This window comes from Paramisgurnus dabryanus, chromosome 19 (assembly GCF_030506205.2).
Source record: "Paramisgurnus dabryanus chromosome 19, PD_genome_1.1, whole genome shotgun sequence".
Classification (NCBI taxonomy): Eukaryota; Metazoa; Chordata; class Actinopteri; order Cypriniformes; family Cobitidae; genus Paramisgurnus; species Paramisgurnus dabryanus.
In genome coordinates, this window is record NC_133355.1 from 7,154,862 (window position 1) to 7,268,751 (window position 113,890).

General features: G+C 37.3%; 7 protein-coding genes across 13 annotated transcripts; 3 read left to right on the forward strand and 4 right to left on the reverse strand.

Moving 5' to 3' along the window:
- Positions 1-321: 321 nt before the first annotated feature.
- On the reverse strand, positions 322-88,770 carry oxr1b (oxidation resistance 1b). 3 transcript variants are annotated; one of them, XM_065286931.2, is made up of 17 exons: positions 88,690-88,770; positions 81,415-81,502; positions 67,645-67,841; positions 43,224-43,303; positions 31,325-31,432; positions 29,647-29,763; positions 26,337-26,489; positions 23,805-23,989; positions 21,173-21,840; positions 20,252-20,414; positions 16,639-16,807; positions 7,327-7,407; positions 4,639-4,758; positions 3,825-3,977; positions 3,544-3,639; positions 1,446-1,519; positions 322-1,368 (listed from the first exon to the last, which is right to left on the reverse strand). In XM_065286931.2, the coding sequence occupies exons 2-17, from the start codon at positions 81,429-81,431 to the stop codon at positions 1,233-1,235; spliced, it is 2,517 nt and encodes an 838-aa protein (XP_065143003.1). In that variant the 5' UTR covers positions 81,432-81,502; positions 88,690-88,770; the 3' UTR covers positions 322-1,232. The 3 variants fall into 3 exon arrangements, with proteins under 3 accessions (XP_065143003.1, XP_065143013.1, XP_065143023.1); XM_065286941.2 differs by lacking the exon at positions 7,327-7,407; XM_065286951.2 differs by lacking the exons at positions 16,639-16,807; positions 20,252-20,414; positions 21,173-21,840; ... (6 more) ...; positions 81,415-81,502; positions 88,690-88,770 and adding an exon at positions 8,108-8,275.
- Positions 62,966-65,576, forward strand: LOC135771608 (avidin-like). Its single transcript, XM_065281932.1, has 5 exons — positions 62,966-63,066; positions 63,308-63,333; positions 64,585-64,822; positions 65,217-65,337; positions 65,428-65,576. The coding sequence occupies exons 2-5, from the start codon at positions 63,328-63,330 to the stop codon at positions 65,459-65,461; spliced, it is 399 nt and encodes a 132-aa protein (XP_065138004.1). The 5' UTR covers positions 62,966-63,066; positions 63,308-63,327; the 3' UTR covers positions 65,462-65,576.
- Positions 88,771-89,172: 402 nt separating the features above from the next.
- On the forward strand, positions 89,173-92,080 carry naxe (NAD(P)HX epimerase). Of its 5 annotated transcripts, none has more exons than XM_065286972.2 (7): positions 89,173-89,363; positions 89,590-89,794; positions 90,250-90,358; positions 90,447-90,557; positions 90,683-90,793; positions 91,446-91,593; positions 91,736-92,080. In XM_065286972.2, exons 2-7 carry the CDS (start codon positions 89,628-89,630, stop codon positions 91,936-91,938), a joined length of 849 nt encoding a protein of 282 aa, XP_065143044.1. In that variant the 5' UTR covers positions 89,173-89,363; positions 89,590-89,627; the 3' UTR covers positions 91,939-92,080. The 5 variants fall into 5 exon arrangements, with proteins under 5 accessions (XP_065143044.1, XP_065143052.1, XP_065143061.1 ...); XM_065286980.2 differs by having other exon boundaries at positions 89,594-89,794; XM_065286989.2 differs by having other exon boundaries at positions 89,611-89,794.
- An 83-nt stretch (positions 92,081-92,163) lies between these two features.
- rab25a (RAB25, member RAS oncogene family a) lies at positions 92,164-95,144 on the reverse strand. Its single transcript, XM_065287018.1, has 5 exons — positions 94,987-95,144; positions 94,647-94,842; positions 93,632-93,825; positions 93,296-93,376; positions 92,164-93,205 (listed from the first exon to the last, which is right to left on the reverse strand). Exons 1-5 carry the CDS (start codon positions 95,021-95,023, stop codon positions 93,081-93,083), a joined length of 633 nt encoding a protein of 210 aa, XP_065143090.1. The 5' UTR covers positions 95,024-95,144; the 3' UTR covers positions 92,164-93,080.
- Positions 95,145-96,441: 1,297 nt separating this feature from the next.
- On the forward strand, positions 96,442-100,883 carry sf3b4 (splicing factor 3b, subunit 4). The gene is made up of 6 exons (XM_065287041.2): positions 96,442-96,561; positions 96,922-97,050; positions 97,681-98,217; positions 98,648-98,821; positions 98,898-99,044; positions 100,566-100,883. Exons 1-6 carry the CDS (start codon positions 96,528-96,530, stop codon positions 100,727-100,729), a joined length of 1,185 nt encoding a protein of 394 aa, XP_065143113.1. The 5' UTR covers positions 96,442-96,527; the 3' UTR covers positions 100,730-100,883.
- A 120-nt stretch (positions 100,884-101,003) lies between these two features.
- On the reverse strand, positions 101,004-106,578 carry gabpb2a (GA binding protein transcription factor subunit beta 2a). The gene is made up of 8 exons (XM_065287029.1): positions 106,423-106,578; positions 105,544-105,651; positions 103,815-103,982; positions 103,307-103,501; positions 103,072-103,213; positions 102,827-102,994; positions 102,575-102,687; positions 101,004-102,306 (listed from the first exon to the last, which is right to left on the reverse strand). The coding sequence occupies exons 2-8, from the start codon at positions 105,649-105,651 to the stop codon at positions 101,977-101,979; spliced, it is 1,224 nt and encodes a 407-aa protein (XP_065143101.1). The 5' UTR covers positions 106,423-106,578; the 3' UTR covers positions 101,004-101,976.
- Positions 106,579-107,340: 762 nt separating this feature from the next.
- Positions 107,341-109,350, reverse strand: mllt11 (MLLT11 transcription factor 7 cofactor). The gene is made up of 2 exons (XM_065281942.1): positions 109,192-109,350; positions 107,341-108,099 (listed from the first exon to the last, which is right to left on the reverse strand). Exon 2 carries the CDS (start codon positions 108,091-108,093, stop codon positions 107,857-107,859), a length of 237 nt encoding a protein of 78 aa, XP_065138014.1. The 5' UTR covers positions 108,094-108,099; positions 109,192-109,350; the 3' UTR covers positions 107,341-107,856.
- Between the last annotated feature and the right edge of the window lie 4,540 nt (positions 109,351-113,890).

Sequence of the window (113,890 nt, forward strand, 5' to 3'; positions counted from 1 at the left end):
ATCATTAAATTCCAACATCCTACAGAGCCATCAAAATTGTCTATATAAATGAATTCTGGTCATTTGGGTCATTTTAAGTGCCCTGAGTGGCTCTTTGTTTATATTGCAGTAACTTGCATTCTCCTCATTGCTGCCAGCAGTCATCTATAAGCCCTGGAGACTGGCACCAGTCATTAGTCTCTCATCACCCTCATCAGATCCCCACAAACCCCTAGGTCACCTTATATGCGGTTCCTAGGTTACTGTCGACATAAAGATCTAAACTCAAGAGACCAAACCCTCCGTCACCAGCGAAGGGCTTTAAGTTCACATTGGATTACATTTTATGCATATAGAAATTTATTGGAGCAACTTTACAGAAAATGTACAATATAGGTTATACTATATAAGGACAGTAGCGCAAATCACATCACTGTCACACATAACAGATATGTGTGGTAGTTATGTACACAGTACACTAATAAAGATATAAATATATAATTGCTATATGTATTTATATATGTATATTTACTCCTTCAGATGCCCCGCCGTTACTCGTACGTTTCTCCTGCTTTGACTAAACACCACCAAGACAGAAGAAATTAAAGGAGGTTATTGATATAAGGGCACCACACAGTAAAATTTCATTTTACTTTACATTTTTACAAACTGTAAAAAAATGCAGCATGAAGTTAAAACAACTTGATTCTGCAAATCAATTCAACCTATTATTTTAAGCTTTGACCTAACTTAAAAAATTAAGTTAAAAAATTTAATGTTTTCTAAGTTAAAGTAACAAAAATGCTGCATTTTTTTACAGTGCAGTAATACAGTATTAAATATTACATTAAGTAGTGATTATACAAAGCCTGTGCGAGACAGGGCTATTGAGGTTAGATATAATTTGCTACAGGAAAATAGAAGGTAGTAGGATTGTACAGTATAGCACACGCAGATCTTCAAACCCCAAATTTTATAAGCTACATTTTTTTGTACATTCTGGAATGTCCATCGACAACCTTCATTATCCTCAAGATTGGCAGCAAATGGGTTAAAGTTGGTGAACTCAAACCACCTGGGTATAAGCCAAACCAACCATTCACTGAGATTGACCTCGGCAACTTTGGAAATAAAGGATGATGTGCACTGAATCACTGGGCTTCCTAGGAGCAAAGACACGGGTGTGCAATCTGGACTTGTAGGGGTTTGCTCTTTGTATTATTTAGTTTGTGACGGGTCAATGTTTCAGGGTGTTATTCAAAAGCCCAGATCTCAATGTCCTGCACATAGAAGTCTTCTGTTTTAGACAGCATTGGATTCCCAAAGGTCTTACACGAGTTAGTTCGGCCGTGATAAAGGTCTCCATCTAACCATAAGCCAAATTCACCCCTAAAAAGAAATAAAGGGAGTATTTAGGCATTTTTTCTTCATAAAACAGCTTATGGCAACTATTCACCCTTACATACCCTCCACCACCGAAAGCTAAGGAGTCTGGATCTCCTTTCATAAAGAATAAGTTGTCACCAGTCCACTTGAAAACCTAAAAAGATTCAAGATTTTTAGCATGTTACAATCCATCTGTGTCATTTCACTTTACTTATTATGACTCAACTTGTGTACTTAAATGTTCTGATTGTATGAATTCAATATTTGGCTTGATGGCTACATCTGGTGAAATTTTGTGTCAATAGCCCACATTGAAATCCCCATACTGATAAAAATGCTGATGTGTCAATTACTTATTTTCCCCGCTGTATATTATATTGATCACATTGGCCCTCATTTATCATTCTTGCGTAGAAACGGGCGTATATGTTGGCGTAAGATTGTGCTTACACTCCTCTCACCGCCTGATTTATGAAACTGTGCGTACCGTTGATATTCAGGTGTACGCAATATCTGCCCTTCATAAATGCCGCGGCTGAAAACGATCGTCATTAGAATAACACGTCCATATAAATTCAAGTCTCCACCTCCCCCACGCCCTCATTTTACGACATTGACACATGGAAGACGGCAAAGAAGACAAAACCGGGGAAGTGGAAAGAAACATTTTTTTTATTTGGGAGTTTAAAGAGCGGGATTAAAGACATTAATAATTGCATGACATTTTGTAATATTTGTATTATTATTTTTATTATTAATGACGCTTAATTGATATTTAGAAGAATAATTATTTATTATTATTATTATTTACTGTTGCCTACATCTAAATTCTATGTCTGCTTAATGGTTCAGTTATTTTTTTTTAAATAATATTTTAAAATGATGTAGTAACTTTTGTAGTGTGTTGTTCTGTATTTACATAAAGTTGTTTGTTAGCTGTATCTTAGATCCAGTTTGATACGGAGCTCCGGATATAATTCAAATTAACAATTTGTTTCCACGACATCCACATGTTTTACCAAGCTAATTCATAATTTGAAGTAATAATAATTGTAATAGTAATTACGAAATATTATAATAATTAATTCCAAGGAGCAAACTGTTGAATATTGGGAACAAATTCTAAATTTATGGCCATACTTTAGACTAAATAAGAAAAAATAGTGTCCATAATGTAGCATAAAAAATAATTCGTGGCCATAATTTTGTCCGCATGTCATCATGATCGGATTTACGGCTCCATTCAACACAAGCATTTTACCTTACCTCATATGTATTTATTTATCATCGAATGGTATGTAACTAGCTTACCTTTTATTGCATTACCATGTTTTCGTAGCACATCCTTGTGCTTTCTTGCAATGTGCCGCTTCAGATTCCAGGATTACTAAACTTTTACAGTCTCTCCGCAGTCCCTTTCAATTTTTCTTCCTGCTCAATCTTAACTTTGATTTTTACTTTACATTTATGTATTAGGCTTGAATTCCATAACTTATTGCTAGACGTTTTTACAGATTCTCGAACTAGCAAATTATCAAAGGGCGTTCTGGGTTCAACGAGCGGTGCTGAGGGAGCGGAATTTTCGGAAAGGCGCTTTTATGGTAATATTATCGCTCCGCTCCCACTAAGCTCCGTTCATGTGCTCGCTGTTAAACGTCAGGCAAAGCGCACAGGCTCTCGACTGAAGGAATACATATGCATACAAATCAAATGCTTTGGTAAAGTATCACAAATTAAACATTGAACATTGTTGCATAAAAATAAACACTGAAGTTTATAATTACTATGTTTTTTTACAGTGGGTCATAATATATCATATATTTTAGTTTGTCAGTGCGTTTTGTGGTGTTAGGAAGTGTTTGCGCATTTCTGCACTAACTCAAAATGTGCGTACACCACCTCCTGAGCTGGCGTAGGATTTGAGCGTGCCGTACGCCAACGTCCATATTGATAAATCTCAAATTCACCGTGGTTTTGGGTGTACGCAAGGTGTACGCTGGAAATTTGGTGTACGCACTTTTGATAAATGAGGGCCATTGTCTTTTAGAATTTGGTACAGGCATTGACTGTGGGCCATAGTAGACTGACCTCAATTACAAACGTGTGCATAATAAATTGCATAAAACATTCACATACCAGTCCATCAAAGAACTACAAATACACCTGATGTAATCTCACCTCAAAGTCTGGACAAAAGGTGAAGAGGAACGTCTCTCCAGTACCGTAAAAGCTATCACTGACTTTCAATGGCTCTGAAGCAAGAGCTCCAAACAACTGCAGAAACAAACCACAGCTTGTATGAACTACAAGACATGATTCAAGCATGCAAAAATAGACATAAATTACAAGAATAACTAAAAAAACAATGCATAAATAACAGGGTAGATCCTTCTTTACTGAATGTAACAGTGGACCACATAAATTTTCAAATTAAACCAACCTTTGAACCTGAGGCATACCTGTCCATCACTGTCTTTGACGACCATGAGAACCGGAGACTCCTGGCCTTGCATGGCCCGGTATAAGCTCTTGATACTCATGCCGTGGTTTGATGTGCTGAATGCTAAAGACCAAGGATAGCCGATCGTCCTGGGGGGCAGGTGCTTGGACAACTAAGGATTGAGAGGAAAGTGAGAAGTAAGTAATAAACACCGCTGAAGATCAGAGGTGGTTTGTTATAGCAGGACAATCTTAAAACACTTTGGGGTGTAACTTGACGTTGTGATACAAAACACTTGCTTTCGGTAGAAATATCTAAAACTTCTTAAATCAAGATTTATTTTCTTGATGAGCAAAATTACCTAAGAAAATAAGTCTAGTTTTTAGACAAAAAATATACAATTTAAGTGAATTTGTGCATAAAACTATCAAAAATATCTTGAATTAAGTGTTTAAGAAAAAATTAAACTTATTTCAAGATTTCTTTTTCTCACCCCATTAGCAGATTTTTGGCTTGTTTTAAGCATAAATTCACTGAAATTGTATATTTTTTGTCTAAAAACTAGACTTATTTTCTTAATTTTCTTATTTTCAAGATAAAGCATCTTAATGTAAGAATTTTTAGACATTTCTACTGAAATCAAGCAAAAATACAAAAATACCAAGTAAGAAAGCCATTTTTTGCAGTGTTAAGATGAAGTGCATTGCATCGCTCAATAAAGGAGTTAAATAAATGTGCGGTCTGGGCCATTGAGAGTTGAATATAAATGAGATCCACAGATAGATATGGGCAGAAATCATCTCAGACAGATTAATGAGCAGCAGTTATCTTACCTTTTCAATCTGGTCTGGCTGCAGCAGGACACTGGGTTCATTCAGATTAGGCTTGAATGTCTCTGGTTCTGGGTCAGCCTTAACCATATGTTTGGAGTTCACCTCCTCTTTAGTCGTGATCTAATTTAAAGAATAAATAATTGCACGTAAGCACCATCATTCGTTTTACCTGAAATTTCCCAAACGCTTTCTTATATTGAGAGTATTTTATTTGTATATGAATGCTGTATGTTGTGCTAAAATGTACTATGTTTTTTAACAACCATGTGGTAATGTGAAATCAAATAATTTCTCATTTAATTATTTTTTATTTTTATTTGAAACACGCAAACCAAGCAATTCCATAAATAATGCTAAATAATAACAGTACTCTCAATGTAGGAGAACGTCCCAAATTTTTTAATGGCATCATGCCCCTCTACTAAAACATTATTACAAGCAAATCATCTTAAAGGAGAAAGTCACACACACATACAGGAACTAAGAGCATAACATGAGGAGTGAAGCTCACTGACACACATTAGTAGCCAAAAACATCATGATTTCAGTTTGCTAATGTGTGCATCTAAATCAGTGACCCTTCAATCCAAATGATGTAGAAAAGGAAAGATAGATGGAGATCAGAATTATCTGACCAGCAGGAAAATGCTTCAAAGGAGAAATTATTCCCAAGGTTAAGGAATGACCAGCATGAACAGCAGGGGATTCAAGGTTAAATCAGCAGGAAAACAGGATCAACAATGCAAACTAAGACAAATATCCAAGGCATCAAGACTTTATATTCCCAAACATCAGATCTAGTGATTAATCTGGTATTTGTTTGCTTGATCTTTACAGTAATGCATCATGATTCACAATCTTGGATGTTTGCAGGGTTAGTGTGACCTCATCATCACACTTTCAGGAATGGGATTTCCTTTAAAGTCAACATAAAATGGCAATCCTTTAATATTTTTTGGTTCGCTATTAAATAGGACTTTAAAAAATGTTGGACATGACTGGATCATGAAAAGTGGGTGCTAGATACAGCAGCCCGAAATTTAACAAATTGACCAGTCTAGGTGACAGTCAAGGTGGTGTAAGCCAAAAAGTCAAGTAATTAAAGGTGCAGTGTTTAATTTTTAGAAGGATCTCTTGACAGAAATGCAAAATAATATTCAAAACTATATTATCAGGGGTGTATAAAGACCTTTTTATAATGAACCGTTATGTTTTTATTACCTTAGAATAAGATGTTTTTATCTACATACACCGAGGGTCCCCCTACATGGAAGTCGCCATTTTGTGCTGCCATGTTTCTACAAAGCGTGCCGCACAAGCCCTGAAAAGTGAAGCCAAAACATCTTGATCGCCCCCCAGTGACTGGTCTTAGTATAGGTCATAAACCCCGCCTCCCCATGTTATTCAATGGGACTTGAGACCAACTAAAAAAATTAATTACACTTCAATTATCTTTTTTCCGAAGCTGGTTTCTGTCATTTACTGTAGTTTTTATCACGCTGATGTAAATTAAAATGTTTGTTTTTAAAATAGGTTTGTGTTTAGTTAGTTATTTAATGATATAAAAACGGTGGTGTCACGTCATGATTGACAGCTGTGATATCGTGTGACATGCGCATTCTACGAGAGTGAGGGGAGGGTTTTGACTTCGCGGCTTCCCTTCCTGCTCTGTACTGCGCATGACTGGTCCCGAAATCGCTATTGGGACACTGGCGGCTTCACTTTTCACCAATGAAAGAGAGCGAACAGGCGTCGTCCATCTTTTTTTACAGTCTATGGTTTCTACAGAAGCCCTTAATGGACAAACTTTGTTTACTAAGTTGTCTCCATCGATGACACGTTTTTTTGGTTCCGGCTACCGTAGCTTCTCTGTGCGTTTCAAAAGTGAGGGGTGAGCAGTGGACTGAGCCGTTGGTTGCAATTTTCAACCTCACCACTAGAAGCCGCTAAAATTTACACACTGCACCTTTAAATAATGTACATATTAAAAATGTTGACTTTAAGAGTGTGATTGATGCTGTCTGAAGAGTAAATCATACCAAACACTGAAGTCAAAGCAACTTTAGTTATATGATATTTGATCGAACCCTTCACCAATTGGCTATAGTAATAGCTTATGTAACTCATAACTATGATGTTAAGTTTGCATCAGTTATCATGTCTATTCCTTTAAGCTATTTTAAAACCTTCCTGTCAACCTGATGGAAAGTCAGGTGAAATCTAAATCCAGTAGGGCTGCAGAAATATTAGCATAAGTAAATCATAAAATCTTATTAAAGGCGGGGTGCATGATCTCTGAAAGCCAATGTTGATATTTGAAATCACCGAAACAAACACGCCCCTACCCCAATAGAATCTGGACCTTCTTTTGATAGACCCGCCCCACACATATGCAACCCAGGCAACGATGTCGGTTAGTAGACACGCCCCTTACTGCTGATTGGCTACAAGTGTGTTTTGGTGCTCAGCCCACCTTTCTTTTCCAAAGTGTTTTTTTTTTTCAAAAATCATGCACCCCGTCTTTAAATTGATTGTTGGATTGGTTTAAAAAAATCATATGCAAGTTTCTAGGCAATCATTCTCATACTTTGTAGGAAGTATCCACCTTGCAGTGGTAGGGTAAAGTAAGGGGTAATGCATAATCCCATAACAGGATTTTTGTGAAAATTCAAGAGTGCAGCAGGGCACCTGAAGGCGTTTGCAGAGCGAGCGCAGGTCCTCACTTTTTAATGCATCTATCCGTCGATAGTACTCTGAGACAGACACTACCTAATGCACAGACAGAAGAATTGTGACCCGTGAGAGTCGACCAATAAATAACATTTCAAGTATTAGGGGAAGGTGGAAGATCCAAAATGATGCTAAGGGGATGAAGCAAGCTTTGTGGTGTTAGTTTGTTATCACTGTGAAATTATTATCATAATTTCAACACATCAGATACATCCGATCAACGTGCCAAAACCTAAACAAGAAGTCCAAACTACAACAAGAGCTAAATTCAGGAGTAGTCCATTGAAAGCATACACTTCAAATCCAGCTTGACCCTTAGGTTTAGACAGACAACTGCATCAAGATCTGACAGTCAGTTTAGATGTACAGTAAATAAGCTTTAATCTAACAGGATTCACCTTATGAGATCAAACGGCACCGTCTCACAAAAAGATCACATCCCCAAAACCTGTTCAAGAAGCCCAGACCCTCTGCAACATTTTAAGTTTTAAAATAAAAAAGATTTGTAAGCTAAAACATTATCCCTGTACAATGGCAGTGTTTCTTAAAATATTTGACTCGATACTGCATAACAAACAACATATGGTTGCATACCCAGTACTATATGGAAAGCTACAAAATGCTGAATCACAATCTACAAGTCAAGCACTGCATTTAGTGTGCACTGTTAAGTGCACTTGCGCAAAACTCACTCTGTTGTTGTCCGCACACCACAAACATCAAAACAAGTTTGCATTACCAAGCCAAAGCTGTATTTGGGCATCAGCTGACATCCCTCCTTTATTCTCCTGGAGAAAAACATCACTTCTGTGCAGAGACAGTCCCGGGACACGAGTGTTTATGTCTGATATGAGTATCTACAGTTACAGACACGCTTTGAAGTCGGCTCCAGGCTTTGCTCTGTTTATATCCCACACACACTCAAAAAAACGATTCCTGGCAATATTTACTTTTAAGTATTTGGATCATTTAGATTTTATTTAAATACTCGTTTTTTAAAATATATGTAATCCGATTTATTAGAATATATATAAATCTGTTCAATTTAAAAACTATTAGATTTAATCAGTTAAAATGTATGAATATGAATTAAATAAATCTAGCCGTGAAACAAACCGGATAAATTCTATGAGATTGATTTACATACAAGTGTCAGGAAACTGACTTTAGTAGAAGCGGAAATGACGTCTATTCACACTCCAGTCAGGAGGTGGCGCCAAAATCAAAAACAGACGCTACAGCACATGGACTTCGCCATTTTGCATTGCACTGGATCGTCATCTCACTAGCTTACGATCGCCAAATTGTAGGTGAGTAAAGTTAACAAGTTTGATGTGATTATCTAAAATATAATTGTCTGTTGTTTAATTACATGTGTAACGCGTTGCATGTTTCAGAGTAAAATACACCTCACTACACAGATGGTCTGTTGGAATGTAAGTTACCCTGCAGTGTCTGTTGCTTTTATTGGTTATTTTTTGTGGTTTAATGTTTGAAACCTAAGAAATAAATAAAGTCATAGGCTACTGGAGACTTATCAGAATAAAATAATCATATAATCTCTGTGACTTTATTAACAAAAGAATGTTACAATTATACTATGTTGTTGAGTGCATTGTGTGTGTCTAACTAAAACTTTATTTTACAGATACAGCATCATTTCATCGTCTATATGGTGGGACAACCTGCAAGACAGGGTATGTAAGTTATGCTACAAAGATATTGATTTCTGATGCAAAGCTGGATTTTCATCATTGCAGTCTCACATGATCATTTAGAAATCATTTTAATATGATGATTTATTGTAAATATTGGAAACAGGTGGTTTTTTTTCCAATAAATGCAGTCATGATAAGCATAAGAGACTTCATTCCAAACATTTCACCGGTAGTGTACACACATGCTGGGACACAATATTTCTGAAACAGAAAAATACATACACTCTTCGTCTCACAAAATCTTTATCTGTCTCTATAAACTATTATCTACATAAAATATTGTTAAAGAAAATCATTAAATAATGTGTGTTTTTTTTTGTCTTGTTCTAGTTGAAGACATCTGTATCTACCTCAAAAAAGGCATGGAGAGACACATTAAAGAATATGTGGTAAGTGTATGTCAACCTACTCTATTTTTATATCTATCTATTTATATGTATGTGTATGGGTATGTGTGTGTATAAATATCTTATGGATAACTAGATGTTTAAACAAGGTGATCTGTTTTCAGGTCTTTTGATGGTTTTGTGACTAATGTTCTATTATTTTACACGTTTGAATCAGTCTACATATTTTAAATATCAGAGTTTGTAAAACAATTTGCCTGCACATTTTTGAAAATTTCACTTTGCCTGCTATTGCGACTGATTTTTTTTGTTGTTCTTCTCCAGAATTGTGAAATTGGTGAGTTGGGGATTGCACAGACAGTGGAAGTTTTGCAAAACCTACTTGGTGTCACACATGGGTGTGAAATTACTTTTTGGACTCATTTATGCACTTAAACTGAACTACCAGAAGAACCTCAGGTGCACCTTTGACCTTTCAAAAAATCCTAATGGAACTGGACTTGATACAACCAAGCAATCACTGAAAGATGCTTCAGTGAATACCTGACAGACACGCTGATGCATCCCCCTCAAAGTGGGTACATTTTTGTACATTTACAAGTGAACTTTTTAACATTAAAGGAATATTGCACTTTCATTAAACAAAAATACTGATAATTTACTGTCTGTCATCCAAGATGTTTGTCTTTTTTTGTTCAGTCGAGAAGAAATTATGTTTTTTGAGAAAAACATTCCAGGATTTTTCTTAATTTAATAGACCTTATTGGACCTAGGGTTGTGCCGATAGACGATATCATCGTCCATCGTGATGGTTGACTGACATCACGATGGAGAGACACCATTGTGATGCCACGCCCCCTCCCCACTCCGCTGCGAGTCGACATACACTTACTCTCTTCTATATAGACTATAGTTAACCTAATATCTTTGCGTGAATTGCTCTATAAATTAAATAGAAGACGTGAGACGTGACGTGTGTTAGTCTGTGAAAATATCCTGTCGGGCATTTGATCTTGACTAGGGATGGGCACGGATATTCGAATATTCGAATGGCAATAATAATTCGAATTTAAAAAATGCTATTCGAATGTTTGTTTGTTTTTATTGTGCCACCAAAGGGTAACAACTTATTTAATGCTTTTTCACTTCATCTATACTGTCTTTTACAGACTTAAATGTAAAATATACATGAACATTAATTTGTATGTATTTCTGATTGTTTGCCAATGCAGATTGCAGACGAATTTAAGTTTTTCCTTTTATCTCCGGGTTTGTCCCCGCCGCGCCGTATTTGGCCACTGGCTCAGTGAGGGCTCACGTGTTATTAAACGTGCTTCTCCGCCGCCCGAATCAACACATCATGAGAGATTTGTAAGCTTTCTGTTATAAAGTCTACTTTATTTTGTTAATAAAGAGACAGACACGGAGAACGAAATGAAACGGAGAGCATTTATTATATGCGGTGCTCTTTCGAAAATGAACCGGAGAACTGCACTTGGCAGTTTAAAGCAAAGCACCGTCTTTGTAAAATGTTGTTAAATTAAGCTAACGTTAGTAACTTTGCACAGTCAAAAATAATGTATCGAGCCAGCTTACGTTATTTGTAAAATAATGTTAAATACAGATTTTCAATCTTGTTCAATCCGTCTGTTGTTTTTATCGGATAACCATCATCAGGAAGAGTTTTCTCCGCAGCACCGGCATTATTGTATCTAGTCAGAAGAACGGGCTTTCACCGAAGCAGGTAGGATAAATATGGTTTTCTTTATTCACAAATACGTCAAACTAAACTGAGAAGATATTTATATGGCGACTGAGCAGTCGGTTATGTAGATGTGTTTTTTCGTTTGCTCCGGGCTCTTGGTGTTTTGAGTCTGTTTAAATGATGATAGCCTACTTTGTCAAGTCCTCAAACTTTAAACTTCGCAAGTCCTCAAACTTCGCTTAGATTTGGGGTTAGTGTATAATATTTGGTATAATATAATGTATGTAACATCAAACAGTAATGAATTAATACTAACGACCGACTTTAAACTAAGGATTTGACTAGACTTCGCTCCGCATTAAGTTTTAACGCATTTTTTTCTGAAGGATATTTTTTAAGAAGAATTTAAAAAAAAAAAAAATATATATATATATATATATATATATATATATATATATATATATATATATATATATTTTTTTTTTTTTTTTTTTTACAATGTTTTCAACTTAAAATACATACATATATATATATATACATACAGAATATAAGTTTAGCTTGCTGTGGATATTTCCTAATTATAAGCCTTCTGTGAAATTATGACAAAATGAAAAATACAAAACACGCATGTCTTAATTAACATAATTTAAATAAACGAATATTCGTTCTTTAAGAGCTTAAATATTCGAAAAATTAAATATTAAAAAAATTAGTAAATTACTGGAAAATGCCCATCCCTAATCTTGACATTGCTAGAATCTTGTATTTTTACATGTTGTACATTTATCTTAAAATATTTAATTTTGTACAAGAAAACAGCCCATATTAATCATTTATTAGTAGCCTTTTGTAGTGTCTCGGGAGATCGTGCTCATTGTTACATTGAGGCTATACTGCACTGAAGCGGCAGATTAAGATATAAACCCAGAATTCAGGGAACGTCAAGAACAAGAAAACACTCCGACCGAAACGCGGGATTTACATACAAAGACCATGTTTAAATTTAGATGTGTCTGGCCCTGTTCACTTTGTTTTAATAAGCTGCGGATTGAAGTGCTGGCTGCTCCCCGCGGTGCTGAAGACCCGCTCTCTGACGGAGTACTGGTGGCACATATGCACAGATATTTACGTGCAAAATTTGGAAAGCGCGGAGGAGTCGTTGGGTTAGTAAAATAATGAAATTATAGCTTTTAAATAGAAAAAAATATTTATGTAAAGAGATTAAAAGGTGCTTAAAAGTGCACAACTCTTCTTCAGTGGATTAAAGCTACTTTTTCCCCTTATGTGCAACCTATAGGAAAGAGACATTAGTTGGGATAGTAAAATAACAAAATTATAGATTTTAAGTACAGAATAGTATTTATGTAAAATATATATTAAAATAAAAAGTGCACAACTCTTCTTAAGTGTAAGTAATAAAGTAAAATAACGAATAATAATTATATAATAACGAATAATAACGAAAAATTTAAATACCCCCCCCCAACGATATCATCGTCCATCGCGATGGTTTACGTAACCATCGTCAACTGCCAATTTATGGGGACATCGCCCAACCCTAATTGGACCTCAACAGTTAAGTTTCAAAGCAGCTTTAAAGGGCTCTAAACGATCCCAACCGAGGCATAAGGGTTTAATCTATCCAAAAGATTATCATTTTTGGCAAGAAAACTTTTAAAACACAACAACTTGTCTTGCATTATCCATGTGACACACAGTGCGACATTGTGTACTACGTAATAAATGTTTACACATCACAAATGACCATTTTAAATAATAAACGGACCCAAAGACATTAATTAGTATCATTTCGCATACAACAACATCTGAACGCTCCTCTTTCTCCTCGCTTGTAAACACTGGAACGGTAGTTTCAGTTATGTCATGCTAGTCTGTCACACAGCTAGTGCAAAACGTTGTGATTTAAAAGTCCTCTTTTATTTTTATTTTTGAAACTGACAATCGTTTAGCTAGATAAGACCCTTATGCCTTATTTGGGATAATTTAGAGCCCTTTTAAATCTGCATTGAAACCGTAAACTTGAGGTTGAATAAAGTCTTAAATTGAGAAAAATCCTGGAATCTTTAACTCAAACTTTATTTCTTCTTGACTGAACAAAGAAAAACATAAACATATGGGGTTAGAAAATTATTGGGATTTTTGTTTTATTAAATTGGAATAATGCTTTAACAATTTTAAAAGTTGAAAAGTTTTTGAAAAATGTAATTGATGTATATCTAACATGTAATTAAAGATGCATGAAAATTGTTCATGGCACACAGCCACTCAAAACACTAAGCCATGTGCCATTTTTTTTTTCTTACCAACTAATCATTCTAAATTATTATTATTACATCATGTCACAGATTTCTGAAAATGTTAAAGTAATGTTGTTGTCACTGATTTATGTCAACCTTGAGTTTTACAGGTTTTTTTGTATTTCTGCAGCCTGTTTGCTCAAAATGTTTGCACTTATTTGTGGAATGAGGTTGATTGTGGCTGAAATGTCTGAAACACACTTATTTATTTATTTTTGCACACAATACGAGGTGTATAAGCCATGGCTGTCATGCTAGTTGTTAGCTGCTCTTTTTTGCTGCCTTATGAGTAATGCCTTGAAGTATTAAATAAATTGATTGAATGCAAAACCAAGTGGTCTGGCTCTTCTTCTTTTTTGTGTTTTTTTGTTATAGCATATTGTGATTTAGGGTAAATGGAGGAGGAATATATAAATGTATAAATGGTTTATTAGTAAGATAATTAAATGTAATGCATTTTAAGTGAATTGGGTTTATTAATAAAGAATACATAATCCATTTTTTTTATGCATTTAAAACACATTGGATTAAGTAAAACTATTACATAAATTTTACTGGTTTCATTTACATATCTAAAAAATATCTATCATATAAAGTTTATTTGTTTTTTTTAGATTAGAAGTATGTAATCCAAATGGATGGAAATGTTACATGTAATCAAAATACATAAATCTTATGAATTAGGCCTAAATATTTTTTTGAGTGCAGGGACCAATAGAAGTGCATGAACTCATGTGACCTCCCTCTGACCGGCCCAGATAAGAGGAGGTACAAGTCAAACAACACGACTATAAAAACTTAACCATCTAGACGATGTTAGAAATGAAGCTCAAAAATACTGAAAATTGAGTTTTTGGTATCTGAAAGGTCATATATGAAGATCTTAACATGCATTTATAAGTACAGAACACTGTCAAAAAATGGTAAAAAAATGGTCCCAAGCTGTCACTGGGCAGTACCCTTTAAAAAGGTCCTTTGTACCATATACACTAGGTACAGTTATGTACACATTTGGTACCAATATGCACCTTTCATTTACTAATATGACCTCTTTGGTGCACTACAGTATGTACTTTTTGGTCCTTCCAGAATTATATTTGTTTTTGTGATTGTTGCGGCCAAAAATCCTTGATCTTGCGGCATGTTTTCCTAAAAAATGCAATGGAATATGCGGGATATATATGCAATTTTATGCAATGAAACTGCAGGAACTTGCAAAAACTGTTTGCAGCGTTTTCAGCTTTTCAATGATGTTCACGTCACTTCATAATGTTTCAATGGCAACAGGGGACATAGCTGTGCTTGTTTGAAGTAAATGCAACCTTTTTTTGTAACTTTCTGCTAAGATATATGTGATTTTTGCTACGAAAATGCAGGGATTATGAAATCATGCAAGCCCTGCATATTTTGCGCACGGAAATCTGCAATTTATGCTGCGACATTGCGGCGTATTTAAAAAATTCGTAAATATGCAGACTTTGGCTGATTATGCGTTGAATCATGCGATCGCATAATCACGTTTTTCTGAAGGGACTGACTTTTAGAAACTATTCGAAGTGGATAAAAATGTTTATCAAAGTTGTCCTAAGACAAGAACGAGTATTGGGTATTGGTTTTAAGACAATTTTTAGGAAGGATTTTGATCCACTTCAAATGTTGACTAGTGTAGTATACACTCATTAGGGTGTGCAAAGGTGTACTTTTTGAAAGGCCACCATCCCAGTGATAACTAGGGACCTTTATTGATCATTTGGATAATATCTTCCCAAAGCAGAATGAAAATATATATTTTATATACAGTAGTCAACATTTGAAGTGAATCAAAACCTTTCCTAAAAGTTGTCTTAAAACCAATCCCCAAAACCTGTTCTTGTCTTAGGGCAACTTTAAGAACCTTTTTGATCCACCTTAAATGTTAAACAGTAAATATTATGATCCATATGTAGATTTTATGAATAACTGGAGTCAAGGTTTTTTTTAAAGGAGAGGTGATGAAAAGCTTACAACCCTGAATATAACATCCAAGCCAAACACACAATACAATGAAAAGACACTACATACCAGTTCAACACATCCTTTGGAGGAAATAAAATCATAAGACACTGTACAAATAAGATATTACATAGACATTTACAATGGCTGGTGACAGAAAACTCATGCATTTATACTTAAAGAGCACCTATGGTCTGATTCACGATTTGACATTTCCTTTGGTGTGTAAGTGTGTATTAGTACATGTTAACGATATGCAAAAGGTACAAACCTCAAAGTTAACGATGACAAGAGTTATCGCCTCCAACTTAAATCTCTTTTCTTGGACTACAACAAACACACGGAATGTAGGCAACGGTTTACTTCCTGGGATTGGTGATGTAAACAAGACCGACATTATCATAATTCCTCCCACTTCGGACTCAGCATTGCATGGTGACCGAATCTTTCAAACATGGTAAGGAGCGTCACATTTTTGGCTGACGTCAGCGGTATTCAGGCCAATCACAACATATAGATTAGCTGGCCAATCAGAGACACAGCGCTTTTCAAATTGTTGAGTTTTGTACATGATCTGTGCGTCCAGGAAGAGAGTGAAATCTGGAGCTACAAAAATGTACGGTATGTGAAAAATAATGTGTTAAATGTTTTTTAACCATAAACCATGCAAACACATACCAAATACACAAAATAACATTGTTTTTTAGTAATGAAATAGGTGCCCTTTAAATGTTAGTGTGCACATAAACATGTTTTTTATCTGTGACTGAAGAGGACATGAACTCTGAATGAAAGACGCACACACATAGACACACCCCAGCGCTTCAGTGAATAACAGGCTCATGTGGACAGAAGGGAGAACAGATACATTACATAAACAGATTTATGATTACAAATTTCACAATAATGACAAAACAATGAGCACAATTATTAGTAGAATTGCAACATGGTTTGATTTTAGGTCATGCATATAACAGAAATATTTTTTAATACTGGCTTAAGTGTTTAAATACTTTTTCAAGCCACTATTTAGATATTTATATATCATATAATACAACTAAAATTATAATGCATATAATATGAATGCTTTTACACTTTCGTATTTTTGACATCTAATAAATGAGTGCGATTGAATCAACTTTTGTTTAGGTTTGGTTAAATGCGGGTTATCTTATAAAAACCGTTCTTACCTCCCAGTCTTTGAAGGTGATATCAGGTGCTGGTTTGTCCAACTGCCCACTCTCAGATTCCTGATTCTTTTTCACCACTACAAACCCGGGGTCCCGGGTCACTCCCCCCAAATCTTCCCCATACACGTCAGGGGTCCACTGGACAAAGAATGCATAAAGGTGGTCTGATCTATAAGGAACAGAAATAAGTGTACATAGTTCATTTCCAGGCCAAATCCAGTGGTCCAGGTTTTCAAACCTATTCTTCAAACCTATTTTGTCTACACATCACAAAGACACTACTGTGTTAGTTGATGTCAAAATTGTCATCCAAAACATTGCACAATTCATTGATGCCTGCAATTATTTAAATTTTTTTCACTTTTTGCATCAATAATCCAATAAAATCAAAGTCTGCATAATTTTTCAAATCATCTATTATATCGATTTACTTAGAAATATGTAATCCATAATTCAAAGTTTGTTCTTAAATGCTTTGCGGATACCATTAAGTGTTTTTATCATTGCAATAAAGTTTACATCTGTAAAGCTCATAACTCCACCAGACATTTATGGGATACATTATAAAAAAGCACAGTGTTATAACGCTCTTGTAACTGGTAAAGCATTGCATTATCAGCCAAAAGGTCATGGGTTCGACTCCAAGGAACGTGCATACTGATCAAATGTATAGCTTTCAAATGTAATTTACCTTCTTTTTGTATAAAAGAATCTGTCAATGCTAAATGTTTTATTAAAACAAATAACTGATCTATTTCTATACTGACATCTCAATTAAGACAACAGCATGTTTGTACTCTGATATACCACTTTACTAGATTGCTTTATTCAATTTCTAAATTATTTGTGTCAACAGCAACTTATAGGTAATTGCACCACGTTGACAGTGATGAAACCCAGTACTGTTGTATTAACAAAGAGCGACCTGTTGTCAAAAGACCCCTACTTAAAGGAAAACACCAGCGTTTTTCAATATTTTACTATGTTCTTACCTCAACTTAGATGAATTAATACATTCCTATCTTTTTTCAATGCGTGCACTTTTAATCTTTGTACAGCGCTTCGGGAATGTGTTAGCATTTAGCCTAGCCCCATTCATTCCTATGGCTCCAAAACAAAAGTTTATTTTGTGTCACTGTCAGGGTTTGCTGGCAAAGAACCCAAGCGCAGACAGAGATGGAGAAAACACTGATGACTTTAATTAAAACAAGAAAACAAAAACCCACGAGGGGGTAAAACAACAATAACAGATAATACAAAAACACTAACAAGGCAAGACTAGACTAAACTATAAACACTGAGCTAGACAAGAGCAAACACTAAACAAGACTTGACTGGATAGGATATTAGGACTTAAACAGGAACAATACAAACTCCATGAAAAACAGACGATCGAGCACAGGACAGCAAACACAAGGGCATTAAATAGGGGAGCAAATCAAGAGGGGAACAGGTGACATGAATCAAACAATTATGGGATAATTAACGAGGAAACAAGGGGGCGGGGTCAGGAGACGAGACAGAAAGCACATGGCAATGAAAAAACAAAGCCAGTGCTCTCACACAAAACATTGGGCTGCCATGATCCTGTCACTATGACTTAAAACTGTGACTTGAAGACAGGACCATGACAGTCACCATACTTACTCGTGTAACTACTCATGTAACAGTCTTCAAATAAGGAAAACATGGAAGTGTTTGGTGGCGTCTAAATTCATCCCTGTTTGGATCCTAAGGAATGAATGGGGCTAGGCTAAATGCTAATACATTCACAACGTGCTGTACAAAGATTAAGTGCACGCATTGAAAAAAGATAGGTATTAATTTGTCTAAGTTGAGGTAAGAACATTTACTAAGTTCTTGTAGCCAAGTTGGTACAGCATCGTGTTAGCTGCACAAAAGGTTATGGGTTAAATTCTCAGGGAACACATATACTGATACAAATGTATACCTTGTAATGCACTTTGCTTTACATATATAAATATGAAATTTTTTGCCAAATGCATAAGTGTAATGTAAAATGTAAATATAAACAAGCCTACAAAATAAACAAGCTCACACACAAATGCCCTGGTCATAGAGAGATTTGGACAAGCTCCAGACGTCTCCTGGGGACATCTAGCATAGCTAACAGGCTATCAAAAGTAAACAAGTACACATACTCTCTAGCTGATATCCGTAGACCGAAATGTTCTTTTGCGGTGCAGAAGAATGAAAGCAGATCATCAAACAGATCATGCGACCAGCCACGGAACTGAGTCAGACAACAGTGGACTGGTTATTAGCAACGCCATGCCCATAAACACAAGCCTGTGATACTTTTAATTCATGCCACTTTAACAGAAATACACACTCAAGTTTGTTGATGTTAACAGGTCAAAATCCAAGCCCATGTTCGAAACACAGATCTCTTCACTCAGACAGAAATATAAACAGACTTAAAGGCATAAATCAAAACTAAATAAATAAACATCACAGATTCAGTAAACAGAGATTCTTCTAAACGTTTGAAATGGATTTCAAATGCATGTATATTATTCATATATATGGAATAACTTTAAAATGTGCACAATAATAAGGATAATATAATTTTTGAAAGTTATGCCAATTTTCTGCTCCAAAAGAAAAATGTATCCATGCATAATTTAGTTTTGAGATGAAATCATATTTGGAGCATGTAAATCTCTCATAATCTGTTGAACTGTATCTGTAAACTGTAGGTCTATTATAAGAAAGTGACACATTCCAGGTTACATAAGGCTTTGCATTCAAACAATTAGATTAGTAGGTCAAGTAATTAGACTCGGCCATGTCCACAGTGTCAACAGATTAATCTAATTACTCTTTAAGGATTGACCCAGGATAACCTGACAGATTTGTTTATCTCATGACCCACCAAAATATTTTTTATTGAAATATTTTTAAACACATTTATAAATACAAAACGAAATGTATTCTCTTTCAAAATAGAGTCGTTTATTTTTTCATTGTATAAATTAACTCTTTCCCCACCATTGACGAGTTATCTTGTCAATTAAAAGAAAACATTTCCCTGTCAATGATACTTTCTGACGAGTTTTTACAGTAATCTGTAATCCCATTATTATCCACTAGATGGCGCTCTTACATAATTTATAAAAAACTGAAGCAAGAACAAGTTTTTCAATATTTAAAACTCTGTGTATGTGTTGATAACCATTCTAAATCTGATTTCTAACAAAATTCCTTTCCAAAAATTATTATTTCAGCTTTTACTCAAAATTTGGTATTTTTGAAGAAACCTACCCATATTTAAGAGATTATAAAAAACAAATGAAAATGAAATGAAACTTTTTTTTTTTCGTTTTGTTTGTTTGAAAGCAGAGGGTCTGTTCTTTCATTTGATCTATTTGTATGTTTATATATTTAAAGAAGAACATTTTTAAAAGGCTGTCGGAGAATGAGTTAATAATAATATTGGGATTAAAACCAAAGAAAAATAATTTTACTAGGCCTTCAGATTATATACAAATAAAAATTTGGAAATATTTAATTTTATATTAATAGTGTTAATAAGCTATTAAATGATATTGAAGTTTATAATGAAGGGTATCCGAGCGGAGACGGTACTGACCTTTCAGATGGAACAGCGAACCAGTACTCGTGTTTCCTGTCTCGCTGGGCGTACTGCTGCATGGACGCACTGGCGTGGGACACAAAAGTCTTCCGCATGGCCCTGCCAACCCGCAGACACAGGAACTTATGCGACTTGGACTTCTGCTTGGACCCCGACGCAACTGGGACAGGAAACAAACAGCACAGAGTCTGCACCTGTTTATTCACCATTAAATCAGAGGGTAAAATTGAGACAGAAATCTTGCGTGCTACTTTATTCATTTAGATTGCAGAAAACATCTAGGCATGCATCTGCTGAATAAGCTGTCATGTTAAGTGAGTTGAATAATAAATGGAACAAATTCAATCATAGCTCTACAGCCAATCGAGAAATACTAACCGAACATCTTATTTTTAGGGTGTGAAATTTCAGATTGCAGCGAAGACAAATCAGGAACATATGAATTGCGACATTTCAATATACATTCTCTACTGATCAAGGATTGGATATACTCTGTGTGTCAACATGAATCTGCATGTAACAGCTTTCAGAAACCCGCTTTCCAATGAATCCCAGAAGATTTTTAATGAATTCCAGATTTGTTTTATCCATTAGGAATTAATTGGATTGTGAAAGTGGTGCTGTATTTCCATAAATTTAAGCTGTACAGGGAATTCCAGAGGACTACTCTTTTTATACAAGTTTTTTTTAACCAGGACGTGAAGGCTGTAACTGCATTATATTACCATCAACCAGGATTACATTTTCAAAATGGTGCATTACAGAAGCTTCAAACAGCTGCTGATTAACATTACTTGAAATTATTTAAAATTTTTGCTGACATATAGATAACAAGTGCACAATATGACTAGGAACATGCACAACTGGGTCAGTTTAGATTTTATCCTGACTTTAAAGAGCATAGAAACAGTAGGTTACCTTCATCTGTACTTTGTTTTTCATTTGCTCCAAGATCACTGGATGGTGAGATCTCATTGGATGATCCTTGTTCCCCTTCTTTCTTTTCAACGGCCGCTTTCCAAGCACAATCTTTTGTGGTCGCCTCAATGGCTTTCGTCGAATCTTCGGCTGCTACGGTGTCTGAACAAAGGGATTCGGAGGTGGTGCGTGATTTGGCCTCGTTCACAGCCTGGTCCTCTGCTACGCTTTCCAGAACGTTCCCTGAAAGCACCTCTCTGGAAAAATCAGTCGTATTCAGACTCTGTTCAAAACCACTGTCCCTCAACACAATCTCCTCCATTTCTGCATTTTGTGGCACTTCTTTAAGATCCTTTGTGTCAGTCAGTAAAGGCTCTCCCATGGGTGTGGCAGGCTGGTTGATGGTTTGCACCGATTCAGTAGATGCTCCAGAGGATTTTATCTGCAGCAGGTCATCGGAGGACGTCGCGACGGCATCGTCGCGAACGGGTGAAAGTTCAGACTCTGTGAAAACGTCTTCGGACAGTGAAGCTTCTGTGCTACGAGGAGCCGTACTGGCGCTGTCGTTTCCCGTCTCACGAAATCGATGTGCGGCATTGGTCGCGTTTAGCCGAGGTGCCCTCTTGAAGTGGCTTACCTCAGGTATGGATGGCTCCAGCTCCAAATCTCTGGGTTAACAAAAAAAACATGAATAGACTATGTGTGTTTTTATGGCATTTATAAAGCATGCAGAAGCACAAACAGTGTAAAAAACAGTTTATCACAATTACAGTTTACTTAAATTGTTGGTACGTAATTGTTACAGTGTTTGGTAACACTTTACTTGAAGGGGTGTTCATAAGACTGACATGACACCTTCATAATCATGACATGACACGTGTCGTAAACATTTAGGAGATTTTATGCACGTTTATGACGACTGTCATTTGTTTAATTATGTATTTTTTAATGCAAAGATGACATTGTTTGAGATGTCTTTGTTATGACAACAAGACATCATAACTGACCACTTTTTACCAGTGATATAAATTGAATTTGTCATTAAAATGTCATTAAGTGTTAATACTCTGTCAAACAGTTTCATATGTAACCCTGATGTCTGACTCATGAATATTTTTCTTGACCTCAACTACAGTTGTACAAATATAATTTGTCATTCATTAAAATGTCATTGGGCCCTATTTTAATGATCTGAAACGCAAGTGCGAAGCGCAACGCGCAAGTGACTTTGTGGGCGGATCTTGGGCGCTGTTGCTATTTTCCCGGCGGGAGAAATAACTCTTGCACCAGGCGCAAATCAATAAGGGGTTGGTCTGAAGTAGGTTCATTATTCATAGGTGTGGTTTGGGCGTAACGTCAAATAAACCAATCAGAACGCTATCCAACATTCCCTTTAAACGCAAGGGCGCAAGTTCCATGGCGGGTTGCTATTATTATGACGGATTTACCAGGCGCACGCCAGGAGCGGTTCACAGCCGAGGAGATCGACGTTCTTGTAAAAGCATTTAAAGACAGAGAAGTTGTTTTGTATGGGGATGGGAGAAACCCGCCCAAATCAGCGTCAGTTAAATCATGTCAGGAGATGGGGGAATCCCAAGCTTGCCAGCATAAATCGGGCACGCCGTGTAACGGGAGGTGGATCCGCCTACACATGACCTGACGCCAGCAGAGGACATCGCTGCGTCCACCCTCACCGCTGAAAGGGTTTGGGGGCTTTGAAATCGGACCCAAGAAACGCAAGCAAGGTCCAACCCCAAAGTACTCTTACAAATCAAGTTCATATACATTAAGGTTTCTTATGAAAACATTTTAGTTATTATTTACATAAAATAAACGTAAGCCACACAACAAACTTATGAAAATATTTTAATCGTTATTTGCATGATAATTTTTTAACGCAGCCACACAATAAATAAAAACTATCACCACAATGCTCACCACAATGATTCCCCTTATCTCATGTGTTAATATTTTTTATTGTAACAATTTATGATTTGCAAAAATAACTGTTGCATCTGTGTAGATTAAATAAGCAAAGTGTGCGCGCGTTGTGCACACTATACATTATGGTCAAGCATGCGCCCTTAAAATAGCATAATGAACCACGCGCAACGCGCCACTGACTTTAGACTAGTTTTTTTTTGGTCAGTGGCGTAATTGTTTTTTGAAACTGCAAAATAGCATCAGGGATGGTTTGCGCCGGAACACGCCTCATTTTTTGCGCTGAACCTCCCAGGGAGCGCAAGTTCGTCCCTAGTTTGCCGACGTGCGTCTGTGGAGGGAAAAAACCCCTGTGCGCCGGTGCAAAATACGAATGATACACACGTCACTGACAAAGTCAATTGCGCTGGGTGCAAGATAGGGCCCTATATGGCAGTTGTAATAAACGTGCATAAAAATCTCCTTCATGTTTATGACATTATTATGAATGTGTCATGTCTGTCTTATGAACACCCCTTCAAGTAAAGTGTAACCCAGTGTTTTTAAGTGGTTAGAGCTTGTTGTTAATTGTCAAATCAAGATGCAGTCGTTCTTTAATAATTCACTATTATTCAAGTAATTATTATTATTAAATGAACTATTATTAAAGTAATTAGCATAACTAATGTCGATCATACAATCATCAACTTACAGCGGCACAAGCTCTCTAACCCTGATGTCTGTGATCTCCCTGCACATGGCTGCAGACTGCACCTCCTCCAGAGGGCACATGATGCCGTACTCCTCACATCCTCGCTCCTGAACCAGCCGGTCTGACTTGTGAGGGTCAAACATGATGTTGTTTGGGGTGACAAGAAGCACACCACTGACTACACCCTAAAAGAAGAGAGGTGAAAAATAGACAGGAAAACTTTAGTGAGGAGATGAAACATTATGTCAGGATCCTGCCATATCCTTGTTTGTATTTAGTTCTAGTTCAGCATGGCAGGGTTCTGACAGTACAATGTCTCATGTGTGAGATGCGTGGATTTAGTATTGGTTTATTCTAACCACGCATTTCCCGGGTCTCGTAAGGGATCGGGGAAAAAGTGACTTGTAATTCTTTTCAGGTGTGTGTCATTTAGTTTACCCTATTTAAAGTCCTTGTGTTTGGTGTCTTGTATGGGTTCGTTTTGTTCTTTCTGTGAGTATTTTGTTATTAGTAAAGATCTGGTCCAGTTTATATTTAATGTTTGATCATTGTGAAGTTTTGTGTAGTTTAGTGTATTTAGCATTTACCCTGTTTTGTTTGCCCCCTCGTGGGTTTTGTTTTCCTGTTTTTTACCCTGTTTTGTTATTAAAGTCCTGTGTTGTTATCTACGTCTGCTTCACTTGGGTTAATTTCCCCGTCCGATTCCTGACACATTATGGATGAGTAAACTGGACCAAAAACATATCAGATCTAGACTTTTGAGTTTTGTCATAGTACCTGAAACAAACCGAGGCTTTTCCACATATTTACAAAGAATGAATTCTGCACCACATAAGTACAGTTTGTGTCATTTAGGAGTGGATAAATCTTAAATGGATGATAACATTAATATACTGAAATGATAAGTAAATAAATAAAGTAGAATATAGACCATAATGGAAAAAATGTAATAATAGTACAGGAACCTCCATTAACTCTTTACCCGCCAGCATTTAAAAAAAAAGTTGCCAGCCAGTGCCAACATTTTTTAATGATTTTCACAAAAGTTTAATGCCTTCCAGAAAATGTTCTTCTTTAAATATATAAACATACAATATATCAAATGAAAGAACAGACCCTCTGCTTTCAAAAAAAAAAAAAAAAACGTTTCATCCTACCTTTGTTTTGTCTCTAATTCCAGATTTTATTAGATGTGTACGAGCGCCACCAGGTGGATAATAGAGGAAATATAGATTGACGGAAAAACAGGGAATTGGCAGGGAAGCGTTTTCTCTTAATTGACGAGCTAACTCATCAATGCCGGGGAAAGAGTTAATGGTTGTACCAAAAAATAAAATAAAAATTTGTGTGAACATTAAAGGTTAAATCTCACACTGTTTTGACTCAGGGCGAAGGTTGAAAAATAGACAAACTGGTAAAAATATCCTCGCTTTTTGTGATGCAAATAATCACACCTGGTCTGAGTGCATCCATTGGGATCTATTGTTTTGATACCAGTCTGCCGTCGAATGTCACATTCGCTTTGCTTTACCACAGCCAGAATGAAAAGAACTTCAAGTAAGGGATAACACGAAGTGGAGGGTCTTGTATTACATTGAATGGGCTTTTTGCAATAACTGCGTGTACATTATCCCACGTATTACACGGCAATCTACCTCATAAGTAAGGTAGGGAACTTAAAATAATGATTTGAAATATTTTTTGCTTCCACAATGAAAACCCGATTACTTTCGGTATTAAGATAAGACAAGGCGCTTAAATGTCACAAACAAAGTATTTGGTTTATTTTTTGTAAATATAATGTCTATATATTATTAAAAGACACATTATTACTTTTGTCTAGACAGAAATTCTGATCACATAATATTAAACAGAGGTTGATGTTTTCTTAAACTTTGAAAATCACATATCAATATTTGATGCCAAGAACCTGGAATTCTTAAATAAAATCTAACAGATCTAACAGAAAGAAGCGCTCATGGGCTGGTGACCGGTTACAAGGTATACCGAGGTTTTAAACAGTCAAGGTTTCAAAACATCTCAAATGTTCTGTGATACCGTCTCCAAGGTATGAGCTGTGTTTATACAAAATTCATTACATCATTAAGTCATGTGATTGATTTGATGTTTACATTTAATATACATTACGAAAATATTATATATTTTTTGAAAGCATCATTTAAAGGTTTTATTTTTACCTGGTATTTGAAAATAACACATTTTAGTGTTGCATAGGCAAAACCGCAACACCGTGAAACCGTGGTATTTTTGCTAAAGGTTATCATACCGCCAGAATCTTATACCGGCCTATGCCTACATCCAGGTACTAAAAAACTACTTGGTTTCAGTTCTAGTTTTTCCCAGTTTGGCTGAAAGCAAACTGAGCCAACTCTTGCCCTATCATCAGATGGCCAGTAAATAGACTGTAGGAAGTCTATGGGCATGTCATCTGAAGCCAAAGACTAACCATACACAGACATTTATAATTGCACGAAATGAAGTGGAAGAATAAAGAGCACCAAGCAAACCAACCTTGCCATCTGTGATGTATGTGCAGTTCATTTTAAGAAACTTTTCTGTAAGTGCCTCTTCCTCCTCTGACGTGGATGATACCACTCTGGCCTGTCGCGGGGGTCCGTGACCCGACCCTGGAGTGCTTTGTCTCCGGTGGGCATTATGTGAATCCTGGCGGGGCGAAAGAAAACCTTCTATGAACGATAGTCCTCGCCACATCAGAATGATTGTGTCTCTGCCCTTAGTTCATGGTACACAGTCGCTCACCCACAACGTCAGCATAACAAGCTGGCTTGAAAATAACAGCCCATTAATGCAAAAGGTAAAAGCCCTGGAGGGATTCCTGCTGTAGAAAAGCTGAATGCCGGAAACCCAAGAGACCGAGGCAGGTTTCCTAGCATGATGCTGTGGAGGTTAAGTTACTGTCAGCATCTCTGTGTTTGTGAACTCATTATAGGACATAAATAAGGAAAGCTGCTCGATGAAGCTGCTGCTGACACACCAATACAGATTCAGCGATAAGGAAAAGTTATTTATTTAGCCAAGCAACACAGATTCAGTGATTAGGAAGTTATTTACAAATAGCAATACAGATTCAGTGATATGGAAAAGTTATTTCCATCCTAGCGCTATAGATTCAGTGCAGCTAGCAACGCAAAGGTCATGAGTTTGTTCCCAGGAGGCACACATACTAATAAAAATGTAAATGTAAACAGCAGATTAAATGCACTGCAAGCTGTTTTGGATAAAAGCGTCTGTTAAATGCATAAATTTAAATATTAAAGTTATTTCCAGTTTAGCAATACAGATTTAGTGATTAGAAAATTTCCAACTTTAAAAACATGCCTTAGAAAAAGACAGTACTGGTGTGCACATATACAGTAAATGGCACTGGCATATTGTCAGTGCAAGTTATTTTCAGTTGACACAGCTCAAACATGCATTTTATTCTAGGACTAGTCTGTGAAACCTGTCTGTGAAACCGGGAGAAGGCTTTTCATAATTGCAGAAATGTGTGCAAGCCTGGCACGGAGAGCAGGGCTGTTAAATCCAGGACCATATGGAACCAGAAATACACAAGATAGAGACAAAGACGTGACACCAACCATTTGGCAACCAATGGCAATCCAGAAATAAATAGGCACTTAAAAGATACAAGGACTGCTGAAAGCTTAAAAGCAGCCATTGTGATCTCTCAAAAGGATCTTATTTGTCATCCAGTATCACCAACAGGGGGCAAATTCATAGCCAGAGAATGCTATTTGTCTGCATAAAACGATTACTTGGATCTGTGTCTTACAGTGGAAAACTTGAAGTGTACTAAAGGGAAATACATTAAGTACAAAGCCCTGCCGCTCCTTTTTAAAACAGACACTTGCCAAAAAATGTTGTAGCCCAAAATTAAGCTTTGTTTGGGGGTGAAAAGCAGATTATAAACTCTTAGCGGACACTTTAAAGGGTACCCCGACTTTAAACACATATGGCGTAGTAAAACTAGGTTTGGCTAGATTAAAAACAGTACAAATGTCTACAGGTTTCCCAGACCTTAGTTAACTTCAAATTCAAGGACTAAATGTGGGAAAACATTTCAAGTGGGAGCAAGGTTACATCGTGTTACGTTTTAAGATACATTGTTACAGTTCCCTTTAGAAGGAACTCGCGCTGCGTAACTGCGATGACACTTTGGGGACGCCTACAGGGGTAAGTGCGTCTGAATGTGTATATCAAATTCAACCAATGGTGAGGCTTAACAACAAAGACAGGGTGACGTGGAAGCCAGGAAGTATATCGCTATCTAAAGTATTGCCAAAGACGGCGTTACAGGGACACAGGAAGTCTGGCAAGGGAGACGCAGCGTCTCGTTCCCTTCTCAGGGAACAACAGTTACATTCGTAACCCGAGACATTTTCATGTGTCAAACACAACTATGCAAAAAAGCATTTGGTATGAATCAAGATTCACATACAGAAGATATAAGCATTTAAAGCGAACATTTTAGCATGTGTGCTTAAAAAGTCTAAAACAATACAGGGAACAATATGGATGTTTCCAGCAAACTTCTTGAATAAACTAGATTCAAGCACTTTCAATGACCTGTATCTATGTATGTATATTTTTAAAAACCTCCCAGGGCCTTGAATTTTTCACCTCAGATTCACAAACTTCAAGGATATTCAGGACCTGTGGAAACCCTGTGTCTAAGTTTAAATAAACTTTGAAAAAATATTTTCATTTTTTTTTTTTACTCCCAGGGCCTTGAATTTTTCACCTCAGATTCACAAACTTTAAGGATATTCAGGACCTGTGGGAACCCTGTGTCTAAGTTTAAATAAACTTGAAAAAATATTTTCATTCGGAGGCGGCCATTTTGTTTACAATACAATACATGACGTCAAGAGACTGCAATCAAAACCCGCTCTATTAACGCTACAGCAAGGTAAACATGGTAAACAGGTCTATAATCAGTAGATTGTAAAATTATGTGAAACAGAGGATGAATTATAAATGCACCACAGAGACAGTAGATGGTGGTATGTGGTCTTGACATCTCCATGCCATTAAAAATACAAAAACATCAACCCCATTTTAATATAAACCGGAGCTGCATAAATGATGAACAACACAGAAAACATACAAATAAAAGATGATCTGAGAGATAAGAAGGTGGAAGTGGGGAGTCTCACATGAAAAACTATAGTGGATACCCTAGTATTTATTATAGTAAACTATAGTAATATTAAAATTTAAAACATAATAGTGGCCTCCACAGCTTAAAATGCTTATTTTACTTACTCATACAGTTGATAAACATGGCACCCAAAAACAGACTTTGGGTTGCACTGCACCTAATCTATAACTATCCACCTACACAAATATATTAGCATTGATTTATTATAAATAATATAAAGGAACCATTTGGTACCCTAGCTGAATGTAATTAAACAGGGTCTGTACAGGAGCTGCAGGTACAAATTAAAAACCTAACTGACGTAATTGGGAAATAATTGAATCCTTGTAAAATGCAAGCCATGCAAAGTGATCCTTCATGGCACTTCTATTTCACTTACAGGCTAAATTAAAATGTAAATTGGATGAGTGTGAAATCATGATCCAAGCCGTTTCACTTAAGCTGATTAAGATGTGACCTAATAATGCTCAATGGACCCTCAAAAAACATAACTTATTACATACATAACAGCTTTGTTCTTTGCCTAACCATGAATATACATCACAAAGCTAAAATGCCTGTACAAACTGCAAGAATGACACTTTCCTAACCAGCATTGTACAATGGGAGCTGTGGATGAATATGCAGGACGACACTTACTGTGGTGGCTTTCTCCAGATCGGCTTCAGAAGAGGTGGGGGAGAGGGGGCTGATGGGACTGAGGGATGGGGAACTGTCGGCACTGGAGACATATTCCGGATCAGGAACATACAGCACCTACGGTACAAAATGCACAGCGTGTATAAATCTGTACTTTATATATATACAGCACATGCACAAAACTGAAATGATTACATTAAGTACATAAAGTATAGGGGAAAAGTAAAGTCGGGGGGAAGGCGATTTATATTAGATTAAAGGATTACTCCACATTATAAAAAATCCCAATAATTTACTCTCCCCCATGTCATGTGTGTCTTTCTTTGTTCAGTCGAGAAGAAATTAAGTTTTTAAAAGGAAAACATTTTTGGGTTTTTCCTAATTTTATAGACTATATTGGACCTCAACAGTTCACAGTTTCAATGCATCTAGTGAAACGATAGTCATTTTCGGCAAGAAAAAGAAAAAAATATGCACTTTTAAACCACAACAAAGACAAAAGGTCACGTTTTACATATGTGAAAACCACACTTGCGGACCATTTTAAACAATAAACTGGCACAAAGACCTTTATTAGTATAATTTGACATACAACAACATCAGAACCGTCTTCCTTTTCCACACTTGTAAACACTGGAGCGGTAGTTTTGCATACGTCATCATACGTGACCTTTCGACGTGCTGACGAAATATGTAAGGTCGCGCTGGCTCGTCACACAGCCGGAGGAAGAAGAGAAGTTGTGGTTTAAAAGTGCATATATTTTTTTTTCTTGCCAAAAGCAAGATAAGACCCCTATGCCTCGTTTGAGATCATTTAGAGTCCTTTGAAACCGCAGTTTTAAACTGCATTAAAACTGTTAAGTGTTGGGGTCCATTAAAGTCCATTGAAATTAGAAAAATCCTGGAATGTTTTCCTCAAAAAACCTAATTTCTTCTCGACTGAACAAAGAAAGTTCATTTTGGATGACATGGTGGTGAGTAAATTATCTGGATTTTTTTAAAGACTAATCCTTTAAACCATCAAAAGAGGAGGTGTATGGTAAAAATGAAGAAAACAGTGATCTTTAATATTATCTATTGTACTAAATATTTTGGCAAAAAAGGTAAACCTCAGCATAAGATATCTGGAATTTATTTGAATATCAAAAAAGGAAAGAAAAACAAAAAGCTCACTTTGACCATTATTATCTGTTATTAATATTTGTTGATACTCTTTTGTGGAAATATTTTCTATACATTGTCCTCGGATATGTCAATATAAACTTTGCACGTGTGTAATTTTTTTGCCATGCCTTCTTAAATTCTTCTCAAAGCTAAGCTTTAGTTTATACTCCAATGCAACATGCACACAAAATGTTTAATTCATCTTTAATAAAATATGTAAATGAAGAGCAAATGTGTCAATCTTTCAAATTTGGACATCACATTTGGCCACTACTGTAAAGAGATTCAAATCCTTATGTAAAAGTCTGTTTGCAAACAATTATACATTTACAACAATACAATTTATATTAAATTATGTAAAGCCTCATCATTAAACTTTTTTTTAATGTTTTAATAAATTAACATTGCAAGTTGGGACAAATAAAATAGGCTGAGGGTGTAAACTAGAAAGAGTGAAATACATAAGAATCTGATCTAAAACAGAGACTGTCTATGTGAAAAGGCCATACGACACCTTGCCAGTAACCACAGCACGAGAGAAGAGCTTATTGAGCTGTACGAGCTCATTAGGGGTGGTGTCAAACTTCAGCGCAATGCTGTTGAGGGTGTCCCGTGACTCCACCTAGAGGTGAAACAAACAAAACAAACATTACATATTCTGGACTTTTGCAGGTTCAAAAGCCAGAACTCTAAATTATGACGTCTGCTTCCAGGCAGTAGGGTGGACTATACATTGGAAACTGAAATTAGCAAACCAAACCCCATGTAAAAAAACAACTAATGCATGTGCAACATTAAAAAATATAATGTTATGTATGTTATAGTCATTTTGTGATGCATGATAATGTAAAAGCATTTGTAGATCCATAGTATTTGTGCATAGTATTACTGTTCCATAGGATTTGCTTTTCCTACTATAGAAGTCAATAGGTACCATTAACTGTGCGCTTACAATCATTCAACAAAATATCTTCATTTGTGTTACAGGATTCAAACAACATTAGGATGAGAAAATCACGACAGAATTTTCATTTTTGGATAAAAAAGATCTCTAATGATTTCATTGTCATTGAGCAGTTTTGGCCTCAATGAATGCTATCAACACATAATATACGTTAATCAAATACGTTTACTTCAGATCCGTTTAATTACGACCTCATTCAGAAATAAAGATTTGTTGGCAGAATTCATTAAGAGTCTGATAAAAAAATGCTCATTTACAAAAACATGTCAGACGCACACGTTTTGCATCGGAGCTCTTCATATGTTAACTAAACTTTGAACACAATGAGTTAAATTCACATGGTCTTATTGTGGCTGTAGCCGGAGCAGCAATCTTGACCTAAGTCAATATCATAGACAGATTATTGTTTGCCTTGCAAACAGCATGAAAGCACTTTAATCTCTTAATGTTAAACATACAAAGTAAGCACAGGCTGAAATACTAAACTGCTTTGAGAAAAATATGATTATGAACAAAATGAAAGCTAGTACCTAGAATGCCACAAATTAAATACTTATTAAATAGTATTATTACAAATCATGCCAGTGTGTCATAATATTGGACAGTAGTGGGGCAAAACCACGTATAAATATCTCGCTGCACAGTAAGCCAATTTTAAATGAAAAACAATATTTTTCAATTTTTTAACATGTATTAAATCTAATTTTATACCACACATTCAGAGGAGTGTGTTTACTACAATAGCAAGTGAGGAAATAAACTCCTAGTGGCTGGTTGCAAAGATATGCCGAAGTTTTGAAAAAGGCCCAGGTAGCGGTCACCAGATCACCGGATCTTAGCGTCACCTGATCCAAAACATTGATTCTCATTGGGTATCACTTTCAGCTCAACAGCCTGACATAAATAATTAAGACCTATCTCACTGTCTTTCAATTCAATATCTTTTAGATAGACCCTTCATTGGGTGTCTACTGATCAGTCGTACCACACATATACTGTACACTAGCAGGTTTCCCGGACAGGGCTTAGTCGCAGACTAAAATGCATGTTTGAGCTGCCATAATTTACAAACACCTTGTACTGAAATATCTTAACATATATCAGTGCCAATGTTTAGTCTCAAGAAATATGCACACCAGTATTTTTTTAAGGTTAGTTTGTAAAAAACTATTAAAATAGATACAGATGTATATAAATACCAGACCATAACGTCTAGTGTAATTTTCCAGTTTCAAAGTTATCAACAGATATAAACTCGTATGAGATGCATGAATTTCCATTAAAGCTTTAGGATTAAAGTATCGTGTGTTGGATTGTCACGGCTGAAACCAGGTAAGACAAGACGATGAGGCAAGATGCGGATCCAAGTGCAGTTTATTCCAAAATAAAGTGAATATAAGGTAAAAACAAAAAACCATGGGAACACAAGGGACTGCGACATCTAACAACAAACCACCAACACAGAATGAACAAGCAGGGTATATATGAATGACCAAGACCAATGACAGAGCAGAAACAATCAGTAACTAGGACAACACACAAGGGGAGAAGCATGATCACAATGAATATCCATGGTTACAAACAAGGGGGCGGAGACACTAATTAACACAGGGAGCTACACTAGGAACAAGGGTATACATGCACACAAGTAAACACAGGTACACAGAGACATGAGTATAAATCAAAACACAAGTATCACAAAACACAGGGACACAGGGAACACGTTACATAGCCCCCCCTCTAAAGGGCGGCTTCCAGACGCCCACCAGAAAGAAAACCCCCCAAAGTACATAAGTCCAGGTGGGCGGTGGTAAGGAGGTGGACCCGGGGGAGGGATGGTGGGCCAAGGCCATGAAAGTCCAAGGGCCAGGGCGGAGCCGCGGGCGGAGGCAGGGACCACGGCGGAGCCGCGGGCGGAGGCAGGGACCACGGCGGAGCCGCGGGCGGAGGCAGGGACCACGGCGGAGCCGCGGGCGGAGGCAGGGACCAAGGCGGAGCCGCGGGCGGAGGCAGGGACCAAGGCGGAGCCGCGGGCGGAGGCAGGGACCAAGGCGGAGCCGCGGGCGGAGACAGGGACCAAGGCGGAGCCGCTGGCGGAGACAGGGACCAAGGCGGAGCCGCGGGCGGAGACAGGGACCAGGGCGGAGCCGCGGGCGGAGCAGGCAGCCAGGGCGAAGACTGGGACCAGGGTGGAGCCGCGGGCGGAGCAGGAACCCAGGGCGGAGCCGGCAGAGCGGGAACCCAGGGCGGAGCCGGCAGAGCGGGAACCCAGGGCGGAGCCGGCAGAGCGGGAACCCAGGGCGGAGCCGGCAGAGCGGGAACCCAGGGCGGAGCCGGCAGAGCGGGAACCCAGGGCGGAGCCGGCAGAGCGGGAACCCAGGGCGGAGCCGGCAGAGCGGGAACCCAGGGCGGAGCCGGCAGAGCGGGAACCCAGGGCGGAGCCGGCAGGGCCCAGAGAGGGACTGGATACCAGGGTGGTGCTGGTGGTATCGGAAACCTGGGCAGAAGAGAACAGAGAGAGGCCCTCTGGGCCTGGTTAGACAGGGCAGTGAGTTCACATATTGTCATCATGGACCAGGCAGTGAGGGCAAGGAGCTTGGGGACAGCCATCGTGGGATAGGCAGAGAGTTCTGTACTGGCCATAGTTCTGGTGAAAATAGAAAGTCTCTGGAGCTTCGGGGTGGCCACACTAGCTGACCAAAGAGGCACAAGGGACTCACTCGGCACAGATGACTCACTCGGCACAGATGACTCACTCGGCACAGATGACTCACTCGGCACAGATGACTCACTCGGCACAGGGGAATCAGATGATTCAGGGGACTCGGGGAACTCAGAGGACTCGGGAGATTCACTCGGCTCGGAGGACTCGGGAGATTCACTCGGCTCGGAGGACTCGGGAGATTCACTCGGCTCGGAGGACTCGGGAGATTCACTCGGCTCGGAGGACTCGGGAGATTCACTCGGCTCGGAGGACTCGGGAGATTCACTCGGCTCGGAGGACTCGGGAGATTCACTCGGCTCGGAGGACTCGGGAGATTCACTCGGCTCGGAGGACTCGGGAGATTCACTCGGCTCGGAGGACTCGGGAGATTCACTCGGCTCGGAGGACTCGGGAGATTCACTCGGCTCGGAGGACTCGGGAGATTCACTTGGCTCGGAGGACTCGGGAGATTCACTCGGCTCAGAGGGTTCAGATGACTCAATGGGTTCCTGGAAAGCATCATAGGAGACAGAAGAGCAGTACGCGGACCACACACTCCACAGAGCCATGCCAAATATGGAAATTACTGAGTGCAGAGAACATACCTCAGACTTAGAATGCACCACGGAGCTGGAAACCACAGGACGGGGCACCCCGGCCACCCGTACGGATACCAATGGTACATCCATCAGACTGGTGATTAAATGTCGAATTTTTGGCAGTGCTGGAGGGTTCATCAATGCAAGTTGGTGAAGTGGAGTGGGTGTGGCAGTCTTTTTGTGAGTTTGTTCGGGTATGGGAGCCATCTTGACAATGGGTGTAGGTGTTACTACTGCACCTTTAACAGCTGGAACAGTGATGATGGTGGCTTTGTGGAAAATCGGAGCTGGTATGGTTGTGGCAAACTCGAATACTGGGGCCGGATTAACAGCAGTGAACTGAGGCATGGAGTGGAATGTCGTGGCGGCCATATTGAGCACGGGCGCTGACTCAGAGGAAACAGGACTCAGGGAATTAGCTTCCGTGCTAACAGCGGATTGCTCGGCCTTGGGTCTCTTCCTCCGCCGCCGATAACGTGAGCAATGCGTTGGTTTCATGATGACTGGCTCGAGTGATGTTACAGTCTCCGCGGGTCTTTCGGCGGGGAACTCCCACAAATTCCATCGGCCACGGTTGTGCATGTAACTGACGAAGCCCCAGAAATCCAGTGTTTGCAACCCGTCCACCTCTTGCTGCGGCACGGGTTCATCGAGACATTCATTAAAATAATTTTTAAGTTCCGAGTCACTGAGGTCCAGGCCCAGCGAAAAAGACCAGAAAGTCCGGGCAAAACAGCGCACAGGTTTCCCCTGTTGCCGGAGGGAAGTCAGGTCGGCGATTGCGTTCCACCATTCTTCCTCCGTGGTGGGGGGTGAAACTTGCACTCGGATATCGCCGACACGGAGCATGAGGACACAGGGAACACACCAGGAAACTTGGAAAAACACAGGAACAAGGAATTGCTGCTGGATCCTGAGCGGTGGTTTGTTCTGTCACGGCTGAAACCAGGTAAGACAAGACGATGAGGCAAGATGCGGATCCAAGTGCAGTTTATTCCAAAATAAAGTGAATATAAGGTAAAAACAAAAAACCATGGGAACACAAGGGACTGCGACATCTAACAACAAACCACCAACACAGAATGAACAAGCAGGGTATATATGAATGACCAAGACCAATGACAGAGCAGAAACAATCAGTAACTAGGACAACACACAAGGGGAGAAGCATGATCACAATGAATATCCATGGTTACAAACAAGGGGGCGGAGACACTAATTAACACAGGGAGCTACACTAGGAACAAGGGTATACATGCACACAAGTAAACACAGGTACACAGAGACATGAGTATAAATCAAAACACAAGTATCACAAAACACAGGGACACAGGGAACACGTTACATGGATGGCAAGCACTTCCTCTCAGAACATTGATTGATTAAGGCCATCAATCACTGCGGTCACACGGCCACAAATCACTTTGATTGGTTAGTGTGGATGTGATGGTGTGCAATTACAGCGGGATAGTTTACAGTTTCACAACACGTACGATAAGAAAGAGAAAGGTGTGGAGGGAGAAATTTTACTCACAAACCACACTTCTGCTATATGCCTTCATGTCAGTTTCACAGCAGATTTATGGCGATTAGGGAACATCAAATATTGGCCAACATACAGTAGATCATGTTTGCTAAGATTGTAACCCAATGAACGTGCTACCCGTCCTGCACCAATTGCACTACAGTATCTGCTGAAGAGAGCGAGCAAACAGAATGGCTTAAAAATTTATTAATGTGTTAGTAAAGGCTGAAATTAACAAACTTAGATTATTCAAGTTTTTGTTTCTATAATACATTGAAAATCACGTGGGGTCAGGACCTACCAAACCATAGGGTTGTTCCCCTCAAATATACTATTAAAACCACTTTTATTGTAAATAAAATATATACTTATTATTACTTACTATATATTATTATACTAAATAATTGTGCTAGTAGTAAAACACTGTCAAAAATAAAGGTACAAACTACATTTTTGTACCTTTACAGGTATATTAAACAATACAATGTTGTACCTTTTGGGGAACCTTACTATACCCAAAGGATCTATTGTGTACTTTTGTTTAAGGTACAGTTCATGTACCCCTAAAATTTAACTGGTACAAAATTGTTCTTTAAAGGTGACATAGAATGATTGAACGGGTATTTATCCTTGTTCTGTGATGTGACATATAGACAAAAACTTTTTAGTTTGGTCTGTAATGCTTTAGAAGCTTCCTAAAATCCTCTCTCAGATAGCTCTTTTAGGGTGGGGGATTTTAAACAAGTGGTTTTGCACCTATTTGGCTCCCCCTACTGGCTTAACTTGCAATCTCATTACTGATTGGCTGACTTTGCTGCCACTCAAAAAATGTAGCCAATTATTTTAAAGTGGAGGGGCAGGGAGATGCCTGTGTCATAAGCATCAGTTTTTCAGATTGGGCCGTTTTCTGGCTGACATTTCTAAAAGAGGAATTTCTACACTGTAAAAAACAACCTATAGAATTTACTCAAAAAAATTGTTGTAACAATTTGCACTCACTTTGTTTGAGTAAATTATATCCTATATATTTGATTAAAAAGTACCTAAATTTAATTACTATGATAAAGTAAAAAAAATTAGGTAAGGTCTACCTATTTTTTTCATAACTAATTACTTATAAAAAAATGAATAACATTAACCCTATTGGTATTAAGGCACAGATCTATTAAATTATTATTAATAATGATAAGCCATTAAGAAACATTACATATTACTTATTCAGAGAGGGTTGAATAAGAAAATAGTCATGCACAAGATTGCATAAATTGCTTGCTTTATTGACCAAATAACATTCTGTAAACATTTAAAACTAATTATTGGACGTATAATAACCCCAATACATTTCAAGTGAAATACAACATATCATAGTTTTACATAAAGCTTCTTGAACATATTATTTCATAAAACAAAATAAACCAAGGCTTCATGAGATGTTAAAAACCATTAAAAGCAAGATTCCTAAATACTGTTCTTCACGTTATCATTAGAAAATTAAAGAAGACAATAATATGAGAGGAAAAACTGATCTCATTTACCTCAGTAGACTAGCATGCTATATCGATACAAACAAACATTTCAACTTCATTTAAAACTTATTAAGTGCAAAAATACAACTTCATATTATGCTATAACCAGGGGCGGACTGGCCATCTGGCAAACCGGGCAGTTTCCCGGTGGGCCGACGTACTTTTTGGGCCGATACATCTCATACTATATTTGTCTGAGCAGCCCAGTTAGCGTCTTTTTTTTCTAGACAGACCGGCCCACTGACATTTAAGCAGCAGCCCATTGGTTCTTTTTTTTAAACGACATGAAGCTGGCCCAATGACTGACCAGCACAGTCATCATCCTTTCTTTTCCTAGATAGACCGGCCCACTCACATTTAAGCAGCAGCCCATTGGTTATTTTTTTTGAATGACATTAAGCTGGCCCAATCACCGCTTTGGTCTCTGTGCAAGTGAGCGTGCATCGTCGGTCAGTTCACGTGTCAAAACAGAGAGAGAGAGAGAAAAAACGCAAGGGAGGCGCAGAAAAACTGCGCGACAAAAAGAAGCAGGCTCTTCAGGCAGACGCTGCATAATGTGTTAAAAAACACAAATGTTTTCTGCGGCAGCAGGACCTTCAACTCGCGTCGCTGGTGATGATGATGGTGGCGGCGGTGGCACTGTCAGCACCAGCACGCAAAGTGTCAGTGAGCAGAGGGAGAGAGACGAGGGAGAAGTGAGTGTAGTGACTGCGGTAACTGCTTTCAAAACACAAGTTTAGATACCCCTTGATAAAACTGAGTCAAAAACACAAAATATAGTGATAAAGCTGCAATAAAATAATTGCACTCTTTGCTCTGTCGCTACGAGTGTATCTGATTCGTAGATTTTTCGTTGATTGTCTGTTTCAAAACGTATGATTTCTCTTCAAGCAAAATCAAACAATCCAGGAGATCTGCTTACAGAAAAATATATGTTTATTGTATAACAACACACTTGACAGATAATGTTAAAAATCTATATTACTGTAATCACACTAGTTTAGTTCAGTGAATGTAGTGAATACTTTCCTGTAAGTACTGCAAGTAATAATCAGTTTTCAATATTAACGTAAGCAGCACTTGTATTTTGTAAAAAGTCAGCAATCCAATGGCAAATTTTGCCAATTGCATGAAGCTTGTTTTAGGATTCATAAGTGTGGATTATACAATTTTATTGCATTAATAAATAACACGTTCTAGAAGTGTTTGTTGTGTCAACTCTCACTCTTTTCTACCTGCTATTAATTGGGTTTAGTGCTTTTGTGGAAGTGGAGTTACTATTGCTATACATATTTAAAGGCGTGCAAAGATGGGTGGTATTTGTAATTCTACACTGCAAAAAATGATTTTCAAGAAAAAAAATCTTGTTTTCAGTAAAAATATCTAAACATTCAAAAATTAAGATGGTTTTTCTTGATGAACAAAACGACCCAAGAAAATAAGTCTTTAGATAAGTTTTAGAAAATAAGTTTTTAGACCAAAAATTTTAAATTTAAGTGATTTTGTGCATAAAAAAGCAAAAAAAAAAAAAATCTGCCAATCGGGTATGCAAATTTTTCTTGCATTTAGTGTTTAAAAAAAAATTTCAAGAAATTTTTGCTTACCCCATTGGTAGATTTTTTTGCTTGTTTTATGCACAAAATCACTTAAATTAGATATTTTTGGTCTAAAAACTAGACTTATTTTCTTGGGTCGTTTTGTTCATCAAGAAAAAGCATCTTAATTTTTGAATTTTTAGATATTTTTACTGAAAACAAGACAAAAATACTAAGAAAATGTTTTCTTGAAAATCATTTTTTGCAGTGTATGTAGTGTGGGCCGGTTTGGGCCAAAATGCCAGGGCCGAATTTTTGTCCCAGTCCAGCCCTGGCTATAACTCACAGTACACGTGCATAAAACATTGAACACTAACAAGAAGTACTTACATTCAATTTTAAGTGATTCAACTTCATATACAAGTCTCATATATAACATATGAACTCCGAAATACTTTTTTGAACAGACATTAAAAAGCGAAAGGCAACGTTAAGTAGGCTATATATCCGTAAATGATAATAATAATAATAATAATAAAATGGCTTCATAAATGGATCCCTTCTAAAACAAAACTCAATATATTAACAGATAAATGCAAGAAAACTTTTACAGTAATTATCTAGCATCGACAGCTTTACCGTTGTTTGTTTGTCTGCTCGACGCCCTCCCGTCTGTATCGTACATCAACCGTCCGCTGCTCTCTCTCGTCACGTGGCTTGCTCAAGTTCAACCACTCATATTGAGCAGCTCCGCTGTTCACGAGATTCAGACATGTAAATAATAATAATGGAAGTTAATATTTTAATCATAAATATGGATATTTATTCGTATTCGCAGGTGCAAGAACTGGGCGATGTTTCATTCAAAGCTAACCTGACTGACATATTCTAACAATCTGTCAACAACAGAGACAGAGAAGCACGCAAATGACTAAACTTCTGGTAGATTTTACAGTTAACCAACTTAACATTTCCATTCATGATGATATCAACAAGTTAAATAAAAACTTACCTGTCAACAAACCGCAGTTCTCCCGCCGATATGATATGAAAAAATGGTGACTCGAGTCCCGCCTGGATGTTGATTCATGCGCACTTTGCGGTGCTAAGGCCAATATTTTGGGGTATATGTTACTTATTTTTTTAGTATTGCAGTTATTACTGTTAAAAATTGGATAGTGAAGGTAGAATATACCCATTATTTTTTATTTTACTTGCTAGCTTATATACTTAATTAAATTATAACTAATTTTCATGGGTTAAATTTAACACCCTCCAGAGTAATTTTTTACAGTGTATGAGACTGAGATGTTTAGCATGTCTAGCACTTTTTGTATGCTCGTGAATGCGGGTAGACTACCATTATTCAACAAAGACAAGGTAAAAATTGTTTTTCATTCTCTGTCCCCTTTAAGCTACACAATAGCCCCTTAGAGTATAATATTGTACTTCAAAAGGTACAACAGTTCAATCTGTTGTATACCCATAAAGGTACAAAAATGAACCTTTGAGGTAGCAGCCCAGTGGCAGAAAAAGTACCGTTTTGAATCTTTTTGTACATTATTTTCTGACAGTGAATTTTTCCGACAAATGCAAATGGAGCAACATGTGTTAAATGCATCTCCCCATAACTTACCTTACCAAATAAAAAAATAATAAAAAGGTAAACAAATGAAGAGTTTGGTTCCAAAACGCAATAAACGCCATTTAAAAAAAAAATAGTTAACGCCAAAATCAGTATTGTCTGGTTAGTATTAAAAAGTAAATTCTTAATTTTACACAAAATTCAATATCTGCTGTGTTATTCTGTTATCTTTTCTCTCTTTTTTCCAAAACACGATATACGCCAGTCCTCCTTCTCTGCAGAATGCAATAAATCCGCTTAACCAATCACAGCGCACCATTCCACGCATTGTAAACAACAATGACGGCGCTTTGGATACACATGGAATCTTAATTTTCCTCATCTACCTTGTACTTCATGATCAACAAACAAACAAACAAAAACAAAATAATACTTTAGTTTGCATTAATAAATCTGTGGTGTTTTTCTGTGGCGGAGAAGAAACGTAAGCCATCAAAATCGAATAATTTACATAAGATGCACTCAGGCGAAGGAAAAATGTCGGCTGTTGCTTGTTCTCACACGACTGCATCAAGCTTCTGTCATGCTTACACATTGACCCCAGTGGATCTTATGATAAACTTTCCATTATTTTACTCAAAGTCAATGAAAATCGATCAGGACCAAAACATTTTACAGCTGATCGACGACGACAACGTGCCGAGGATGACAGCAGCAATGACAGTGTTCTTAATATAACTAAGTAAGTGTTTTGATTAATGCAATTAATGTTTTTTTTTTTTTAGTCAGTGTATACCACTAGTCAACTAAATGAATATAACATGGCAAAGATGAATGCACATTTATATATTGAATCAATAGATTTATAGCTTTAAAAAAAAACTTTTATGGATTTATTGCATTTTGCGTACAAATAATAAGTTTTTATAATAAATCTTTGAAAATCAAATTATAGATTTGAATTTTTAATGTTATTATAATCTAAAGATGCTAGTTTGAAAAAGTTTGTAACAGAAAATAGTGTTTTCATCTTGTCACTTTCCTGGTATAAAAAACAAATTTTTACTCAAATCAGTTAAAATGGGTTTATTGCGTTTTGGAACCAAACACTTCAAATACTGTTTTAATCAAATAAATCTGATGTGGATATTTTCTATTATTTTCATATAATATTTTCTAATTTTAGTATCAAAGTAAGAATGATGAATGGTTTAATACCACCTAGAATTTGAATAAACATAACCTTTAATTCCTAATCACAACTTGAATCCATCTGGATATTCATTTAAAACTCTAATGTATTATACTCAACATATTGAAGTCATTATAACAGAGTAGTTGATTTAAGGATTAATTTTTAAATGCTGAAATGTATTGAAAAAAGGCCTTAATAAACTGTCCTCTGATGGTGCTGACGTGCTATGTAAACAAAGACTCAAGTTCAAATTCAAGGTTTATCTATAAGGTAGCAGGTTGACTGAATCACAAGACCTCCTTATCCCTCAGGCATCGTTGCCTTTCACTTTCTCTCTCCCAGCATCACCAGCAACGCCACTGTTACCATGGAGAAAGTCAGCACCTGATTTGAGGTCATCTCAAGAACACGTGGAAAAGCTCTCTGTCTGTCTCTCTCTAATTCTTTATCAAATCGATAAAGAGGATAAAAGTGGGAGGATGGTTTATTTCTGAGATCAGAAATACGATGTCCTGATACCCTGCATGACAGTCATTTTATTATGCATGTTTTATTCTAAAGACAGCATGATAAACAGCAATTTAAAGTCTAGCATCACATAACATCAGCACCGTAAATCATATTCAATGTGTACATTGTTCATATATCCATCCCAAACATAATTACATGCATGCGGTTATGTGTACACACATTCATCTTGAGCTAAGCACACACACACAGATGGACCGGATCAGTATGTAAACAGAAGCACCTGGACCAGACAGAAAACCTAATACTCACCACGTACTCCATGGTGCCTTTGGGCCTCTGAAAGGATATCCGCCGAACATCTTTTAGCGTGTTTTTTTTCTGACCGGTGTCTGAAAGTAAACGAGGGACAGAGCGTGTTACGCTAGTCATGGTCCTTCTCTCTCTTCTCATTCTTTATGCACTCTACATAGTCTGTTCCCCCCACCCCTTGTGTTTGTTCGTCCGTTAGCACCGGCCATGGAGAAAGAGAGAGAGTGAGAGAGAGACAGAAAGAAGGAGAGAGTCTGCAGCCCAGTCTGCGTGTCAGTCCACTGGTCGGCTCATGTGGGAGTGGCTTCATCGTGTGCCTTGATTCAGCCGGTCTATTGAGACATCAGCACTGAATCCCAGTGATCACAGAATGCAATTAAAACATGTTTGTCTGTTCATGTTAGGTGTTAATGCATTTGCTAGTGTTAACAAATAAAACCTTATTGTAAAGTGTTACCTTTTAAAGAATATATAGTAGCAATGCTAACTGTAAAAAAATTATATTAATAGTCCTATTAAAGAGATATTTTACAGAAAAATTTACATTTTGTAATCATTTACTCACCCTCAAGTCATTCCAAACTTAAATTTATTTGTTCTGCTGAATATAAAGGAAGATATTAAGATAAATGTTTGTAACCACGCAGATCTAGGGCACCATTGATTTCCAAAGTAAAATAATACTATGGAAGTGAATGGTGCCCCAGATCTGTTTGGTTAATAGCATTGTTCAAAATATCTTCATTTGTGTGGAGTTGAACAAAAACATGTATACAGGTGTGGAACAACTTAAAGGAATAGTCTACTCATTTTCAATATTAAAATATGTTATTACCTTAACTAAGAACTGTTGAATCATCCCTCTATCATCTGTGTGTGTGCACGTAAGCGCTGGAGCGCGCTGCGACGCTACGATAGCATTTAGCTTAGCCCCATTCATTCAATGCTGCCATTTAGAGATAAAGTTAGAAGTGACCAAACACATAAACGTTTTTCCTATTTAAGACGAGTAGTTATACGAGCAAGTTTAGTGGTACAAAATAAAACGTAGCACTTTTCTAAGCAGATTTAAAAGAGTAACTATATTTTATGGCGTAATAGCACTTTTGGGAGTACTTCGACTCGCCTAAAAAGTCCGCTCCCCTTCTCACTCTCATAATGGGAGAGGGAGGGTGTTACTGCGCCAAGTCGAAGTACTCCCAAAAGTGCTATTACGCCATAAAATATAGTTACTCTTTTAAATCCGCTTAGAAAAGCGCTATGTTTTATTTTGTACCACCAAACTTGCTCGTATAACTACTCGTCTTAAATAGGAAAAACGTTGATGTGTTTGGTCACTTCTAACTTTATCTCTAAATGGTACCATTGAATGAATGGGGCTAAGCTAAATGCTATTCGGTGAACTGTCCAAAATACTGACGCAAAAACAAATTTTCATGAAAAGTATATTAAACTAAGTTACTGTATAAACTAAAATTAATTCTGATGATCAAAAACTTACACTTGAAGAAAACATTTTTTTTTCTCAAAGTTTTAGGGTTGCAGGTCCATGGGATACATTTTATATTTAGATACACATATACAGATATCCTTTGGGGCAGTTTCCCGGACAGGGCTTATCCAAGTCCCAGGCTGTAATGCATTTGAGCTGCCTTAATTTAAAGGAAAACACCACAGTTTTTTAATATTTCACTATGATCTTACCTCAACTTAGATGAATTAATACATACCTATCTTTTTTCAATGCATGCACTTAATCTTTGTACAGCGCGTTGTGAATGTGTTAGCATTTAGCCTAGCCCCATTCATTCCTATGGCTCCAAATGAAAGTTTTATTTTGTGCCACCATACTTACTTGTGTAACTACTCATGTAACAGTCTTTAAATAGAAAAAACGTTGACGTGTTTGGTGGCTTCTAAATTCATCCCTGTTTGGAGCCAAAGGAATGAATGGCGCTAGGCTAAATGCTAACACATTCACAAGGTGCTATACAAAGATTAAGTGCATGCATTGAAAAAATATAGGTATGTATTAATTCGTCTAAGTTGAGGTAAGAACATAGTAAAATATTGAAAAACAGTGCTGTTTTCCTTTAAAAACATCTTGCATTGACATCTTAACATAAATCAGGGTCATTGTTTTGTCTCAAGATGCACACCAGTATTGTTTTGGTAAAGTACGTTTGTATACACTTCTAAAAAGTCCTAATATAAGTTTAGTAAGGGCTAGTCCTAGATCTTAGTCTAAACCCTCTCCAGAAATTGACTCATTGGGCCCTATCTTGCACCCAGCGCAATTGACTTTGTCAGTGACGCATGTATCATTCGTATTTTGAACCGGCGCACAGCGGGTTTTTCCCTCCACAGACGCACGTCAGCAAACTAGGGAATGAACTTGCGCTCCCTGGGCGTTTCAGCGCAAAAAAAGAGGCGTGTTCCGGCGCAAACCATCCCTGATGCTATTTTCCAGTTTCAAAAAACAATTGCGCCACTGACCAACACCGCGTTGTGCGTCGTTCATTATGCTATTTTAAGGGCGCATGCTTGACCATAATGTATAGCGTGCACAACGCGCATACACTTTGCATCTAATCTACACAGATGTAACAGTTATTTTTGCAAATCATAAATTGTTACACTTAAAAATATTAAAAAATATTAATACACGAGATATGTGAAGCATCGGAACTCATTGAATAGCATTGTTAATCAGGGAAGCAAGATTATTGGTTTTAAGCAGACTGGGTTATCAGACAGTTTTGAGCGGTTTGTTTTACAGAAAGCTAAAACTATCATTCAAGATCAAACTCATCCGCTGTTCCACGAGTTCAAAATGCTTCCGTCTGGGTTATGTTACAGTATGCCTAAAATTAAGAGTAACCGGTATGGATTTTCTTTTATTCCTATTGCAGTTAGATTTTTAAACTTGTGAGATTGATGTGTGTATTGTTTATGTATTGTTTTAAGTAGGATGGTGTGTGTGATGCTTACGAATTTTTATGTTGCATAAAAAATTGCCCTCTGGGCTTATAATAAACTTGAACCTTGAACCTTGAAGGGGAATCATAGTGGTGAGCATTGTGCTGATAGTTTTTATTTATTGTGTGGCTGCGTTAAAAAATTCTCATGCAAATAACGATTAAAATATTTTCATAAGTTTGTTGTGTGGCTGTATTACGTTTGTTTTATGTAAATAATAATTAAAATGTTTTCATAAGAAACCTTAATGTATATGAACTTGATTTGTAAGAGTACTTTGGGGTTGGACCTTGCTTGCGTTTCTTGGGTCCGATTTCAAAGCCCCCAAACCCTTTCAGCGGTGAGGGTGGACGCAGCGATGTCCTCTGCTGGCCTCTGTGTAGAGGCAGATCCACCTCCCGTTACACGGCGTGCCCGATTAATGCTGGCGCAACGATGGGGATGCCAGCTGATGAGACAATTGTGGCTATTTCCTCTCACGCCTGTTTAACCTACGCTGATTTGGGCGGGTTTCTCCCATCCCCACACAAAACAACTTCTCTATCTTTGACTTCTATTACAAGAACGTCGGTCTCCTCGGCTGTAAACCGCTCCTGGCGTGCGCCTGGTAAATCCGTCATAATAATAGCAACCCACCATGGAACTTGCGCCCTTGCGTTTAAAGGGAATGTTGGGTAGCGTTCTGATTGGTTTATTTGACGTTACGCCCAAACCACACCTATGAATAATGAACCTACTTCAGACCAGCCTCTTATTGATTTGCGCCCGGCGCATGAGTTATTTCTCACGCCGGGAAAATAGCAACAGCGCCCAAGATCCGCCCACAAACTCACTTGCGCGTTGCGCTTCGCACTTGCGTTTCGGATCGTTAAAATAGGGCCCCTAGTGTTTTAAATGTGATAAAAAGACAACTTTTGGTGTATCATTTTGCTGGATATAAATGAAGCACACAAAAATTCAAAAAAGCCATTCAAGAACAAGAAAGAGCAATTCAAAGCTAGTAAACCGTTTTGAGAAGTTATTTAGAGATGCCACCTTAAACAATACAATAAGAATGTACAATATACAGCTTATCATTTTCAGAATAAACTATTATACCAAACACTTACACCATTAGGAACAACACAATAAATAGTCTAGCCAGGGGTGCCCAAAGGGCCGGTGTCCTGGAGAATCTAGCTCCAAACCCTAATCAAACCCCTTTAAAGTAGCAAGCATACTAGAAACTTTCAGGCAGATGTGCTGAGGCAAGTTTAAAATAAACTTAGCATGATACCAGTCCTCTAAGGACAGAGTTAGGGCACCCCTGGTGTAGACCACCCCACACTTCCACATCATTAAAACGTTTTATACGTTCTGTGAATAATAACGGTACCAAAACATGGAGTGAATTTTGTAGTAGTTCACAAATCTGAACTAATTTGGCATGAGATCATCCAGACTTCCTGTTGTATCTGCTCAGGACAAGTCACTGCTCTTATTGTCTTGGCACCATTGGCCATTAATGGTTATTTTTAGGAGGCTCCCAGTAGTGGCGGAAACGTCCCTCTGACTGATGCCCGTGAACAGATGTCCTTCACAGACGCTCACCAACACGGGTGAATGGTCTTTGGGTGAGAATAGAAAATGTTGGATTGGCATGGACTTCCTGTAGTTATTGTTTCATATCCAATCAAATGGAGCAGATAATCAGTGTATTGGAATTCACTTGAACAGTACAAACCGGTTAGTTAAGACTAAATTTAATTTGAAATTAAAGGTAGAATACGGTAATACACAATAATTGGTTGTCTATGTTAAAATTACTATATGCATCAGTTAAAATGAACAATACACAACACCAACTAGGGTAGGATGAGTATAATATGACATTTATAGGCTACTAATTCAAAGACTATCAAAGGAGTGAAGATCATTCAGACCGCCCAGTCACGCCATATAAAGATAAAAGAAAGTTAGAGTGCCCTTTAAAGTCATTTTCACTCACGGTAAACTGACATAAAGACACCCGAACTGTTTGAAATGCCAGCTGCACACTTCACAAGAAATTAAACACCAGGGACTGCGTCAAACTACCTGTACAAGGAGGGTTGGAGATGCAGAGGTTCAACGATTATATTATCTTGCCACATAGAGACCAATTTATACTTCACTGTCCCATTTGTCCCATAAATGTGACATCATAATGAAACTGCAAATGCCAACAGCATACGCATTAAAGGAGCCATGTCATGGAAATTTGACTTTCTCTTGCTCTTTTGTATGTACTAGCTAGAAAACATCATGTGCACATTAACTTCCTTTAAAGTTAATAGCAAAGTTAGTTTAAATTTAATTAAATTAATGATGTGATGGCCCACATTGAAAGGACAACTCTATATAGTATTCTGCAACTTGGCACACCTGGATGAGGATAGTCAATCAAAACAGAGATAATTTACATACAGTCGTAAAGTAAACGAGACTTGCAAGCCGTTTTTCTAGAGATTGGATGGAAGAAGGATAGGGCTATCAAGTTTAGGACGGTCGCATCTTAAGATGTCTATATCTCACAGATGTACTGTATGGCTATATGAGCAAAGAGTTACAGCATCTGTTCCCTTGCAGTGGAGACAAAAATGAGGAGGGCTGGAATGTGGTAAGGTCAGCGATGAGAAACACAAGCTCAGCAGTCTTGTGTCTCCTGCCATCAGCTGTCACATTACGGGGAAGTGAGGAAGCTGCTGGAATCATTACCTGGATTTATAATCCGCTGTCAGTCACATGTCTGTCACTCCGAGAAATGTGCAAATCTTTTCACATTCGAGTGGCTTCAGGGGTTTTAAATTGGGGTAGAAGCGGAGATTGATTTTCGCTGAAAGTAAAGTGCTGTTTGAATGCATTAGTACATCAACAATTTGGACTTTATTCTAAGTGGACTTTTTTATTAGTGGTACTTGCTATGTGACCAGAATAGAAAACCAGGGTGAGCTCTTGGCAGTAAGCAACCATCTAGTAATGCCGTAGCAACCACACACACAATGTCAAAATAACACTTTAAGAATTGCATTGCAAACCCCCTGGTGATCATTCACAAGACTATAGCAACTACATAACAACATGCTAAAAATACAATTGGAACATGTAGGGGTCGGTAGCATCAATTGTGCAAAAGTTATAACTACTAATATACTTTTTGGGTTGCACCATTAAATATAAATGTGTGTTGGCAGTGTGTGAACAAAACAACCCTACAACAAAAATAATACACCCTGTCCTTTTTTTAAAACATCCCCATTAAAACAAAGCAGTCTCATTAGACAAACTAAATATTTACAGAAGCCTTGGATCAAGAGTAATGGTTGGAATAAAATAGCAGACTGACTGAACTAAATCAATAAGATCTTGTTTACTCAACAGACTTCATATATGATAATGTTGACATTTATATTCGTTTACATTTTTAAGAGAGAGAACATTGTGAATAAATTAAAGCACATCTCTGTGTGCATGTTAAATAATATCAGTAACACGTCATTTATTAGGTTTTTTGTACAGTTTCTAAGATAAAATATCCCTTTAGTTTTACTTGCATCAATATACTTATAGCCATTATCCATATATGCCTTTTATGTTAATAATGATAAAGTAGTGTAATTTTTTATAAACTTATTAGGGTTTTATAAACTTATTACGTTATGTGCTTGCTGCTCTGTAGGTGCTTGCTGCCCCATAGGTGCTTGTATTTTTAAACGTTACTGCGTGAGGCAAATTAAGTTTGAATTAGGGATCAACTAAAATTCATGGCATTTCAACAATTTCTGCTTAAAGATTTAAAGGTTTCTATTTTATTTTTAACAATGTCCATTATTTACGTAGAGCTTTCAACCCTATTTTGTCTTAAGAATACACAGTGCAAGAAAATAAAGTACATAGTTAGTTTCAAACTTACTAGCAGTTACTAAGGCAATATACTATACTGTGGACTTTACGTTTTAATTTCAGTAAGAATTTATGAATGGCTTGTGCAACCCTGCGCGGAACATCATCCAAAACATCCTTGTGCCAGTTTTGCTTGGTCAAGTATCACACACATTTTCTTTTCAAAATCGAAACATTTCTTATTTCCATTCTGGAACTATTTGACTTAATTAAACTATATTTTACAAGGTAATTACATGTAAATAAAAAATTTAATCCAAATGTATTTATCATGGTCTAACATGTATCTGTTCCTAGTCCGGCAGTTTTATTGCTTTTAACAGTGAAATTTGCATTTAAATCATTTTAATGAATCTACAAAGAAAGTGCCAAGTGAAAAATTTAGATCATGCTTGGTGATTTGTATATTACATCAAAATATCCCTGCACAAGCATAATGGCCTCATATCTATGCTGCAATTAATTTTTGATATATACTGCAATTAATACGCTGAAACTGCAAAATAAAGTTCAAATTGTTTCATCCAATTAATCTGCCTACGCCCTGTCACACCAAAGGAATCGCAAAAGCTGATGGTGACTTAATGACTGAACATCTTTATAAGTTTAAAATGTAAAATTAACTTGACATACAGTTCCACCATGAACACGCAAGCCCTTCTGCCTGACTCAAATCCTCTGAGCTTAACAGGAACTTAATGCAACTCTTAAAACATGGCACAATGCCTGGTAAAGGGAAAACCCCTATATCAAGTAACAATCTGAGACCAGACATTACATTAAAGATGTTATATATAATAACGAACACAAATTAAAGTTTAACTAAGTCTCCTGCTTTAATCAAGCAGTCGTAATACAATAGAAAGACATCATCAACTTGTTACAATCTAATGCATTACTTTGCTCTGTTTACAGTTCAATAACAAGCCTCCCATTAGTAGTAAAACAGTATAATGCATTACACCCTCTACTGGCACAGATCAGTAGTGTGTACTGTAACCTGCTCAGAGATTTAAAAGAGCCCTAAGCTCATTAATGCTGCACAGAAATCCATGTCAGATGAGATCTACTATGACAAAACCTCTCCAGTATAATCACAGCAATTGTATCATGCAGCACAAGAGTTGAACTTGAACACTGCAGAATTGACTGTGGACCCCGGTAACCCAGTCTCTTCTCAAATAATAAAATCATTTTCACTTGAATCAATATTTCATGTCCATTTATTTATTTAGTCTGTAGAGAACTGTATAACCATCAAGACAAATGTACAGTAAACCGGTCATTATCACAAAATAAATGCCTTCAGGATGATACAAGATCTGGGCTTTATTTTGCAGTAATGACCGGCTCGCTGTACATTATCCCTTATAACATAAATTGATTTAGCTTGAAATGGTGCAATGCAATTAACAAAGAGATTCTTTATCATTTTAAACTGTTTTTTTCTTTTAAATAAAGCTTTGTAAGATTGCAAAAGCAGTCAAAACCATTAAGGTAGCTTTCACCATATCATCCCAAAGGAAAGACCGCACATACAGTTACAGTATATAAGATGTACTGCATATATAATACTGCAAACCGAGTAGCGACCAATAGCTTTATCTTTTTGTGTTTCAGTGATTTAATACTGGAGGAGTCCTACATGCATTGCACATCACTTGAGAAGATGAATGTGTGTGTGTGTGTTGGAGCCACGTACCGAAGGTAATGGTGCGGTTCAATCTCCAACATACGCACACGGCTATAAAAGGTTTTAAAAGCAAAGCAGACAGACAGCACTGTGATTATCTTTTAACCCTGAAGATTCAGATTTACACTTATGCATTGGGAAACACTTTTATCCAAAGCGACTTACAGTGCATTTCAAGCTATTCTATCAGTATGTGTGTGTACCCTGGCTTCGAACCCATGACCTTTGCACTGCTAATGTAATGCTCTAATATTAATAAAATAATACATCCTCTTAATTGAAAAGTATCAGGTCTAAAATGTTTATATGGATTTATATGCAACATTGCTTTAGTGTGCTTACAAAAGAGTAATGATAAACAGCCTAGTTAGTCTGATTTAAAACATGTGGTGCACTAAACCAGCACAGATTTATTCTAAGGACTTTGATGCAAAGAGGTTCATTGAGAGAGACGCCCAACTTCTTTAGAACTAATATGGCAATGGCTGAATCATCTGCCTTATCCATCCCATGAGAAAGATCTGCCTGACTGGCGTCAACCGCACCCCACAGGTAACAATGGGAAACATTAGCACTCTCGGAAACAAGACTGGGATCTCGCAAAATGTCTCTTGTATCGACCCGTTGGGCAAAATCTTGCTTAAGTAATTGTTGTGTGTTAGCAAGGTCAACCAAGCTTACTGTGTGCACAATTAGTTATGAAACATTGCACACGTTTACTTCACCAAAGTCTCAAGCACACCGATTCACTATTTTTGCCAATACAGGATCATGGTTTAAAAATAGAGCTTCTATGACTGCCATTAAAAGCTTGATGCTTCCTGGCCATTTGTGGATGTCTTCAAGGAGAACAGAGGTAAACAAAGCCTCTAAAGGAGGAAAGCCAGACTAGTTGAAAGTTCAAACATTGCCTGCATCTGTGAATTATTTATATTGTACTACCTTGCAAACTACTTTTCTGTTTATAATTTTTAACCGTTTGGCTGAGAAATGAAGCATGACCTAAGATAAAGGTTTTGCCAGATTCAATTGTTCACCTGACCAAAGGTGGAAAGAGTCATAAAGAGTCATTGAGTAGATTTTTGGACCAGTAACTTAACTTGTACTCAAGTAAAAGTAAGAAGTAAGTCATTTTAATGTTAAAGGTTACTTTTCTTCATAAGAATTGAATTGAGGGTCTGCATTAGCTTTAGCTAGTGCCTGTCTCGTCCTTTTCCATGGTTCTTTTTGTGAGTTAGCGCGTTCACACCTACAAAGTGGCAATTTTAACATGTTAAAATTAATTATTTATATGGTATTTTGAGCTAAAAGTTCACATATGTGCTCTGGGCAAGGCTTTGAACCGGTTCAAGGAACGAAAACGAAAACCAGAAACTTTTGATGTTTTGCAAAGAACAGAAACAAAACCAGAAACGTTCCAAAAATATATGTTCCGGAACAGAACCATTAATTGAAAATAATGGTAACCGGTTAATAACATTATTTTTTCCGTTCTTTGACAAGATTTCTGTCTAATATGACTCGGTGAAGTTCACTTCCGGTCGTCGTTGACTCATCAGAGAAATGAGAAGCTTGCCACCAGCAAGTAGCCTACTCAAGCCTACACAAGTCTCTAATGTTCAATCATAAGAAGTAAATATTGTAGGCTACCAAGTATCTCAAGATGTTTGTTTTTTTAATACTAATTAGTGGTGTAACGGATTGCAGTTGATCCGTGATCTGTACAGATCACGACCTACGGTTCGGGCCGCTTGAGATTTGCGGTTTAATACGCAAATTTAATAGGGTGAAAGTTGATCATTTTCACGTGTTTCAAAGGCTTGCAAATGTTAACACTTAAAGGGGAAGTCCAATCTAGACATTTTAGCATGTTTATCACGGGTAATTTATGTCCACTTTGCATTATACATGAGGAAAAATCAATAAATTTGCACGATTTCGATTATTAGATTGATAGTGTGTTGAAGCGGAATTTTCGTAACGGTCTTTAATGGACACAATTAACCAGAATGCACTGCGCGAAACTGAGTCATTAGCTCCACCCACTAACCACTGTTCGATGCCGTCGTCAGGTTTGTTTGACTTCATGCGGCGCCGCAGGAACCGACAGCTGGATGACGTCAAGGTTCCGCGAAAGGGATTTAAAAGCAAACTCCTCCGTATGATATCGCGAATCGCTCTCGCGGTACTTTGACGTCATCCCGCTGTCGATTCTTGCAACGCCACATGAAGTTGAACAAGCCTAATAACTTCTTTTACCGCTCAACTAGCTCTCAAATCAACTCAAGTCAACTTGAAGTTAGCCGGCAGACGAACCCATCCAAAGAGTAACTCCGCTTTAACCGTCTCTGAGGGGGAAATCACCAAAGCCCTCGATAAAAGATGACTAGAACCTGTGCAGTATGTGGATGTAAGGACAACAAATTCAGGCCACCGGGAGTTTTTATTGTTGACATCAACGCGACCCTCAGCTGACCCACCACTACACTACTTTGAATATGCAGCCAGCACTTTCGTCAGGAAGATTTTGAGTACTGTTTTTAGCCCAGTTTTTCCGCGGACTCAGGTAATGTAAAATTGTTAAAATATCTAAAACATCATTTGGCTTAGTTGTTGCTTGTTTTGTGTAACTACGGTAAACATACTACGTAGAAAGTTATTATCATGTTGTTGTTATTATAAACACGAGCAAAGCAAGCTAACGTTAGCTCCTGTGCAGCTGTCAATCAAAAACGTTATCATCTACTGTCAATCATCTCGCCTCAAGACCCGCCCCCATTTAGAACATTCAGAATTAATGTAGTCGTGCATTTTTCTTCCGGTGATTTGATGACGCGTCAAATCACCGTTACTGTAGCAGTTAAAAGCTTTAATTTTTTATATGGAGTTAGTACATTTGATGGCAGCACAATCAACTACATATATGGCATGAAATATAGTGTTGGAGCATAATGTTGTTTTAGGGTGGACTTCCGCTTTAAGTTACTTTATTTAACCACAAAAAGGAGCTAAATTTAACACATTTTTTGTACGCACAGATGCACATGCGTTTGAATGTGTCCGGTCCAACTCCAATCAAAGTTAATTATCCCTATGCCCTTCAAAGATCAGAACTCTTGATGTATAAAATACATTTGGCGAATAAAGCACTGAAAAACAACGTTATTTTGACTTTATGCTGCATCTTCTTCCCGAAGCGCCGTTTGGAATTCGTCCTCCGTCTGTGTATGCGCGTGTTTAAGTGCATTCAACAAATGTAGGCATGTCAGAATTACAGTAATGCCGCTTACATAATGTAGCCTTTTTTAATGTTTGATGACAAAATAGAGACTTAAAGAAAATTATGTAGACTAATAATTTAGATTTAATGTCCTAATGATCAGCCTACTTATTTGTATGTCCCACAGCTGACATGGAAAGTTTTTAACCGGTTCAGGAACTTTACCTTTAGGGTTGAACCGAAAACTGGAAACGTTAAAATACTGTTTCTGTTCGGAACGAACCAATTGGGAAAAAATTCTGGTTCAAAGCTTGGCTCTGGGTACACTAAAGATTAAGTCTTGTGACATGGCCCCTTTAGGTAAAAGTTAAATTACAGATGTAATGTAATTCATCAAGATCTTCTACTTAAACTCCTAATAACAACACATCCTCAAAAATGTTATATTAAATATATATTTTTGATTATTTTAGAGGGTTGCAAATTTGGATACTTTTATGTTTGGGAAAATTTTGGAATTAAATAGGTTAAGTCTGTTCAAGCAGTAAGAGTGACGGTTACTTAGCAAACAAAAAACTTTGTGCATTTTTCTCTGTGTTGTTGTTACAACATTCTGATATTCCCCCCCACACACATTTCACTGCAATTTCATTTCCTTGATCAGTTGTGAAACACTTTCTTCTCCATTTTACACTTAACGTGACTAGATGAAGGGGAGACCATCCGGAATCGCCAACGGAGGGGTGTGTGGTGTGCTGCTTTTGGTAAAAAAAAAGTGCAAGGCTCACTAAACGTATGAATACAGGTCACGGCAGCATGATAAACATTTAATCTACTTTAACTTAGGATGCGTAGTAGCGATGCCTTAGGCTTAGGGGAATATTTTTTTAGCCTTTCCCATTTCATTCTGTAGGCTTAGGGGTATAAAATAGAATAGGGATTAGGCCTTACGTTTAGAAACAACATTGGTATATAATACCGTATTTCAATGTTCTGGGTGAATAAACCCTTTAAAGCTCCCATTCTTTGTGTGTTTTTAAAGCTTTGATTGTGTTACAGTGCGCAATATAACATGTGTTCATGTTTCACATGTAAAAAAAAGCTGTATTTTTCACACAATTTAGTTTACTTATCTCTACAGCGCTGTTTTCACTGTCCTAAACGGGCTGATGTCTTCCTTGTTCTATGAAATCTCTCCTTCAGAAATACGTATCGAGTTCTGATTGTGTAGTTCGTTAAGTGTGTTGTGATTCGCTAGCAGCTTAGCTTGTGGTTAGCTTAGCTGGTGACTGATGTATTCCTGTGGGCGGAGTTTAGTCAAAAAACTGTTCTACTGACGTCATTAAAGCAGGAAGTAGAGGGCTGTAGTCAAGGCCGCCTTAATGCACGGGCTTACCTGGGCTGAAGCCCAGGGGCCTCCCAACTTCAAGGGCCTCCCAAGTTTGCGTTCATGATGAGCTGAAAAGGTCATATTGTTTTGTAACTTGTCAGGTTTTCTGTCAATCACTCTAATTGAACGTTACATGGCTGCTGATTGGTCTGTTGTAACTTAACGTGAAATAAAATGTCAGACATAACATATTTTTTATTCCGCGTAATGTAATTAAGTGCGCGTTGTCAACTTGACATTCCTGCACGTTAGACTGAGTATGACAGAGAAACAGGAAATAATCCACCAACAAATAAAAGAGTAATTTCTGAAATTTCATAATAAGCACTAGTGAGGTGCAGGTCTCTCTCTCTTTCGTGCGCGCGCTCGCTCGTTCGCTCTCTCTGTGCTCGTGCAGCTGTCTGAGTCTCTGGCATGCAGAAGTCTCTCCAAAAGTGCACAAGAAACTGTGCCGCTAAATTAAGAAAGGAGTTCCCGCACATAATGCTGTTAGTTGTTATAAAGTTTAAGTTTACTCGCGTTTATATCAGTGACGCGTGCGCAGCTAGAGCGATGTAGTTTGACGCGACGTTAGCTCACAGTACACACATCTGTTGGTTTAGAAAGACGAGAAAGAGACGCAACGGTAAAGGTGCAAGTCTAAGAAAGTAAAGAGCGACAAGACCATCTCAAATGATCATCCCCTGATAGCACCATTATAATCTCATTATCTAAAGATCTTATATACAGGTATGTTCCCTGTCTGTCTTGTGCATATTCATACTTGGTCGTTTTACATGCTTATGTATGCATAAATACTAAATACAATGCATACTATATCTTCAATAGCCTATAAAATAAATAACTGATTAAAAACCAAGATTCTGTCTATAAAGACTTATCTTTTATATCATTAATGCATTTAACAAGATTCTGTCTATAAAGACTTATCTTTTGTTATCATTAATGCATTTTTACTTTAAAACTAACTTTAACTTATTATATTTTTAAAACTGTGGTGAGCATTTAAGTATGAGTGGCAATTTTCTGCAAATTTGTATATTCCAAAAACTATATAAATATAAAGCTTATAAACATATATACTTTCACACATTTTGGTTTTATTATCACCACATGTTGCTGTGTGTGGTTGTTAAATAAAGTGTCTTGTGTTTATGCTCAAGTGGGCTCAGTGATATGTTAATAACAATATTATGGTGTTTTCTGGCTCAAAGAGGGAAAACTCACAGTTGTATGTCTCGAAAGAAACTAATGCATTTTGTGATGTAGATTACCTAGATATTACACTTAATAAAATAAAATTAGACTATAAATCGAGGGGAAGGGGGGCCTACAAAACCTCTTAGCCCCGGGGCCTCACATTAGGTTAAGGCGGCCCTGGCTGTAGTCCAAACCAGCCGTTGGTGTAGGCTTTGAAAGGAGACTTCTATTAAAGAAAATATATCATAAATAATGCCAGACGATATTATAGCAACATTACACACTAACTAGGGTTTTAAAAATGGGATCAGAAAGAACGTGACCTTTAAGTGTTACTTTGAACCTTCTTGAACCTCTTTGCTTTTATTACAACATGCCACCACTCACCACTGATCTACGTTCCATTTGCTGAAAATGTACCCCCCCACACAGGCTTCAAATGCGTTTTATTTCCTTGATCAGTTGCGAAACAAACATTTGTTCTCCGTTTTACTCATAAGAGTGCTCTGGTCTCTCAAACTGGTATTGAAATGAATAGGCAGATCACAATGGTCAGTATGGCTTCTCTAGTCCCCCCTTTCAGTACCGTTAAAGAAGGAGGAACTATGTGTACACTCTAAAAACTATTGGGTTGTTTTTAACCCAGGGCTGGGTAACTACAGTATGTCTGGGTTAAAATGACCCAAATAAAATTAGGGTTAAAACAACCCAATAATTGGGTCAATTTAACCCAGAAATGTGTTCTGTAGTTACCCAGCCCTGCACTGTAAAAAAAATCCGTAGAAATTACAATGTTATTGCAGCTGGGTTGCCGGTAATTTACAGTAGATTTACATTTATGTTATTTACTGGCAAGAGTTTGTTCAAAGTTAAATAAATTTTAAATATTAACAAGTCTTTATCTTTACAGAATAAAGCTATACAATAACAGCCTCATGCAAAGCATTCTGGGAACCAAAAATCATCATCAACCTTTTTCTGTTTTTTGCTTCAGATTTTGTTTCCCAGAATGTTTTGCTTGATGCTGTTTTTTTAGTTTTACTCTGTAAAGACAAAGACTTGTAAATGTTTAATGTTCATTTAACTTTGAACAAAATATTGCCAGTAAAAAACATAAATTTAAATCTACGGTAAATTACCGGCAAACCAGCTGCAATTTCTACGGAATTTTTTTTTACAGTGTGGGTTAAAATCAATGTATGTGTATGCACAAAATCGACCTGTTTTGTTGGTGGCACAGTGGCGCAACTTCCTTAAAAAAACTCAGTATATTGCGCAATTCTGCTATTAGACAACTACAACACTTGGGAAAAAACATTATTGCGCTTTCGTATGTACACTGTAAAAAATTTGCTGTAATTATGCAGCTGGCTGCCACAGAATATGTTATAAATTAACGGTTTATTCCTTTTTCCATTTTGAAGACAAAAAGGAGTAATGAATTATCCGAAGTGACAGAGACTATAAAGCAGCTCCTTTGTGCTTTTATATATCATTTTAATGGAACAATATTAAAAGATGGTTAAATTTGAGATGTATTTAAATTGGAAAATTGCCTTTGCACTTATCATCTTATAAATATTGGTTTTACACACTGTATTTAATACGCACCGTGCTGTAACCTAAACCTGGGCATTTGAGATTAAAGCAAAATACAGATTGTTTTATTCAAAAAGCCTTCACAGTTCTAATGTTTATCTAGAAAAGTTCAAATGTGTCTGACGTGGAAAAACGAACTCGGCTCTATTATGAAGTTGGACATTCGATTTTTTTGAAAATATGATAATTTTCCAGCTCCCCTAGTTAAACATTTGATTCTTACCGTTTTGGAATCAATTCAGCCGATCTCCGGGTCCGGCGATATGCTTTTAGCCTAGCTCTGCAGCACAATCCAGTGAATCTGATCAGACCATTAGCATCATGCTAAAAAATAACCAAAGAGTTTCAAAATGTATCCTATTTAAAACTTGACTCTTCTGTAGTTACATCGTGTACTAAGATCGACAGAATATTAAAAGTTTTTCTCATTCTGGCGTAATAATCAAGGACTTTGCTGCTGTAACATGGCTGCAGCAGGCCCCTGCCATTGAAAGTAACCAAGGAGACGATTTTCGGTCAGTGTGTAATACCACTACGCCAAATGTTTAACTCTAGGGGAGCTGGAAAATGAGCATATTTTCAAAAAAAGTGGAATGTCCCTTTAAATGTCCTAATATAACTAAGGCCTAGTCCTTAATTCATCTTAACCCTGTCCAGGAAACTGCCCGAAAATGTCATGAAGCATTGCTCATCAAATAAATGTATCTCATTTTAAGAATGTTTCGAAATTTGTGTACAGAATAGATTTGACTTATTGACTTATGCTTAGGCTCGTGTAGTGCATTCTCTGGCCAGATCTTTAAGGATGAGAAAGGTATTGATGTAATAAAGACCACCTGGCTTCTACATAGACCTGTGGATAGACTCTTAGAGAACTGGGAAGCTACAAGGTTAGATGTTAAATTTACTTAAACCAGAATTTAAATAATGTTGATGTTTAACTGTTTTATGACAGTTGATCTTGTATTTTGGACAGGGTTGGGGAGAACACCTTCTACAGAGTCAACTGAAAGAAATTCTAAAGGATAAGAAGTGGAAAATGACTTGATAAATATTAATCAATTAACAAAATAAAGTTTGTTGTCATACCAAAATAAAAATTATAAACATAATATCAAATATCATTGTTGATATGTGTATTTTTGTTTTGTTTACGTTTTGTTTTGTTGAACTGACGCTCAATGGATATTTTCTCTTTTTCTGACCATTCTCTATAAACTCTAGGGATGGTTGTGCATGAAAATCCCAGTAGATCAGCAGTTTCTGAAATACTCAGACCACCAACAACCATGCAACGTTCAAAGTCACTTAAATCACCTTTCTTCCCCATTCTGACGCTCTGTTTGAACTGCAGCAGATCGTCTTGACCATGTCTACATGCCTAAATACATTGAGTTGCTGCCATGTGATTGGCTGATTAGAAATTTGCGTTAATGAGCCGTCGGACAGGTGTACCTAATAAAGTGGCAGGTGAGACAATAATAATATATATATTATTGATTATTTGAGAGGGTTGCTAATGACACATTATGTGGATACTTTCATGCCTGTGAAAAATTTAGTATTTAAAAAGGTTAAGAAAAAGTGAGATGACTGTAAACGGTTACAAAATAATTTTTCTTTGTGGTATTGACTCATCACAACATGGCCCAACTGCCCACTCACCTACGCCCCATTTCCTGATAAATCCCTCCCTACTTCACTGGTATTTTATTTTCTTGATCAACACTTGATCAATTTTACTAAGAGTGCTCTGGTCTCAAATGATAATTTCTTCTGCATCTCCTACAAAACATGCTCAGACACATAAAACTAAAAATAATACAAAACATTTGAACAACAAACACAGTTATGCCTTTAACCAGGGCCAGCGTCAAGGGGGGACATTTGTGGGTAGCGCCCCCCCCCCCCCCAAAGAGGTTGTTGTGCCCCACTACATAGTTAACAATTATTCAGTTTTGTTAAGTGTGTTCATGGAATCAGTAAACATGTTGATGGCATTGGCAACAGTAGTGGCCGATGGGATACCAAAACATTTACAGTTCAATTGCAGTTATTAGTGAATGTTGCATTAAAGTTTCACAATGACAAAAAAATAATGACAATTACAGTGAATATTGCACTAAATGAAAAGTTCACAACTGTATTGTCATTAACTAACATTAACAAAGATTAACAAATGCTGAAAACTACATTGTTTATGTTATCTTATGCATTTACTAATGCTAACATATACAACCTTATTGTAAAGTATAGCATTAAATGCGGTATTACATTGTCCCACCGGTCACAGTTGTGATTGTAAGGGTGAATTTACTACAGTGGTTCAGGCTATAGGAATGCCGAAATGACTGAGAAATGTTAACAGCAACTGGTGTTAAACTGTGTCAATTATCACCCTTCTGCAAATTACACCAATGACAGAAATAAGTATAATTATGATCATTGCTGGAATATAAATATATTGTATTGCAATATGTAGCGTTTAAGTATAAGCATTAAAATCAAACTAAACAACACATTGGTAAATGAAAGGTTTAATAACAGTACTGACTTAAAGATGCAGGGCTCTATCATGCACCCGGCGCAATGCAGTTCAATGCGCAATGCAATTGTCTTTTGCTACTTTCAACCCGGTGCAATGATCATTTTCATGTTTAGCGCCATGCTATTTAAATAGCAAATGCATTTGCACCCAATTTTGCGCCCATGGGCGTTCTGGTCTGAATATCAGGTGTGTTCAGACGCATTGTTGGCGCGTTGCTATTTTGAGGCAACTGAAATAGACTACGCCATTGACCAGCAAAAAACCTAAAGTTTATCTAAAGTCTAAAGTCAATGGCACAATGTTGTTTTTGTTATTTAATGAGCGTGTTCATAATACCGGACGACAATGCGCGTTTGCTTATCACACACATGGATGCGCAGCAGACCACACCCCCCGTTTTATAATATGAAAAATTAAAGGATTAAAATGTAAACGATTATTATTGAGTCTCTTGGACATAAAGAGGACCGATTACAAGATGTTAGAAGGCGTAAAGAGCTGCTTTACCCCTAGCCTGGTGTGTAAATAAATACTTTGCTTTAAATAAATGCAAATATTGCATCTATTTTTAAATGTTTTTTAAATGCTACCTCACGGATTTATTGTATATGATGACTCACCTGTGGATATGGTGAGATGAGAAACATTTTTAAAGTAATGCTTTAAAAAAAACTCATGGCGCTGTCCGGGTGCTGAAACGGCTCTTCGCACGTTTGTAAATTCTTTATCTCCTGTTTGTTACAAATAAAGTATTTTTAGAGTACAAACCTTTTCTTACATACTTGTAAATTATTTTTTATAGATGTTAAAAAATTTTAACTGACCAATCAGAAGACCACCTTTAACCCCCACTGTACTGGATAAACATCTCTGCCAATAGTCTTTGATCACAGGAATACAGATGGCACTGGATGGACATGGGGGTTGTGACAGAGTAATAAATTCCTACAATTTTAATGACCGACCTTAAAACACATTTTCAACACACTCAAAATATTTAAAATATATAAATTATTGATTATTTCAGAGGGTTGCTATTGGCACAGATTTGGATAGCTTCATGTCTGGAAAAAAATTGGGATTAAATTGGTTAAAAAGTCTCTTCATGCAGTAAGAAAAAGTGAAGTGACAGTAAATGGTTACTTATCACAACATGACCCAACAGATCTACACCCAATTTCCTGATATATCCCTCCCCCCTTCACTGGTATATAATTTCCCTGATCAGTTGTTAAACAAACACTTTCTCTCAATTTTACTCCGAGTGCTCCGGTCTCTCGACACTTTACTCAGGTAATGTTTTATTACATTGTTATTTAACATTTTTGAGAACTTTTGTGCGTTACATCGCTTGTATAAAACTTCTTAAAGGTTTTTAAAAGAACATGTATTCTCTTCAAGTCTTTGCTTTTATATGTCAGTTTATTTTAAATGAGAATTCCAACTGTTGAAATGTTTAATTATCTACCTTAATGATCTGATTTATTAAATGAATGTATGCTGTCTTCTTTTCTCTCTCCCTTTTTCCCTCTAGTAAACTTTGGAGCTTAAAATATGGCGGTGAGAAATACTTTCCTAGCATTTACTAGGGCTGGGTTTGGGGCCAATTTGGTGATCTGATTCTTATTTTTATTCAGTTTGAAGTGAAAGTGACTTAGATAACCCATACTTGGAATGTGAGCTCTGCATTCAATTTATGGCCATGTAATGCCTTTTTATGTTCAAGAATAGAGTGGAATATGTTATAAATTAATGATTTACACTTTTTCCATTTTGAAAACAAAAAGAATTTTCCAAAGATTCACTGACCATAAAGCAGCTCTTTTGTGCTTTTATATAACTCAAATGGAACAACATTGGAGATGGATTAAAATTGGAGCATCAATATTTTTACCTAGACTTTGCACTTATCAGCTTTGACTAATTTATAAATATTTGTTTTACATACCGTTGTACACTCCCTTTAATTGAGTGTGCACTTTTGCGTCCATTATTTTTACCTTTTAAACCATGACTAGAAAAATGAAATACATTTTAAATTGCAATGTTAAAAGTTAAACATTTAATTAGAACCGTACTCAGAACATTCTAACAAAAAATAAATATTGACGTCATTATATATAACCAATATTTGTTTATGACTTTTTGCACCTTTATTATATATTTAAAAAAATCACAAATAAATATTGAAAAAAGCCATTTTTACTAGTTTTCTAGCGGTCTTACATTCAGACTTCATTTTGGCTGTGAATCCGAAAGCATGCCGTTTATTGGAAGTAAATATCGTCACATTCTATCTATTATTTATTTATAATAAATTGTGCAATTCCATGCAAATGTCAACCTTATCATGAAAAGTAGAGTTTTTAGGCATACTGATATCTCAGATAAATATTTGTAAAGTCTCTGTTAAAGTTTTTTAACGCATTATTATTATTGCTTTCCATAAATAAGTAAGTGCAAACTTCATAATTGTCACATCCATAATAGAGAAATGTCAAATCCATAGCGCTGTTATGAGGAAGAAACAGTGTTATGGATGTGACATTTCTCCACGTACAAAATTAAAATGAAATAAATTCTAAATTATTTGAAGAACACATTCTTCTTTTGTTTAGAAATTAAAGCTTCTGGTTTGTTCAACTTTTTAAGTTAAATCATGTTAAGCCGGTGCACTTATCATCAAATATTGGTTTTACATACAGTTGTACAGTGTATTTAATACACACAGTGCTATAATCTAAACCTGTTCATTTGAGATAAAAGCAAAATACAGATTGTTTTATTCAAAAGGCTTTCATGTTTATCTAGAAAAGTTCAAATGTGTCTGGAACGTGGAAAAACGAACTCGGCTCTATTATGAAGTTGGAGGTGAATCAAAGTGGTCAAATAAGTGGGACATACATAACCTATGCTGAGTATCTAAGGTGTGCTAGGTCAAGCAACAGTCCAGGAGAAGAGGCTGACATTGTGGGCTACATCAATACACAGGAGACTGAAAAGACTACTACTACTACTCTTGCCTTCTGCATAGCCTGGAAGATAGAAGGTGGGTTTGGCCAAGGGAGCTGTTGCAGTGCATTCAGCCAACAAACACATAAAAATATACTCTTAAATAATCTAAGGGGCGGTTTCACGGAAAGGGCTTAGTCGCAGATTAGGATAAAATAGATGTTTGAGCTGCCTTCATTTCAAAAAACATCTCGCACTGACATATTTTAACATAAATCAGTGTCCTTGTTTTTTTAAGATGCACACCAATATTGTTTTTAAAACTAGTTAAATGTCCTAATATAACCAAGGCCTAGTCCTAATCTAAACCCTGTCCAGGAAACTGCCCGTAAATGTCTTGAAGCATTGCTCATCAAATAAATGTATCTCATTTTAAGAATGTTTCGAAAATTTGTGTACAGGATAGATTTGACTTATTGACTTATGCTTAGGCTCGTGTAGTGCATTCTCTGGCCAGATCTTTAAGGAGGAGGACGGTACTGATGTAATAAAGACCACCTGGCTTCTACATAGACCTGTGGATTGCCTCTTAGGCAACTGGAAAGCTACAAGGTTAGATGTTAAATTTAATTTAACCAGAATTTAAATAATGTTGATGTTTAACTGCTTTATGAACTAATATTTATCTTGTATTTTGGACAGGGTTGGGGAGAACACCTTCCACAGAGTCAACTGAAAGAAATTCTAAAGGATATGAAGTGGAAAATGACTTGACAATCATTTTTCAAGTTAATTAACAAAATAAAGTTTGTCGTCATACCAAAATAAAAAAATATCAACTTAATATCAAATATCATTGTTGATATGTGTATTTTTGTTTTGTTTACCAGCATATATATCTAAATTTGAAAAGTAAAACTTCTTTATTATTTTTTTTTAATTGTACATTCACACCGCCACGCTAAAACGCTATATAACATATACAGTATAATAATAATAATAATAATAATAATAATAATAATAACAACAACTATATATATATATAATAACATTTTATGGAAAGTTTTTTCCTGTATTATACCTTTTGTTGAACATATGTCAGTTCAGACCCGGCTCAGAAGTCAGGGTTCCAAAAAAAAAAATCAACTAAGTAGCCATTGGCTACAATGAGGCAAAAAACAGGTGCCAAATTTTTATTTTAAGTGACACTCAAATAATAAAAAATTACCTTAATTTTATTTTTTAATGTGTACATCTGCCTTATTTCCCTAGGAAATTAACTTTAGTTTTTGTATGTAGTGTATAAAAGTGCTGCAACCCTGTTTGTTTAGTATAGAAAAAGTGTCCCAGAAAATAGACCAATTAGTAGTTTACAGTGGTAACGCTTTACAATAAGGTTGTAATAGTAAACATTAGTAAATTAACTCACATGAACAAACAATATATAGGGTTCCCAGTCCCACACATTAGTTAACTTCAAACTCAAGGACCTTTCAAGGACTTTCCAGGTGCAATACCCTCAAATTCAAGGACTAAATGTGGGGACACACTTCAAGTGAGAGCAAGGTTACATCGTGTTACCTTTTAAGATACATTGTTACAGTTCCCGTCCCTGCGGTGACACTTTGGGGACGCCTCCAAGGGTTAAGTGCGTCTGAATGTGTATTTAAAATTCAACCAATGGTGAGGCTTTACATCAAAGACAGGGTGACGTGGGAGCCAGGAAGTATATCGCTATCTGAAATATTGCCAAAGACGGCGTTACAGGGACGCAGGAAGTATGGCAAGGGAGACGCAGCGTCTCGTTCCCTTCTCAGAAAACAAGAGTTACATACGTAACCAGAGACGTTTTCATGTGTCAAACTCAACTATGCAAAATAGCATTTTGGTATGAATCAACATTGGCGTACTATAGATATAAGCATTTAAAGTAAACAGTTAAGCACATGTGCTTAAAAAGTCTAGAATTTTTATGATATTATCCTACACTAAATAATATTGATTTTTTCCCAGAAAACTTCTTGCATAAAATAGATTAAAGCACTTTCAATGACATGTATCTATGTATGTATATTTTTAAAAACTTCCCAGGGCCTTGATTTTTTTGTAGATTCTCTAGGATGTAAAAATAAAGAAAAAGTAAAGAAAAAATGTGTTCACAGTATTCACAGTAAGACTTAAGTTGAAAAACTAGAGCACCTGCTGTGATTCGGGATTAATTACTGTATGTGTGCAAAGAGATCCAGAGAGGGATGAATTCCTCTCTTCTTCTCTGATTACAGTCTCAAAGGTCTCCTTTATCCTCTTAACACAGGACCAGTCACCAAGTTTCTCTGCCAACACTGGTTTAAGCACAACTAACAAGTCTTACTTAAGGGCGGAGTCCATGATGTTTGAAAGCCAATGTTGATATTTGAAATCACCTAAACAAACACGCCCCTACCCCAATAGAATCTGGACCTTCTGTTGATAGACCCGCCCCACACATACGCAACCCGGCATTTGATTTGATTCGATTGGCTATAAGTGTGTTTTGGTAGTCGGCCCGTCTCCTTTTCCAAAACGTTTTTCAAACAACGTGGACTCCGTCTTTAAATTCATCTGATCTTATGTCAGAAGTAATGACCCAGTTCCTGCACAACTTGCCATTCCCAATGTTACATCATTGACCATTTACTTAAATTTACATTTTACTTTATCCACTCTACCTTGTTCTAGTCACAGTACTGTACATAATAATTTTACATTATGCAAATTTAAGTTTTTTTATGTATCTTTCATAATCTATAGTCTTACACCAAATAAACAGGTAAATTAGCTCAAATTCAAATTGAAAAATCAATTTAAAAAAATTATTTTAATGTCCTATTATGACCAAATGTAACACCATCCTGTAATGATAAAAATCAGCTCACACACCTATGGTATACCCTCGCTTGAGTTCTCCACGTCGAGGACCGCGAGCTTTCTGGATGTTAGTGGTGTTGATTTCCTGATCTTCAGTTATGGGTGGTCTGGGCACAGATGGTATGATGGGTGATGCCAGTGGGTTTTTGAGGAGAGAACCAGCGTAACCTTCATCAGGGATGTCCACAGACTGTGACTTTTTCTTTAACCTGTCATACAAGGAAAAAGCACTTAGTTCAATGATTCACTAAATAAAAGCAAACTTTATAAAATGTTATTTACCACCTAAAAATAGATGAAGAGTTAGATTCCAATACTAGTTAAACATTTTTGTCAAAACATGTTTATTATGTTATCATGTTTTTATTGGGTTTTATTGTGCTACTTATTAATTGGAATGCACAAAAAACGCAATTTTTAAAACATTTTAAAAAGTTATCTCGTTCATTATTTTACAGATTTTAAATAAAAACAAGATTATCTCCATATTATCAGCGATAACACAGATCAATACATATTGCATCTTATTTTGCAAATCAACCTTGGCTAAACAATTCTTTTTTACCACATTTCTACCACAAGACCTCAGTAAGAAAATGTAGCAGTAGAAGATGCCAAGCAACAAAAGCAACATACAAGCATAAGAGATGAGGACAGATAAACCGACCTAGATTCAGAGAGATTAGTGCTACTCGCTCACAGGACACATAACTCAAAAGGACAAAAGTGGGACAATAGAAAACGAAATACTGATGATTTCGTAGACCCTTCAAAGAAATTAACCATCCATCCACAAACACAGCAACTTCTGCCGCCTGTGTTCAGACTGAAAAGTCTGATAAAGATTGCAAGACTTGTTAATGTAAGTAAACACTAATGTTTTACAAACCAAAACAAGCTGTCTAGGAAATTGCTGTTGACACAGGCAAAGACTTTGAGGGTTAAATCCGGCTCTGTGTTTCTTTCTCCCCACTAAATCACCCACATTTACTGTTCTCATACAGAGTCATAAAGATGCTATAAATCCTGACCTTATCAGCTAATGGACTCGCTCACATTTACAACATGCAAATGTCACAGCAAATGTGAAACGACAGGAACCTTTTACATGTCACTGTATTGAAGCATTATTTTACGGTTTATCAACAAAGCTGCTTTGTGGCTGACCTAAATAGTGCAGGTTGGGTAGACCTAAATACTACCATATACCAAGCTGACAACAGAAAGTTTAAGGATTCAAATCAGACAAAGACAACATTTTTTTAACTACCTCGTCTTTCGATACAAATCTTACATATATATAAAAAATAAGAAAATATATCTAATAAAAGCAAGATAGACACGAGAAATCCAGTGCATGTAAAAAACAGCATTGGATTCAAATACTGAGATCCTATGAGTGCTGAATTTTACATTTTAAAAACCATAAGCGACAAATTATTATTTGTATTTATTTAATATTTCAGTATTTTAAAAAAATCTGATACTTAAAATTAAATGTGGACAAGCAAAAAGTAAAAAAGGGAAAATGTAAAAATTATAATAATTAAGTTTCTAGGTTAATTTTAACACAATGGTTAGGTTTGTTCATATTGACCATAAAAAAGACCTTTAATTTCGGTCTTGTGGCCTTAAACTGTGCATGCTCGCTTAGTCTACGAGTCCGTAGGGTGTCCCATCTGTCAATCATACATTCGGAAGTGTGCTCATCAGCGCCCCCTTTGCAGCCTTGATGCGGTCTTCAGCAAAGCCAGCAGGCTTCGCGCAATATACACTCTTAGAACGAATGTGTTAAAAACAACACATTAGTGTTGATTGTGGGACGACACACTAAATGCGTTGTCCCAGAATTCACCCATCACTGTGTTATTATTAAAACAACACATTTTGTGTTACTTTTAACACAACTTGTGTTATATTTTAACTCAAAATCAACACAAAATGACACATAATGTGTTAAAATTACACATCATGTGTTAAAAGCTTAACGCACAAAGATGTGTAAAAAATTAACACATCCTTTCTAAGAGTGTACCAACCCAGAAATCCTTGCGAAAGAGGAATCAGACCAATCAGACGACGGATGGGAGGAGTTCACACTGATGGGCAACTTCTCCTATTTCCGTCGTGACTCTCGAGTCTGTCCCAAAATACGATTCGGTGCGCCCTCTTGAACTCGCGTCAAGGGTCCCTAAAGTCTGCACTACATGATGTCATCAATGTGTGGACTCTGAGGAGGTCCACAAGTCCGGAGTGTGCCATTTGGGACAGGGCCAGAGTGATATAGCCAATTAGTACATGATTAGTATGCCAATGGGCAAATTTGGCAAGGAAGCCAGGGCGCACCCCTACAAAAAATATTTTTTAACCCAGCATTGGGATAAAAGGGGATAGGCTAGCCACTGGGTTGTAATTTAACCCATGCTGTGTTGTTTCACCCCAAAATTCTGGGTTGTTTTATTGTCAAATATAAACATTTTCTAGGTTAATTTAAACCCAGCAGCTAAGTTCGTCCCCTTTTCACCCAACGCTCGGTCAAAAAAAGAACCCAGCATACTATTTTTCGACATTCTGGGATTTTTATCGACCATAGAGAGTCAGGACCTACTTGCACTTGATTTCCATAGAAATTTGTTCTGTGTTTCATGATTAAGGCCCAATATGAGAACATTCTGGTTTGTGTCTGCAGTCAGCCATCAATACTGACATCAATACTGACAGACTAAAGAATCAAGAATTCCCATACTGTGTGTAAATCAGCCGATTTAAATGGTAGGCATGAAACAGAGCTCCATCGAGAGGTTCGAGCGCTTTCTTTCAAACCTTCAAGGACATGAAAGCCACGGTAACGCAAGTTTAAAGAGTCATTTAACAAGACTTGCATACAAATTCTCTATTAGGTCTTAAGTCCCTCAAAGTATTCCCATTTAAACAAGCTATTATTACAAATTATATTAAATCTTCTGTCACGATTGAATGACAACAGGTTCTTAAGCATGCATATATTTAATTGTAATCATCATAAACTCTGATATGATAAAGTTTATTAATAAAACCCATTATGTGCTTTGAAGCAAGCATGTTAAGCTTGCAAGCAGCAAAACAAGCAGTAACATATTTCTTAATAAGTGAACAGTTGATGTTTGTTTTATGTAAAAAATAATCAATTAAATTATTAAAAAGTTTAGGGTGATTACTGGTGATCTCGGTAGACAGACAGACATATAGACAGGCGTATAGACATATGGACAGACATAAGGACAGAGACAGATACTTTAGTGATCCCAAAAGGGACATTGAGGTGCATTAGCATTAGCAGCATAACAAGACAGTAGACACAGTGCTCATAGTAGACAATAAACCCTGGTATAAACATTACAGACAGGATACAATCTATCCACAATAAATAAAAACAATTGTACAATTACAAACAAAAGTAACCAATATTCCTCCTAGTTATCAGTCAGACATGTTTATTGAGGGGATGAAAGTGTTAACAGAGATTATAACACATTTAATCTGCTGAACGTCCTGCTGACTATTCTTAAATGTTACATAAACAGCAGGTGCTAAATCAGTACCCTATAATAACATCATATCACATCACCCATACTACACTTATTTGTACCTAAATGTGTCCTAATATAATTAATGTAATTTATTGGATCAAGACATAAAAAGCATGAATGTTTCCAGAATATTTAATGAGTCCATATTTTAACCGAACACTGCTCATGTTTCAGGCAGTGAGTTTTCACATCACTAATATAAATCATAACTGTACTCCACACAAACCCTAGAGAGCCGGTGTATTTAAGAGAATCGGGAAAAGTCCTCATTAATGCATAACTACAACCATTAAATATTATTGTAAAAATGGTTGAAGCTTGTAGTTTGATTCGGCAGAGATTTTCTTATTTTACAGGCTTAATAATAAAGGTAATATTAAATATTCACATTCTGTGCCTTGGTTGAAGGGAGTTCCTTACTTTAAAGTCCTGAACTAGGTCACTTTTGAATATATTGAATAAGAACTAATATCAACTAATAGAAACAGATTACAGCGGAGGAGATTTCGTTTTTTTACAAAAAGATAGGAATGACATGACCAAATCTAAAATGCAAAAATTGTAATGCACATTAAATAAAGATTTCTGTAACAAATGAGATGAAGCGCTGCCATAAATAGAACGACTGCAACAGAGAAGCAGCACAGCAGTTTTCCTGTGCATGACATTCAAAATCCCTGCTTTTGTAAAGAGATGTACTGCTGTACGCAGAACATTTTCCATTTCTCAGAACATTACTTTATAGTGTTTTATCTCTTCGTGCGCATACCTTCTTATTAATAGTGAAAGAATCCTAAGTCCTGATAAAATCAGCTGATCATTTTGTTGGTTTATGTGAAAACATCAGAGAGCATTTACACGACCTTGAAACCGCTTGGTGTTTTTTTGTGTTTGTCATTGTTGTTAGAGAACACAAACATATAGATTACCTTAAAGAGCCACTATCATCCGATAAACCTTTTAACATTACCTTTGGTGTGTAAGTGTGTAGTACATGTTAACGATATGCAAAAGGTACAAACCCCAAATTAAACGTTGACATGAGATATCGTCTCCAACGTAAATCTCTTTTCTTGGACTACAACAAACACACAGATTGTAGGCAACAGTTTACTTCCTGGGATTGGTGATGTAGTAAAGACCGACATTATCATAATTCATCCCGCTTCGGACTCACAGCCTGTAAGTTAACTCCTGTTAGCAATGCATTGTGAGCAAATCTTACATGGTAAGGAGCATCACATTTCCGGCTGACGTCAGAGGTATTCAGACCAATCACAAGATTAGCTGGCCAATCAGGGACACAGTGCTCTTCAAATCCGTGCATTTTAGGAAGGGAGTGAAATCTAGAGCTACATAAATGTACGATATGTGGGTAATAATGTGTTTTTTGAACCATAAACCACGCAAACACATTTTATTATACCAAATACACAAAATAACGTTGTTTTTTAGCAATGAAATATGTGCAATTTAAAGCCACTAAACATGAATTAGCAGGAAGTTAAAACAACTTGGTTATGCAAGTCAATTCAAGCTTCTATTTTAAGTTTTGACTTGTGATAAGATAGCATAACTTATAAAAAAACTTTGAAATTGTTTAACTTAATTTGTTAAGTTAATGTCAGGATATGGGGTAACACAAAACACGAACCCAGATGCGGACGTAACAACAAAAGGAATTTATTAAATACACGGGGAAAAAACAGGAAAAACAAAACCCACGAGGGGGCAAAACAAGACAAGGGAAGACAACACTAAACTAACACTAAACTTAAAACTAACAAACTTTCAACACATTAAACAGATCAAGACTTAAATAAATACAACACTTACTGGAACCGACAGGGCAAGAAACAAGCATGGGACAAGGCATGAAACAAGACGAACGTGCACTGGACAACAAACACAAGGACTCTAAAATAGGGAGAAAGTAAATTACATACAGCTGAAAATAATCACGAGTAAGGGATCGGGGAAAAAGTGACGAGACCCGGGAAATGCGTGGTCGAAATAAACCAATACTACAACCACACACTTCCCACATAGAACATATGTACTGTCAGAACCCTGCCATGCTAAACTAGACTAAAATACCAACAGGATCCGGCAGGATTCTGACAGTACGCCCCCCTCCAAAAGGCGGCTACTAGACGCCTTCGAAGGGGGAACACTAAACACGGGACAAGACGGACTGCATACATGACATGAACCATGAAAACATAACAAATAACATTAGGGGCAAACAAGACATAACAATGACTGGATTGGGATGGGACAATAAAAATAATAAACAGGGGAGGGGGGGGTGGGGGAACACAAAAGTTCATAGGGGGTGGTCCAGGGTGGGAGGGTGGGGAAAGAGTCTGGGTGGACTTCGGGAGAGTCCAGGGATGACCATGGCCAAAAATGGCAAAGTCTGGCTGGGGTGGCGCTGACTGCGCCCACGGCTGGGGTTGCGCTGGCTGCGCCCACGGCTGGGGTTGCGCTGGCTGCGCACACGGCTGGGGTTGCGCTGGCTGCGCACACGGCTGGGGTTGCGCTGGCTGCGCACACGGCTGGGGTTGCGCTGGCTGCGCACAAGGCTGGGGTTGCGCTGGCTGCGCACAAGGCTGGGGTTGCGCTGGCGGCGCACATGGCTGGGGCTGCGCTGGCGGCGCACATGGCTGGGGCTGCGCTGGCGTCTGCGTCGAAGCCTCTGGGCGTTCTGGACGCTCTAGCGGCTGCGTCGACGGCTCTGGGCGCTCTGGACGCTCTGGCGGCTGCGTCGACGGCTCTGGGCGCTCTGGACGCTCTGGCGGCTGCGTCGACGGCTCTGGGCGCTCTGGACGCTCTGGCGGCTGCGTCGACGGCTCTGGGCGCTCTGGACGCTCTGGCGGCTGCGTCGACGGCTCTGGGCGCTCTGGACGCTCTGGCGGCTGCGTCGACGGCTCTGGGCGCTCTGGACGCTCTGGCGGCTGGGTAAGATCCCCCTTCCTCCTGTTCTTCCTTCGAGGTCGCGGAGCAGATAGAGGATGTGGTGGTGCTCTTAAGTCGGAGGAGGACCCCCCAGACGAAGACTCCCAGGAGATCCTCCTCTCACGCTTCCCTCGAAGGGACGGAGGCGGGGAGCGGCTCTCTGGAGCCAGAGGAGAGAGTTCAGGGTCGCCGAACCCCCACATCCCGACGGTCCTTCCCTCCCGGATGGGCGGGAGTCGATGGGGTTCGGCGGTTCGGGTCGGGTTCCACCTGACGTTGGCTACGGGTCCGCATACGAGCGGGTCATAAGACTCGTAACCCGACTCGTATGCGGGGCGGCAACCCTTTCCCCGTCTCGCCAGGCGAGTACCGGTGTACATGTCCGCTGGGTTCTTTTCTGGCACGTTCGTTCTGTCAGGATATGGGGTAACACAAAACACGAACCCAGATGCGGACGTAACAACAAAAGGAATTTATTAAATACACGGGGAAAAAAACAGGAAAAACAAAACCCACGAGGGGGCAAAACAAGACAAGGGAAGACAACACTAAACTAACACTAAACTTAACAAAACTAACAAACTTTCAACACATTAAACAGATCAAGACTTAAATAAATACAACACTTACTGGAACCGACAGGGCAAGAAACAAGCATGGGACAAGGCATGAAACAAGACGAACGTGCACTGGACAACAAACACAAGGACTCTAAAATAGGGAGAAAGTAAATTACATACAGCTGAAAATAATCACGAGTAAGGGATCGGGGAAAAAGTGACGAGACCCGGGAAATGCGTGGTCGAAATAAACCAATACTACAACCACACACTTCCCACATAGAACATATGTACTGTCAGAACCCTGCCATGCTAAACTAGACTAAAATACCAACAGGATCCGGCAGGATTCTGACAGTTAAAGTAACAAAATATGTGTTTATTAAAGACAGTGTACATTTTTACAGTGTATTAATATGTATCATCTGTATTTTATTTACATTTATGCATTTGGCAAATGTTTTTATAAGTTTTTTATGTTGTTATTCAAAGAGATTTACTGTGCATTTATTCTATACATTTTATGTGTCATGACTGCTGGGTGATCGATGGCTGTGTGATCTGTGTGTGTGTGTTGTTTACCTGTGGTGCCGGTTCCTCGTGTGTTCACTAACTCCGCCCCCTTGTTTCAGTAGATTGTTCACCGGTGGTGTCTCGTTTACCTTTCCCTTTATATTGCACGTAGTCCTGTCCTTCGTTGCGTGCTCATTGTTTTATCACAGTCCTGCTACCCTGCCTTGTCTTGTCAGTCGCGCTCTGTCTCTCCCTCTTGTTACCCCAGGTTTGGTTTTCGGCGTTCGAGGACTCGTTTTCGCCCGGACCGCTCGCTTGAGGATTACTGGATCTTTGACTTTGTTTGCCTCTCGGTACAGCTGGTTCGCTTTGTTTTTAGGCGGTATACCAGCTGTCTCTGTTTCTCCCCGGTTTGCATCATCACCCGTGAGTGGAGTTCACTTTTTACCATTGTGGATTACATTAACTCTATCGACTGTTGTTTTCTCGGAACCGCTGGCTCGCTTTGTTTTTAGGCGGTGACCAGTGGTTTCCGAGTGGCTCTGCTACATCAGGATTTCACAGTGGATTACCCGTCTGAGTTCTCGGATTACCATCTTCCATCTCCACCTGTCATCCACCTTCAGGGCGGCACGTATTATCCCTCTGTTGCGTGTGGTGACTATACGGGTGTCTCGACGGAGTGCGTGGGTGGCTCTCTCTCTTCCTTCGGATCTGAACTGGATTATTGTGTGCCGTGTGTGGACCTACCAGTGACTTTGCTCTCTAACATTTCTCCTTTTTCTAAATAAATAATTTAACTTGCACTTGACTCCGAACCTCATTTCCTGACATTATGTGTATAACATCAAACCGATTCAAAATACCTGTGTGACCATATTGCACTGTTGCATTCAATTATTTTTCTCATAACTCAGGAAATATCACCCAAGCCGTATTATGCAAGCACTTCACTTCTAGTTCATGTCTAGGAAAAGTACTCTGTTCCTCAGCACTCTTTCTATCTGCACAGGACAAAAAGTCAAACTAAACTGAATTAGTTTTTTTTACAGCTTGCACGGTAGCAAAATAAGAACATTACAATGTCAACTAAAATGAAAATATGTAAAACCCAAATACAGATACCAGGGGTGCAACTCTGGTCTGACAGGCGGAGGGGACCAAAACTGAGTGTTGGGTAATATTCAATTTTAATTTCAGTAACAAAATAGACTACCATTTTAAAATGCAATGTATTATAAAAACTAAATACACTTTTTTTTATACATTTTAAAAATCATAGTTTTATAGGCAAATTTGTAAATATTTTAAATTAAGTTTATTTAACTTAGTTTGGAAGGAGCATGGTCATGTAATCCAACCAATCAGCTCAAAGAGGTCTCGAGCTGTCCCTAAACTCTGTCCCATTACAGTTTCTGCAGCATCCCTCCTCCTAATGCAATGCTTTAAATTATGCTATACATTTTTTAAAAAGTAATTCCCCCCAAAAATGTAATAAGCGAAATGTAATATTCAAGGTAAACTCCAACCAGAAGATCAATACCATGAAAATCAATACTGTGCTGCAAAAAATGGATGGCAGAATTCCAAACTCAAACCTCAGCTACCTTAGAGAGCAAAGATTTTTGTTACAAATGGATATCGTATGAGTTCACCTTTGCATACTTCTCACCGTGATATTTTAAGATCTGCTGAATCTTCAACATGCTTTCAGAGAGCTCGTTTAAAGCTTTTTATGTCAAGTGCACCGAGTGTATAAACAGCCAGACAGTCACTTAGTTGAGTGCTTAATGTTAGTGCAGTAACTGCTGGCTATGTGAATCTATGCAGTCACATATTGTGTGTCTCTTTGTTTGTCATTATAGCATCATTCTATAGGGGCTGTACATCAAAAACTTGACATGCGTGCCTTCCAAAAGATTTTTCTTCACTTGCATAATTCAGATGGGACCACATGTTCCTTTTATCACAAAGAATGGCTTTTCATTTTTCACAGAGCCTTCCTCCAATATCACAACACCCTCTTGCACATCTGTCAGGATTTGGAAAGACAAACCACTAAATCTTGGTAGTTCCAAATCTATTTTTTCATTATGGCCATTACAATGATTATGATTTTATTTCTATTTATGGTATTTTGGTAAAAATAACATCTGGAAATGACAAAGACTCTTACTTATATTTCCTGTGAGATCACCACCACTCAATCATGCTGTGAACGTGTGCATGGTGATCCACCTGCAAAAGGTGTAAACCAACACCTGTTTGTTTTCTAGCTTTACGTCATTTACCTGTTTGTATAGCTACTCTGTTAGCAGAAACAGATGAAGCTTGATAATGCTGTCAGGAGACCTATTTAAACTTGTACTATCCACCAATCCATCCATCCATTTATCTATTACTAAAACAAGTACAAATACATACATATCCAAAATCTATGCAAGTCGCCATCCTGCTCATAGGGAGCAGCTGGGGTTAGGTGTCTTGTTTATCCGTCCATCCATCCGACCATCTATCTGTATGTCTATTAGTCCGTCCGCCAGTCCGTTCGTTCGTCCGCCAATCCTTAGGTCCGTGCGCCCGTCCGTTCATTCCAGTGGTCCGTCCGTTCGTTCGTCTGCCCCTTCATTCGTCCGTCCGTGCGTTTGTCCATATGTTCGTTCGTCCGTTCGTCTGTCTGTTAGTCCGCCCGTCTGTTCGTCCACCCGTCCGTCCGTTCGCCCGTTTGTTCGTCTACCCGTCCATTCGTTCGTGCACCCGCCCATGCGTTCGTTCATCCGCTCGTCCGTTCGCCCGCCCATGCGTTCGTTGGTCCGCCCGCCCGTCGGTCCCCCCGTCCGTCGGTCCGCCCGTCCGTACGTTCGCCCGTCCGTCCGCCCACCTGTTCGTCCACCTGTTCATCTATCCGTCCGTCCCTTCACTAATTCGTCCATCCGCATGTCCACCCGTTCGTCCGCCCGTTTGTCCGTCCACCCGTTCGTCTGCCCATCCGTTATGGCACCCGTTTGTTCATCGGTTCTGGCGCCCGCTCGTTCGTTCATCCGCCCGTCCGTCGGTCCCCCTGTCCGTACGTTTGCCCGTCCGTCTGTTTATTCGTCCACCCGTTTGTCCGCCCATCTGTTCGTCCGCCCGTTCATCTGTCCGTCCGTCCCTTCAATAATTCGTCCATCCGCATGTCCACCCGTTCGTCCGCCCGTTTGTCCGTCCACCCGTTCGTCTGCACATCCGTTATGGCACCCGTCTGTTCATCGGTTCTGGCGCCCGCTCGTTCGTTCATCCACCTGTCCATCGGTCCACCTGTCCGTACGTTCGCCCGTCCTTCCGTTTGTTCGTCCGCCCATCTGTTCGTCCGCCCATCTGTTCGTCCGCCCATCTGTTCGTCCGCCCGTTCATCTGTCCGTCCACCCCTTCACTAATTCATCCGTCCACATGTCCACCCGTTCGTCCGCCCGTTTGTCCGTCCACCCGTTCGTCTGCCCGTTTGTCCGTCCACCCGTTTGTCTGCCCTTCCGTTATGGCACCCGTCTGTTCGTCCGTTCTGGCGCCCGCCCGTTCGTTCGTACGTCCGTTAGTATATCTATCCATCCATCTACATATCCATCCATATCCATCTAACCGTCCATCTGCCCGTCCGTTCGTTTGTCCGTCCATTTGTACATCTATCCATCCATCTACATATCCACCCATATATCCATCTGTCTGCAAATATGCTGCACTCTATGGATACTGCAATCCTGTGTGGATCTACTGGCTTTGCAGACTCACCTTTTAATATAATTAATAGAAAGCTGAAAATGTTGGAATCTCTTCTAAGGAATAAGGCAGTGTTCCCTGCAAAGGACTGCCTTGTGCTATTGCAGCCAAAAATAGCACTAAACCTCAAATGAACCCATGAATCTCAACATCACAAAACACTGCTGTCGCTGATGGGCACAAATAGATAAAAAAAACCTAACAAAATATGAAAGAAAGAGGTCCCAAGAAAACCATCAATAAAACTGTGCCGGAACGAGCTATTGGGAAGGCCATTAGACCAGATCTGGATGCCTGGAGGAGAATATTTCATCTTCAGAATACTGGAATGGAAAGTGCATATGGAAGCATCCAGATTGTAGCATCCATCAGGGGGGATGACAGCTGTGTGGAGTGGGAGGGGGGAGTTACAGAGGATTATGTAATCCTCTTATAATTTTTATGTTTGAACCTCCTAATAACGTATTACAAGGCTATAGGAAAATTTCAAGAGCTCTACTCGTGTTCCACCACGGTCTCGCATTTATTAGCATTGAGTATTAACTTCACCTGGGGCCTGTGCCATTTGCATGATAATACTTGGTTTTCCCTCATCTCCTGCTTTTGTGTGTTCCACCAGGAGCTCGATCCTCCTCTCCAGGAAGTTCAGCATAACTCCACCATCCTGTTTTGGCTCATCTCTTATCATCATCTCCTTTGCTATTTATGTGTTCTGTGTTTCACAATACCTCACTTATTGTTCACATCTAATTCTAGGTTGGACTGCACAAAACCTGATAAGAAATAACTAGGAGATATGATGTTTGATGTTTTCTTGAGATTTACCTTCCTAATAACTTATTATTACAATAATCTGATTAAAGGTAGGGTAACAGATTTGATCCTGAAACATTTTTAGTTATGCTGGTTAAAAGTCTCCTCACATCCTGATAGCAATTACAGTGTTAAGTTGTTTAAATGTATTTGTAGAAATTTATGAAATCTGTGAAAGGTGTAGGACTAAAAAATGTTTAACCAATCATAGATTTCGGTCCGAACAGACGTTGCCTTTTTTGTCCCTCATACGTAAGCGTAATTTGAATGCCCACCGGGCAGCGAGTCCACGCAGACACCATACGTCATCGGCGTGTTCACGTGCGCTCACCTCCTGTCTGTAAACATTGAGAATGGCAAACTTTTCTGCTGAATTGACAACCTGCACAGGAGCCACAAAACTAAAGACATCTTTTATAACAACAACAGCAAAAACTGCCTGGATCAGCAAGAGCAAAAATCCAAATTAACATCGGTAACTTTACTGCTTTACCATGAGATGCAAACAGCTGCAGGAGGCAAAGGGTCTGAAAGGGTCGTTGCACTGTTTATTTTTGTAAGGTAGATATGCGATATGATTGTATTGAGATGGATTCAGATATTCTACTTCGATGAAACATTGTGTTGCTTATGAAATTTGTGTTCGTTTACAGATTAGTGTAACGATATAGTTACTACGTCTACACAACCGAAACTGTGCTTTAACTAATTCTGATGTAAACCAGTTGTTTATGTTGGTTATTTTGGAAATGTTATTCACTTTGTACTGCAAAGTTTTCTCACTGGTGAATGAGACATGAGATGTGACCGTCTGATCTGTGCGTATTCATGTGTTTTGAAAGAGGCGGGACGTGGATGGCGAATTTGACTTGAGGGTGGGATCATGATTTTATTGCTAGGTGGCTACCATTAGCATTTTTCAAAATGTGAAACCCTACCTTTAACAAATGCACCAGGTTACATACTGATTGGATGATAGATAACCAAATGCTCCAACACAAATCAATTAAAAATTCAACACACGTTTTTGCTTTAATAATGCTTGATTCATGCAGCAGACAAATGTGCAAAACAAACAAGCACTGTACTCAATTAAAAACACTACACACATAATATCAACATCACAACTTAAATGCAAAGAAATGAGATGCAAAACAATATCTAAACTGTCTGTAGAGTTGTAAGCAATTACAGTATCTTCCCAGTAGGGATGCATAATGATTAATCGGGATTAATCTATAGCAGAATAAAAGTTTTTGTTTACATCATATAAGCATATGTACTGTGTATAATAACTTTGTATAGATAAATGCACACACATGCATGTATATATTTAAGAAATGTTTACATGTGTATACACATTTGTATATTTATGTATAATTTATAGTATATATAAATATAAATACTTAATATAAATATATATTTTTCTTAAAATTATACATGAATATGTGCATATTTATATATACATAATTATTATACACAGTTTACACATATATAATGTAAACAAAACTTTTATTTTGCTATAGATTAATAGTGATTAATCGTTATGCATCCCTACTTCCCAGCACTCAAGATCTTAGATATTTCAAAAGATAAATACTGGAGGGTACACTAACCTTTTTGTGCTGAACATTGTGGGTCCTTGTTATCCAGTGCTGGCTGGGTGACACTGTGACAGGGATAGGCCAGCTCTATGGATTAGACCTGGAGAAAGAATAAGAGGAGAAGAGTTTGGTTACAAGGAGCGATTCAATCACCATCTCATAGTATCAGGTTTTTAAAAAATCCAAGGACCAATGACCTCACCTCAGTGAGGGGTGTAACCTATATGGGTAAGCAAGTTACAGCCGATATTCCCAATCCAACAGACTTAAAGGATAGTTTACCAAAAAATAAAATATTTCTTATCTTTTTTTTCTCACTCTCATATTGTTACAAACCTGTATAAATGTATTTGTTCTGATGAACACGAAGGAAGATATTTTGAGGAATGAGCCCCATTTACTTCCATAGTTTACTTTATTCCTACTATGGAAGTGAATGGGGCTCATGATTGGTTTGGTTGAACTATCCCTTTAAATGAACTATCCGTTTTCATTTTTGGGTGAACTATCCCTTTAAGTGTACTATCCCTTTACATTTTTGGCTAGACTATCCCTTTAAGTGAAATGAGAGGAAGCTTGTGACATCAATGGCCAGTGTTTGTTTTCAGTATTTAGCTCATTGCAGAAGTAATTAAGATTGTGGATTCCCTCAGTATTAGTTTTTTTAATTAAAACTTGACTAAAGAGCGAAGATTCAAACTATGCATTCATTGTTTTTATGTTGTAAACACAAAAGCAATATGTAATAATTGTCAATTTAGTTATTTCATCAATATGGGTTACTTTTATTACCCTAACTAACATATGGGTCAGTTAAAAGGATGCTAGGATAATGTTTTGCAGACACCTACATATGCACAGTCAAGCTCTTAAAAACTTCAAAGTTTCCATCAAAATCTTTATAGGTTAATAAGATCAGGTAAGAGATAAGCCAAATGTCAGCTAGGGCTGCCAGTTCAAGCAGAGTACATCAATAATGTATGAATAGAGCCTGTGTAAGACACAGGCAATAATAAACTGTCTACTTAAAGTCAGTGTTATTCCACCAGCCCATCTACCTCCCTATCTTACCGCAGGAGCAAAGCTCCTGTAAAGATCTACCTCAACCACAAAACGCAGATAAAACTTAAACCGTGCACAATTATAAAGAATTTAATAGGAGACGCATTTAATTTCTGGAATTGGAGGGGAATAAAACTGGCCATTAGACTATGGACATAGGCAGCATGCAGCCCGCAGAAATAGCATTGCTCTGATATTGCTTAAAAGAAATTAAGGTATTAAATGAAGATTATTACTTCCGAGCAATAATGGGAAACTTTATAAATGGAAATGGATTTTCTTTAATTGGGGATGACCTTTAAGCCATCTGGTTTTATTATCCAAAGCCACAGCACAAAATGACATCAGTAATTGCTCTGGAACAGAACCAGCGCACATAATACAATTTCCTGGGACCATGACTATACATGGAAGATTTCAGACAGATTGTCAACAAAAAAAAAACACAGTATTTTGTCTAAGATTGATTAATTTCTTGTGTAAATAAGTAAAATAATTAATAGCTTTTTGCAAAATACAGCAACTCTTTCGAATAACTGGGTCAATTGTATGTCACAAATGTTAAGTCACAAATACAAAGCGCAAACACCTCTGCAGGAGATCAAAACTTGCTAATGAGCTTCATTAATAAACATGCAGACCATATATCACACAGTATGCTTGATACATGTTTATTAACACAATTTACATCAAATTACATTGGAGAGGCCAGGGCCACTGGGAGTAAAGAACTAAGACTCATAACTTAAAGATGCTGGAGGCTAATAACTGCAATGAAAAATAAATAAGGTCATTTAATGAGGCAATTTCCTTAACTAAGGAATTTAATTCAATAACTTTTGGAGACACAACTGAAAAATATTGATCATTGGTGTTTTTGTAAACATTGTGTAATATATATATAGCACCAATATAGCACCTCTGTAGAACCATGACCACTTATGGTTCAACATAGTACATATGGTTCTATACAGCTCCATAGAATCTACATAGGTGCTGTTTAGCAAAAAAAATGGCTCCCCTATGATTATAAGCCAGTGAAACACTTTTAGTGCTATTTAGCTTAGCAAGTGTATGGTGCAGAGACTTTGTTGCTAAAAAATTTACTGACCAATAGGGCTGTAACAATGATTAAATAATCATCTCATCACGATTGTTTGACCTCATTGCGATGATTTCAGATCACCACAATGATTGCACATCTTTTTAAAAACACAAGGGGAGCTGCAGCACCTGTATAAACAGGCAAAAGACCGTATCTGATGTCTCCTATCAGGCTTTTCTGGTATAGTCAGTTTATTTTGATTGCATTTTTATTTTAAGTCATTTTTCAGACACTTTATTGTGTTTATTTTTATGAAGAATTTTCAGTTTTTGAAAAATATATTTGTGTGAAAATTATTTCATGAACAAATGAAAAAAATGAATGAGAATTAAATGTCAAAGCAATAAAAAAGAAAATTAATCGTCATAATCATCAAAGTCCTAAAACAGGCAATTAATCGTCATAATAAGTGATGCACCGATGTATCGGCCGCCGATATTTATCGGCCGATTTTTGATGAATTTGAAACCATCGGCAATAGCACGAGAAAGGCCGATACCGATTGTTTATTAATTAACTGCATAAAGAAATCCATTATATGTGAAAAAAAAAAGAGTTAATGTTGTTAATAAAATAAATGCTGAATAGCAAAAACCACCTTTTAAGGTTGTCATGCTGTCTTATTATATTAGTTTTAGCTTAATTTGTGCCTCTCTTATTATGTTGGTCAGTTAAATGTTAATTAGATCCAATCCATGTTCAGTAAAAATAATTTGATGCAGAAATAAACTAGCTTAGACCAACTTGTATACAAGTGTTTACTATCGGTATCGGCCAGAAGTTGTCGGTTTAAATCGGTATTGGCCCAAAAAAATCCTAGCGGTGCATCCCTAGTCATAATCGTCAAAATTTATTAGACAATTAACCGCCAGACAAATTTCATAACCGTGACAGCTCTACTGACGAATAACTAACAAATTTCCACTTTCAGTGTGTTGATAAGCAGAAAAGCATTTTGTTGTTCGGGTATTTGAGCTGCATAACACTGAAGAAAGAGCAGAAGAATCTTCACAATATTACAAATTGCAACACAATGCGTTTCAGCGAATTGTTCGAAAATAAAAAAAATCAGTGAGTTAAAGTGTAAACAACGGTTTGGTTTTAAGATGTGGAATACAATGTCTCTTTGGCCATAAATTATGTAGGACTCTTGCTGTCACTGGATTCATGGTTTGTCCTATGGCAAAGACAAACAAGCATTAAAATAAGCTAAAACCATCTCTATATGGCTCTATAATCATTTTATTGAGTATATAAATTGTAAGTGGGGAGGCTTCAAAAATATGTGACCCTGCCTGTGAAATCCAGGCTGAAGTCTCATTATCTAATTTAAAGATGAATTGCCCGCCACTGACGAGTTAACTAGTCAATTAAGAGAAAATGCTTTCCTACAAGTTCTTCAGGCAATCCGTATTTCCGCTATAATCCCCCAGATGGCGCTCTTACCCAACTTATACAGACTCCGTGTTTATTTTGATCATTGCTCTGAATCGGATTTCTATCAGAAGTCTTCACAAAACTGCAATTATCTCAGCTTTTTGCTCAAAATTTTCAAAATTTTTAAACTTACCCATATTTGAGAGGTAATGAAGAGAGACCAAATGAAGGTAGGATTAACCTTTTTTTTAACTCTTTCCCCGCCATTGACGAGATATCTCGTCAATTAAGAGAAAACGCTTCCCCGCCAATGACGAGATATTCCGTCTTTCCGCAATACCGCTATTATCCACCAGGTGGCGCCCTTCCGCAACTTTTTAAAACCGGAAGTATTGCTCTATGGCAAGCTGCTGCATGTCCGTGTCTGTTTTAAAGATCGCTCTGAATGGGATCTCTATGAAAAGTCCGTCATAAAAATGGAATTATATCTGCTTGTTGCTCAAAATATGGTGTTTTTGCAAAAACCTACCCATATTCAAAAGCTGATTGCAAAAGAACCACTAAAGGTAGGATGAAACGGTTTTTTTTGTTTGAAAGCAGAGGGTCTGTTCTTTCATTTGGTATATTGTATGTTTATATATTTAAAGAAGAACATTTTCTGGAAGGCATTAAACTTTGGTGAAAATCATGAAAAACGCTGGCGCTGGCTGGCAACTTTTTTTAAAAACGCTGGCGGTGAAAGAGTTAAAGGAATAGTCTACTCATTTTCAATATTAAAATATGTTATTACCTTAACTAAGAACTGTTGAATCATCCCTCTATCATCTGTGTGTGTGCACGTAAGCGCTGGAGCGCGCTGCGACGCTAAGATAGCATTTAGCTTAGCCCCATTCATTCAATGGTACCATTTAGAGATAAAGTTAGAAGTGACCAAACACATCAACGTTTTTCCTATTTAATACGAGTAGTTATACGAGCAAGTTTGGTGGTACAAAATAAAACATAGCGCTTTTCTAAGCGGATTTAAAAGAGTAACTATATTTTATGGCGTAATAGCACTTTTGGGAGTACTTCGACTCGCCTGAAAAGTCCGCTCCCCTTCTCCCTCTCATAATGGGAGAGGGAGAGTGTTACTGCGCCGAGTCGAAGTACTCCCAAAAGTGCTATTACGCCATAAAATATAGTTCCCCTTTTTTAAATCCGCTTAGAAAAGCGCTATGTTTTATTTTGTACCACCAAACTTGTTCGTATAACTACTCGTCTTAAATAGGAAAAACGTTGATGTGTTTGGTCACTTCTAACTTTATCTCTAAATGGTACCATTGAATGAATGGGGCTAAGCTAAATGCTATCGAAGCATCGCAGCGCGCTCCAGCGCTTACGTGCACACACACAGATGACAGAGGGATGATTCAACAGTTCTTAGTTAAGGTAATAACATATTTTAATATTGAAAATGAGTAGACTATTCCTTTAAGCAAAGTGTCTGTTCTTTCATTTGATATATTGTATGCTTATATATTTAAAGAAGAGCATTTTCTGAAAGGCATTAAACCTAAAAATCATAAAAAATGCTGGTGCTGGCTGGCAACTTTAAAAAAAAAAAACACTGGCGGGAAAAGTGTTAAAGTTTAAAGGTAAAGTAAATACTAAAATATTAAAGATACAGTTTAACATAATGTTCTTTAAAAAATTTTTTACGTAGAAAACAGCAAACAACAAGAAAAGACTTTAGATGTTTTCACAGATTGGGTCACATTTTGTTGTGTACAGTGGGGAAATGTCAAAAAAGGTTGTAGATTTCGACATCTGATCTACCAGAAGTCTTGCCCAAAAATAATATACGTGGGCATTTTGGATAAAAGCATCTGCCAAGCGTCTGCATAAACGTAAATGTAATATCTTGCAATTTGATTCTAAAATTAAAATATTCTGCTCAAAAATGAAGCTTTTATTTTTTTATAATACATTTAAAGATATTCTGAGCCTGGGGCAAGGGTAAGACAATATAATAACGCATCAAAAACAAGACAGTTGCTACAAGACTTTATATTACAAATTTTTGTAAACAAATCTAAATAGGAAGCCTGGTTTCAGCACTGGACAGCAACCGATCCTATTCAGCAGATCCTTTGACTTTGACACATAATCTTCACAAGTGCACTGGACAGCCAGAACCCATTACCAAGACAGCAATTACATCCATTTACATTCACATGATTATTTTCAAAGCATTCACATGAAGGAATTTTGCATGGATGTGTGCAGATCACAAGAATCCAATTACAATCGACCATTTCATCCTGCGACATTATGAACAAACATGAGTCAATAAAAGCCCTTGCTGGAAAACAAGGTGGAAATATTGAAGTGCACCAGCCATGACCATGAGACAACAATGATCATCTTTATATAACAAGACTAATTTACACCAAAGCATGCACATGGTACTCATCAATATCAATAGATAGATATTGCAGCCCACAGTCGCTTCAAAACTGTGAGTGAATTGCCACTGCTCTGCCTCTGTGTAGATCACTCTTTGGTAATTTTAATGTCTGTATCTCTAAACCACCATTTCCAAGCAAGAGAAACATGCAGTTACCTTGTTGGTAATTTATGGACGGCACTTATCATTAAGATTTACTAGGTTTTTCCATGGCAGTCTTCCATGAGTGTTTGCCTGGCTGTAAAAGGACTGCTGCCCTCAGATGAATCGAAGAGGACAGCCTGACAGTGATACAGCATCTATTAGTTTCAATTACACTGAGTTTGCATCAAAAACTGCTGTTTAAAAAAATAATATGATTATAAACCAATATAGTTTCACCTTCAAACCCAGCCATTCGCAAAACTGCAAAGCACCTTCTCAATCTTGCAAGCTCTAATCTGATTGGCTAACTTCACATGACTTAAGTGACTTAAGGGCACACAGAGATTTTTTATTGGTCCGCCAGGATCAAAATTAAGTCTACAAAATACTGTATTGATACAGTAAACTAATTTTATTTTAAAGGAGTTTTCATGTTAGTGCCATCAAGTCTTTGGACATTTTGCAGCAAGTTATTAAAAATATCCAAAATTATATTTTATATCATAGACTACGTTTTGCACTGTTTAACTGTGTCTTTAACACTGTCCAGGTGTGGACCACATATTAATCTAGGTTTGCCTACAAAGTACGTTAAAAATACTTTGTTATATTATGGTCTAGTTATGATATCAGATTATAATATATACTTTAATGCTGAATGGCTACCATATGCATGCACCATTGTATTTACATGATACTTTAAGGTACTAACATGATATTAAATGTTTTTTAATAACACAGTGGATCAATAATCTCACATGGGATCAATAAACTCAATCGGTGGATTTTTTTTCTTCATATTTCTTCAGTAACGTTCCTGTCACGCTTACCAATTAACACAATCAAAACATCATAACCTGAATGAATGCCGTTAAACTTATTTTAAATTAGTTAGCAAAAATATCCAGTTTTGCTAATAATGTGCATTTTCCAAACCCTCCTATTAGTCATCAAAAAGTCTTAAATGTCATCGTTGTATTTGGGAAAGTCCGTAACGTTAATTTCCAGGACTGGTACCAGTCCTCAGGTCAAGTTGAAGTTTAATCTGTTCATATGAATATGTATTATGTTTTAACTACATTCAGATGTAATTTATCATTTAATAGTCAAAACTACAATTGTACTTATCGCGTTAAATAAAAACGCTTACCTTAATTCAGGTAAATCGGTGTGTGGATATCTGATATTATGAAGCGTTTACATCGTACTTCAACATAAACCCTAAACGCTGGCATGCTGAGTCTCATATTAAATAGCGGGAATGTACCATTACGAACTGTTTCAGAGGGTGCTGTGGATCAAACCAAAATTAGACTTTTTAAGACCTGGGTATGTTAAAAACATTAGCTGACCTATAGAACATATTTCCCATAAACAAGCTAAGAAATATTTAGGAAAAAATCACGAACTTTTATGGACATGTTTATGTGGTAAAAAGAAACGTTTACATATGTTGCGTCCATAAATACATACATACATACAGTACATATATAACGTTACATACAGTACATACATACATAAATAGAGAGAAATTAATGTATATAATTGCTTGATTTTTTTTACTAATTTATTTAAACAGAAGTCTTATTTTTAAGCCTGCATGTCAAACTTTTATTATGAAAAGAGGTTGAAGTCTCACCCGGATAATATATATTTATGCAAACAGAGTTTCTGCAGTTTCGGCTTGTAGGTAACATCTCAGTTTGAAACGTTGCATGTTTTGAATTCTGTAATATTAACTAAACAGGATTGAAGCTGTTTGATTTGCATTTGTGGAGATAATCGCATGTGGTTGCGTGTAACCTACATTGTCACACAGAACAGGTAGACTACAAGTTTCTTGTTATACTTGAACTATAGATTAACCCTTGATCTTATTTAATATTTTTATAATTAATATTCCACCGTACCAGTACTTTTAGTTCGTTCAACTGGGGTAACGTTATGTAAACACACTATTCTAAAATATAGTTGGGAATGATTTTAATGTTTGATGATTTGTAATGCTTGCAGACTTTTAACTTTCTGAGTTTGTTTTATTCACATACAGGCAGTGTACCTCCATATCCAGGTGCTGTAGCCAGGTGAATGTTGGGGGTTCGAGCCCTGTTTGGCATTGGTCTTCTTGTGACGTCACGAGGGGGCTCTGTCCTGAAACACACAGGAGCATGTGCACATATTTCCAATAACATCTACAGTAAAGATTTCACTCACAGACAGGCCTGCACCATGGCTAATACAATCAAATATTTGGGGTAAGTGGATGTCAGGGTCAAGAAAGTACTAAACAAGATCAGTTTAACACATGGCAGCAAACTCACATTTGAATATTTAGTATGTTATGTCATTATATTGTGTGGCATGCATGTCAATATATAATTGTAGGTACATTTTCAAATGGTTATTTTTTTATGATTTTGAATAATTCAATAATTATTGTCATGTATCACAAGATGTTACAGGCCATAACAATATAATATTTTCTATCAAAAGTATCTTATATAGCTGAACATCATTATTTCCTGTTGTCTGAATTAGTCAGAGTCAATTTTGTTACTTTCAAACTCCTTTAAGAAGATAAAGTAACATTGTTGACTGTATGTAACAGCCACATACATTTTATTTACATTTACCTTTCAAATAGTTTCTGACACAAACACAACCATGAACGATACTTATTCACAGGTTTGCTGTTTATTCTTTATAATAGACAAGAAGAGGCTCAGCACATTGATGAAGAGCTGTTTAATGAATACAGCTTCAGTGTGGATCAGTTAATGGAGTTGGCTGGGCTTAGCTGTGCCACAGCTGTTGCTAGGGTACATACTTCTGTGAATGTGTATTACCTACAGCTTTTTAGTGTATTATTAAGTATACATCTATTAAAATCACTTGTTTGTTTCGTAGGGCTATCCTTTGCAGTCTCTGCTCAAGACTCCACCCAGAGTATTGATCGTCTGTGGCCCTGGAAACAACGGAGGGGATGGATTGGTCTGTGCAAGACATCTTAAACTGTTTGTGAGTTTACATTGCTTGACTTTTTAATCAGTTGTTGGAAAAAAACTTGCTGCGCCTAAATTCATTAACCTAAATATTTCATGAAGATATATTGGCTTTATTTGTATTGATTGTGGATTTCTCAGGGATATGAGCCATCTGTGCTGTACCCAAAGCGCCCCAACAAACAGCTGTTTCAGAATCTTACCACCCAGTGTGAAAAGATGGATATTTCCTTCCTGACTGAGATGCCTGAGGTATAGCCGTTCAATACCGTATTATTTATATCAAGGGGGTACCACACATTGACTCATTGACACATGACAAATAATATATTAACTTTCCTAATTGTTGAAACCTTACTACATACATAAATATCATAATTTTTTTCCTGGTTTTACCTTTGAAATGAGAATGTGATGATTAGGAATATATGTATATATGTATTAAAGGGGACATATCATGAAAATCTGACTTTTTCCATGTTTAAGTGCTATAATTGGGTCCCCAGTGCTTCTATCAACCTAGAAAATGTGGAAAAGACAAACCAGTAACTCAATTTTGGTAAACCATTCTCTGCAAACATGTGAAAAAAATTGGTCATTGAAATTTAGCTCCCCCTGTGATGTCAGAAGGGGATAATATCCAACCACGGCACTGCCATTTAGTGCAGAGATCATCTTATTTGCATGTTAAAGGACACACCCAAAAATGGCACATTTTTGCTCACACCTACAAAGTGGCAATTTTAACATGCTATAATAAATTATCAGTGGGGTATTTTGAGCTAAAACTTCACATACGTACTCTAGGGACACCAAATATTTATTTGACATCTTAAAAAAGTCTTGTGAAATGTCTCCTTTAAGCATCTATACTTCACAGTTATCCTCCTCACTTTCTCTTCAGGCTGATGTGATCGATGAAGCCTATAATGTGGTGGTAGATGCCGTTTTTGGATTCAGTTTCAAGGGGGCTGTGCGAGAGCCATTCGGTGAAATCATTGCCCAACTAAAGAAAACCACAGTACCCATTGCTAGCGTTGATATACCTTCGGGTGAGCATGCACACACACAGTGATCAGCAAGAAATGACCAATGATTTCACCGCAGTCAAAACATTTTTGAGTTTCATTTGATTACTTTTTTGAGGTAACATAAATCTCTCTCTCCTTCCCTCTCGTTTCTCTCTTTCTTTAGGCTGGGATGTAGAGAACGGCTCTCCTGATGGGATTCAGCCAGACATGCTCATCTCCCTCACAGCCCCCAAGAAAGCAGCCCATCACTTCAAAGGACGCTATCACTTTCTGGGAGGACGATTTGTTCCTCATGCACTTGAACAGAAGTACCAGCTGAATCTGCCTCAGTATCCTGGCACAGACTGTGTGTATAAGCTCAACTAAACAATAAACTTTATCGTGATAACTGTATGAGGTTCCACTATGAATATTGTGTTTTGATTTCTCATAGTGGCTCAGTAGTTTTGCCTTGGTGATTGTTCATGTTAAAAGTCTTTATTGCTGAGGGTTTCTAAAGGATATTCAATTAGAGATATTTCAAAAGAGCCTATATAAATAAATACATGTTACTTCATAAAAATCTTAAAATAAATAAAAACAAGTGTATAATTATCGATTCTGATGTGTTTTTTTATTTAATGGGTAAGCCAAAATTATTATTGCATCACGTTGTAAAATTGCTCAGATGTATTTAATTTAAACGAAGCTTTAAACTGACATCTGCATTTGTTAATGAAATATTTTCATAAACAAATGTAACTCTCACACCTAAATGGTTGCAGGGCGGTGCTTTGAGCAGTTTTGTATGAGAAAAAAGGAGCTGTACAGTTATGTAGTTTGCAGGAAAAAAAATGAAATTGTACTAAATAAATTTAATTTAGTTAAAACAGCAACTTCACATGCTGTATCGAAGGTCTAAAGACTAAAATGTTATTAAATACAAAAAAATTATGCAAACCACAGCCATGTAAAGACAAATCTTTTTGTCCAAAAATATATATACAGTGCATAGTGACGTTTCATGTGTTTTCGAAACGTTTAACTGTCAGACAGCATTCTCCACTGTGTATTTGTATAAAAGACCTGTCTTTGGATAAAGAAAAAATAATATTGACTTTGCTTTAAAAAAAATGAGATGTTTATATTATATCTATAATTTACAGAGCTGTAGTGGAAAACAGTTCCATTTCAATGCTGTAAAAACTATTCAATAAATAGTTTTACAATGCCATTATAGGAAAGCAGAATAAGACAACTGTTTCTGCCTAGTAAAATAAATTACATTATTCTCCATTCATATTTAACATTTAAACAACACAAATCATTAATACCAAATGTTTACATCTTCAAAAAGTAAAAAACAACCCTAACACAACTTTGGACCACACCCCCTTTTGTCTTTACGCCATCCAATCAGGAACTGATAAAGACATGCATCAAAGCAGGTGTGACACGTTATTCATGTCAAAGTTAAATGTCTTTGTCTTGATGGCTTTGTCACCGTAGATGTTCATTCATTCATTCATTCAAGAGTTGTTACAACAGCCCCTTCTCTCCTCCTGAAACTCACTGGTGGGTCCCATCTGACCCAGAGTCACAGCACTAATAGAACCTCTGGTGACTTCTCTACTCGCAACCTTCTTGTGGATTGCTGATGGAGAGAACATCAATGCACATTTTTACTATAAGTAAATGACAAAAAAAAATGGCAATATATATAAAAAAGACAAGTTAAACTTACTTGTTAGAACTTCAAGAAAGGCAGATTCAACATTAGTTGAATCAAGTGCTGAAGTCTCAATAAAAAGCAAGTCTTTGGATTCTGTTTTAGCAAAGTAAATCAATAAAGCAAGTAAGTATGGCACTGTAAAGTCAATTTGGAAAGCTTAAATTTCTCCAAAACTAAAAGTGTGCTTACTTTCTCTATTTGAATTACTTGATACATTTTAGTTTTGTTTTTTATACAGTTTGAGATCATTTTAAAAGTTAAAGAATACGATACTGTTAAACAAGAGTGTTTAAGCTTGAATATATACTTAAGCAGCATTCATTGTAGTTATAAGTTATGTATTTATACCTGCAAAGTCCTTTGCCTCTTCTCTCGGTACTGTACGTAGAGTGTCAAGGTCACTTTTATTTCCCACGAGCATGACCACTATATGTGGATCCGCATGATCATAAAGTTCCTTCAGCCATCGTTCAACACTCTCATAGGTCAGGTGTTTAGTGATGTCATAAACAAGCAGGGCACCCACTGCACCCCTGTAATACCTACAATGGTATTTCAGATGTATAAATTGAACAAACATTGGATCTAGCTTTACTTTATAACAATAAATGATTATGAAAAGAGTAAGATAGTTTCATTTCCATTATAATAACAAAAATGATCTTGAATTTAACATTCACATGCAATCTTTAAACTCAAACTAAGTTCAAAATAGGAGGTCACGATATCAGACTTTCACTGCACTATTATCATGGGCAAAACAAAACTCACAATAACAATATTATTGTGAGATATATATATATATATATATATATATATATATATATATATATTAAATAAAAATAAGTAAACAATACTATTGGTCAAATTCATCTTTAGTATTGTTTATTTTTGTTTTATTAGTGTTGTGAATTATTCTCAAAAGACAAGAGAGTTTATCAACATTCTGAGTCTATAACTGGCTGCTAAATTATTTTCAATATTATCATATCTGTATTATTATCATCACAACAGTAAAAATCATTGTGTTTTTTAAATCAGTTATTGACAATATTATTATATTATTATATTCTGACCCCCCTAAAAACCCTTTCTAGATGATTTTTAAATTATTCCCTAAATTAAATTCCCAAGCCATCCTTCAGTGACATCCTAGCATCCAGGTGTGTGCAACGTATCAGAAAAACTTTACGCTTTAAACTGTTTATCCGGTTAAAAAGGAGTGGTTATGGGTGTGATGTTAAATCACTCAAAACAAATTCCTTTGGCTGCCCATTCTTGACAAATAATAATTTTAAATGTGTACCTACTGTCAGCTTAAAACTGAAGGATAGAGTTTGAGGATATAAAATTGGGCACTTACGCTGATGTAATGGCCCGGTAGCGCTCTAGACCTGCAGTGTCCCAGATCTGGGCCTTGATGGTAACAGAATCCAGTTGAACGGACCGGGTGCTGAATTCTACACCAATGGTTGTGCGACTGTCGTGATTGAACTCATTTTTGGTAAATCTTGACAACAGGTTGCTCTTTCCAACACCGGATTCCCCAATTAAAACCACTGAAAAGAGATAAAAAGAGATAAAACTTTCATTTAATATAATAAAAATAATTGATTATCACCTCTTATTCCTAAACCAGTGTACAATTATTATAGTCATTGTTTAGTATAAAATAAATCTCAAATCAAATGAATCAAACTTACCTTTGAAGACAAAGTTGTAGGCTAAATCCGTCCCCATGTTCACCTTTGACTGTAATGTGTCAGTCTGTATTTAGCATACGTGTTACTCTAGTTTAAAATCCACTGGGAGGAGAAAAGCAGACGCTCTGGTTTTGTAGGGGCTGAGACAGACTGATCCATTCTTCTGCTGGCAGATACCAGCAGGCTCTTCTTTTAGTCGCTCTGATACAGAGACTGTTAGGGTGGGGGAGCAGGTGAAACAGGTAAAACCACTGGCACACATAGACTATGGGAGTGACTTCACGCTACTGTATGATGCTATTAAATCACGGTTTCTCAATATGTCAGCAAATGCATGTCAGACTACTGCAAGCCCAGACACAATCTTGTTTTATAAAATCATCTATTAATATTTCCCAAAACAATGAAAAACAAAAATGTAAACAGGTTTGTCAGTGATGTTGATTCACAGAAATATGCAGACTATGGATGCAGACTTTGTAAAATACTTTTATTATGCATGTGGCATACAAAATGTAAATCCTATTTTAGTCACTTCATATTAAACAGTATGGCTGTAAGTACTTTGTGAGTATTTTAACTTCTAGCATGAATGTGAAGTGCACTTAAAGGTGCAGTGTGTAACTTTTAGGAGAATCTCTTGACAGAAATGCAATATAATATATATAACTATATTATCAAGGGTGTATAAAGACCTTAAATAATGAATCATTAGGTTTTTATTACCTTACAATAAGACATTTTTATCTACTTACACTGCGGGTCCCCTTTTATGGAAGTCGCCATTTTGTGCCACCATGTTTCTACAGAAGCCCCTAACGGACAAACTTTATTTGAAAAGTTGACTCGGATGATGACATGTTTGTCCTGTGGTGGCTACTGTAGCTTCTCTGTGTTTCAAAAGCGAGGGGTGAGCCATTTTGGTTGCAACTCACAGTTTCACCACTAGATGCCGCTAAAATTTACACACTGCACCTTTAAAATGATTATTTCTTCCTGCTGATAAAAAAACAAAGCAGAAAACATAATGGGAATTATATTAGCTTTAATGAAAACTATAATAGTCTCTGTGGGTCTCTACTGGCAGTGTGTAAGGGTCTATTGGTGGGATGTCATCTGATGAATGGGAACCAATAGAAAACCATTAAATCATATTGGAATATAAACCAAAATACACTATGCATAGGAATTTAGTAATAATTTAAGCTGATGGCTCATAATGACATTTAAACCATTAGAATTTGTGTTTTTTTCAGCATGGATATATTAGTGCAATCCTATCAATAAACCCTGCAAATGTTTTCAAATGTCAAAATGACTATTTGATAAGCTTGTGAATTAATTTTATAAACATGGGAAATAGAAAGGGCAAACATTGTTCAATGTCCTGCCAAGACCAAAGTATTATCCCTAAAAATGCCTAAAAAATGCGTCCGTCTATCCTGTAGGTGGCAGCACTAATGTAAGCGGCGCTGTTTCGATGTGTTGTATCGCTAACGAAGAAGAAAAGCGCTTCCGGTAGTTTACACGCCGCATTCATCATGGCGGCGGGACCGATTTCTGAACGAAATCAAGGTAATTTTTACAGAACTCCAAGAAATTATATTTAATGGACTTTGCAGAAAAAATATATACTGCTGCACAGAACTTTAAAAAGGTTTATCATTTAGGTTATCGTTTTGTTTGTGTACACTGAGTTCGCAACTCAATGATACTCATTCATTTTGGCTTGCGACTAATAGATAACAAAGGCTGCTTTTGATATAGCTGTAAAAAAAGATATTCATATTACGTTTAATAAAACTATTCATATGAATTTCAATCGTAAAAAGTTTTCTTTGTGCGCAACATGATGTTGAATACAATCTGCGCATGTTCTGTGTAACAGTATTTTGTATTTACCATGCATCAATTTTTACCATGTTTTTCTCTTAGATGCGACTGTATATGTGGGTGGTCTTGATGAGAAGGTCTCTGAACCTCTTTTGTGGGAGCTTTTTCTACAAGCTGGTCCTGTCGTAAACACACACATGCCCAAAGATCGAGTAACAGGACAACATCAAGGTAAGTCTAAATATGAACGCATGATATCAGCATAAAATTAATACATTTCTAATAAATCTATAAATATTTGACCAATATAATAAATGTTATTGTGTAATGGTCTCTTACCATTCTACAGTCAGTACAGTCTACCGTATAATGTGTTGGTTTTTTATTGGTGAAATGTTATCAAACACATTTGAAACCAGTAAAACACTGTTAAATCCTAGTGGAATAAATGCCAAAACAAACTAGATACAGGAATAATGGTTTTAGTGGTAAACAGCTGATGGTTTATAATGTCGAACATCGCGATTTGTATTGTATTTTCCCCTGGATTCACATATCTATTTAACCTCCTAAGACCCAAGATTTGGTGTGTCTTTTTTTCAGATTTCTACCAGCTGTTTTGGGTTTAGGAAGAACCAATAAATATAATAACCAAAATTTTTTTTTTAACATGAAGCCGTGTATTTGTCCATGTTTGTGTACAGCAGGATCCAGTTACACAAAATTAACTATTATGGTGCAAAACAGCAAAAAAATTGATGTCCACGTATGTACACATCCAGGTCTTAGGAGGTTAAACTGTATTTTAACTGTATTCAGATGTTATACACCCACGTTATTTATTTTTTTACATTTTCAAAGGTTATGGGTTTGTGGAGTTCCTCAGCGAAGATGACGCAGACTACGCCATAAAGATTATGAACATGATCAAACTTTACGGCAAACCCATACGAGTCAACAAAGCGTCGGCGCACAACAAGAACCTCGATGTCGGCGCCAACATCTTCATCGGCAACTTGGACCCTGAGATTGACGAGAAACTCCTCTACGATACTTTCAGCGCTTTTGGCGTCATCCTTCAGACGCCCAAGATCATGCGTGACCCGGATACAGGCAACTCTAAGGGATACGCTTTCATCAACTATGCCAGCTTTGACGCCTCCGATGCAGCTATCGAGGCCATGAACGGCCAGTATCTCTGCAATAGGCCCATTACGGTGTCGTATGCGTTTAAAAAGGACTCGAAGGGCGAGAGGCACGGCTCGGCCGCAGAGAGACTCCTGGCCGCTCAGAATCCACTTTCACAGGCCGATCGTCCCCATCAGCTTTTCGCAGATGCCCCACCGCCTGTCTCTTTACCCAACCCTGTCATGACCACGCTTGGTGTACCAATGCCAGGTTAGTTGCATACCGAAATCTGGAAGTGTCTTGACCACTCATGCCATATTGGGATGCAACGTCTCTGCGTGATTATTGCATGCACTTCATGTAAAAACTTTGTATTCGACTAAATTTAACATTGTCATCATCTACCCACCCTCAAGACGCTTATTTCAATACATTTATGAATTTGGCATATGCTTTTATCCAAAGTGATTTGCAGTATATTTAATCTATGGGGACTGAACTCATGACCTTAGCACTACTAATGCAATGCTGTACGAGTTGAGCTACTGAAACACTGTAGCTTTAAACTTCCATAATACCGGCTGTCAAGTTGCATTTTATATATGAGATTGCATGTGACTGCTACTAGAGCCTTAAAAATAAACCTGTGGGTATCCCTGTTCATGTAAAATTATATTTCAGTCTTCTTTTTATCTTTAAGGAATGCCTCCACCTGGTGCGTTCCCACCTGTTCCTCCTCCAGGCTCAATGCCACCTGGGATACCTCCTGGCATGCACATGCCGCCTGCTCCAGGGACCGGTGGACCACATGGCGGTGGCACAGGGCCGCCACCGGGGCCACCACCATTCCACCATGGAGGAATGCACCCACCTGGTGAGTAATGATGGTTATGTTTTTGAAAAGGTTCACATTTATGAAATGTTATTAACAATACATATTTAATTTCAAGGAATGCCACCGATGCCAATGCCCCCATCGGGACCTCCTGGTATGGTGCATCCACCCGGATCCAATCAACCAAGAGCACCACCTCCACCTGGAATGCCTCCTCCACCCATGGGTGTCCCTCCAAGAGGACCATTCGGTCCCCCAATGGGTACGTCTATTTATTTCTTGGGTAAAACTATGGATGTGACAATTATTGCAATGGATAAACGTCTTATACTCATTAGGGCTGTCAAAATGGCTGAACAAGTACATTCGAAATTCGTCCTTGAAAAATAATAAAATTCGAATTATATTCGAATTATAAAGACCTACTTTATTGGAGAAAATACTCCTAAAAGCCCACAAGAGGGCGCAGCACAAAGCCCCAATAATATGAACAAATCATGCACGGCATATTTTTTGTTAAAACGAATGTTATAAACACTAATTAATTAAACAGAATTTTTTTTATTCATATGCAAAGGAACAAAAGTGCACATAGATATCTGGAAGTGCAAAATGCCTCTACAGCCAGCGTGTGTAGGCTATTAACACAAACATAGCCAATAAACTATCCATGTATATATTTACAAATTATTTTATGTACCATACATTAATTTAATTTCCAAAAAAATGTACAGAGCCTCAGTCAATACAGAACACAACGGTGTCTTAATGAAATCAAAATTAACGAGTATATTTGTGCACCTGTAAATGTACAAAACGAATGCCATACATGGACAATGCATATTAATATAGGGCATTTTATATAATATATAAGTAGATAAATGTACGTGTTTCTAATAAAGTATGAAAACGAATGAATCTTTATTTAAGCCAAAATAAGTGGGAAAGATCATTAGTCATTTAAATTTTGTCAAGCTTAAACGCTATTCACAACAACTTATATTATATTTTGTGTGTTCCTTGGTTGAAAATATGTAGAAATATATGCGAGTAATAAAGTACAGAACAGAAATGTTTAACTTACGCGCAGAGCGAAGCCGTTAATAAAGCAGACTCTCTGTAATTAACATAAAGGACGTGCTGAAACAGTCGAGTTGGCAGATGATCATCATGTTTATATTTCATGCAGATAATGTTGATGAAAAACTTGCATATCAAATGTCCAGGTGAAAGTCAAGTTTCCAGTCAGTTATAAAAATAAAGCCACCGCGGCGTTACATTGCAACTCTCTCATATGCGGTGTGGACTCTGTAGATGCACATATGCTTTTAATGTTGCTAAACAAGCAGCTGTGTTATGGCACTTTCGCGTTGATCAGTTATTTTAAACTTTAAAACTGCATTTAGAAGCAGACGACACTAATTCTGTCATCTCTGCTAGTTTCACTTTGCGGTTGACTTCCAGTTGATGCTCCAAAAACCAAAGAAGCATCACACAGCCCTTTCAAGATGTATTCTGTCCGACTCGTAATCCCCACTGTCTTTTCTTGCTATTTTTCAAATGAATCACGCTGGCTTGCTCCGCATAGTTGGCTGAGCCGCTTTGTATAACAATCCGCGTCAGTTACGTCATCATCACGTTGCGTGAGCATCCTGACACAGGTAAAATTCGAATGCAAAGTTTTACGTTCGAATATGCATATTTTTTTTACATTCGACGAATATTCGAAATTCGAATTAAAATTTGACAGCCCTAATACTCATGATTTAATGTTGTTGTCCAGGTATGCATCCAGGTATGAGGGGACCACCCCCACCAATGCCTCCACCTGGTTACGGTGCTGGCCCGCCCAGACCTCCACCCCTCGGCTTTCAGAGAGGACCTCCCTTACCACCACGTCCACCTGCACCACCACGGGGTCCGATGAGAGCACCTATGCCTCCCTAAACTGTACTGTGACCTTTTTGAAATATTGTTTTTATTATTTACATACGTTTCGCTGTATTAGATGGATCTCATGCTTCTTTGTATACAGATTTCTTAATTTTTGGTGATTGTACTTATCCAGAATTTGCAAAGAATAAACCATTTTATATAACTTGAGTGTGCTTTTCTTGACAGAGGTCTCATGAAATGAATGTGCTGAGATAACACTCCTGCTGTTACAGCTTTACAAACAGTAAAAAATCATCTTTTATCAGTAGTATAAATTAAAATTGGCTAGAATTTGTAACTGTAACATTTTTATTAAAAAAGTCAAAGCTTTATACATCACTTAAGCACGTAATACAAGTAAGGTGTTTTTTTTTCTGCAAACTGTAGTGCCAATATGTCTGTGGCTCATTATTACAATTTTATGGATGGAATAAGAAATAATAATTGGAAAACAATTAAAAATGAATATACATTTATGAACCTCAGACACCACCAGAACTTTCATTTACACATCATATAGGCTTAACCCCTGATACTCCCATCACATTTCATATACATTTGTGAAAGCACTAAACTTGCGATGTGCATAAGCGCTGTTCTTCAAACTTAATTCTTTAGTTTGCAACTTAAAAATAACATACATATTAAGCAAAAGACTAGGTTACACTAGGAATATGAATGAAATGTTGAGTGAATAAAAGTTGCATTTGTCTCGTTGAAACAAATATGCATTAGTTCATGACACCCTAATCCTTAAAGTCCACAAATACTCTGAGCAAAGGCACTTTTACATTACCGATCACTTTTGTAAATAGTCCAACAGAAATATAAATCTATCGACTGTGAGTTATGACTTTTAATAAGATGCTGACGTGCCTAGAATTTACATAAACAATTTTTTGATTTCCAATGCATATACCTTGCAAGATAATCAAAATGAGCCATGGCAATGTTTCATGACTAAAGTGATAAAACTTTGAATAAGGCAGGTACAAGTTCCAACCTGAGTGTTTTCCAGCTGTCTACAACAAAACACGGCATTTTCTTCTTCCTCCTCTGTGTGTGTTTGTGTGTGCATATGATGCACATTGCAGTTGTGTTTATGAATTTTTAATCGATGCACAAAACATTAGGCAAAATAGAAGGAAATAAATTACAAAAGGACTTGATTGCAAAAACCAAAAATTAACCCAACCAATACTGTGCCAATGCACTCTTTGGTTGCCCGATCATCGAGTCCACGCTCGCTGAGATGTCCTCTACGAAATGACTTCGGTGTGACCCGCCGTGGCCTCCACCAGAGTTATCTGCTCGTCAGAGGAATCCATCTCTTCTGTTTTAATAACGACGCCACCTTCCGAAAACATGACGACTTCCTCCTCTCCCTCGGTCGCTTCCTCTATCACACCCTCTTCCTGTACAAACACGACCTGTTCCTGACCCAGATCGGAAGTGCCGTTGGACTGTCCGTTCGACATGGCCTCCAGTTTCTTGCGGTACTCTTCGGCTTCCTGCTCTTTGCGAAGTAGCTGTTGTCGATAGGATTGAGCTTTCCTGTTGGCTTCTTGTAACTGCCATTGCAGATGCTCCTGGAGATGAAATGATTGACAAATCTGTATTTTTCTATGTCTATTTTCAACGATTTTAAATTACATCTGTTTTTTTGCTGTTAATGGACTTCAAAAACGCCCAATGCCACTTTATTCTGTTCTGCATACTGTACAATATTGTCATGTGACCAATTTCTTTAAAGACTTTTGATTTACTAACATTAATAACAAACACATCGCAAGGAATTAGGCGATTTCGGATTTAAGGTTTGTGTTTGCTTGATATTTTCGTTTTAAGTACACTTACCGTTTCGCCAGACTCTGTATTATTGGACGTGACTTCGATTTTACGTTTACGGGCAGGGGGTTCAGACTCCTCCACCACTTCCTCTGTAATCTGATTGGTTGAAACTGCCAATACTAAGAGAAACATGAGAAAACATTTAAAAAACATGGCACAACACAGAAGTATATGTATGCATTATAAAACTGAATAATCATGTATTAGATTAAGCAGGTTTTAAACATAAACACACAAAAGATTAAAATGTTTTTTTACCTTGTCGTCCATCTTGCATTGTGACAAAGAAAGGCTGACCGAGTCCATTTGTTTGTACGTTTCCATGTTGATCTGTTAATATGGTTATAACCCTCTGACCAGATTCATTCACCATTTGTTGTATACCCGAGTCCAACGCGCTCACAGCTATAGCATCCTCTGAATCACCTTAATCAAAACAACATTTTCAGTCCATATATCCTCATATTTTATTTTAAGTAGTTAACAGTCTAGTTTTCATGTACCTGAGCTGGTTTTGATGAAGTCAGCGAGGTTGACCACTCCTCCTTGGATGTTGGGGACACCCTGGATGATGAACTGTTGTGCGCTGCCGCCATTGGTGATTGACATTTCAGCATTTCTGTTCACCTGATTCCGCATTCCCTCCTTAAGACACATAGATTAAGAAAACTAAAAAATGAAATCTCTTGTAAATTTGTTATATTTACAGCCATGCTGCTTTAGGAGTCGGGTACAAACCTGTATTAGATGCATAAGTTCGCCATTTTGTATGTCGACTGCAATGTCAAAAGCTGACTTGTCGAATTTGCTGAGGGCGTGCACATCAGCGCCGTGTTTGATCAACAGTTCAGCGACGCTGTGATGACCATGCTGGGCGGCCCAGTGGAGGGCGGTCATCTTTAACATGTCTTTGGCATTGATATCTGCTCCACTCTGAAACAATCATAAATCTCACATTACTTAAACATCTAATAAAACATCCCATGACAGGTTTAGATTAATCCAGGACTATGCCTTAGTTATAGTAGGACATTTAAGTAATTTTTACAAATATACCTTACAAAAAACAACAACACTGCTGTGCATCTTAAGACAAAACAATGGCACTGAAACTTGTGAAGATAGGTCACTGCAAGATGCTTTTAAATTAAGCATGTGACTAAGATAAGCCCTGTCTGGGAAACCACCCCAGCCCCCTAAAGAAATAATCTTTAAACAGGACATGTTTAGGTTAGTCATTTCTTACCTTGATTAATAACTCAACGATAACTTCATGTCCTTCTGTGGCCGCCATGTGCAGTGGGGTCCTGTCCACCTTGGTTCGGGCATCTCTGCTGACACCCGCCCTGAGCAACACTTCTGCAGTGGAGTAATGACCATGCTGGGCTGCTAAATGCAATGGAGACGTTCCAAGCTGCACAAATATAAACAGAAAGGAAGAGACAAATGTAAATGCATGCTACTCGTGATAGTTCAAGCATGACCAGCTTTGCATTGATTGAATCTTAAATGTAAACATTTTATTTACAAAAGACACAAATGTTATTCATTTAACGTGTTTCTTTAGATAAAAAAGGCATTAATATTTTGGTTTGCATCACAGATTTCATCTCTTCTAATGTGGATATAACAGATCACTACATGACTTCCACTTAAAAAGTTCAATCATCGTAAATCAAAAGCAACGTGCACACATCCAATGATGCTCGACCAAAAAAATTAATCAAAGCTTTAATTTTTATTAATTCATTTACATTACATTGTTTTGACCAACAAGTCTTCACCAATTCTAGTCTATATAATAATCTTTATAATAATAAATCCTTTACACAGATTACTATGGAAGTCCATATATTTTTTATTTAAAAGCAAAAAATGACAAAATTCTGGCTTATATGGTCTCTCTTTGGGACTATATATAAAAAACCCTTAAAGTATTGGTCTATTTTCTTAAAAGAAATCTGGATAATTTACTCCCCACCATGTAATCCAAAATGTTGATGGCTTTCTTTGTTCAGTCGAGAATAAATTATGTTTTTTGATATTTTAATGGACTTTAATGGACCCCAACACTTAACAGTTTTAATGCAGTTTAAAATTGCAGTTTCAAAGGACTCTAAACGATCCCAAACTAGGCATAAGGGTCTTATCTAGTGAAATGATTGTCATTTTTGGCTAGAAAAAGAAAAAATATGCACTTTTAAACCTCAACTTCTCGTGTTCCACCGGTCCTGTGAAGCGCCAGCGTGACTCCACGTGATACGTCATCACATCAAGAGGTCACGGATGACGTATGCGAAACTAGTACTACGCCCCAGTGTTTACAAGTTTGGAGAAAGAGGACCGTCCCGACGTTGTTGTATGTCGAATGATACTTATTCATTTCTTTGTGTCAGTTTATTGTTTAAAATGGTCCGCAAATGTGCGTTTCTTATATGTAGCCCGTGACCTTTCCACGTCATTACACAACTATGTGAGGTCGCCCTGGCACGTCACAGCACCGGAGGAAGATGAGAAGTTGTGGTTTTAAAGTGCATATTTTTATTTTTATTGCCAAAAATGACAATCGTTTCACTAGATAAGACCCTTATGCCTAGTTTGGGATCGTTTAGAGTCCTTTGAAACTGCAATTTTAAACTGCATTAAAACTGTTAAGTGTTGGGGTCCATTAAAGTCCATTTAAAATCCTGGAATATTTTCCTCAAAAAACATAATTTCTTCTCAACTGAACAAAGAAAGACATCAACATTTTGGATTACATGGTGTGAGTAAATTATCTGGATTTTTTTTTAAGAAAATGGACTACTCCTTTAACATGATCCTGCTGATGTCTACTTTGTGTGCAAATCAAATCATAAAAAATTGAAATTTACAATAACAAGCTGCAAATGCAAACATAATGATACTATTTCTTAAATACTTTTTTTTATTTATGCCCAAAATAAATGTTTAAAATGTTAATGCAGGTGACTGACCCAGTCAGTAGTGAATGGGGCCCCATTGGCCATCAGCGTCCTGACTTCATCGTCGTGACCATTGCGTGCTGCTTCTAAAAGACGCTTTCCCAAATCCACCAATGACATCTACACAGAAGACAAATGTAATGACGTTAAAACAAATATGTCATAAAATAAAGTGTATAAAATGAACTTTACTGCCATTTATTTTTAAAACCTTATATCCCTGCTGATGAAAGAATCAGGAACCATCAGAGACAAATATGATGGTTATAATGGATATTGTATTGGTTTTAATGGAAACTATAATTGTCTGTTGGTGTCTACTGATAATGTGTTGGGTTTTATAGTGGGATGTTATCTGGTGAATGGAAACCAACAAAAAATGAAATCTTACTAGTACAAAACTCAGAACACACTAGATAAAAGTAATTTCGTGTGGATTTAATCTTAATGGTTTTAATGGTAAATGCTTATAGTTCAAAATGGTATTTGTAATGGAAGCTACTAGAATTTGTGTTCATTTTATTCAACAGGGATCAATTTGCATGCAATTACACAAAACGAATAAAGTGATCATTGGCAAATCAAAACTAAACTTATAAACAACATCAATTTGCATACTTCCCCTCTTGTTGAAGAAACGTGCACATTTGCGATAAATAACAATCTGGTGAAAACAGCTTCGCTCAATATAAGACTTCATACACACAAAAAGCATACGGACACATAAACGAAACATCTACATAAGTAAGCAAATGTTTAATGCTGTTTTTTAAAGCTTCAGCTCGTGTGCCATGTGCATTCAGATGCACGCAGTAACGTTACTGAGCTGATCGCATACTTCATCACTCATCTGAGATTAAAACTAACGGGATCATTGCGAGTAAAACTCACCTTTAAATCTGTCTTTTGGAGGTCTATTGGGTGTAATAAAAGCGCTATATTATGATCCAGGCTGTTTTTCTCGACTGGCTAAACATAAACATGTCTCTGTGTTTGAAACGCATTCGGATATGGCGGCTGCCTTAACCCCGGAAATGAAAACTAGAACCGTTTCGCGCACTGCGCTCGTGTCTCAAACCCTAGTGAGATGACTAACTAGACTAGACAGCATCTAGGCAGGATTCCCGCGGCTTTTGAGGGCTTGGTTTTGATCCGCTTAAAACCTGCACGTGCTCGTGATGCTTAAATGTTTAGCAATGTTGCCTAGATAAACAACTTACTAGGTTTGAAGACGCTACCTTTAACCTCATACACATTTTTTAGGTTTCAAACATTGATATTATAAAATAATATTTATTGAGTATAATATAATATGATATAATATAATATAATGCAAAACAAAATATAATGCCAAATATAATATAATGCAAAATACAATATAATAAATATATTTTTATGCATGTTTTAATAACTTTTCATGACATTATTATTCTGTTTTAAGTTGGCTATTGACTAGTGTTTAGGAGTTAGTGTTGATCCTGCAATACTATGTGATATTGTATGTAGCCTAAAGGTAGGTATTAGATACATAATACTTAAAATGCAGATTGTGCAGTCTTCTGCTTTTCTGAACTTATAACCAGCTGTGTACCAAACACCTGTTCATCTATCAACCCATAAACCACAAGAACAACGTTAAGGTTAGACCTGGAAACTGGTGCATCTCTTAAATTTGCTGATATGTGACATAAAAATGAACAACTGTTAGTTTATTTTAAAATTGTACAGTCTATTTGGTAAACGGATAATTAACCACATTTAAATACAACTAGTTTTTTTATAGAAATAAAGACACTACAGTTTCAGTAATTCATTTAGCAGCAAGCTCATTTTAATTGGCATCTGGCCTGACAGGGAAAGCATTAGATTTGGACTTCATATGAACATTTGTCGAGTACAAAAACACCTTTTAGTGCGATTCCAGCTCATAATTACCAAAATGATGCTTTAACAATACAAGTAATTTGCCAGACATTAAATTTATACATTGATCTCTTTAAAACAGCTTTAGTTTTTTTCATGCCTTTTATGTGCACAATACTGTGGCTTTAGCAACTTGATATCTTATTTTATGTGCATGACCAGTTAGAAAGTTACAGAATCTACATAATATTTGGAAGTGAAACACAAGTTTGCCTTTTGTTTTCTGCAATGAATACATCACAATTAGTAATGCTGTAGCACATAAGTACAAAGTCTTCACAGTTGCACTGACATTGCTAAACAAGCAAGGCATAATAAAGACTCAAAATCAATTCATCAATATTGGATCAGAAAAGAGACCACAGTGGTTTTAAACAGATTTGGGCAGGAACTGATATTGTTTTATAATAGCAGATCGAAATCAATGCTAGCAACGGGCTCCTTCCAGTAGTTAAATGTGGTGTACTGCAGTAACTCCAAATCTTCCTCATCCTGTGCTGGGGGCTTTGGGGAGCTCTTCACCTCCTTGGATTTGGATAAAGAAATGCCAAGGTCTTCCAACTCGGACAGGTCCAGCGATGGAATGGGCTCCCTCCAGTACAGGAAGGAGTTGAACTGGCTGCTTGTTGTGTCTAGCATTTTGATCTGTGCATTAAGAAGAGATTATAGAATCAGCTCATGACAAATAGAAATATAATATATTGATATGATAATACCAGTGGTCTTAATGCAATAAAATTAAAGTTTCAAAAATTTGCTTCACTGAACATATTGCATTGCTCCCTTCCTATTTAAAACCTGTTTACATTTCCTCATTGAGCTACAGACATCTCCATGTGCTATTTACAGTTAAGTGCTATCTTCAGAGAAACCTGAGCAATTTACATCTGCAAAACAACTTTCAGATGTAGGTCAAAGCCCAAAACTGTAAATAATAAACATTTATTTTGGATGTTGTAATTGTACTTATTATTGAAAATAATATTATTAATATAAATGAAAGTGGGTATCGCAATGTATTTTATGCTAGCAAAAAGCTTTAAAATAATGTAAAGAATATTCGATATGACGTAGTCATATAGTTATATAATAATTTTTTTTTGCATAACTTGCATTTCAATTAGATTTAAACGAAGGTTTAATAATTGGAACGCTTTATCTTCTTAAAAATAAATAAATCCTATGGGAATTGCAATCATCAATCTTAATACAGAAATGATTTTTGATTAAGCGGTTTTAACAGACGTTAACATCACATCATGGCGTGATTTATCTCTGGTCACACAATGCAATGGGGGTACACGCCCAATTTTTACAATGTCTGTAAGAAAACCTTTAATGGTGACCATGACCTCTCCTGCATGCTTTTTGCAGAATCTGACAAGCTGGTCTATTAAAAGAGGGGGCCACCCAAAAATAGTGATGGTGCATCTCATGACAAAGCATTTCAGAGATGCATTCGGACAGCAGTAAGCATGCATTTCCAGCATCAACCCTATAAATGGCTGCCCTGAAGCATTCTAATAATAAAAGACATGAAATTATCGTATGCTAAACCTGAAAAATAAATATAAAATCAGAGGCAATATAAATTGGTTGTTTAGTCGTGACATAATGTCTGCTTGATAACAAACCAATCATCAATCAATAATTACATAAAAAAAGAAAGAAATCGAATGAAATTGGCTAAATATATCGATCAATTCAATGTGAATTAACACATAAATAAAAACATACCCTCGTTGTCTTTAAATGACAAGCTGTGTTGTGGTAATTCAGATTTCAGGAATAACAGACGCTGGCTTGCTGTTATATCCCAGTGTTCTCGCCGGCTGCCTCTCTCAGCATAAACCAACCGCACCCTACATCACTTCATGACATTCGTTCCTCCGCCCACTCAAATGCTGGCTTATTACTGCGCTGCGCAGACCGTTCAGCATATGACATCAAATTACCGCGATAACACTTCGAAAGCATGAGAAGCGGCCATCGCTCGAATCGCTTTCGCGGAGCTTTGATGTCATATGCAGATTTGTCTGCGCACCGCAACATGACGTCGAACACGACTTATTTAACGGGTCCTCAAGTAACAGGTGCATAATTACTGTTCAATGGGCGTGGCTTTCTATTGTTCTCCTAAAATAACGACGATAGCGATGCCATTTATTAAAATAGTATCTTTGTATTCCCTAAACGAAGCTTTATCTTGTTCTTGTAAAGACAACTGCGTTCTTTATCTGCCTCTAGTAAGATATATTTAACTGTTGATTGGCTGGACTCAGTGTTATGTCAATCTAGCTTAACCGACAATCTCTCTCTCTCTCTCTCTCTCTCTCTCTCTCTCTCTCTCTCTCTCTCTCTCTCTCTCTCTCGCTCTCTCTCTCGCTCTCTCTCTCTCTCAAAATAATAATTATTGGGATTTACAGGGATAAAAATGCAATCATTTAATATTTTCACACAAAAACACTTTGTGAAAAAAAGTAAAACGTTTCAGCACAAACGTTTTTTTTGTTTGTTTCAGCACAAACGTAAATTTTCAAATATATTAAACGTTTAATGGGTTAAGTTAAATATATGAGTACCCTTTGTTGTTTTTTCAGTTTCAAAAATAACTTTTTTATCTTTTGTGAAACAATGTATGCACTGTATATGGGATTTATTACTCTTTCATGGTTTTATTAAAATCTACTAGGTTTTATAATATAGATTATTTACTGATGCGATTATACTTAATTGACAAAAGGTATCAAAGGGGTTTAAATGTCATTTAATTACCAAAACATTTTCTACATTTTTTTATTCAACAGTTTTAAAGGACTTACAAAATTTTATCATGTTCCCATTTGTAACAATAGAAAAAATAATTGCACAACAACAACAACAACAAATATAGCTGCAAGCAGCGATTCGGGGCCAAGCACCTGTAGCGCAATGAGCACCCAAAGCACAGCAAAAACCACACGACGCAGCAAATGCGCAAAGCGCAGAAAGCGCGCAATACAGAGCCCAAACCCGAAGCAAAGCAAATGCAGAGCAGAACCACTGCAGTGCGGAGCAACAACAGTAAAGATGGCAAAAATATAACACGTGTGGAAAACCAGACAGGTCGAGAAGAACATGTTAAAGGGAACACAAAAGGAAATCTCAATAAGTGAAAGTAAGAGCTGGGATTCGAACCCATGACCTCAGGTTCCCAAAGCAAGGCACTAACCGCATTCGCCACTGAGTAAACGATTAAACCACTGAGTTGGTGTGTCCAAGCTATAGAATAGAGATTTAGAACTGTAAACATTGATATCCAGCAATTACCAAACGTGCAGAAATGACAACAGAGAGCACAAATAACTGAAATACAATGTATAGTATCAAAATCACAAAACTTAAGTGAGAAAAAAGTTAAGACAAAACCATTGCACATGGGATTCAAACCCATGAACTCAGGTTCCCAAAGCACAACAGTTACCGCATGCGCCACTGAGTAAACGATTAAACCACTGAGTTGGTGTGTCCAAGCTATAGAATAGAGATTTAGAGCTGTAAACATTGATATCCAGCAATTACCAAACGTGCAGAAATGACAACAGACAGCACAAATAACTGAAATACAATGTATTGTATGAAAATCACAAAACTTAAGTGAGAAAAAAAGTTAAGACAAAAACCACTGCACATGGGATTCGAACCCATGAACTCAGGTTCCCAAAGCACAGCAGTTACCGCATCGCCACTGAGTAAACGATTAAACCACTGAGTTGGTGTGTCCAAGCTATAGAATAGAGATTTAGAGCTGTAAACATTGATATCCAGCAATTACCAAACGTGCAGAAATGACAACAGAGAGCACAAATAACTGAAATACAATGTATAGTATGAGAATCACAAAACTTAAGTAAGACAAAATACCATTGCACATGGGATTCAAACGCATGACCTCAGGTTCCCAAAGCATGGTTCTTACCGCATGCGCCACTGAGCAGGGCCGGCGCCACGAGGGGGTGGATGAATTATCGGAGCATTTCAGGTGCAAAGATCCAAATGTTCGGCTGTCATTAAGTCAATTCGGGCACCATGAACTTCAGCCTGACTGTACATAGTTTTGAAAAGTTCAGATGTTCATGTTTTTCAGCATCCTTGCAAGTCAACGTACAACCAACAGCCTATTATTGTTCTGCATTTAACGTTAAAGGTAAGCCTGTACGATCTCTCTCTCTCACACACCTGTTTATCAGGAGTAAATAGATAAAAAACAGACATTGTTAAATTTATAATTAACGAATTTGAATTAGCCTATCCTACAGCATAGCTGTATATGTAAACGAGTTATTGTCATTTTGCTATTGTGGTTCTAGCTAATCGCTAGCTTATGGTGCATTAGTGGCAGTTAAAATAACTACGTTATATGATCAAATTTAACCAAAATGTTGATTAAATGTTGCGTTTGGACCGTTTTTGGGCTGAAAACCATCAACTCTATTTGCCAACACTGCCCCCCACCATTACGTAAAATGTATTTCTACCTCTGGGTCTGAACTTCAAATGAGTAACTTAGTGTTGTGCTAAAATGTAACGTTAGGTATGCGTTTTGTTGTTGTTGTATTGTTCAGAGCTCTGTACGTTGCTCACTATAGCTGTAGTTTTTGTGGTTGTATTACAGAGATGTTTGTTTATAACACTTTAAAACTTAATGTACCAAACCTATGTATTTTCTAGCTGGGGGAATTATATGCATTCATGTGATCGCCCCCTCTGGTATTTTAGACGCCCCCTCATCAGCGCTCGGCTGGCGCCGGCACTGCACTGAGTAAACCTGGAGTGACTATAAAAGGTTTCAGAGCTGCAAGATTATATGCCAAATCACTGAAATGACACAACAAAGCAAAAATAAACAGAAATACAAAGTATAGGGTAATCAGATAACTTAAACGGGAGTGAATTTGTGAAGAACATTTTGTACAATAAAGAACCACACGGGCAATTTAATTTACCTTGGTATATAAAAATTTTCTGTTTCAAATATAATAAACTGTTTAAAAGCAATGTAAAATGCATTCGCTATATACAAGTAACCACATACCAGTAAACATTTTAGACATATGAAATGCACTACAATCATAATTTCCTCCATGCAAGAGATTCTATACTCAATGCAATGCATAATTATATACTCTAATAACTCATATAATAAAGAAAACAACTGATAAAAACATTAGAATGAATTATAATAAATATATACTAACTAATAATAACTTGAATTGACTCAGCACTACCTATCAATATACTTTTAGGTTAATGCATCGAAAATGAACAACTTTGGCTGTGAAATGGTGAGATGTTGTCTACATTAGTTGCAAAACGTTTGGGTTGTGTAAATACTATTTATCAAGCAGTAAATGTGCTATGAAGGTATTTTCTGATTTCTGCAATACAGTACACTTGGAAGTTCTGAAGCAGCCCAACACACTGATGCAAAGGTACATTTCATTGTATAGTGTTTTCAAAGCTGGAATTGACTTATTTGTTCTAGCAGTCTTTCACCTTGTAATACATTTTCAGGTTTCGGCATGAAAAGTAAATAGCTATTGTCCACTACTCTCAAAAGGTGAGCATACAGATGTCTAGACTAATTATACTAACTGCAATATGTTACACTTCAAACTTTCTTCTCCATTATATAATTTCCTGTGGCTGTTTTATGAAGAACACAATTGATAAAAAGGTAGAAAATAATATCCTTTGTATTAATCTGAAGTTGATACTAATTTGATGACTCTAATGTATTTATTTTGTGCTTCTCTTTCTTACATAAAACAATTTTCGATTATCAATGCAGAAAATGTCCCAGCAAACTCTAAACTGATGCAAAGTTATTAGTAATATACATAACCACAAAAGTAACAATTTTATATAAACTATTGGATGGATAGCTTGTATTATATATTGCCTATGTACAGTAAATTTAGATATGTGCCAGCCAAAGGAGGATGGCCAGTCCCCGCTGAGTTGGGTTCCTCCCAAGGTTTCTGCCTATACCACTCTGCTAATGATGCTCCACCACTTTACCCATGATGTCCCTTTTCACTAATTTAGGGAGATTTTCCTTGCCACTGTTGTCTTCTGGCTTGCTCACTGGGATGTTAGGGCAGCACTTTTTTAAAGCGTAACTAAACCCCTAGCTAGAGCCTGACTCCACCCACTGGCAATATTGGAAAAATGCAAGAAAAGTGGGCCGATCCTAACGGAGATAGAGGGGACAAACTAAGCTCGTACCAAGTGTGTGGTGAGATTGTAACAAGGGCGTGGTGAGCTTGTAACAAGGGCGTGGTGAGCTTAAACCTACTTACATCATGAGGTATTTTTGGACCCAACATCTGATAGGAAAATTCAACTGCAGTAGTTGTAGTTACCGTTCAACCTGAAGAGGGCACCACTCAAACGT

Bases quoted from the DNA above. Each gene is read 5' to 3' on its own strand.
- gabpb2a (XM_065287029.1), bottom strand. From the start codon at position 105,651: ATGTCATTGGTGGATTTGGGAAAGCGTCTTTTAGAAGCAGCACGCAAT. The intron at 103,983-105,543 runs GTCAGTCACCTG...ATATTTGTGCAG, and splicing joins CCCCATTCACTACTGACTGG to CTTGGAACGTCTCCATTGCA. The intron at 103,214-103,306 runs GTTTGTACCCGA...ATGTGTCTTAAG, and splicing joins AACTTATGCATCTAATACAG to GAGGGAATGCGGAATCAGGT.
- rab25a (XM_065287018.1), bottom strand. From the start codon at position 95,023: ATGGGGACGGATTTAGCCTACAACTTTGTCTTCAAAG. The intron at 93,826-94,646 runs GTAAGTGCCCAA...ATACCATTGTAG, and splicing joins TACCGGGCCATTACATCAGC to GTATTACAGGGGTGCAGTGG. The intron at 93,377-93,631 runs GTATAAATACAT...TTGCTAAAACAG, and splicing joins AGAGGCAAAGGACTTTGCAG to AATCCAAAGACTTGCTTTTT.
- LOC135771608 (XM_065281932.1), top strand. The intron at 64,823-65,216 runs GTGGGTTTGGCC...ACTTATGCTTAG, and splicing joins CATAGCCTGGAAGATAGAAG to GCTCGTGTAGTGCATTCTCT. The intron at 65,338-65,427 runs GTTAGATGTTAA...TATTTTGGACAG, and splicing joins GGCAACTGGAAAGCTACAAG to GGTTGGGGAGAACACCTTCC.
- naxe (XM_065286972.2), top strand. From the start codon at position 89,628: ATGTTGGGGGTTCGAGCCCTGTTTGGCATTGGTCTTCTTGTGACGTCA. The intron at 89,795-90,249 runs GTAAGTGGATGT...TCTTTATAATAG, and splicing joins AATACAATCAAATATTTGGG to ACAAGAAGAGGCTCAGCACA. The intron at 90,794-91,445 runs GTATAGCCGTTC...CTTTCTCTTCAG, and splicing joins TCCTGACTGAGATGCCTGAG to GCTGATGTGATCGATGAAGC.
- mllt11 (XM_065281942.1), bottom strand. From the start codon at position 108,093: ATGCTAGACACAACAAGCAGCCAGTTCAACTCCTTCCTGTACTGGAGG.
- oxr1b (XM_065286931.2), bottom strand. The intron at 3,640-3,824 runs GTATGCCTCAGG...TTGTTTCTGCAG, and splicing joins TCAAAGACAGTGATGGACAG to TTGTTTGGAGCTCTTGCTTC. The intron at 1,369-1,445 runs GTATGTAAGGGT...ATTTCTTTTTAG, and splicing joins TTAGCTTTCGGTGGTGGAGG to GGGTGAATTTGGCTTATGGT.
- sf3b4 (XM_065287041.2), top strand. From the start codon at position 96,528: ATGGCGGCGGGACCGATTTCTGAACGAAATCAAG. The intron at 98,822-98,897 runs GTGAGTAATGAT...TTTAATTTCAAG, and splicing joins TGGAGGAATGCACCCACCTG to GAATGCCACCGATGCCAATG. The intron at 99,045-100,565 runs GTACGTCTATTT...GTTGTTGTCCAG, and splicing joins ACCATTCGGTCCCCCAATGG to GTATGCATCCAGGTATGAGG.